The sequence below is a fragment of the Myxine glutinosa genome, chromosome 13 (assembly GCF_964187855.1).
Source record: "Myxine glutinosa chromosome 13, kmMyxGlut1.1, whole genome shotgun sequence".
Lineage (NCBI taxonomy): Eukaryota > Metazoa > Chordata > Myxini > Myxiniformes > Myxinidae > Myxine > Myxine glutinosa.
This window is the reverse complement of record NC_136273.1, coordinates 53,488,578-53,632,756: the sequence shown is the minus strand read 5'-3', so window position 1 is coordinate 53,632,756 and position 144,179 is coordinate 53,488,578. Positions and strand designations below refer to the sequence as shown.

At 48.2% G+C, this 144,179-nt stretch overlaps 1 pseudogene across 1 annotated transcript; it reads left to right on the top strand.

Moving 5' to 3' along the window:
• Positions 1–63,741: 63,741 nt before the first annotated feature.
• LOC144888581 (sterile alpha motif domain-containing protein 9-like) lies at positions 63,742–136,347 on the top strand (annotated as a pseudogene). Its single transcript, XR_013621149.1, has 8 exons — positions 63,742–63,887; positions 79,860–80,887; positions 89,014–89,144; positions 90,250–90,418; positions 97,000–97,133; positions 97,507–97,684; positions 129,848–130,215; positions 130,306–136,347. The product of XR_013621149.1 is annotated as a sterile alpha motif domain-containing protein 9-like (transcript).
• The last annotated feature ends 7,832 nt before the right edge of the window (positions 136,348–144,179 follow it).

Genomic DNA, 144,179 nt, shown 5'->3' with positions numbered 1-144,179 from the left:
TAAGAGACTACGCCAGATTGAACAATTTACGTTTTGGATCCCACTGATAGGCCGGATCTGGATCCGGACCTGAACCAAAATTTAATTGGCTTGTTCTTGTCGCCTAACCAACTCATCCACCAACTTTTGTCATAATTCGTCCACAACTTTCTGAAATATCAAGCTACACATCGTTTTTGGCCCCATCTCTCAATCAAATGGTGAATTTTAAAAGTAAAATTATTTCAAAAGTAAAAAAAATCATCATATCCAGATCTTGACCAAAATCTAACCACTTCTTCCTTTTCACACTCACAACCTATCCACCAGGTTTTGTCCGAATCCGTCCACAACTTTTTGAGATATCGCGCTACATATCGCTTTGGCCGGATCTCTCAATGGTCAAGAATCACTTTAAAAATTCTAGTATCCTGATCCGAATCCGGATCTTCACTAAAATCTAATCAATTCGTCCTTGTCGCACACCTAACCTGTCCACCAAATTTCATCCGAATCAGCCCACAACTTTTCAGATATCATGCACACAAACAGACAAGCAGACAGATGTGAAAAGGTAACCTTTGTCCACATTCGCTGGTGGAGCTAATGATCGTGAACAGTAGTTGCCTGTTGATTGTGCAGACCTTTTTGTGATATTTATTGGTCCTAATTCAGCTTTTCGTCTTTTCTTAAAACCTCCTAGCTTCTTCACATTCCTCGTGAAACATTCAAGTGTTACATATTTCTGTGAATGTATGTGAATTACCATTCAGGTCTTTGCTTATCCGTGGGTAGTATATTAAGTTGTTGTGTAGTTGTTGTGGTTGGAGGGTCAGGAGCCCTTCTGAGGGAGTGGCCGGAAACGGAAGTGACCGGAAACGGAAGAGAAAAGACACGAGGAAAAAAGGACGAGTATTATTCTTCCTCGCCCCGCTCCGACCAAAAGGCGGGATCGACCTTGCGCTGCGTGGAAAAGCGGCGTTCCGAAGCCTGTCTGGCGAGAGGAATCACCGGGACGTGTACCTGCCCGGTGGAGACGTCAAGTGACGTGGGGCCGTGCATCGACCCCGCGTCTGGTATCGTCGCGGCACCGTCTAAACAGACGCGTGCGGGTCGCACGTTGGGGCCTAACGCGCCTTGCAAGCGGCGTGGGGTTTGGCTTGCTCTACCGTACCCGCTCCGCGTGGCCACGAGGGGCTGCAGCCACGGTGCCTGGTACGATACCTGCCCGGTGGAGAAACGTCCACCCGGGGTTCGTTCAACTGTCCGAGTGCGGAGACGCCGACCAGTATCTTGGTCAGGAGGGGCCCAGAGACATTGTGAGGAGCAGAGACCGAAAGGGGGTGTGAGTACTCACCGGGACACACATATATACGATGGCCATCTTATTCATAGGGAATTGATTGTGGCTGGGAAATATTGTTGATGGTTGTGTATTGTTGATTGCTCGGGGAAAATCTCCGTGGTTGTGTCATTGGAATTGTATGGTATCATTACCATTGGAAATATATCCTTGAACATCAGTTGTCTCCTGGGTGAAATTCATATGGGTTGCGTGGCGAAAGCGCATATATAGTACAGCTTGCTGGCGGAGTTCCTCTCACGGTCCGGGGGTCACCGAGACCAGGTATTCACCGAGGGGACCACGTAACAGAATTGGGGGCTCGTCCAAATTACGATTTGCGGTTTCGCAATTGGGTCTACGTCCGGGATTTAAAATTGTATAAAATAATAAAATAATAATATTTTTTATTAATTAAAATTTATTAATTAATTATTAATTGGAAAATTTTTTTTTGAGAAATTGGGGTAAAGTCTTGGGGGAAGGTTAACAGGTGTTAACGATAGGCACCATGGCGTTTGTGGCACAGAACTTTGGGGTAACCCCGAGTGAGGCACAGTTCCGAGCGTTGCTAAAGTCAGACCTCTTGAAATTGGCCAAACATTTTAACTTGGAGGTCCGAACTAATTTGAGGAAGGCAGAGTTGCAGGCCACGGTGATACAATCTATGGTGGGATTAGGAACATGGGACGAGTTAGCCTGGGAGTGGCTACCCGAAGAACCAGAAGACGTTGAGCTCCGGAAACTGGAGTTGCAATTACGGAGCCAGGAACGGATTAAAGAAGAAGAAAGGAAAGCAGAAAAGGAAAGAGCAGAAGAAGAAAGGAAAGCAGAAAAGGAAAGAGCAGAAGAAGAAAGGAAAGCAGAAAAGGAAAGAGCAGAAGAAGAAAGGAAAGCAGAAAAGGAAAGAGCAGAAGAAGAAAGGAAAGCAGAAGAGAGGAGAGAAGAGAAGCAAGCAGAGGAAAGGAGAGTGGAACGAGAACTCCAGGAAAGGTTAAAAGAAGAAGAAAGGAAAGCAGAAAAGGAAAGAGCAGAAGAAGAAAGGAAAGCAGAAGCGAGGAGAGAAGAGAAACAAGCAGAGGAAAGGAGAGTGGAACGAGAACTCCAGGAAAGGTTAGCAGAAGAAGAAAGGAAAGCAGAAAAGGAAAGAGCAGAAGAAGAAAGGAAAGCAGAAGCGAGGAGAGAAGAGAAACAAGCAGAGGAAAGGAGAGTGGAACGAGAACTCCAGGAAAGGTTAGAAGGGAGAAAAGCAGAGGAGAGGAGAGCTGCAAGGGACCTCGAAGCAGAGGAGAGAAAAGCGGAAAGGGAATTAAAGGAACGTGACATGGAGCTTCAGCAAGAAATCAAATTCAAGGAGCTGGAGTTAATGAGAGAACGGGGAGAGGCACCACCCTTGCTGACGGGGTCGACACCTAACCAGAAAACCTGGGATGTGGGCAGACATGTGAGGCTGGTTCCACCGTTCAGTGAAAAAGAAGTCGCGAAATTTTTTCCACACTTTGAGAAAGTGGCTCGACAATTAAACTGGCCGGAGGAGGCCTGGACCATACTCGTGCAAAGTGTGCTGGTGGGGAAAGCTCAGGAAATTTATTTGGCGCTACCAATGGACCAATGTGCAGATTATGAGGTACTGAAGAAGCACATCCTCAAGGCCTATGAGTTGGTTCCGGAAGCTTACAGGCAAAAATTCAGGAATGCCAGGAAGAGGGAGAGTGAGACCCATGTGGAGTTTGCCAGAGTGAAAGAAAACATGTTTGATCGGTGGTGTGAGTCAAAAGGAGTCGGGAAAGACTTCGAGACATTGCGGGACTTGATCCTGGTGGAGGAATTCCAGCAGTGTGTCCACGAGGACATCAAAGTGTACCTGCAGGAAAAGAAGGTACCAAAGTTGTGGGACGCAGCCACCATGGCAGATGATTATGCCTTAACCCACCGAATAGGGGTCCACGAACCTAACTCCTCGCCTAGATCTCCGCAGGGGAGGTGGGGAACAGCAGGTGCGGAGAACGACCATACATGGCGGCGGCCTCGAGATGATTATGGGGACAACTATGATACCCCACCGGTTCGAAATCAGAGGGATGCGGGCCCAAGACAAACTTATAGTTCGGGGGGCCCGAGGCAGACCCCGAGTTTTTCCTCCGGGCCTACTTGCGCATTTTGCAAGAAACCTGGACACTTGATGTCCAGTTGTTACCTCATGAAAAGGGACAACCCAGAGCGGAGTCCGACTATTACAACTCCGAATGCGATGGCTAGCGTAAGAAATCGCCATCAAAAGGGTTACCAACCATTTATTTCAGAGGGGTTTGTGTCACTGGATGGAGCCTCGACTAACCGGAGACCGGTTAGGATATTGAGGGACACAGGGGCCCATCAATCTTTAATGCTTGAAGGCATTTTGCCATGGTCCGAGGAGACGGCAACGGGGGATAGTGTTCGTTTACAGGGGATCGGGGGCGGTGTTAGTGCTCCCCTTCAGGTCATCCAGTTGGAGTCCGATTTGGTGTCAGGACCGGTCACCGTCGGTTTACAAGCCACGCTTCCTGTAGAGGGTGTATCTGTGGTTATCGGGAATGATTTGGCCGGGGGTCAAGTTTATGGTAACCTGAGGGTTGGTAAAGAGCCCAGCAGGGAAAATAACACCACACCAGCTCGGGATGGCGACAAAAGTGCCAAGTTATTTGTAGGGGGACTGAACTTCAAAACAGAGGAAGAAGTTCTGACCTCTGTCTTCAACAGATATGGGCCGCTGGTGGAAGTGCGGTTGGTAAGAGACTGGGAAACGCAACAGTCAAGAGGGTTCGGCTTTGTCACGTTTGCCAGCACAAAAGACGCCAGAGAGGCAGAGAAGAATTGGAATGGCAAGGATTTGGAGGGTCGGACCATAACAGTAGGGAAGGCATTTCGTAGGCGTCGAGAGGTCTACAGGAGAGGACAACTGGGCGGTAGTTTTGGTGGTGGCCGCAATCAATATTATTATGGAGGCTCCCTGAGTTACGGCCGCTCCCGAAGGAAGGATTGGCAAAGTAGTGGCCGAGAAGGAGACCGCTATTCAGGGGACTACAGGGACCAGTGGTCCCACCCTAATTATTAGGGAAGTTCTGAGAAGTTGAAGCACGGAAGGCGGCGGAGCCGCCGAGCCAAGATTCCTACATGAATTAACCGTGAACGCCGTTCCTAAAGGCGTCCATGTAGTGAACTTTCATGCACGGACTAACCGTGAACTCCACGTTCCTCAAGGCGCCCATGTAGAGAACTTTCCTGCACGGACTAACCGTGAACTCCGCGTTCCTAAAGGCATCCATGTAGTGAATACTCGGCTTGGCCTCCCGGAAAAAGTGCTATCGAGTTGCTTAACTTTGGATCTTTGATCAACCCCTTAACCTTCATTCCCAAGAAACTGACGGTCAAAGTCAGAGGGTCATGAGATGGAGTTTGATTTGGCAGGGACAATGTCGTTGTTGGTACTTAGTCCAGAGGGAGTAATCTGGAGGGGTTGCGGTGAAATTTTGGTTGCTTTATTTTTAAGTGATAACTGTGCCCGGGGGGAACGGATAATGTGGAGGGGGTTGAGTTATCTGGTTTGTTTCTCCAAATTGGCCGGCAAAGAAAGTTTTCGCTGGGTTCAAACTTTCTTTCTTGAAGGGGGGGAGTGTTACATATTTCTGTGAATGTATGTGAATTACCATTCAGGTCTTTGCTTATCCGTGGGTAGTATATTAAGTTGTTGTGTAGTTGTTGTGGTTGGAGGGTCAGGAGCCCTTCTGAGGGAGTGGCCGGAAACGGAAGTGACCGGAAACGGAAGAGAAAAGACACGAGGAAAAAAGGACGAGTATTATTCTTCCTCGCCCCGCTCCGACCAAAAGGCGGGATCGACCTTGCGCTGCGTGGAAAAGTGGCGTTCCGAAGCCTGTCTGGCGAGAGGAATCACCGGGACGTGTACCTGCCCGGTGGAGACGTCAAGTGACGTGGGGCCGTGCATCGACCCCGCGTCTGGTATCGTCGCGGCACCGTCTAAACAGACGCGTGCGGGTCGCACGTTGGGGCCTAACGCGCCTTGCAAGCGGCGTGGGGTTTGGCTTGCTCTACCGTACCCGCTCCGCGTGGCCACGAGGGGCTGCAGCCACGGTGCCTGGTACGATACCTGCCCGGTGGAGAAACGTCCACCCGGGGTTCGTTCAACCGCCCGAGTGCGGAGATGCCGACCAGTATCTTGGTCAGGAGGGGCCCAGAGACATTGTGAGGAGCAGAGACCGAAAGGGGGTGTGAGTACTCACCGGGACACACATATATACGATGGCCATCTTATTCATAGGGAATTGATTGTGGCTGGGAAATATTGTTGATGGTTGTGTATTGTTGATTGCTCGGGGAAAATCTCCGTGGTTGTGTCATTGGAATTGTATGGTATCATTACCATTGGAAATATATCCTTGAACATCAGTTGTCTCCTGGGTGAAATTCATATGGGTTGCGTGGCGAAAGCGCATATATAGTACAGCTTGCTGGCGGAGTTCCTCTCACGGTCCGGGGGTCACCGAGACCAGGTATTCACCGAGGGGACCACGTAACACAAGGCAGTGTATAAGCAGAGTTAGAGTGGCTATCCACGGAGATACCTCCATGTAATAGCACAGCTTCATTGACTTCCAGTGGCCAGGTGGGAGCTTTCGGCACTCAATGCCTGGGTACCAAACATGAAATCGGGTTGTTGCTTCAAGGTTGCCGAATTGATTGAAGGGGGTTTCAAGGTTCTTATGGAAAATATTCATTTTAAAACCATATATTTCTAAAACCAAAAATGTTTAATAAATATCTTTAAATATCATATACATCAATTTCTGTTGATTTTGACTCCAGACCACATCCAAAATCATATATTGAATAGGATACTCTCAATTTAATGGGAATAGACACTTCATTCATCCCACTAGGTCTCGGACAAATATATAGTGTCTGAGTTATGACCGTGGTCCATGGGAAAATGTGACATAGTTGCTATGGGCTGCCATCTTGGATTTCAGGTGACCTACACCTCAGGCAACCTTGAAACCCCCTTCCATCACTCAGGAAACCTTGATTTAGTGGGGAAAGACACCTCATTCATCCCTCCAATCCAGGCCAAATAGTTTCTGAGTAATGATCGTGGGAAAATTTCACAGAGTTGCTATGGGCGGCCATCTTGAATGTTATTAACGAGGCATCCTCAAAAATCTATTTCCACAACACCATTTAATTCAACATACCTAAAAAAAACATTATAGACAGCAAAACCATTCTTTTACAATCTCTTCATCAAAACTTATGTGCATTTATTGGTGGTCGATGGACATGTGTCAGCCATTTTGAAACATGGCCGTTTCCCGGTTTTGCCTGGTTTTTCAAAATTCCACCCAGTAAAGTTTCAAAGCTTCCCCGGTTGTGCCTGATTTTTCAAAATTCCACCCGGTAAAGTTTCAAAGCTTCCCCGGTTGTGCCTGATTTTTCAAAATTCCACCCGGTAAAGTTTCAAAGCTATATGCGTCTATTACTCAAATCAACCTTCAAATTCTCTTCAGTAGCAGATGTATACAGGTCTCGAAGCCAGGCTCTGGACTAAGAGGTTTATGAAAGGTGAATTGACGGAGAAGCGGTCGAGGTTATGAAATTAATAAAGCCGCGCAGATCGGAAAAAATGATCTTTCATGTCGATATGTCTTTTTCTGAAGGTGCGGATGAGAAATTTAAGGATTTTAGTTGATGAAACATCAAATTCATATGTTGTAGGAAACTCTTCAATGTCGTAGGATTCCTCCTCCGACATGTCAGAAGCGCTATCCGGGAAACTTGTGATCACTGGCTCCTGAGACGCCGGAATAATCTATGGTGTGCAGGTGTCAGCCTGCACTGTTTCTATAAGAGCAGGTTGAGGGTGAGGTTTTAACGGGCCGTCAGGTAATGTGGGGGGAAGGGGAGATTCTGCAACATGGACAAATTGCGGCTCTTCCTCAGGACTATCATTGTGCTGAGGCACATTTTCGAAGATGGCCGGGACAACGACTATTGGGGTTGAAGGGTCGTCATTAGGTAAGTTGGAACACTGTGGGATCGAATATTGGCCATTCTGTCCCCCAGTCCAGTCTCGACCTGACTCGTCATCATCCACACAAGGATTTAAGGCCAGTCCGAGTTGGGTTTGGGGAAATGGGGAAGGGGACCTTACAGCTTTCTGGACAATCAGGGAAAAGCAAAAAAAACGTCACTCGGCAGATACCAGCACGAGTGAAACTATCGTGGAAAACACACCTGTCAATGAGGGAAAGGCCGAGAAACCAAGGCAACCCGTCAGAGTGTCGATGGAAGAACACTCACTCCTCCGCTTCAACGTACGCTGTGGGTTCTGTGTCTGTATCTCAGAGCAAGAACGAAAGGGGAAGAAATGAAACAGAGATAGCAACACAAGCGAGGAGTGTGGGGCGGGGAGGAAACAGGAGGGTGGAGTGCAGGGCAGAAGACAGGAGTGCAGGTACTGATGAAAAGGGAATAGTGGGGTACAGAGAGCATAACGATGTGCAAATAAACAACTAGATGGTATGCATAGAATACCTTATGAATTTTGGGTGGGGACATATGATATATAGATTTAGGTAGATCTGCATAGGTAGGTGCTCCGATGACCGTGGATAGCAAGAACCACTTTGATGTACAGTAAGTGAGGGACCTGTCTAGCCCGAATGTCGGACTAAGCTTGTGTTTTCGTCCCCGCCACGAGGGGGCGAGGCTTGTTAACTAGAATGAGGGCACAAGGATAAAATTCCACTGTCCGTCGTTCCCTCTGTGATATATCCATTGTCCCGTACGGCAACATATATAGACACATAGGTTAGGAATCCCACCTTAAAAAGCACCACACATAGCATTTAATAAAACCAGGCCAGAAGAACAGCCAAGAAGCGACCACGCACGACGCCAGCATGGCAATGGAACATCGAACAGGAAATATCCACGCCCAGAAGGACGCGTGATTGACAGGCGGGAGAGGCGAGTAATAAGCAGGTCGCCGATTGGCAGAGTGGGGAAGGATGTGTGATTGGTCAGGGGAGGGGCAGAAAGCCTCCCCGTGATTGGTGGAATGAAGGTGGAAGGAGCGAGATACTGATTGGCCACCGACGAATGGGATGAAAAGAGTGAAAAAACGATGTGAAAAAGGGGTAGAAGAATCGAAAGGCAGAGCAGCTCGCCCTCACTGAGCACACGCAACCGCCATTATTGTGCCACGTCCAACGCAGCAACCACCAGCAGGTGGCAAGAGAGCGAAAGAGGGAGAGGAAGTGAGGGGGAGGGGGGCAGGGGGATTAGAGAGAGGGAGAGAGGCAGAGTGGAAGAAAGTGAGAGATTTTGCCTCCACTCTGGGTTTTATACCCTGTCCTTCCTGGATGAGCTGGTTGCTCATCATTGGCTTAGCCATGCTGCATTCAAGTCACGCGAAGATGCACAAAGCAACCTCTGGCTCTGTGACTTCTGTCTCCGCAACTTCTGTCTTCCTGGTGCCGGAGCATTGTCATTCTACCACCAGGTGAGCAATTGAGTAAGCAGGTGTTGTAATGAATGTGAATGGTGAAAATAAAGAGTTAAATAAAAAATATATAAGTGAAAGGAAGATAGAGAAATAGGGAAATAGAGATGGGAGGCAAAGGAGAAACCCCTATATTATCTACATCGACAACGTATATTGCATATTGATCACCTGAATACAGTTTATATGATTTCTAAACTAAACAGAAGGGTATAACTGACTAATATTTATGTATTGGTGCTTTTACCTGCACAGGGGAGGAGTGGAAGGGAAAAGGGGAGGGTGCACAAAGTCCGACCCTGCACTTACAACCGTCACAATAGTCAATATATAACAAGACCCAATCACGTCTCTCACCGGTAATTGGAGGGAATAACCTATCAGCTCTCACCTGATGAATTACACCAGGTGGCTAGGATTTTAATACATTTACCCTCATGCTCTTCGTCAGTGATTGTAAAGCTTGCAGTGTTAATGTGAGAAATTTCTGAGGTTATCCTGATGACTCAATAAGCTCATTTGGCTGTTGCCACATCAGCGATGAGGTCCTTGGCTTCGTGTCCTGGGTTGAGTCAGATTTCTTTCACATCAGCCACACACAGGAATTAATCCTCTTTATTAAATTCATGTATGCACTGTACTTGGCCTTCGATCCATTGATCATCAATTGGTCATCGGTCAAGATTTGCTGGGTGCGGTCATGGAGGAAGCTTTTTATCCACAACAGGATGCACCCACAAAGTCCTTAGAATTCCGCCTTCAACAGAAGTCTTCGGTGGGACACCTTGTCAAAGGCTTTAGCGAAGTCCAGCAAGATAATAATAATAATAATAAAGGAGTTTTATATAGCCCCATCAAGCAGAGTTAACGACCCTCGTGGCGCTTTACATTATCATGCGAACGCACACACACCGCACACACATATACAAACATACACACACACAGACACTCCTTCACTCTTGTCCTATTCCTCTCCCTCCCCATTCAAAACTGACAGATGTGTACTCTCCCCCTCCTCCTCCCCTCCCTCCCCCGCACACGTACACAGACATACTCTCGATCTCCGTCCCACCTCAAACCAAAGGGAAAACAGAACTTAGACTTTGAAAGACTTGTGAAACAGATAGGGTTTGAGGGAGGTTTTAAAGGCAGGAAGAGAGTCAACATGTCGAACAGAGGAAGGCAAGTCATTCCAGAGCAGAGGTGCAGCAAAAGAAAAGGATTTCTCGCCAAATGACTTGGTGCTGGTGCACGGCGGCTCTAAGGTCATAGAGTCGTCACTTGAACGAAGCCGTCGCAGAGGTACATAGAGAGTGAGCAAGTCGGAGAGATAGTGAGGTCCCGCTCTGCACAATGATTTATAACATAGTGTGCAAATTTTGTATTGCACACGAGCAGAGACAGGCAGCCAGTGTAAAGATTCAAGGAGCGGAGTAACATGGTCAGACTTCTTCGCCTTACAGACAAGACGAGCGGCAGAGTTTTGAATCTTTTGTAACTATTAACTATATATTAACTATATATTGTTATGAATTTGGTAGAGCAACATCTAGAGCTAGGTAGATCTGAATAGGTAGGTATTCGGCTGTCGTGACAGGGACTCTACATGTAATAAGTTCTTGATGTTTAGGCGTTTGTCGGGGTAAGATGTATGATTGTGGATCTACCTGGAGGTCCGAGTGTTAAATAGTGAGGGGTTAAAGGTAACGCCCCTGTGAGTCTCACCTAGTAGTCAAACCTTTGTCCATTATGGCACTGCAAACCACATAAACATTAGTTAGGTCCTTAGCGCAACATTAAATAATTCCTTTCCCTGACAATGACTTCGTAATAAATGGACACCACCAGGCCAAAAACACCGCCACCGTTTACACCTCCAAGGCCTACAAACCTCGCCTGGCACGTGTTGCACAAGGACCGCAGGGTCGCGTAACAAGAGATGTCAGGAGTGGTTGTGCAGAGGGCGTGACCTGGGCGAGCCGGCGAGTTGGGAGGCTTTTGATTGGCTGAGGAGTGCGCCAATGGGACGTCATCGGCCACCAATATTAGCGACGGTCGGACGCCATTTCGGGCAGTTCGGAGTTGGGGCAGTTCGCAGAGAGAGAGTTCGGTAGCACACAGAGCACACGGGAGTTCGCAACAGTTCGTGAGCCGTTCGAGGTTCGTTGGTCGCAGTTCGTTGGCAGTTGGCACTTGGCTGCCAGCACTCCTAAAAGAGAGTCGAGCCAAGTGGAGTTCGCTTGCTTTGTGCAGCTTACGTCGAACCTTTGGTGCACGGACCTTGTGGAGATCGGCCTCGTGTGGAGCCGCTGGCCTGCGTCGGACGCGTGGTGCTTGGAGGAGGCCTTGTGGAACTTGGAGCGAGGGACCTCGTGGTGTGCGATCGGGCCGAAAGGAGCGGTGTTGGACGGCCGCCACAAAGACGACGAAAGACAGACAAGATAAGCCGCATCCGCGTACATTTTGAACGACGAGACGTGTTATTTTCGTATTCACCTCCCTCGTATCGTGTTTGATATCTGTTGTGTCTGGGATCCCAATTTAGGCTTATTCGATTTATTAGATTTACCGGCGGGCTTTTTCACTGGCTTTACTTTTCCATAATAAATCCTTGTATTATTTTCTATATATATCTGAACGCAGTTTCCTGGGTGTTTGATTGTAATAGATAAGGCGGCGGGGGGGGAGCTTCGCCGTGCGCCATTCCGCGCGCTTAACTTTGTGTTGAGCTTGAATCCGCCATTGAGTTTTCGCCTCGGGAGTTAAAGTCTCGCAAATCGGCCATCCGTAACTGTGGTGTTAATCACGGTTACGTGACAATATTAATGTAACTATGTAAGATGAGGTCTATTTGGTCCTTCTCTTCTGGTCCTCTGGCAAGCTCATCTATGGTGAGGATAAATTGGAGGTAGCAAGATCTACGTTTCCTGAAGCCACCCTGTGCGTCTGTTAGTATATCCGATGGTTGATGAGATGATGTGTGATGGCACAATGCACGATATGCTGATGCAGCTTGCAAAGGGCTGATGTAAGTGAGATAGGCCAATTAATGCGAGGCAGATGATCAGCAGCCCTTCTTGAAGATAGGGGCGATTGGTGCTTTCTTCCAAGAAGATGGTAGACTGCCCTGGTTCAGGGATGCCTGAAAGAGTAAGGTAACTGCAGGTGAGATTTCTTCAGCTGTTTCCTTTAGCAGTTTCGCAGAGCAAGCCCAGCTACTTTGTGCGGTTTAAGGTTTTTGAGAAGCTTGGTTCCTCCTTTCGCAGCCAGCAGTGATGTCATCCATGGTTGGATGGAGGCTGGGGCCTAAATCAGGTAGTGATGAACCACTGTCATCAGTAAATACTGAAGAGAACTGCTTGTTCAAGATGCTTGCGATCGCAGTGAATAATATTTCCCTCATTCAGCGGTGCAACTCACATTTGATCACAGCGTTTAGATTTCACCAACGATCCCAACTTCTTATTGCCATCTGGGTCACTACTATTGATGTCAGACGGGTATTTATTACAGCTCTGGCGACAGATCTTCTGCGTTTCCTTCTTGATATTGTGATGATGATGCCAGTCTCTATCTCTGTTTTGGCACCTAGCCGCAAGCGTATGCACTGACTTTCTTATGGCACGTGTTTAGTTGATGTGTCAAACCAACATTGGCTGAATCTCGATGAGCTGGTTTTGGAAGGTAACCATCAACGATTTTTTTCCAGTGCAGCCTGCGCTTCCTTGGCCAGAACCTCTACTGGTGTTGAGGTTGTGTGACGGTGAACAAATTGACCTGCCCATGCTTTGGCATCAGACCATCAGATGTTCAATAGCATGCCTTATTTCCAAAGAAGGATTTTATGGCAAGGTGGTTTCTGACTGTACGCTCGCACAATCATCTCCAAGAACACATCATGGTCACTAAGGCCAGGCATGCCGACCCATTGTTTGACCAGAGAAGGGCGATTAGTTGTGCCAACGTCCAATATATTGTCCCTCCTTGTGGGAAAGTTCACAGTCTGTTGAAGTCCCAAGCTGGCCAAAGTTTGCAGGCAGGAGTCACTGATGTTCTGCATATATTGGTGAGATGAGCTGCTCCGTCTCCCAGTTGATGTCGTCGGGTAAATTAATATCTCCACCAATCCATACTGCTGTACGTGGGTTTGAGTCGCACAGATCCTTAATGGCTTTATTAAGGTTATCCATGCAGCTTTGGTGGTAAATACACGGAGCCAATTTTAATATTGTAATTTCCATTCATCACTTTAACTGCTATAAACTCGGATTCACTGTCAGTTTGTATTTGTTCACTGTTAAGACTGGTAGTAATACCCAGTAAGACACCAGGGTAGCCATCGACCTTGTCCATTACAGAGATTAAATCCTGGGGGAAAGATTTTGCCTTGTAATTTATCTGGCTTCAACCACGTCTCACATCCCAGGATGATGTCGGGGTTAGTTACTTCAAATAAGCACCATAACTCCTCCTGTTTGGAATAAATGCTCTGAAAGATCATGATCAGGGTGCGGTGTGTGCAAGTTGATGCATTAACTCGTGGATGTAGTTTCGATGGTGATGATGAGGCCAGTGGAGAAACCAGGGAGGATGGGGTGGGGTCAGTACTTGTGGAGCCTCCACTTGAAGTGCTGGTAGTATTGACATGCACACGATGATGCAACATCCGTCCATTACAACCATAATCCCGTTTGGGATATGGGAGATCGTGCTGTCATCCCTCATCTGCAACCAGACTCGGTACTGCCGTTTTCCGGTCCAAATGCCGAGGCTGTTCCGGATGAGTCATACTTGGTCACGGATAGCCACGTATCGACCAAGCCACACCTGGACATCACAGTCGCTCATGCTTTTATTGTACAGGCGGACGGTCACTGCTCTCTCCTGAGTTTCTTAGAGTCTCAATAGCCCAGTCTGCCAGTGACCCAGTAGATGAGTGGTGGCCCACCTGCACCAGACTCGGCAAGTCCCCGCCCTGTCTGAAAAGACATCAAAATCACGGGAGATCAGGCAGAAAAAGACAACAGCCTTGAACCCCAGCATGCCCAACAAAACCTCCTGACTGAAAGCCTCACTGGTCGGAAAAGCTCCATCTTTGACAAACCTAAAGCGTACACAATGATGGTTCCTGTTCGCCACACCAGGGTTCTGTGGTGGGGGTGGGGTCAACACTAGGCATGAAGGGGAGCTGGGGAAGAAGAGAGGTGGTAGCAAAGGGGAGCACAAGGGTCATTTCCTGTTTGGTGGGCGAGGCCTTCCAGACAGGAAGAAGGCCAGAGGAAAAGCAGGAAGGGCAAAGACGAACGAAAACACAGGACAAACGACACAAAAGAAAGAAAGGAGAAATAAGTACTAAGTAGCCAAGATGGGGAAATAAAACACACAAACGAAACATAACAGGGATACAAGAGAAGCACAGTCTCCCTTGGTGCAGAAACTGAAAGGCTCCCAATAACGTCTCTCCCCAAAATTTGGAGGGAATAACCAATCAGCTCTCACCTTCTTCTTCTTTTGAGTTTTATGGCGTTTTTAGAGCTGCGAGGCTCTATACACGCCACGCGCCTGAACATAACTGTGTTGAAAAGAAAATATATTGAAAAGGAGGTCTTTCGGATATCCAGAAAACTATATAGGTCTCCCACACGCTTTCACAAAGTTTAGGACCGCCTTGTACAAACGAGGATGCTTCAGCTCCCACCTAATCAATTACCTTGGTTACCGGTATCAAATAAATGAACGCTTAATTATCAAAGATCCCACGGCGACCTTCACGAGGAGCAGGCGAGCTATCACCGGCACCCCGGCCAAATTCCAGCCATACGGCAGACATTGAGGAAACTTGAAAGGAGCCCAAACACCCCCCCATAACGAGATAAAATACCGGTTCCTCCGGATATTGATCAAACTAAATATTATTATTGCACTTGGAGCGTGGTGCTACGCACACAAGTTGTTTGCCAATAAAGGTAAGCCACAACGCGTAAGGTCAAAAGAGTCTTTATTTGATAGCTCAAACTGTAGCACTGCCGTGCTCGGGGCTGTGCGCCCCGTGTATATCCCGAGGCCACGCCTACCCCTCGGGCGTGGCCGACACCCTCTTGGTGCGCGGAATGATGTCACCGCGCCAGCGAGCGGGGGCGCGGAAACCCCTTGAACGCCTCCACTTTTGCCGGCAAGGGGGTGGCCCCGTGCCTGGTGACGCGGTGCCCCCAAAAGGTCGATTTCGGCGACGCCGAACCGGCACTTGGCGGGGTTTACGATCAGGCCATGCTGGCCCAGGCGTTCGAAGAGCGTGCGGAGGTGGCGGAGGTGCTCTTCGCGGGACGCGCTTGCGACGAGGATGTCGTCCAGGTAGACGTAAACGAAATCCAAGTAGCGCAAGACGCTGTCCATCAACCGTTGGATCGCCTGAGCCGCCTTCTTCAACCCGAAGGGCATCCGAGGAAACTCGAAGAGGCCGAATGGTGTAATGACGGCCGTCTTCGGTATGTCCTCCGGCCTGACGGGGACCTGGTGGTAGCCGCGGATGAGGTCCACCTTGGAAAAGAGGGACATTTTCGCAAACCGGGCGGAAAAGTCCTGGATGTGAGGGACCGGGTAGCGGTCGGGGGTGGTAGCATCGTTGAGGCGGCGGTGGTCCCCGCACGGCCGCCATCCCCCGCCGGGCTTCGGCACGATGTGCAGCGGCGATGCCCAAGCGCTCTTGGAGCGCCGCACGATGCCCAGCCGCTCCAGCATAGCGAACTCCGCTTTCGCCACCGCGAGCTTCGTCGGCTCGAGGCGGCATGCCCGGGCGTAGACCGGTTGCCCGATGTTGGGGATGTGATGCTCCACCCCATGCTTGATGGCCACCGCCGAGAAGGTGGGCCGCGTGAGGGCCGGGAAACTGGCGAGGAAGCCGGTAAAGTCATCCACTGCCGGAAGCGTACAAACCAAACTCGCCGGGACGGAACCGTTTAGCAAGCCGCTTGGTGAGCCGCTCAGTGCGCCGCTCAACGAGCTGCTCAGCGAACAAGTGAGCGAGCTAAAGGTTTCGGCCTGGACAAGCCTTCTGTGCTTCACGTCCACCAACAACCCATTTGCACATAGGGAGTCCGCACCGAGCAATGCCATGGGCACGCTGGTGGTTACGAACGACCATTGAAAGCGCTGCCTTCCGAACCGCAGGGAGAGGCAGCACTTCCCGAACGTGCGTATGGGTGTACCGTTGGCTGCAAGCAACGTGGGGCCCCGGCCCGCGGTTCGCTTGTTGGACGCGTGGGCTGGGATGACACTCACCTGCGCTCCTGTGTCACAGAGGAAGCGGCGCCCGGACAAGGTGTCCGTAATGAATAAGAGGCTGCCGGAATTGCCGACGCTCAGGGCCATTACCGAGCGTCGGCTTGGTTGTTTCCCGTCTTGCCAAACGAGCACGGCGGGCAACACTTCTTAGCCTTGTGGCCGAACTTGGCATGGAAATAGCACCAGGCTTGCGGCGGGAGCGGCGGAGCAGCGTTCGCTGCTGCCGTGGTGGTGGGCGGGGCGTGGCGGTGGCCACGAGGTGTGCATGCGCATCAGCCTCGGGATCCACGAGGTGTGCATGCGCATCAGCCTCGGGATCCACGAGGTGTGCATGCGCATCAGCCTCGGGATTCGTGACGGCCGCACCGAAGCTCGCCCGCGTGTCACAAGCCGCGAAAAACTTGTCGGCCTCGACGGCCAGAGCGCGGGGTTCCCCAATGTTGGAACCGGCCAACGCGAGGCATACCTGTGCCGGCAGCTGGCGTAGAAAAAGCGCCGGAATAAAAAAATCCGGGGCTTTGTCACCCAGCAACGACAGCATTTGGTCCATCCGTACCGATGGTCGTGTGTCGCCGAGTTCGGGAAGGTCCAGGAGGCGGTCCGCCCGTTCGAACTCCGTGAGGCCGACCGTGGAGATGAGGAGCCGTTTGAGCGCCCTGTACTTGTGCTCCGCCGGTGGGTGCCGCAGGATGGACACGACTCGGGCGGCCGTGCCGGGCCCGAGGGCGGCGATCACGTGATAGTAACGCGTCTCGTCCGCCGTTATTCCTCGAAGTTGGAACTGTGCCTCGGCTTGCACGAACCATACCTCGGCCTGGGCTTCCCAAAACTCAGGGAGCTTTACCGCTACCGCGTTGTTGGCCATGGCGCGTTCTGTGGTCAGCGACGGCTGAACCAAAGTCGGGGTCACCAATGTAGCGTGGTGCTATGCACGCAAGTTGTTTGCCAATAAAGGTAAGCCACAACGCGTAAGGTCAAAATAGTCTTTATTTGATAGCTCAAACTGTAGCACTGCCATGCTCGGGGCTGTGCGCCCCGTGTATATCCCGAGGCCACGCCTACCCCTCGGGCGTGGCCGACACCCTCTTGGTGTGCGGAATGATGTCACCGTGCCAGCGAGCCATCGTGTCCGCCACACACTTATCTATACTTAGCAAAACTATATTTAACAAAACAAAACTTATAGCCAAAAGGGACAACAGTTGAAATCCATTTTAATCACAATGACGAGTTATTTGAGCGGTGTATCGGTTTTGTTCGTTTGTTGCTCAGTAGTCTTTTTTTTTTAATGAACATTTCACTGAACATGTAAAATATATGAACACATCACCGATTTAATTTCACTGTCTAGTATATTATAATTAGTAAATTAACCACTCAATGTCACAGCACTGGTAGAATTGTTGAGAACAATAAAATCGTGGCGAGCGGGTTTACAATCAGAAGGTAGTGTGTTTTTGTAGTTTTTATCGGTAAAATTGTATTTCTTTTTTTGCGAGAATGAAAATCACAATATAAATCAGAAAAAAGATAGCTATATTATATATATATTTGTAAATAAATAAATATATCCCGCTGTTGGTAACGTTCTGATGTGATATCAAAATCATCGCGAAAGTAGATTTTACGTGGAAGGTATTTTTTCATTGTTGGAAAAAAAAATAATCAGTAGCTGATTTAATCGATGTGCAGACAAAGAAAACCGATTGAGTTGAGAGCGTTTATAGTCCAAGAGCATTAGCACCAAATAAGGTGAAACCCGGAACAAATTCAAACAAAGCTGAAAATTTCAGGATATGTTCAGAATAACATACTAAAAGTCCCCAGACATCGCCCTTGTGCTTCAGCGGAAATTCAAGATGGCGTCCAAAATGGCGGCAATTTTGGCATTTTATCATATTACCACCTAAAAACATGATAGAAATGCAAACAGGGTGTCAAAATACATGTTTTCAAGCACGAGGATTGTTTTAAAGATTACATTATGAGTTTATAGGATTTATATGTGTCATTTTCAAGGTCAAATGATATTTATCAAGGTCATTGTTGGCCAAAAACGGCCGTAACTCTGAAACATAATATCTAGGCTCTTAGGACCTAGGTTTATTCTATTATAGGTTTATACTAGGTTTATTTTATAATATGTCTTATTCCCACTGGGTGACGCGATGGTATTGTGACGTCATAGGCGAATGACGTCATAGGCGAATGATGTCACGCTAGATGACCTGACTTCTCAGTAGTAGTCTCACGTCACTGTGTTGTCACTTTTAGCATCATCATCACAAATCAATGTATTTGATTGTGATAGAGAAATGAACAAACTGTATCTAAAGTACTCAAGAACATACTACTGGTAAGTTTATGATTTTTGGCACATTGTGTCTCCGCTAAGACGTTATGCGCTTGACCTTGCTTGAATTGTGTTGCTTGTGCCAAGGACAATCTAAAAAAGAAATATATGATATATCCGCTATGATAGAAACTAGTAGCAAAATCGCACTCAAACGAAGGAAACCCTTCAGCAATGTTCAGACCATTGAATATAAGGACAGTGTTTCGAAACGCGCAAGAGAAAGATGTGATGAGTGGGGCAACAAAGTTGCCAAGAGAATAGATGCTGTCATAGATTTGGTAGCAGCTGAGGCCAAATACCATAGAGCCTGTGGTGTTGAGTTCTTTACTAATACTGAGAAAACACAATCCGTTGGCAAACCAGCTGACGCTGTAAGAGATTATGCCTTCAATACACTCTGTTCATTTATAGATGAGAATGATGAATGTCAGTTTTGTATTTCGGTGCTCATGGAACATATGGAAACGTTTCTTCAAGGTGAAGAAGGGTATTCCATCAAATACTTCAAACAGAAGCTGAACGAACGTTATGGTGAGGACATCATCATCACAGGTATCCCTGGAAAGACAAGCATTGTCAGTTTTCGTGACTCTGCGCACCGGATCCTTCGTGAAAAGTGGGTGACCGACAGAACAACTGGGAATTATAACGAAAATGATCGAATAATTGAAATGGCTGCATCAATTATTCTTGATGATATTCGCTTACGAAATTTATGATCTCACTGAATACCCCACAATGAAAGACACTGAGAATGGTAACACCTTGATTCCTGACTCACTAAAGCGTTTCTTGCAAAAATTGCTAGATCCGAAGGATAAACAGTCTAGAGTTGTAAACAGACGGTGCACGGCCATAGCCCATTCCATCATTTCAACCTGCAGGCCGAGGTCATTTAGTTCACCATTGCTACTTGCCATTGCATTGTACATACATCGCAACTACGCCTCACGTGAGCTGATAGATATCCTGAGCAGTATCACCTTTGCTGACGATTACAAGGAAGTGCAACGCTTTGAGAATAGTCTAATACCCACTTGCGAACCTTCCTATGGCTTGAATGGTTTTATGCAATTTGTGTTTGACAATGCGGACTTCAACGTAGCTATGCTGACCGGTCACAACACATTTCATGCTATGGGTGGAATAGCATGTGTAACTCCTTATGGAACAGTGGATAAGTCGCCCATCAAGCGCACAGCGAAAGCACCATCAACAGAGCTATTAGGTACATTTGCGCAAATCCCCATCAAGACTTACAGCAAACCGCCAGTTCCTGGGCTTCAGTGTGTAACAGTTGAGTCTCTGAACATTTCTGACAGTCAAATTCTTCAAGCGACAGCTTTTGATTTGGTTTGGATACTTGGGTATGTGTTGAACCTATCATCTCGAGTTCCTTGGAGTGGATTCATGAAAACTGTTGTGAGGAATGTCGAGTTTCATACCTCCAGAATTGAAACTCTCCCCTTCATCAATCTTGATCCGAGTAACCCCAGCACCATCTACTCTGCACTGTGTTTTGCCCAAGAACAAAGTGAAAAACATGATCTGAAAATCTGTCCTGTAACTTTTGATCAGCCTTTGTTCCAGAAGGCTTCAGAAATAGTTGCTGCTTCCAACGACATGGACAGAGTGATTGTTCGACTTGGTGGATTTCATCTTTGATGTCATATCTTGGTAGTATAGGCCATATCATGTCAGGGAGTGGGTTAGCGGAACTGTGGGGAAGAGTGTATGCCAATGGGTCTGTGGTACACATGCTGACTGGCCATGCTTACTCTCGAGCAGTGCGGGCTCACATTCTCTCCTTGTTAGCTCTCATAAGTGTCCTGCTGGAGAAGTCTGACTCGTTAAACCAGACTGACAGAGAACACCTGGCCTGTGTGCACGACAACACTATTCACCAAGATGTAGGCACCGCTAATGTAGAAGAGGACGAAATTGTTACGCAGTTCCACCAACTACTGTCACAACAGCTTGACCAAGCAGCTAGCCATAGTAGAACTGGCAAGCTATGGGTGCAATACGTCCATCAGGTTATCCTGATGCTGAACTTTGTCAGAGCTGAGAGGACAGGTGATTGGAAGCTCCACCTTCACAGTGTAAGGGAGATGATTCCACATTTCCATGCAGCTGGTCATCTTCCTTATGCCAAATCTGCCAGACTCTACCTCCAGCAGATGGAATCCATCAACAAAGTCATGCCACCTGATGAGTATAGTTTGTTCACTGACAAAGGTTACTTCACAATCCGCCGAGCTAATTAATTCTGGGCTGGGAATTTCTCTGATCAAACAATCGAGCAGTTCTTGATGAGGATGCTGAAAATGAGTGGGGGAATGACCCATGGTCGAGGTATTACCGACAGTACCTTGGCAAAATGGGTTCATGCTTTACCTCAATGTGTCCCTGTCTGTGATGATCTGGAGGAGTTCACTGGTGTACACACAACTAACTCGGAACAACATAAGGATCTCCGTTCATCCACCAAAGAAAATTCAACACGGATCATGGTGTTTTCGTGCAGTGGTTGCAGGCGCATCCACCATTTGCTGGTTATCAACGAGACCGTCTGGTGTCAATTGCGACTGGAGTTGTAGCTGATGTCTCGGTCAACTGTGATGATGCAGTGAACGTTGGTCTTACTGCGGCCTCTAGGATAGCCGGCAAACGCTTCACAGAGATCACACTGCACTGCAGCGACAAAGTGAAGACGTTGAATGATAAGCATAATAGCATCAACATCAGGGGGCAAAACACAGTCGTGAATCCTGATCTCTTCTTCAACAAGATAAACTGTGTCTTGAAGACTAGCTCGGACCTGGAAGAGTTTCTGGCATACGAACTTGGCCCTCAACCTTCTTCCCTGTTTCACGATGGCGCCATGCGGAAGACAAACAAGAGTGCCGTAGGTACACTCCTGAAGTCGTTTGTCCCGGCACAGTCGGACATGCCCGACAGGTGTCGCTACGTTGTGGATGGGGGTCATCTGTTGCAGTCGGTTTTCTGGCCACAACCATCGAAGTACAGTGATGTGTGTCATTGTTACATTTCCTATACTTTGAAACATTATGGAGCAGGCAACACTGTTGTATTTGATGGCTATAACACCAGCTCCACAAAGGCAGTTGAACAACAGCGGCGGGCAAAGAAAGCCACATCCAGTAACATCTTGTTTGACCATAACATGCAAACCACCACTTCCCAGGCAATCCCTTGCAGCCAACAGAGTGGGGATGGAGACTGCAGGATAACAATCTCATTCCCGTTGAAACAGACCAGTCCATTGCCCCTGACACTCTGCCAAATATGGTATCATGCTGCTGCAAAGCAGATGGCTGTGGCTCGTCGTGCGGTTGCAGGAAGCTTGGGTTACCTTGCTCCACCTTATGCGTCAAGTGCAATGGCCAGACCTGCAACAATGCTGCACCATTTCCATCACTGCTGGATGAAGATGGAGAAGATGAAGAGACTAGACCAGTTTTTCCTGACAGTGATGAAGACGATGATGATAAAATATAATCTTATAAGTAGTTGAAATTGTTCATAATCGATCGAATGACACATATAAGTCATATAAACTCATAATGTAATCTTTAAAACAATCCTCGTGCTTGAAAACATGTATTTTGACACCCTGTTTGCATTTCTATCATGTTTTTAGGTGGTAATCTATCTATAATTCCAGTAATCTCTGTGTGTATGTGTGTGTGTATATGTGTGTGTCGTTTGTCTGTGACCGCTGTTTCTCGACAACCACGGGTCCGATATACTTGAAACTTGCCAGGTATATTGCTGGGGACCCGAGGATGTGCCTTTTCAAGGTTTCATATTAATCGGAGAAGTAGTTACCGAGCTATGGCGATTTATTTACCAAACTCCGCAAGCCGTTCGCTTTGGCTTTGCGAATGGACCAAACCATTTCATGTAAATAGAGGGGGGGGATTGTCACCGTACTCGCAAGCCGTTCGCTTTGGCTTTGCGAATGGACCAAACCATTTCATGTAAATAGAGGGGGGGGATTGTCACCGTACTCGCAAGCCGTTCACTTTGGCTTTGTGAATGGACCAAACCATTTCATGTAAATAGAGGGGGGGGATATAATTTTAGATATATATATAGTACGGGCATGCCCTAGTATGATAAAATGCCAAAATTGCCGCCATTTTGGACGCCATCTTGAATTTCCGTTGAAGCACAAGGCGGATGTCTGGGAACTTCTAGTATGTTATTCAGGACAGTTTTCTGAACATATCCTGAAATTTTTAGCTTTCTTTGAATTTGTTCCGGGTTAAATCTATTATTCCTGGACTATTAGGTTCGAGCTGCTCCATTACAGATCGTGGCGTTTTTATTGATTAATGACAGAGAGGACGGGCTATCGCGAAAAGATAAATGAGGTTGTTGAGGAAGCTGAGGGCTGATGGGGCCTTACGGACAAAACGATGGCCTACTTGATACAGGGAGCATTAGTGTTTTCAATGGCAATGTGTGCTTGTGAAACGTGACCAGGAAACGTTAAAATGCATTTGAGATGAAGTGTTGAGGTTGTGTTGAGGTTCCCCCACACCCCACCCCCCCTCCCCCTCCTCTCACCCCTTCTCCCCTCTCACCCCACCCACCTCCTCCTCTCACCCACCTCCTCCTCTCACCCCACCCACCCACCCCTGTCACTCCACCCACCCACCCACCCCTGTCACTCCACCCACCCACCCCTGTCACTCCACCCACCCACCCCTGTCACTCCACCCCATCCTCCCCCTCCTACCCCCTCCCTCACCCCACCCACTCCTCCTCCCCGCGTCACCCCGCTCACTCCCCCCTCATCTCGCACACCCCACCTCCCCTCACCCACCCCTCCTCACCCCACCCACTCCTCCTCACCCCACCCACTCCTCCTCACCCCACCCACCCACCCCTCACCCTCCTCACCCCACCCACTGCCCTCTCCTCAACCGACACACCCGCTTAACTCCCCCCATTACCCCCAAACCTAATTTTGCCCCCGCAAAGCCTCACCACCCCCCCCCCTCCCCATCCTGCATCCAACTACTGCCCTCCCCTCCACCCCTGCCCCATACAACGCCACCTCTCTTCCCCCCAACCCCCTTTCCAATACAACTCCTCTTCCCCCTCTATCTCTAACAGTGTGGACCTCAAACATCCGAGGTCTCCGCTCCAAGCTAATAGACCTCCTAATCTAGGTCGCTACTGATAAACGAGACGTCACCTGTTTAACAGAATCCTTCCTCCCACAAGACGTCCCCAACCTCCCCAGTTACTGTCTCCCCTGATTTGAGAGGCCTGAACCATGTCCTGGTGGTGGAGTTGCTCTTTACATCATTAATTAAATTTCCCACTGCCCTTGTACTGACCTTACACCTCCCAACCCCAAGTAGTACCTCGAGCTATGACTTACCCTCCACTCCCACCTCTTGTTTGTTTGTGTGTTGTACCGTCCTCCTTTCAGTGACAACTCCATCTACATCCTTCTATCAGACAACGTGGACAAATTTTTAACCCCTCAGCCCAACTCTCTCTTCCTCATATGTGGCGAATTCAGTTGTGACCGTGTAAGTAGGTTGGGTGTTGGTAACTTTCTCACCAACCATGGCTCTTCAGCCAAGGACTTCTGTGACTCCATGGGACTGACAATCTGTAAATGTTCCAACCCGGATTTCTCCCAATGTCAAATGTTGCCTTCTAGATTTTGTGATGCCGAACTTTTCCACAATTGTATCCTGCTCTTCCTCTGCTCCAATTGGTTCATTTAATCATGTACTTGTGAAAGTCAATGCCGACGAGTCTGACAGTTCACTCAAGCAGCCATCTCTCTTCAGGCCTGGTCTCCTGTATCTACTACCCCTGATGTTAACTCACCTTGGGAATTCTTCCACAGAAACCTGCTCTCTCTCATGCACAGATTCATCCCATCTTGTCTTCAATTATCCTCCCCTTCTTCTTGCTCATGGTACCCTGAATCCTGTGGTGATGCAGTTGCTCTGAAACAGCTTGCCTTCTCTTCCTGGAAGGCAAATCCGACCGAAGACAATCTCAGTGCATTCCAAAAAGTTTGAAACAAATGTGTCTACATTATAAATCATCTGTCTATCTATCTTCTGTATATAAATGCAAATTGAACAATCGTGTCTGAACGGGGTAAATGTCTTAACCACAACACGTATTCGTCCTCGTCGTCACCTTAGTCCGAGCCGCCGTCCTTGTCCTGCCCTTGTACTAACCTTACACCGCACCCCATACCATCCTTACACCACACCCTACATCAAACAACCTTACACTATCCCAGCCGCCGTCCTCGTCCTGCCCTTGTACTAACCTTACACCGCACCCCATACCATCCTTACACCACACCCTACATCAAACAACCTTACACTATCCCAGCCGCCGTCCTCGTCCTGCCCTTGTACTAACCTTACACCGCACCCCATACCATCCTTACACCACACCCTACATCAAACAACCTTACACTATCCCAGCCGCCATCCCAGTCATAGTTGTAGTCCTCATCACTGTCATATTCCTTGTCACCGCCCTCGTCCTTATCACCATTCTCGCCCTTATCCTCCTCGCTGTCCCCAGCCTCATGGTTGGCCTAGACCAAGTCGCCATCCTAATCCTGGTCCTCGTCGCTATCCTACTCCTCATCGCCACCCTCGTTCTCATCACCGTCCTAGTCCTCCCACCTCCATCGATGTGTCGTTAATGGCGTTCTGTTCGACGTCCTCATCCTGCTTCATGCTTTCACCATCTTACATTTCCTCCTTCAACTCCCCATTGTTCTCATCTCCGTCCTACAGTCGCCCTCATCCTTGTCATCTGCACTGAAATGAAGTAGACTACTGAAGAACCCATCCTTATGGATTGCAAACGAGGCAATCCCCCATTACAACCGTATTTTAGTCTGGCTTGTAATACCCGTTACCACCAGGAGTGGGACTGTGCCATCCATATTTACACTGAAAGATTGATGTCCTTCCCCTACCCTGAATACCCTGCATTAAGAATTATATTTACCACCTGAAACCTACCCATGCACTTGCCGATTACAACCACGAGTTTTCAACTTGTTCCGTCCAGTTGTTCAGTCCTGAGTACATAGAAGACATACAAACACTTCTGAAATTATAGTGTGGGAGCTGTGCACGCACGATAAAATCGGACAAAATGGACGACGCCAGGAATTAAGTTTCTCTGAGCTATTTATTCCCAGCTCACTCAAACGAACTCCAAAGCACTGAATCAGCCCATCGAACGGGCGGCAATATATATCAGAAACTCAACACACAAAAGCCACGCCTCTCAGGCGTGGCGTGGTATGCAAATAGATAAGCCACGCCTCTGAACAGGGCGTGGTATGCAAGGCAAGCGTTCGCCCAGTAAAGGCAAGTCTCAACACGCCCGGGCGAGTCCGGACACGTGACCGCTCGCCGGTTGCGTCATCGGCCGGTGCAGGGTAATTGTGTCATGCTACCGGTAACGGCTACACGCGCCCCCCCAGAATTAACATGCACCGGGAGAGTCAGTTTGAGGGGGGTCTTGATGATCCGGCCGAAACGACCCCTGACAATTCGTGTGGGGTGGTAGGTGGTGGGGCGGTGGATGGTCGGGCGAGGGGCCTGGTTGATGGGGGACGGCCCCGTCGTGGAGGAAGGGTCAACCGTGGAGGTTGGTTGAGGTCCAAATGGGTCGGCTTGAGGCGGTCCATGGAGATGCAGTCCGCCTTGCCGCCGATGTCAATGGTGAATGACTTGTCGTCCCTCTTCAGTACCCGGAAAGGTCCATCGTACGGCGGCCGGAGCGGTCCCCGGTGTGCGTCGTGCCGGATAAAAACGTACTCCGCAGTGCGAAGTGCTGGGGGGACGTGGGGTTGGGGGCAGCCGTGGTGGGACGTGGGCACGGGGGCAAATCTCCTGGCGGCCTCCTGGAGGACCGAGCATTGGCGAGCCGCGGACCAGGGGCCGGTGGCGTCAGGGATGAATTCGACCGGCACACGCAGTGGCTGGCCGTAGACCAGCTCGGTGGTGGAAGCCTAGAGCTCCTCTTTAGGGGCCGTTCGGAGGCCCAATAGGACCCACGGGAGCCTGTCGGCCCAACCGTCGTCCTGGAGGCTGGCCCTGAGAGCGGCCATCATCGAGCGGTGGAACCGCTCGCACAAGCCGTTGGCTTGGGGGTGGTAGGCCGTGGTGCGGTGAAGCTTGACCCCCAAGGCCTGGGCTACCGTGCCCCAAAGCTCGGAGGTGAATTGCGGACCTCTGTCGGAGGAGATGTCCGAGGGGGTGCCGAAACGGGCAATCCAGGTGCCAATGAAGGCCTGCGCCACGTCGGCGGATGTTGTTGATGTCAGTGGGACGGCCTCCGGCCACCTGGTGGTCCTGTCCACCATTGTGAGGAGGTGGGTGAAGCCCCGCGAGGAGGGAAGGGGTCCCACCAGGTCCACATTGACGTGGTCGAAGCGCCGCGCGGCACGTCGAATGGTGTCAACGGGGCCTGGGTGTGCCGGTGGACCTGCGTGCGCTGGCAGGCGACACAGGCATTGGCCCAGTCGCGGACGTCTTTACAGAGCCCGTGCCAGACGAATTTCGCTGCCACGAGCTTCTGTGATGCTTTCCGGCCCGGGTGGGAAAGGCCGTGGAGGGCGTCAAAAATGTGCCGCCGCCATCCGGTGGGCACGATGGGGCGAGGTTGGCCCAGGGAGACGTCGCACAGGAGAACTGTGCCTGTGTCCTCGAAGGGGACGTCGGCCAACCGCAGACCTGTGTCAGCTGTCCGGAAGGCTTGCACCGTGGGGTCGGCGGTCTGGTCGGCCGCCATGCGGGTGAAGTCCACACAGGTGGACGGCGTTCGTGCCGGACCGGGAGAGGCAATCGGCCACAGCGTTGTCCTTGCCCGCGACATGCCGGATGTCCGTCGTAAATTCGGACATGGCGGAGAGGTGGCGCTGCTGGCGGGCCGACCACGGCTCCATAACCTTGGCCATGGCGAAGACCAGGGGTTTGTGGTCCACAAACGCCGTGAACGGGTGGCCCTCCAAAAGATGGCGGAAGTGGCGAACAGCCAGGTAAAGGCCGAGGAGCTCGCGGTCGAAAGTGCTATACTTGCGATCGTTAGGGCGAAGCTGCCGGCTGAAGAAGGCCAGCAGTTGCCAAGCTCCGTTCACCCACTGTTCATGCACGGCGCCCACCGCGTAGTCGGAAGCGTCCGTGGTGAGGGCGATGGGTGCGTCGAGCGCCGGTGCGCCAGCCTGGTCGCGTTGGCGAGGGCCAGCTTAGTGCCGGTGAACGCCGCGTACATCTCTGTGGTCCAGGCGACGTCGTGCTTGGCCGGCTTGCCCCAGAGGGCTTCGTACAGGGGGCGCATGAGTTGGGCGGCGCGAGGTACGAACCGGTGGTAGAAATTTACCATCCCCAAAAATAGCTGTAGGGCTTTGATCGAGCGAGGGCGCGGGAAACTTGTGACTGCCTCCACCTTGGTAGGCAGCGGGACGGCCCCGGGCTTCGTGATGCGGTGCCCCAAGAAGTCGACGGCCGTTACGCCAAACTGGCATTTTGCCAGGTTGATGATGAGGCCATGCTGGCCGAGGCGCTCAAAAAGCGTGTGCAGGTGGACGAGGTGCTCCGCACGGGAAGTGCTGGCGATGAGAATGTCATCCAGGTAGACAAACAGAAAGGTGAGATCGCGCAGCACACTGTCCATCAGCCGCTGGAAGGCCTGGGACGCGTTCTTAAGGCCGAATGGCATTCGGAGGAACTCGAAGAGGCCAAAAGGTGTAATTTCAGCCGTCTTCGGAACGTCGGCCGGCCGGACAGGTACCTGGTGGTAGCCCCGAATGAGGTCGACCTTGGAGAAGATCACCCGCCCTGCCAAACGAGCGGAAAAGTCCTGTATGTGTGGTATCGGGTACCGGTCGGGGGTGGTGGCATCATTGAGACGGCGGTAATCGCCGCATGGTTGCCATCCGCCACCCGGTTTGGGCACGATGTGCAGGGGCGAGGCCCACGCGCTATTCGAGCGCTGCACAATGCCCAACCGCTCTAGCGCGTCGAAATCCGCCTTCGCCACGGCGAGTTTGGCCGGGTCGAGGTGGCGAGCCCTGGCGTAGACCGGTGGACCTGTGGTCGGGACGTGGTGTTCGACGCCGTGCTTGACAGCGATGGCCGAAAACGTCGGCTGCGTGGGGGCGGGAAACTCGGCGAGTAGGCGGGTGAAATCGTCCACGGCCGGGAGCGCGCAGGCTCGCTTGGTCGGAGCGGAGCCGCTCAATGAGCAAGCGAGCGAGCTGAAGGTCTCCACGTTGATGAGCCGACGCCGTTTGACGTCGACCAAAAGCCCATGCACGCAAAGAAAATCTGCACCCAGCAAGGCCATGGGCACGTTCGCCGTGATGAAGTCCCACCTGAAGCGCTGGCCCCCGAAGCAGAATTCGACGCTGCGCGAACCGAAGGTGCGGATGGAGGAACCGTTTGCGGCGACCAAAGCGGGACCGCAAAGCGCGGCCTGTTTGTCCTCCACCGAGGCAGGTATCACGCTCAGCTGAGCGCCGGTGTCGCACAAAAAACGCCGCCCTGACTCCGTGTCCATGATAAACAGAAGGCTGCCTGAATGGCAGGCAGCGAGCGCCGGCCTGGTCGTTTCCCGACCTGCCGAAAGTGCACGGTGGGCGGCACGTTCTGGCCTTCTGCCCGAACCTGGCGTGGTAATAGCACATGGTCCGCTCTGGTGGAGGCTCCGGCGGTCGCGTCGGGTTCGGTCGACGGGGCGCCCCGGCAGCCGCAGCCGTCAGTGGCGCGGACTCGGCCGGTGGAGGCGCCGGTGGTGGTGTGGACGTTGCCTCGGTCGGCCCAGGGTCCCAGGCGGCCGCTCCGACGTGTCGCCTGGCCGAGCAAAATTTATCGGCCTCCTTGGCCAGGGCGCAAGGGTCTGTGATGGGCGAGCTAGCCAAAGCTAACCGTACCTGCCCGGGTAGCCGCTGGAGAAACAGCTTGCGGAAGAGGAAGTCCGGGCTGTGGTCGCCGAGTAGGGCAAGCATGTGGTCCATGCGCTCGGACGGACGGGCGTCGCCCAGCTCCGGGAGGTGTCGTAGTTGTCGTGCGCATTCAGTCTCCGTGAGTCCAAGCGCGCCGTATTTGTCGGCGTCCGGCGGGTGCTGTAGGAAGCTCAGAACCCGGGAAGTGGAGGAGGCGTTGAGCGCGGAGACCACGTGTTGGTAGCGCATCGTGTCCTCCGTAATGTTTCGCAGGGCGAATTGAGAACCCGCTTGAGAAAACCAAATGGCCGCGTGAGATTCCCAAAAGCCCGGGAGCTTCAAAGCTACAGCTGACTCCATCGCCGTGTTCGTAGAAAAGGGTCACCAATTGTGGGAACTGTGCTCGCACGATAAAATCGGACAAAATTGACGACGCCAGGAATTAAGTTTCTCTGAGCTATTTATTCCCAGCTCACTCAAACGAACTCCAAAGCACTGAATCAGCCCATCGAACGAGCGGCAATATATATCAGAAACTCAACACACAAAAGCCACGCCTCTCAGGCGGGGCGTGGTATGCAAATAGATAAGCCACGCCTCTCAACGGGGCGTGGTATGCAAGGCAAGCGTTCGCCCGGAAAAGGCAAGTCTCAACACGCCCGGGCGAGTCCGGACACGTGACCGCTCGCCGGTTGCGTCATCGGCCGGTGCAGGGTAATTGTGTCATGCTACCGGTAACCGCTACAATAGTATTTTAATGTTCCCCTTTCTAGATGTTGTTTTGAGATATTTTTTTTGTCACGTTGAGTTTTTTATGGAATCTTTGTTTCATTTTTTTCTTTCTTTTAGTTTGCACCTGGTCTTGCAGGGAAGTGCCCAAAAACATCAACGTTGTGGCGGGCACAAGGGGTAATAATTCCATGCACCAGTGGGTGGCGCGAGCGTCCAGGCGGAGAGCGAAAGCACATACCCCGCCTTTCGACCGATCGGCCACGCCCGGGGACTAGGCGTGGCCTCGGGACATATATGCGGGCTCTAAGCTCGAGCCCGCCCAGTGCTGAAGTGCGAGCTTTGAATAAAGACTCTTTGTTATACCAACGTGTTGTGGCCTACCTCTCTGGCAATAGAGTCGTGTGTGCGCAGCACCACACTGGTGACCCCGATTGGTTCAGCCGTTGCTGACCATCGAACGCGCCATGGCTACTAACGCCGTCGCAGTTAAACTCCCGGAGTTTTGGGAAGCGCAAGCCGACGTTTGGTTCGTGCAGGCCGAAGCTCAATCTCAGCTCCGAGGCATAACGGCGGACGAGACCCGGTACTACCACGTGGTCGGCGCCCTCGGGCCCAGCACTGCCGCCCGAGTCGTGTCCATCCTTCGGCGCCCGCCAGGCGACAACAAGTACGAGGCACTCAAACGTCTCCTCCTCGCCACGTTCGGGCTCACGGAGATCGAACGGGCCGACCGCATCCTGGACCTTCCCGCCCTTGGCGACACACGCCCATCCGTCTGGATGGATTACATGCTGTCGCTGCTTGGAGACCAGCCCCTGGATTTCTTATTCCGGGCGCTTTTCCTATGCCAGCTACCTCTACAGGTACGCCTCGCGCTGGCCGGTTCCAAAATAAAGGAACCCCGCGCCCTGGCCGTAGAGGCCGACAAGTTTTTCGCGGCCTGCGACACACGGTCAGTTTACGGTGCTGCCGTAGTGGATCCCGGGGCAGAGGCTACAGCGCCCCCGGCTTACCTCGTGGCCGCTGCTGTGCCCCGCCCACTACCGCCGCCGCGGCCGCCACCGCCGCAAACCTGGTGCTACTACCACGCCAGGTTCGGCCGCAAGGCTAAAACGTGTCGCCCGCCGTGCTCTTTTGACAGGTCGGGAAACGACCGGGCCGGTGCTCATTAGCAGCCCTGAGCGTCGGCCATTCCGGCAGCCTCCTGTTCATCACAGACACCTTGTCCGGGCGCCGTTTTCTTTGTGACACAGGAGCGCAGGTAAGCGTCCTCCCCGCCTCCACGTCCGACAAGCAAACCGCGGGCCGGGGCCCCGCTTTGCTTGCCGCCAACGGTACACCCATCCGCACATTCGGGAAGCGTTGCCTCTCACTGTGGTTCGGAGGGCAGCGCTTTCAATGGTCGTTCGTGACCGCCAGCGTGCCAATGGCACTGCTGGGCGCGGACTTCCTATGTGCGAATGGGCTGTTGGTCGACGTGAAGCGCAGACGGCTCGTCCAGGCCGAAACCTTCAGCTCGCTCGCTTGTTCGCCGAGCGGCTCGTTGAGCGGCTCACTGAGTGGCTCACCGAGCGGCTTGCCAAGCGGCTTGCTGGAAGGTTCCGTCCCGGCGAGTTTAGTTTGCACGCTTCCGGCAGCGGACGACTTTACCCACCTCCTAGCCAGTTTCCCGGCCCTCACGCGGCCCACCTTCTCAGCGGTGGCTGTTAAACATGGGGTGGAGCACCATATACCCACGGTCGGGCCGCCGGTCTATGCCCGGGCACGACGACTCGAACCCACGAAGCTCGCCGTGGCGAAAGCGGAGTTCGCCACGCTGGAGCAGCTGGGGATCGTACGGCGCTCCAACAGCGCTTGGGCTTCTCCTCTGCACATTGTGCCGAAGCCCAGCGGCGGATGGTGGCCGTGCGGGAACTACCGCCGGCTCAATGATGCCACCACCCCCGACCGCTACCCGGTCCCGCATATCCAGGACTTTTCCGCCCGGTTGGCAAACACGACCGTGTTTTCCAAGGTGGACCTCATCCGGGGCTACCACCAGGTCCCCGTCCAACCGGACGATGTCCCGAAGACGGCCGTCATCACCCCTTTCGGCCTCTTCGAGTTCCTGAGAATGCCTTTTGGGTTGAAGAATGCGGCCCAGGCGTTCCAACGGCTTATGGACAGCATCTTGCGCGACTTACCTTTCCTCTTTGTCTACCTGGACGACATCCTAGTCACGAGCACGTCCCGGGAGGAGCACCCGCTCCACCTCCGCACTCTTTTCGAACGCCTGGGCCAGCATGGCCTAATCATCAACCCCGCCAAGTGCCGTTTCGGCGTCGCCACCATCGACTTATTGGGGCACCGCATCACCAGGCACGGGGCCGTCCCTTTACCGGCCAAGGTGGAGGCGGTCAGGGATTTCCCGCGACCCCGCACGATCAAGGGGCTCCAGGAGTTCCTGGGCATGGTAAATGTTTACCACCGCTTCGTGCCCCACGTCGCCCAGCTCCTCCGCCCCCTGCACGAGGCCCTCCGGGGCAAGCCGGGCAAAGGTGACATCGCCTGGTCAGAGCCGATGGCCGCGGCGTTTGCGGGCGCAAAGCTGGCCCTGGCCGACGCCACCATGCTGGCGCACCCGGCGCCCATTGCGCCGATCGCCCTCACCACCGACGCGTCGGACTACGCGGTGGGCACGGTGCACGAGCAGTGGGTGCGTGGTGCTTGGCAACCGCTGGCGTTTTTTAGCCGGCAGCTTCGCCCGCACGAACGCCGCTATAACACCTTCGACCGCGAGCTGCTCGGGCTCCACCTGGCGGTCCGACACTTCCGCCATCTGCTGGAGGGCCGCCCGTTCACGGCTTTCGTCGACCACAAGCCCCTTGTGTTCGCGATGGCCAAGGTCGCCGAGCCATGGTCGGCACGGCAGCAGCGTCACCTCTCTGCCGTGTCCGAGTATACGACGGACATCCGTCACGTGACGGGTAAGGACAACCCGGTGGCGGATTGCCTTTCCCGGTCCGTCGCGCACCCGGTCCACCTCGGGATCGACTATGCCCGGATGGCGGAGGACCAGACCGCCGACCCCGGCGTCCAGACCTTGTGGACCGCCGTCACGGGCCTCCGCGTCACCGCGGTGCCGTTCGACGCCGCGGGCGTGGCCCTCGTGTGTGACATCTCCCTCGGCCGGCCTCGCCCCGTCGTGCCCGCTGGCTGGCAGCGCCCAGTGTTCGACGCCATTCACGACCTGTCCCACCCGGGCACGAAGGCCTCCCAGAAGCTCGTCGCGGCGAAGTTCGTCTGGCATGGCCTCAGGAAGGACGTCCGCGACTGGGCCAGGACCTGCCTCGCGTGCCAGCGCGCAAGGGTCCACTGCCACATCCAGGCCCCTTTGGCCCCGTTTGCGGTGCCCGAGCGTCGGTTCGACCACGTGCACGTCGACTTGGTGGGACCTCTGCCCCCCTCGCGGGGGTTCACCCACCTGCTCACCATGGTGGACCGCACCACACGGTGGCCGGAGGCCGTCCCATTGGCGGCGACGTCTGCGGCTGATGTGGCGCAAGCCTTCATCGCCACTTGGGTTGCCCGGTTCGGTGCCCCCTCGGACATCTCGTCCGATCGCGGCCCCCAGTTCACCTCGGACCTCTGGGCCGCGGTGGCGTAATGGCTCGGTGTGAAACTACACCGCACCACGGCCTACCACCCCCAGGCCAATGGCCTGTGCGAGCGCTTCCATCGCTCAATGAAGGCCGCGCTCCGGGCCAGCCTCCGCGACAGCGGCTGGGCCGACAGACTCCCCTGGGTCCTGCTGGGCCTCAGGACGGTGCCCAAGGACAACCTGCATGCGTCCTCGGCGGAGCTGGTCTTCGGGCAACCACTGCGGGTACCGGGTGAATTTATCGCCGACTCCACGGCTCCTTGGTCCGCTCCGCCGACAGCGCTCCGCCCTTCAGGAGACCGCCCGGAGGTTCGCCCCGGTGCCAACAGCACACCACGGTTGCCCATCTTCCCACGTCGCCCCGGAGCTTCGCACGGCGAAGTACGTCTTCGTCCGGCACGACGCCCACCGGGCACCGCTACGGCCGCCGTACGACGGGCCCTTCTGCGTGCTGGAGACCGGGGACAAATATTTCACCATCGACATCGGCAGTGCCCCGGATCGCATCTCCGTGGACCGCCTCAAGCCGGCCCACCTCGATCTGGACCACCCCCCGCAAGCAGCTCTGCCTCCGCGTCGAGGCCGCCCCCCGGCGGACGGACCTCCGGCACCCCCCAGCCCCGCCGTCCCGCTACCCCCCAGCCCTGCACCCATCACCAGGGGGCGTTTCGGCCGGGTCATCCGGCTTCCCCGCAAACTCACCCTTCAGGTGCGTGGGAATTCTGGGGGGGCGCGTTTGGCGGGCACAAGGGGCAATAATTCCGCGCACCAGTGAGTGGCGCGAGCGTCCAGGCGGGGAGCGAAAGCACATGCCCCGCCTTTCGAACGATCGGCCACGCCCGGGGACTAGGCGTGGCCTCGGGACATATATGCGGGCTCTAAGCTCGAGCCCGCCCAGTGCTGAAGTGTGAGCTTTGAATAAAGACTCTTTGTTATACCAACGCGTTGTGGCCTTCCTCTCTGGCAATCGAGTCGTGTGTGCGCAGCACCACAACGTCATCTTTGAGTGAGCCATAAACCTTCAATGATTTTAGACGCTGGGCACATCAACACGGATGCGTTCCTTGTGTGCCTCCTGCACGCTCTCAGCACAGAGAATGAAGAGGTTATGGGGCTCTGCATTGGTGAGGTGGGTTTTACAATTCCACACCGCCCATCATTGGGCTCTATCTAACCAACTCTTTCTCTTCCCAACTCTCTTAACCTTCTTCAGCTCGACCATCACCTCCATTCTTGTTTTCCTCTTCCCCTTCTCTTGGCCAACCCCAACACCCTCCTCTCCGAGTGAGGATCAAATAACCCACACGTCCTCTATCTCCCCTTCCCCCCATGATGTTCCTCAAACTTCAACACCCTCCTTCCACCCCCATGTTGAATTTGGCAAACATAGTAAAAACGGCCTCTTTCCTACTCCCGAGTCCTCATTGCCATCCCATCCTCGGCTTGGCAAAACCTACAGCCATATTTCCTTCATGGGGTTCAGTCAATCGTATCATATTGAGGGGCTGACCCAACCCATATTCACCAGGTGTTTTTATTTCGTGGCTGTGAGGTGTTTTTATTTCGTGTTTTATGGCTGTGAGGTGTTTTCAATTTCGTGGTGGTGAGCTGTTTTTAATTTCGTGGCTGTGAGGCGTTTTCGATTTCGTGGTGGTGAGGTGTTTTTAATTTTGTGGCTGTGACGTGTTTTCGATTTTGTGGTGGTGAGGTGTTTTTAATTTCGTGACTGTGAGGTGTTTTCAATTTCGTGGTGGTGAGGTGTTTTAATTTCGTGGCTGTGAGGTGTTTTCAATTTCGTGGTGGTGAGGTGTTTTTAATTTTGTGGCTGTGGGGTGTTTTCGATTTTGTGGTGGTGAGGTGTTTTTAATTTCGTGGCTGTGATGTAAATATTTCATGACATGCATTGTGGTTAAAACATACCTGTGTGGTGCTGTGCACACACGACTCGATTGCCAGAGAGGTAAGCCACAACGCGTGGATACAAACAAGAGTCTTTATTAAGAGCTCGCATATCAGCACTGGGCGGGCTCGAGCTTAGACAGGCGGCCCGACCGTGGGGATATGGTGCTCCACCCCTTGTTTGACGGCCACCGCTGAGAAGGTGGGCCGCATGAGGGCCGGGAAACTGGCGAGGAGGCGGGTAAACTCGTCCGCTGCCGGAAGCGTACAGACTAACCTCGCCGGGACGGAACCTTTCAGCAAGCCGCTTGGCAAGCCGCTCGGTGAGCCGCTCAGCGAGCTGCTCAACGAGCCGCTCAGCGAACAAGCGAGCGAGCTGAAGGTTTCGGCCTGGATGAAAGCGAGCGAGCGAGCTGTACTCGGACACGGCAGAGAGGTGACGTTGCTGCCGGGCCGACCATGGCTCGGCGACCTTGGCCATCGCGAACACGAGGGGCTTGTGGTCGACGAAAGCCGTGAACAGGCGGCCCTCGAGCAGATGGCAGAAGTGTCGGACCGCCAGGTGGAGCCCGAGCAGCTCGCGGTCGAAGGTGCTGTAGCGGCGTTCGTGCGGGCGAAGCTGCCGGCTAAAGAACGCCAGGGGCTGCAAAGCACCACGCACCCACTGCTCGTGCACCACGCCCACCGCGTAGTCCGACGCGTCGGTGGTGAGGGCGATAGGTGCATCGGGTGCCGGGTGCGCCAGCATGGTGGCATTGGCCAAGGCCAGCTTTGCGCCCGCAAACGCTGCGGCCATCGGCTCCGATCAGGCGATGTCACCTTTGCCCGGCTTTCCCTGGAGGGCCTTGTGCAGGGGGCGGAGGAGCTGGGCGATGCGGGGCACGAAGCGGTTGTAAAAATTCACCATGCCCAGGAATTCCTGGAGCCCCTTGATCATGCGGGGGCGCGGAAAACTCTTGATGGCCTCCACCTTGGCCGGTAAAGGGCGGCCCCGTGCCTGGAGATGCGGTGCCCCAAGAAGTCGATGGCGGCGACGCCGAAACGGCACTTTGCGGGGTTGATGATCAGGCCATGCTGGCCCAGGCGTTCGAAAAGCTTGCGGAGGTGGAGCAGGTGCTCCTCCCAGGACGCGCTCGCGACTAGGATGTCGTCCAGGTAGACATAGATGAAAGGTAAGTCACGCAAGACGCTGTCCATGAGCCGCTGGAACACCTGGGCCGCATTCTTCAATCCAAAAGGCATCCGCAGGAACTCAAAGAGGCCGAAAGGGGTGATGACGGCCGTCTTTGGGACATCGTCCGGTTGTACGGGGACCTGGTGGTAGCCCCGGATGAGGTCCACCTTGGAGAACATGGTCGTGTTTGCCAACCAGGCGGAAAAGTCTTGGATATGCGGGAACCGGTAGCGGTCGGGGGTGGTGGCATCATTGAGCCGGCGGTAGTCACCGCACGGCCGCCATCCGCCGCCGGGCTTCGGCACAATGTGCAGAGGAGAGGCCCAAGCGCTGTTGGAGCGCCGTACGATACCCAGCCGTTCCAGCGTGGCGAACTCAGCTTTCGCCACGGCGAGCTTCATGGGGTCGAGGCGGCGTGCCCGGGCGTAGACCGGCGGCCCGACCGTGGGGATATGGTGCTCCACCCCGTGTTTGACGGCCACCGCTGAGAAGGTGGGCCGCATGAGGGCCAGGAAACTGGCGAGGAGGCGGGTAAACTCGTCCGCTGCCGGAAGCGTACAGACTAACCTCGCCGGGATGGAACCTTTCAGCAAGCCGCTTGGCAAGCCACTCAGTGAGCCGCTCAGCGAGCTGCTCAACGAGCCGCTCAGCGAACAAGCGAGCGAGCTGAAGGTTTCGGCCTGGACGAGACGTCTGCGCTTAACGTCGAACAACAGCTCATGCGCACATAGGAAGTCCGTGCCGAGCAGGGCCATTGGCATGCTGGCGGTGACGAACGACCATTGAAAGCGCTGCCCTCCGAACCGCAGTGAGAGGAAACGCTTCCCGAATGTGCGGATGGGTGTACCGTTGGCGGCAAGCAAAGCGGGGCCCCGGCCCGCGGCTTGCTTGTCGGACACGGAGGCAGGGAGGACGCTTACCTGTGCTCCCGTGTCACAAAGAAAACGGTGCCCGGACGAGGTGTCCGTGATGAACAGGAGGCTGCCAGAATGGCCGACGCTCATGGCCGCAAGTGAGCGCTGGTCCGACCCATCAAAAGAACATGGCGGGCGGCACGTTTTAGCCTTGCGGCCGAACCTGGCATGGTAGTAGCACCAGGTTTGCGGCGGTGGCCCCCGCGGCGGCCGTGCCAGTGGAGGTGGCGGCGGCGGTAGTGGGCGGGGCGTAGCAGCGGCCATGAGGGAAGCAGGGGGCGCTGTAGCCTCCGCGCCAGAATCCACTACGCCAGCACCGTACACCGACCGCGTGTCGCAGGCCGCGAAATACTTGTCGGCCTCTCCAGCCAGGGCATGGGGTTCCGTTATTTTGGAACCGGCCAGCGTGAGGCGCACCTGTACAGGTAGCTGGCGGAGGAAAAGTGCTTGGAATAAGAAATCCGGGCGCTGGTCTCCAAGCAGGGACAGCATGAAATCCATCCGAACGGATGGTCGTGTGTCGCCGAGGGCGGGAAGGTCCAGGAGGCGGTCGGCACGTTTGACCTCCGTGAGCCCGAACATGGCGAGGAGGAGACGTTTGAGCGCCTCGTACTTGTGGTCGCCTGGCGGGCGCCGAAGTATGGACACGACGCGGGCGGCATTGCCGGGCCCGAGGGCGGCGACCACGTGGTAGTACCGGGTCTCGTCCGCCGTGATGCCCCGGAGTTGGAATTGAGCTTCGGCTTGCACAAACCAAACGTCGGCTTGCGCTTCCCAAAACTCCGGGAGTTTGATTGCGACGGCGTTGGTAGCCATGGCGCGTTCAGGGGTCAGTAACGGCTGAACCAATCGGGGTCACCAGTGTGGTGCTGTGCACACACGACTCGATTGCCAGAGAGGTAGGCCACAACGTGTGGATACAAACAAGAGTCTTTATTAAGAGCTCGCATATCAGCACTGGGCGGGCTCGAGCTTAGAGCCCGCATATATGTCCCGAGGCCACGCCTTGCCCCCGGGCGTGGCCGATCGGCCGAAAGGCGGCGCATGTATTTCAGTTCCCCGCCTGGACGCTCGCGCCACCCACTGGTGCGCGGAATTATTGACCCTTGTGCCCGCCACACGTGTACCTTTTTAACCTCATGAGGCGTGCAACTGAAATACTTTATTCATAAATTAATATTAAAGGCGTATTTGTTCTGCTTTGATAAAGAGCGCGCGCTATATATAAAACCACGTTGATGGCGCTCATTGACATTTTTTTTATGTTGCAGTAAAAATGCCTCCAAGGAGTGGGAAAAGAAAGCGAGTTCTCTCCCGCAGTACATCAATAGTCCAGTTGCCAGGACATGAAACCTGGAAATTGTCAGTACGAAAAGGTTTTTTGGTGGATTAGTATAAATGGTTAAGGGCAGGGGCGCCGTAAGGGGGGGGATAAGTTAGGATGATTCCAAGGGCCCTGCACTGACAGGGGCCCTAAAAATTATTGGAACATTAGGTAAAAATTCTCAATATTAAATTATTAACCTATCATCTTTAATAGAACTAGGGCATGCCCGTACTATATCTATATCTAAAATTATATCCCCCCCCTCTATTTACATGAAATGGTTTGGTCCAAAGCGAACGGCTTGCGAGTACGGTGACAATCCCCCCCCTCTATTTACATGAAATGGTTTGGTCCAAAGCGAACGGCTTGCGAGTGCGGTGACAATCCCCCCCCTCTATTTACATGAAATGGTTTGGTCCAAAGCGAACGGCTTGCGGAGTTTGGTAAAGAAATCGCCATCGCGTGCACAAAGGCGCAGGAAAGCGAAAGAATCGCAAATTAGTTTTAATTAGTTTTAAAACATAGTTTAACGCCCGAGCGAGTTTAACGCAATCGCAAATCGCATCGCAAAGCGAAAGAATCGCAAATTAGTTTTAATTAGTTTTAAAACATAGTTTAACGCCAACATAGCGCCAACATAGTTTGCCGACGGGAAATAAATGAATACGCTCTCAAATGTGCCATCCGAGGCAGAGTCTGTTCGCCACGTTCGGCACACGTGATAGCTCGCTGCTCTCTGATTGGTTGAATCGTTTTTTGGACATAGCTCGGTAACTACTTCTGCGATTAATTTAAAACCTTGAAAAGGCACATCCTCGGGTCCCCAGCAATATACCTGGCAAGTTTCAAGTATATCGGACCGGTAGTTGTCGAGAAACAGCGGTCACAGACAAACATACATACAAACATACAAACATACAAACATACACACAGAGATTAGTGGAATTATCATCTTTAATAGAACTAGGGCATGCCCGTACTATATATATATCTAAAATTATATCCCCCCCCCTATTTACATGAAATGGTTTGGTCCAAAGCGAACGGCTTGCGAGTGGTGACAATCCCCCCCCCTCTATTTACATGCAATGGTTCGGTCCAAAGCGAACGGCTTCCGGAGTTTGGTAAAGAAATCGCCATCGCGTACACAAACGCGCAGGAAAGCGAATGAATCGCAAATTCGTTTTTATTAGTTGTAAAACATAATGCCCAATTATTCAATTAGCGCCAACGTATTTTGGCTGTTTGCAATTTAATCGCAAGGCAAAGTAGAAAGAGAAGAGGGAAAAAAAGAAAAGCCTTGCCTTGCTGCAAACAGCTGCTGCAAACAACAACAACAGGGAAGGCTGCACTGTCCGGAAGTTGGCATATCGCAGTTACGATTATTTTAGTGTTAATGGCCAATTATTCAATTAGCGCCAACGTATTTTGGCTGTTTGCAATTTAATCGCAAGGAAAAGTAGAAAGAGAAGAGGGAAAAAAAGAAAAGCCTTGCATTAACGCATTAACGCTTGCATTGCATTAACGGTTCGGCACACGTGATAGCTCGCTGCTCTCTGATTGGTTGAAGCGTTTTTTGGACATAGCTCGGTAGGTACTTGTCCGATTAATTTCAAACCTTGAAAAGGCACATCCTCGGGTCCCCAGCAATATACCTGGCAAGTTTCAAGTATATCGGACCCGTGGTTGTCGAGAAACAGCGGTCACAGACAAACACACAGACACACAGACACACAGACACACAGACACACAGACAGACACACAGAGATTACTGGAATTATAGATAGATAAAAGACCAATAAAACTCACAGTTCTTTTTCTTTTCTTGTTTTTGGCAAAAAGTAAACATCCAGAGAGCCTCTGTATTGCCCAACTCCCCCCCCCCCCCCCCCCCCACCCCGACCCCCGCCCTCTATTTACATGAAATGGTTTGGTCCTGCCCCCAAACCAGACGCGAACGGCTTGCTGGCAGACAGTGAATTGAGCGTGAGAAGTGCCGGTTCAGGAGCGTCAGGTCTCAGCTAAAAAACAAATCTGGGTGTCAAAAAAGAAAACAAAGACAGGAGAGAGAGAAAACGATTGATATAAACGATTATATTATTTAAACGATTTATATGAACATCCGTTCAATCATATCACACGCAAGTCATCAAAATCCAAACAATATCTTTAGAATTTCAATAAAAGCCACATCACTGTGCTGGTGTGCACCTGTGTCATGTCCTTGTTCACCAGATCTGTATTGCTGGGACTGCCTCCGAGACTGGTGTGCAGCTGTGTCACGTCCTTGTTCACCAGATCTGTATTCCTCGGACTGCCTCCGAGACTGGTGTGCAGCTGTGTTACGTCCTTGTTCACCAGATCTCTATTCCTCGGACTGCCTCCGAGTCTGAGACTGGTGTGCAGCTGTGTCACGTCCTTGTTCACCAGATCTGTATTCCTCGGACTGCCTCCGAGACTGGTGTGCAGCTGTGTTACGTCCTTGTTCCTGCTTCCGATAGTCCTTGTCTAGGCGAGCCTTCTTTCTTGCAACAGCTTCCTTGGACGTTTTCGTTAATGAGGCTTTCCGTTTGGGAGGCATTTTACCGGTTTATTTGAAACGGTACCCGCCCAGAAACACGTACCAGAGAAAACAAATCGTTTGGGCAATGGCCTCTCTGATATTCGATGTGTTCATGGTTTGAATTACGTAATGTAACGTTTGTGACGATGTTTGTGTTCTCGTTTGTTATTTTCGTAATCGTTTAATGCACGTTTAATGTTTAATGAACGTTACATGTTTAATGAACGTTTAATGAGCGTAAGAATAATGTTTAATGATCATTAAATCCTGAAATCCTGATTCTGATCCTGCTTCTGATCTGATCTGATCTGATCTGATGATCTGATTCTGATTCTGAATATCCTGATTTCCTGAAAAGCGCTATATAAAATAAATGCATTATTATTATTATTATTAAATGAATGAATGAATGTCATGAATAATGACATGGCGTCGCGTTGGCAGCAGTGACAAGTATAATGGCGATACAACAATTTTTACCGCTTTGCTTTGAAGAACGGGAATGAAGGGGAGGAGCGTGTTAATATGTCCGGTTGAAGGCTTTGGGTGGTGAGGGGGCTTTGAGCCAGATTTTGGTCTTACAGCCGCCATGTTGGTTCTCGCCGTCACTGCGATGCAAAGCGAAAGACGCCTCAGAGTTGTCACATTCACAATCGCTATGTGGTATGTACTCCCGATACGTGTTTCCTTCATTGTAAAAACTACCAAGTCAACAGTTAAAAGGATTTTGAGTCGATAGGCCTCGTAAGTTCAGATAGGTCCTCTGACTACTAATCTGGTATTGATAACAATGTCGCGAACTGACTTACGATGCTAAATTGGACACTATTGTGAGCAGCGTTGAGCAGCGGTCAACAGTTAAAAGGATTTTGAGGCGATAGGCCTAGTAAGTTTAGATAGGTCTACTGACTACTGATCTGGTATTGATAACAATGTCGCGAACTGACTTACGATGCTAAATTGGACACGATTGTGTAAATTGGTACAACCGAATAGTGGACACTATTGTGAGCAGCATTGAGCAGTGGTTTGACAGATCAGCAACATCAACATTGTTTGCTGATCACTCACTTCTTCACCCAAGGAACTTTGATCAAGTGCCATCGGGAGCTATGGAAGAGCTGCATAAACATTTGCTGAGATTTGATGATGGTGTCACTGCGGAACAACCACGAAAAGAACTGCGAAGCCTTGGAGAGCAATGATCAACACTGAAACAATCAGTAGCAGATGCTTATACAGTGCAGGAGGACAATGAGTCTGAACAGGGCAGGAAGACTCTGCCAAGTACATGCAAGTCATGTAAAGCCTGTCCTCTCTGCTGCTACAAGGTGCTCTTCAAGTTGAACCTCTTCACTGATGCCTACATGAGAATTGGGCTTGCCTACAAGCTGCTGCTAACGCTGCCTGTGTCACAAGTGGCATGTGAACGGTCTTTCTCTGCTTTGAAGAGAATCAAAAGCCGTCTGCAAAGTACAATGACACAAGAACATCTTGAGGCATTCATGTTGATGTCTGTGGAAAAAGGGATCCTGGCCAAACTTGAAACTAAGGATATCATTGATGGTGTGGCTGCCAGAAGCAGTGAACTGCGCAGGCACCTACTCTCTTAGACATGACATGTGCTTGTGTTACTGAAAATAAATTTAATTTTTAGTGGATTTTATTTAGTTTTTTTTTTCAAGCATTTTGTATATTTTCTCAGATAAGCAACCTATTAATGGATTAATGGGCCGACCTAGGTGAAGGATGCCCAGGCCGGTTTTAAGACCCAGTCCACTCTGCTTGTGTGGGTATCAGTCTTGCATCAAATAGTGAATTCCATACTGCATGCAGAAATATAAGCATTGTTTCAACCTCCTGGCAAAAATGTCGGGGAAAAAATGTGCGCGCGTGCTTCATAGTGGCCCATTGTGATATCTTTTCATGGGGCCCAAAATCCCTGGCGGCGCCCCTGCCAGCAGTAGGCAGATTCATCCACATCACTTCCCATTCGGCCGAATCGTTCTTTCGCGTCCAACCAAAATTTGCTGGGCTGGGCAGGTGTGGCGCTTTTAGCAGGGTCTGACCCCATACGTGGCCAGCCTGATATCCCAATCGAAGCAGATGTTGATATAGAACATCCTGTGTTGGTGGTATATTTTCTATGTTCCTGCCTTTTTGTGTGAACAGAGTCTGTCTGGCCGTGTTTACAATTGTCATCGGAGCTTCCACGGAGTTGAGTTCCATGGAGCAGAGTTGCCTAGGTCTGCAGACATGCCTAGCACACGGTCATATGAAACAGACAATCCCAGCCTTTTAAGTGTATCAACTAGATCTCGAGATCTTGTCCTTGAGTAGATCAATGCTCCGAGAAAGAGTGGAAGTGGCGTCTCACGCTGTTCGGTATGTCTGGTTTCCTGTGATGTTTGTTGTAGTCGATGCACACAGCTGTTATATGTCATCAATTGTGATAGGAACAAAGCTGGCTGCGCCAAATAGTTTTATTGGTTCTTAATATTTGTCCCACACATGATCATTATGACCAGCATCAGCAATGAGTGAGGCACGGAATTTTCTTGACAATCTTCTTTGAATGAACCACTGAACGGTAAGCATTTCATTGTCAACATGTCTCTGCGAACAATGTTTGCAGCACGGGAGAGGAACACTGCTTCACTGTCACCATCGTGCTGGCACGAACGTTCTAGCGATTTACCGATATTTGCATTGGCCACAAGAAGCACAACCCGGCCTTCAGTGTGCGCTTCCAACTCAGGAAAGTAGCTTAGAACTTTGTTTTTTAATCTTGTGGAGTGAACTACAGAGGAGCCCTCTCCCAGCTGATCAACTCGATCAACATAAAGTTCTTTTCAATACAGATAGTTGGAATACAGGGGCAATGTCTTCATTCTCAAGAACACCTTGCATGTATGAAATACGTTCAGCAAATGCAGTGCTATGAGCAATGTTTGTGTTGCATTCGTCATGTGATGCTGTGGGTCTATCTCGATCTCTGTTGTACAACGACACAAGGCATTTGATGTGATACTCAGCCTCTGTCGTGATTAAGTCTCCTTCACTGAGCTTAGCTAACAAACGTTCATCTTGTAGCTTAATAGCACACTGCCGCACGCGAGTGTCAAGGGCAAATGTTGAGGCTTTATGGAGAGGTAGGGCATCAGATGCGGGCTTCTCACAAAAGAAACAATTGCCAACAGCATCATCAGTTCGGTAGACCTTTTGACGTGTGAACTTTTCCTTCGTACTAGAAGAGGAACTCCCGTCCGTGACACACATCTTCTGCTTAGCTGCATGTTTGAGTTCGTTTTGGTTGAATTTAAGACTGCATGTTTTATGGAATTTTACTTTCCTATTTAAGAATATTTTCTCCAGTCCAGCACCATCGTACATTCGAGTCAGCTTCAGCTTTGATGGCAAGCAACCAAAGTCGTGGAATGCTGATAAAGTTTGAACAATAGACGTATAACCAGCTCCTTGGAACCTATCCGCAAAGTCTGCTGGGCACGTGAGTTTCTCACTGGTGTCTTCCTGGCAGAAGATACACTTATTCCAGTCCATGTGTGTATTGTCCTCCTTCACGGACTTTGTGATATCACAGCTTTGAACTAGCGTGAACACTTTCTTCATTGTGATAAGCAGACGATTATATTAACACTCGCCACAATCTGAAACAAAAAAAGCTACAATAACAAGCATTCTGAGTATTGCGCTGCAATACATGTCCCCTACCAAAGTTCAAAGTGCCATAACTTTGTCAAAAATGATCAAATATGCAAATTTATGCACGGTTGATGCTGGTTTTCAAACTTGATCTGAGGTATGCTGAGACACGTGTGTCACGCCTCGCCTCGTTGATAAGCCCGCAAGGTCGCACCGTGGAGTGGCCTGTACGTATTGCACTGTGTGAATTGTATAAATTATTACCAACTCACGGTCTGAGGTACTACCGATTCAAGAGATATCCATCTTTTTATGGCACATTGGAGAAGCCAATGCGAGGTTTCTTCTTCCTCAGCTTGTCACAACTCTGTCAAATGCGATCGAGTTAAAAAAGTCAGAATTTGACCAAATCTGTTTTATTTGTTTGTTAATATACCTCAGCTATTGACAAATCTAAAATTAGAATTTTATTTGAGGTTAAAATGACCGCGACAGGTCGTGTCCAACGATGCTTTCAGTCTGTACATGTGATAAATAATTAAATCCGCACATTTTACGCCTCTTCTTCTTCACGCAATAACAACTTCTAGCTTCCAGACCGTACATCCAATCATCTTGAAATTTTGCACACTTGTTACTCTTCATGACTTCTACTAAAGTATGAAGTTTCACGTCGATCAATAAAGCGATTCAAGAGATATCCATTTTTAAAATATTTTCGTTTAATTAACGATATCTGACAAACCACGTGAGCTATCGCAAATTCCAAAAGGACATTTTAGTAGACTGACATGCGGAACAGATCTGTGAAGTTTCCCCTCGATTGGATCAAAAATGAGGGAGGGGCTCGGTTTTAAAGGTTCATGCTTAAAAACGTCATAACTCTGAAACCATGTGATGCATGACGTCATGCTCGCTGACTTTTTTGTTCGTCATGGGTATGCGATTCTGCTTGCAAAGTTTGGCCTCGATATGTTCAGCCGTTGCAGAGAAAAAGGGGTTTTCGTGTTTTCACGAAAAACAATATGGCGCCCGAACCACGTGACTTGTGACGTCATAATTACCATTAAAATATTCTACAGACCGAGTCCCTCCTATGGTGAAAATTTGATCTCAATCGGTCCTATTATTGCAGAGAAAATCTTTTTTAAAGGAAATTAAAACTTAAAATGGCACTGAGTTAAGGATCATCAGAATTATCAGAATTCCCAAAGTTCAAAGTGCCATAACTTTGTCAAAAATGATCGAAACGTCGTGAAGTTCGAACTTGATCTGTAACGTATCAGGAGGAAACCATGTACCAAGTTTGATATCATTAGCGTTAAGCGTTTAGAAAAAAAGTCCGGAAAACTGTTCTTTGCGTGACGGACTGACGGACTGACGGACTGACGGACTGACGGACGGAGCGACGGCGTGCAAACCTATAGTCCCCTCCGGTGTACACCGGTAGGGGACTAATAACTAATAACACAACATGTGTAGGTCAATATTTTATTGTAAGATTTGACTTAAAAGTTTCCAAAAAACTTCTGTCATAGAATGTAAGGAAGTGGAAGATACAAATCAAATGAAACATATTATCATAGTGCTGTTGTGTAGGTAGTAAAAGTTCATATCCAAAAATGGAAAATATAAACACACCTGAAATAGCTGTTGATGTTGGTTTCTTGATAGGGGAACATTATAGAATATTTTGACATATATATCACTATGTGTGTGTCTGTGGATATATCCATCCATGGTGTGTGTTTAGTGAATGCACTATTCATGAAAATATATGTTGTGATACCGAAAGGATCGTGAATCATTATCATGATTATTAAGCCTTTTGTTCAAATTTTCTTTATTTTGACCATCAAAGGACCTATATTGGTCATATGATACATTAAATATATATATAGGACATATTTATAATCAGTGGGATTGAGTACGTTGCTATATAGCATGGACATATTAACAATATGTTATTAAAAGTGATTTTTGTCATTCACTTCCACTGGTCAACAAAATTTTTAAAGTTTTATGGTTCTAGTATATTGTTGCGAATATGGAATTTGGCCTCCATATCCGCTTGTAAATATTCCCCTATTTCCCCAATACTCCCCAACTATCCCCAATCCCCCATTCCCTAGTCCCATTGCCTGTAAATAACACTCTGTAGAACCGACCTTCCCCTTTTTCCCCCATTAAATGTCGTGCCCAGGTCCACCGCATCTCATGTAGACAACTTTCGGACATCTTGCTAGTTATTCTTAGTCTATGTCAGTTAAGGACTCGTTTCCATTAATTCTGACTCTTCGTTGCACCAGAATGTGATTATATGGCACCAGTAGTGAGTTTAGGACCTTCCCATACCTCCTCCCATCTTCTTCCCCAAACAACAACAACAACAACAACAACAACAGAGGAGAATGGGCGCGGCGCGGGGGGAGTGTGCGTCCTGACACCGGCTCGGTTAGCCGCCATGACCATGCGCTCCACGGGGTTACCACGAAGGGGCTCCTTGTCAGCCCCTCGTCAAGGGCGGAGCCGGTAACCCCCCCGCACGCACCCAATGAGAAGCGACGTGCCGATCCATCTGGGGCGGAGCTAACGAGCCGAGGGCGTGTCACTCCCCGCCGGATATACGCAGCGACTTGCCGGACGTGACGTCAGATGCGCCCCCAGCTTGGAGAAAGAACGTCGCCTTCCGAGCGCTGTGACCTCCCTGCATCTCTGGACCGGACCGAGTCGATTCTGCCTTGAGCCAAGAGTGCACCTTGAGCCATCGACTGCCTGCCTTTCCTTGCCATCAATCCCCGTGTGAGTCAGCCTTTTGTCCCGTTTATCTGTCGTCTGTTGGGGTTAATATAAGAGTGTGTCTAAGTGCTTGTCTTTCTATGCTGTCCCTCTTGTAGTTGTAATCTAACCTTCCGCCTTAATATAACCTCCTCTGGAGGTCTTGAGAACTGAACCCTTGGTGTCGTGTCATTTTAATCCAGCCGTGTGTCTTTTCCTTCATTGACCTAGCGTAGCGCGACTCGGCAACGTTCGAGCATAATCGGGTAAACTGTGCAGACGTGGTCATACCAAACCGCTCGGTAAACTAACATCCACGACCGCGTCTGTAACAATTGGTGTCGAGGAGTGGAATTCGGACCCGGGACTAAATTTGTTAGGCCCAAACTTTGGGAGGTAGAATCGATCCGGAGCGCGTTTACTGCGCTCGACGAAATTATAACGGCGAAATTTGATTTTGTTATACGGAAATAAAAACCCGAATTTTGAAAGTCGCGCTATGGCGGATCAAGTCGGCTGGGGTCCGGTAGGGGAGAGTGAGGCAGGGTCGGTCCAGGACCAAATTGAGGGACAGGAGGAGAGCGAAGCAGTGAGGGCGGCAGGGTCGCAAAATAGCGTTGTCGCGCACGTGGGTGTAGCGGCACCAAATTTAGCCGCGGCCGTGGTCGCGGTAGCCGAACCCGAGATGCCAATGAATTGGAACCTGTTTATGAAACAGATGATGGCCTTGATGGTAAAAACAGACGATAATTTCAAAGGGATGGAAAACAGGATGGGAAACCAAATGGGGGTAATGAGGGACGAAGCGAGGGGTACTGGTGAGAAGGTAGACAAAAATTTTGAGGGGTTAGACAATGGGATAAAAGAGGTGAGAAATGGGTTAATGGGGGTAGAAAACAGAATGGCCGCTCAAGAGAATCAAATGGAAGGGATGCAAAAGGGGTTAGAGGGGGTAGAAAATAGAATGGCTGCCCAGGAGAATCAGATAGAGGGAGTGAAAAATGGGTTAGAGGGGTTAGAAAACAGGATGGAAAGCAAATTGAGGGACATGAGGGACCAAGCGGAAAGGGAAGTTAACCAAATGGGGCAGCAGATAGAGGGGGTCAGAATGGGGGTAGAAACCAAACTGGATGCTCACAGGGAGGAAATGGAGCAGATGAGGGTGGCATCTGGGCAGGAGATGCAAGTGATGGGAGAGGAGATCAGAAGAGGAGTGAGTGAGGAGGTCGGAGGAGTGCGCGAGGAGGTGAGGCACTGTAAGGAGCGCATGGAGACGGAGGTGAGAAAGGGGACTGTAAAACTGCAAGGGGGTATAGAGGAGTTGACGCTGGGAGTAGAACAACTGACAGTGGGACAAAAGGAGTTGGGGGACCAGGTAAAGAAGAACACAGCGGTAATAGAGGGTTTAAAATCGACACAGAAGGAGATGAAAAAGGACGTAGGGGTAATTAAAAAAGAGTGTCAGACGGTACATGAGGACCTGACGAGGAAAATGGACAAGGTGGTAGAGGTGATGGAGGTTAAAGAACGGGAGGTGCGGGAGCACATAGAAAAAAAATAAAGTGGAGTTAGAGGAAGAACTTAAAGGGGCGCACGAAGAGATGAAGGAGGTGAAGCAGAAATTAGAAGAAGTGGAAGAAGGGATGAGCGAAATTAAGAAGCGACGGAGAGAGGATAAGAAAGAGATAAAGGAGGAAGTAAAAGAATTGGTCCAAAGTCTGTGTTCGGATCGTGATGATGTGCTCATTAACTGGATGAGGGATTCGCAGGTGATGGAGGAGAAGCGAAGAGAAAGAGGACCCGGTGTAAGTGGTGACCAATATGGTCGTGCGTATGATGCGCCAGGTGATTTAATAAGCTTGGGGGTCGAGATAGACCCGGATGTTCGTGAGAGGCCACGAGTGAGGTGTATGGCTGGTCCGGAGGGTATGGAACGAGAGGTGCGAGGTGTGGGTGAGCAAGGTTGTGGTGGTATGGAATGGGTAGCGGGTTGCGGAGGTGTGACCCATGCATCGACACCAACAGGGGTAGTTGTTGGAGGGACCGGGGAGGCACGAGAGCCCCTTGGGGGTAATGTACTGTGGGGGCCCGGCCGGTTCGGCCCCGCGCTGACCCCGCAAGGGGCGACGCACGGGGTCCGGCCGGCGGGCAACGACTCGCATACGAGGTGGTCCCACAAGGTCCCACTCGCGCCGTATGACGACAAGAGTGATCTACGCGCGTACCTGGCGCAGTGCGACTGTGTGTGTAAGGGTAACGGTTGGGGTGAGGACGAAGGTGGAGTACACCTGGTGGCCGCATTGCGCGGCGCGGCGGCGGAGGTGCTGACGGCATTACCAGCGGGTGCTCTCACCCTGCCAGCCCTCCGCGACGCCCTAATTAATCGATTTGGCATAGAACAGCAGAGCGAGCTTGTTAAAGCTCAGCTCGCGCTGCGAAATCGCAAGCCCCAGGAAGCCATCGGGGAACTTGCCCACGACATTCGCCGCGCAGTGGGGATCGCACATGCTAGCATGGCAGCGGATTCCCGGGAAAGCCTGGCGCTGGACCATTTTATCCAGGCCCTCCCGGATATTGAGCTCCGGCAACAGCTCGCCATGTGGCGCCCGCAGACTCTGAGCCAGGCGGCTGACGCTGCGGCCCGTTGGGAAGCAGCGAGGCCCCTGGCCCGGGGGGGCGAGCGTCTCGCAATGGCGGTCCGCCAGGTGGGACCCCCGATGGAGGGCGGACCCCTTAGGGGGCCCGCCCCCGACGTGGGTCCTGACCTGGCGGGCATGGTCCGGAGGCTGGTGGACCAGCGCCTGGCGGGACCTGGACCATGGCAGGTGGCCCCGGAGGTGGCCCGCGGTGGACCACGAGCGGGTAATCCAATTCGGACCTACAGGGGGGGAAATTTGGAATTCCGGAGGCAAGCACCTTATCAGGTGAGGTGCTATACCTGCAACCGTCTGGGTCACCTGGCGCGGCACTGTCGAGCCGCGCGCCGGGATGATCCCCGGCAGTTGAGGTCCTCAACTCCGCCCAGGGGGGAGCGGGTTAGCCGACCCCAGACACCCCCCCGCCAGACCCCGGGAAACTAGAAGGTGTCGGGCACGTAGGGTGGTGTTCGGCAGCAGAGGATGGAGGAGAGCCCTCTTTGACGCGACAGGTCATTTATTGTGGCCAAATTGGAACCGGTAGCCTGACAATTAGATGCAAAATTGCCGGCGTGGGGGTAGACGCCGTAGTGGACACAGGAGCTAGCGCCACTATCATCAGCCCTGTGGTCCTTGATTCGAGCGCAGGTGGCTGGGATAAGATCCAGCGCCTGCAAAATTATAGTTTGCAGCTTGCTACCGGGGTAACGGCCCCGATCATAGGGCGTGGTTCTGTGACCCTCAAGTTAGGGTCGGTAAGGAGGGAGATAGATGTTTGGGTGGCGGAGGTGTGCGACCCATGTTTAATAGGGTTGGACCTGTTGACTGCCAGCGGCTGTAAAATCGACTTGTGCCGGGGGATCCTGCAGGTGGGAGTAGAAGAGCTGCCGTTAGGGGGAGTGAGCACGGCCGAGAGAGCGGAGCTGGAGGCTTCCGAGGCCGTGACCATCCCCCCAAGGGCCGAGGCGATAGTGCCGGCCCGGTGGGCAGCTCGCCCAACATGGCAGGAGTCCTGCGGCCTGGTCGAACCGGTGGCAGCGCAGTCCATACCGGGTTTAATCGTGGGCCGCACCCTTGTAAAAACGGACGGACCGGTAGTGGCCGTCCGAGTAATAAATATGAGTACAGAACCACGCACTATAGTAAGGGGCACAAGGGTAGCTGGCTGCACCCCAGTTGAGGAAGTCGCGACAGTGAGGGGCGAGAACGTCCAGCCGAGCCGACCCCGGGGGGAGCCTTCAATAACAAGTAGGAATTGGCCCGATCCCATTTGCGAGATGGTAAATCGTAGTAGCGTAGAATTGGGAGGTACCCAGAGGGAGGCCTTGCACAAACTGGTTGGGTCCCATTTGGACCTCTTCTCCCTGTCCACCGAGGATATTGGACGTACGGGCCTGGTGAAACATCAGATCCACACCGGTGAGGCCCGGCCTATTCGTCAGGCCGCCCGACGGCTCCCTTGGAGCAAGAGGGCGGAAGCTGACGAGCAGGTTGAAAAAATGCTCGACGCAGGTGTGATCGAGCCCTCGGGAAGTCCTTGGATGTCACCTGTTGTGCTGGTCAAAAAGAAGGATGGGACCACGCGGTTCTGCGTGGACTATCGCCAGCTAAACAACGTGACACTCAAGGACTCATATCCCCTGCCAAGGATTGATGACACCCTCGATGCCGTTGCGGGCTCAAATTGGTTCACAACTTTGGACCTCAAGAGTGGGTATTGGCAGGTGGAGATGGATAGGGCAGGGAAGGAGAAAACGGCATTTTCCACAGGTAAGGGACTGTATCAGTTTACTGTGATGCCGTTTGGTTTGTGTAACGCCCCCGCCACCTTTGAAAGATTGATGGAGCATGTACTAGGCGGCATGCCATGGCAGTCATGCCTGGTGTACCTGGATGACGTCCTGGTACATGCCCAAACGTTCCCCCAGGCAGTAGCTAATTTGGACCAGGTGTTCGGGTGCCTCAGACAGGCAGGGTTGAAGCTGAACCCGAGTAAGTGCACTTTGTTTGCAAGAGAGGTGGCCTATCTAGGTCACGTGATCGGCCGCGAGGGGGTAAAAACGGACCCAGACAAAATTAAAGCGGTAGAGGAGTGGCCCGCACCACGTACCATCAAAGAGGTGCGGGGATTTTTGGGACTCTGCTCCTACTACCGGCGCTTTGTGGCGAAATTTGCGGAGTTGGCCCGTCCCCTCCACCGGCTTACGGAGAAGGGGACGCGATTTAATTGGACACGGGAGTGCCACGAGGCCTTCCAAAAATTGAAGGGGTGTCTGACATCCGCACCCCTTCTAGCGTACCCCACTAGTGACGGGACATTTACCCTGGACACGGATGCGAGCCAGGAAGGATTGGGCGCAGTTTTGTCTCAGACACAGGAGGGCGTGGAGAGAGTGATTGGTTATTATAGTCGGGCCTTAAGTAGGCCCGAGCGAAATTATTGCGTCACTCGCAAAGAGTTATTGGCTATGCTGGCTGCCATGAACCATTTCCACCCGTACTTGTACGGGCGGAAATTTTTGGTTAGAACTGACCATTCCTCCTTGCAATGGCTCCTTCGGTTCAAGGAACCGGAGGGCCAAATTGCAAGGTGGTTGGAAAAGTTGCAGCAGTACGATTTTGATGTGGCCCATAGGGCCGGGAAGGCCCATGGTAATGCGGACGCACTCTCTCGGCGTCCTTGTCTGGGGGAAAACTGCAAATTTTGTGCGAGACACGAGGAGAGGGAACAATTGGGCGATTCGGACCCGACCCTCGTTGTCCGGGCAACCCGGGTGAGAGGGCCAATTTTGCCACTAACCGCAGATGAGGAATTCGGAACTTTGGCATGGAGCATGGCCCAGCAGGAGGATCCTGTCCTGGGGCCAGTGTTCAATTGGGTCAAATTGGGGCACAGACCAAAGGGGGAAGAGGTCACCCCCCTCGGAGCACAAACAAAGGCATATTGGGCTCAGTGGCAGACCCTGGAATTGAAAGGCAACATCTTGTATCGCAAGTGGGTGGAGGTTCCCTCTGATAGAACTTCCTGGCTGGTGATAGTCCCTGACAAATTCAAGAACGTCATATTGCAACAGGTGCATGGTACCCGCTCCGGCGGCCATTTGGGCAGGACAAAGACAATATCTCGGGTCCGCCGGAGGTTCTATTGGGTGAATATGGGGCGCGACATACAGGACTGGTGTCGGAGATGCGACGCCTGTTCTGCCAAAAAGGGACCAGCACGGAGGATGAGGGCCCCCCTTCAATTACATCAGGTGGGGGCCCCCCTTGAGCGGGTGGCTATGGATATTCTAGGACCGCTGCCCCAAACCCGCCAAGGTAATAAGTATATCCTCGTTGTAATGGACTATTTCACCAAGTGGCCGGAGGCCTACGCCCTCCCCAACCAAGAAGCAGGGGTGGTAGCGCAGGCCTTCGTGGAAGGATTTGTGTGCCGGCATGGGATTCCACAGGAGTTGCACACCGACCAGGGACGAAATTTTGAGAGCAAATTGCTAAAAGATGTGTGCAGTCTCCTGTCAATTCGGAAAACCAGAACAACGCCTTTAAGACCTCAATCTGACGGGATGGTGGAAAGATTTAACCGAACTCTAATCCAACAACTGGCACTGTTCACCGCCACCCGTCAGGATGACTGGGACGAACATCTCCCTTATTTGCTCATGGCCTACCGAACCAGCCAGCACGGGGCCACCGCATGCAGTCCAGCGTTGCTTATGTATGGGCGGGAGTTACGGGCTCCCGCCGACTTGCTATGCGGTCCCGTGCCAGACACAGTGGTTAACCCGCCGAGGGAGGGGTATGCACGTCACCTAGAGGAAGGCATGGAGCTAGTCCATGCCTTCGCCCGCCGCCAACTCCATCTGGCGGGGGAAAAGATGAAGCGCAGGTACGACGACCGGAGCCAGGGGAGTCAATACGCTCCGGGGATGAAGATTTGGTTCTTTAATCCCCAGAGGCGGAAGGGAAGGTGCCCAAAACTCACCTCCCCCTGGCAAGGCCCAGGAGTCGTCCTGTCGCAAATCTGTGACGTGGTCATAAAGATCAAAATGGGGCCACGAGCCCTCCCTCGGATCGTCCACGCCGACCGGATAAGACCTTACACCGGCGAGCAGGCGCCCCCGTGGATTGCCTCGGCTTTAGATGCCGAGGCGGGACCCAGTACCTCTGAATAAGGGGGGCTTATTAGTGCCAGAGGACTGGGCGATAGGCCCGGTGGGTAAGGGTGGCATCCCTGCCACCCTTCCCATGGTGGGGCAAAGGAGCAATAGTTTATGGGGTGTATGGCAGTGAAAACTAGCCCGGGTGGGTTAGGTTATATTGTAGGGATCTAGCGAAGATGACATTAGGTGACGTTAAGTTTAGTTAGTGACTGATACCTGTAGTGGGGACGCAGGTAGATTAGTATGGATGATAATGACGAGGGAGCGCAATAGTTTAAAGGGACGACTGAGAAGCGCAAGTTTCAGAAGGGAGTAGTTAGCTGAGATGATGCCGTGTGTGTGAGAATTGAACAGGTGTGATTGCACAGGTGTGCAACTGGACAGGTGTGTGGAGCAGTGTAGGAGTAGTGAGTGTTGTGGATCAGCGCGAAGGCGCTTGGGGAGAGAAGGGTGCAGGTGGCACCAGGTGTGAGAGCACAGGTGTGCAAGTACAGGTGTGTGGAGAGAGTTGGAGTAAGTGGTACGGAGTGGTGTGCATGGTGTGAAGGTGTGGATGGGGGAAGAGTGGACCCCTTTCACGAGTACCCGGGGCGGGTAGTGTAAGTATTAGGTAGAGGGTGTAGGTAAATTGTGGTTGGAAATTGGCATTTGTGGTGCGGTTGCAGAATGGTGTTGTGAATGGGTGCATTAGTGTTGTGGAAATGGCTGGGCGTGTAGCCTGTTAGTGTGTGTAGTTGGTTGGGCACTCCACCACTGTGAGGATGTCGGCCAGGTGAGGCCGCAGGTGGGCTCTGGGAGCCGGTAGTTGTGAGTGGGTGCCTGAGGATCCCGGGTGTGGATCGGGTAGCCCAGTGCCAGAGAGGGCACCGAGTGGGGAGAGCGCCAGAGGGCCTTCCCCAGGTAGTTAGGTTAGGGTGAGGAGCAGGTAAGCTCGGAGGCAACTGCAGTGGTGGAGGTGTGCAGGTGGGTAGACCCACTGGGAGAGGTACACGCCACAGCCCAGAAATTGTGCGAGGGCACCGGGAGATGAATCGGGGGAGTGAGACCCCAAATTGAAAAGCACCACAGTTTGGCCAATGGGAATTGGTTTTTAGAACCCATAGTGTAAGAGGGCCAATGGTTTGGCCGGAGAAAGACCCCGGGTAGTGTAAAGTTGTTAAAGTCATTTAGGAAATAGTTAGGATTGATGAACCTGTCGCACCATACGCAGCCACTTACCTGTGGTGATGATGATGACTCCACACCTGTGTTTTCTTTGTTTTGTTGCAGGAAATGAGATTGCTGTGGATTTGTGAGACGCATCACGACGTGGATGAGACATTGGGGTGATTCCATCTCTCCCTCCCGAGGAGGGACTGATGATGAATTGGTGATAGCAAATTATGATGTTGAGTTGGAGATGGCAAATTTTGATGAAAGTTGAAAATGGCAAATTTGATTGGTTAGGAGGGAGAGAAGACGAATTTGGTTTATGGGAGGAACGGGGAAGACAGTAGGGATGTTTGTTGATTTGTAAAATAGATGTTTATGGGTAGTGTTGTGTTTTGTGGATACAGTAAGGGGTAAGGGAGGGGCCATGTAGGTTACCTGGTGGGGGGGGCGTACGATAGGAACGTACCTGTCTCACCTGGTTCCCATGTGCCCCCAGTGTGCATCATCTTATACTGCGTGCACTTTTGCGCCCTTACCACCTTACTCACTTGTCTGCTTCTTTTGTCTCCCACCTCCGAGGATCTGGCTTTGGGGCAGAGAGAGAGGAGAGAGAGGTGCTGGCTCCGCAGTTGTGGGCCTGCACTTTCGCTGCTTGCTGCTTGGATCGATACACCATATGGACCGCAATGTTTGTGGCCACCCACAATGGACCGCAGTTCTTTTGCGGCCAAGCACCACCCGTGGAAGGACCTATGGGTCAACGTGGCACCTATGCCAAACAGGTGAACCACTCTTAGTTGGCCCCTGACGGCCACAATACAGAAATGGACGCGGTTGGCGCCTTTCTTGATTTTTTAAAGAAGTAAGAAGGCCAAGTGCACCACATGAAGGCGAGACCAGCGGCAGAACATCGGCCGGCTGCGACACCACACAATGATCACTAAACATTTTATTGGTGCACCGGATGGTGCTGACTGTGTGATGGGGTGGTGCTTTTGATGCTTGGAAGGGGTGCTCTGCACATTATTAAAGGCCGTAGGCCACAGAGCACTCGTGGGTTGGTGTATCGATGCTGGCATGCGTGCTCTCTCTATGCATAACATCTGCATGTGTCCCTCCAAAAACAGGTCCTGGATCGTAGTGTAAATAGCAGCGTAGTCGTGTAAATAATGCTCCCTACCGGCTGTATGTTTAGTTTGCGAATTCTTTCCGGATTCGGTTATCCTGTGGGTGTGTTTCTGAGAGGAGAAGGGTGCAACGTCGCAGGGGGACATATTTACTCATTTGTGAATATCTGTAAAACTGTCGCACTCAGGGTAGAGTTAATAGTAGAGGGAACTACATCTGAGTGCCACACTAAAATAGGTAAAAATTTATCGGGTCGGGACGCCCAGAGGGTAGAGAAGAGTGCAATGTTGCGAATATGGAATTTGGCCTCCATATCCGCTTGTAAATATTCCCCTATTTCCCCAATACTCCCCAACTATCCCCAATCCCCCATTCCCTAGTCCCATTGCCTGTAAATAACACTCTGTAGAACCGACCTTCCCCTTTTTCCCCCATTAAATGTCGTGCCCAGGTCCACCGCATCTCACGTAGACAACTTTCGGACATCTTGCTAGTTATTCTTAGTCTATGTCAGTTAAGGACTCGTTTCCATTAATTCTGACTCTTCGTTGCACCAGAATGTGATTATATGGCACCAGTAGTGAGTTTGGACCTTCCCATACCTCCTCCCATCTTCTTCCCCAAACAACAACAACAACAACAACAACTACAACAACAGAGGAGAATGGGCGCGGCGCGGGGGGAGTGTGCGTCCTGACACCGGCTCGGTTAGCCGCCATGACCATGCGCTCCACGGGGTTACCACGAAGGGGCTCCTTGTCAGCCCCTCATCAAGGGCGGAGCCGGTAACCCCCCCGCACGCACCCAATGAGAAGCGACGTGCCGATCCATCTGGGGCGGAGCTAACGAGCCGAGGGCATATCACTCCCCGCCGGATATACGCAGCGACTTGCCGGACGTGACGTCAGATGCGCCCCCAGCTTGGAGAAAGAACGTCGCCTTCCGAGCGCTGTGACCTCCCTGCATCTCTGGACCGGACCGAGTCGATTCTGCCTTGAGCCAAGAGTGCACCTTGAGCCATCGACTGCCTGCCTTTCCTTGCCATCAATCCCCGTGTGAGTCAGCCTTTTGTCCCGTTTATCTGTCGTCTGTTGGGGTTAATATAAGAGTGTGTCTAAGTGCTTGTCTTTCTATGCTGTCCCTCTTGTAGTTGTAATCTAACCTTCCGCCTTAATATAACCTCCTCCGGAGGTCTTGAGAACTGAACCCTTGGTGTCGTGTCATTTTAATCCAGCCGTGTGTCTTTTCCTTCATTGACCTAGCGTAGCGCGACTCGGCAACGTTCGAGCATAATCGGGTAAACTGTGCAGACGTGGTCATACCAAACCGCTCGGTAAACTAACATCCACGACCGCGTCTGTAACAATATTTTAAGGTGATTCTAACCAAAATGAACCTGTAGATTTCGATTTTGATATCCAATTTTCACTAGCACATCCAGTGTTTGAGAACCAGTGTACCATAGGAACACAACTTCATTTGAAATTCACAAACCTCTTGTTGACCCTGAGAAGGTATTCTTCCCACCATTTCATTTGAAACTTGGTTTGATGAAGAACTTTGTGAAGGCCATGGATCCAAATGGTCCTGGCTTCCACTACTTGCTAATGAAGTTCCAAGGCATTGTATCTGAGGCCAAAGTAAGGGCGGGTGTTTTTAATGGTCTTCAAATTCGTCTTGTACTCACTAATCAGGACTTTTAACGAGACTATCTGAGCTGGAAAGCGTTGCTTGGGATAGCTTTGTGGCCCTTGCTAACAATTACCTTGGAAATTTTCGAGCACCAAATTATGAAGAGCTTGTGGACAAGATGTTGAAGAGTTACCAGGCGCTTGGTGCTCGAATGTCACTCAAGATACATTTCTTCCATTCTCATCTGGACTTCTTTCCACAAAATCTTGGCGATGTCAGTGATGAACATGGAGAAAGGTTTCACCAGGAAATTGCCATCATGGAGACTCGATATCAATAGGCTATCAGCTAGGGGGCTCAAGCGGTACCAAATTGAGGGAGTAAGGCTAATAATGATTTTTGACAAGGTTTTTACCTGTAGAATAAGAAAATATGTGATAGCAAATTCAACGATGTAGCTAAATGTGTGTTATCACCCATTTTCAAAATGGCCGCCAAATTTCTCAAAATATCAATGGTCAATGTAGTGTTTTTTTCACTATTCACCCTATACCCCAAATTTGGGTATCTTATACCTGGTTTTAGGGGTTAGAAATGATTTTACAACTTTCTAAATGTCAACGTATGTGGACTGCTGGCAATTCCATGAGAAAGATTGCTAACCAATTGGGACATCACCATACCAGTATTAGTCGTTTGATAAGAAAGTATCAACAAACAAATGATGTGAAGGACAGGCAGGAATGTGTCACCCAATTTTGTTCTCTTCATTGCGTTCCAACATCTGGACAAAATGTTGCACAAGATTACCCTACACCGCAACGAAAAGGTACAAAAATTCATTGATACATTTCCACTATGTCGAAAATACGTGGTGGTGCGATACTTTTTTCCATGTGTATACTTGCAAATCTACTGAATGCCAGTTATTTTCGTGCATATTTTGTGCATAAAGTTGTTGCTATGATGGCAGCCATTTTGTGAAATTGGGCGCCATATTGGATTCTATCTATTTGGATTAAAGTTCAGATGATGTATTTCATACTTTAAGAGAGTTGTAAAGTCTTAAACATCTCAAAACGCAATGCTATTTGTTACAAATTCCTACAAGAATATGAAACATGGTGTTTTAAATAGAAAAACATGCATTTTGGTGGCCATTTTGAAAATGAGGTGATAACACCCATTTAGCTACAAGGTTGAATTTGCTATCACATATTTTCATATTCTAGGGGTAAAGACCTATCCAAAAATCAATATTAGGCTTACTCCCTCATTTTGGTACCAATGGACCCTATTTTGGGGGTCTGGCTGATGGCCTACAAGGCTGATTCAATCCAAACATGATGGGCGACTACTGTTGGACTTTACAGTGTGAAAGTGATTGCTCCTACAAACGCAAAAGTAAAGTACAGAAGCACTTTTAATGTGATGTAAATAAAAACTTAAAGTTCATATTATTAGTCCCCCACCGGATGGGACTATAGGTTTGCACGCCGTCCCTCCGTCTGTCAGGCCGTCAGTCCGTCACGCAATGAACAGTTTTCCGGACTTTTTTTCTAAACTCTTAATGCTAATGATTTCAAACTTGTTGCATGGTTTCCTCATGATAAGTTACAGAGCAAGTTCGAACTTCACGACGTTTCGATAATTTTTGACAAAGTTATGGCACTTTGAACTTTCGTAATTTCCCCAACAGTTTTCCGGACTATAATTTGGAGTGCGGTAAGTAAAAGCTGTTAATATTCCTTGTTTTAACTCCAATTTACATTCTGTTTCCACTTTTAGTGAGAAGTAGGGGTCTGTGCAACCATTCATAAACATTATTTGGTGCAAATTGGATAATTTTTAGCCGAGTTACCTCAGACCGTGAGTTGGTAATTATATAATTCACACATCGTGCAATACGTGCAGGCTGCTCCACAGAGCAACCTTGCGGGCTTATTTTAACTCCAATTTACATTCTGTTTCCACTTTTAGTGAGAGGTAGGGGTCTGTGCAACCATTCATAAACTTTATTTGGTAAAAATCGGATAATTTTTAGCCGAGCTACCTCAGACCGTGAGTTGGTAATTATATAATTCCCCCAACAGTTTTCCGGACGACAGACTGCCGGTAGGGGACATGTATTGCAGCGCAATACTCAGAATGCTTGTTTTTTGTGATATTTTATGAAGTTCATATTATTTTTGGAGATTTACATTTTTTTATGTGATGTTAATAAAAACTTGAAGTACATATTTTTTGTGACAATAAATAGACTTATTGAGACTTAATCAAGAAATTCGCATGCTCTAAATATTTTTTTCCACACTTATGATGTACTACGTCAAGGTTACGTGATAGCGAAATTTTAAGGTCACATTCGGATTCGTGGGCACCAAATTAGTTAAAAACAGTTAAAAATAAGTCAGAACCAATTTGGCTGTTGACCAGTGTTATCGGCAGAAATTTTTCGATGGCAGCCATCTTTGAAAAATGGCTGCCACGGTTAACACAGGATAGATTCAGAATGCCTCCAATCTTTAAAATGTTCCCTATGATGTCTAGTACGAGTCTGCCATGTTTCATGCTTTTATCATAAAATGCACAATACGCTCATTTTTTAGTACCTATCCGCTGGACTATCGGGTCTGTGTGGGAGCGCTCCAATTAGGAATATAGTTTTATCATGCATTATTTTGTGACCCGCATTAAAAAAAATAAATCCGGTATTTTTGTCCATTTTAATTCCGTGACGGTTGAATTAATTATTGCAGGTTTGAAGACTGCCGGTGGGATCCATGAAGGTAAGCGCTTACGGCTTCTCCCCCACTTGCTCCCCGCGGGTATAACGAAGGTCTGCCATTGAATTGAACGCCTCCGAGTTAAACCTCATTTGGTCCTCCGTGTCAACCTGCGGTGTGAACCACAGGGCAGGCACACGACTATATAATCAAGCACACAGCCATGCAATCTCCATAGACAAACATTGGCAGTAGAATGGGCCATACTGAAGAGCTCAGTGACTTTCAACGTGGCACCATCATGGGATGCCACCTTTACAACAAGTCAATTCGTCAAATTTCTGCCCTGCGAGAGCTGCCCCAGTCAACTGTAAGTGCTGTTATTGTGAAGTGCAAACGTCTAGGAGCAACAACAGCTCAGCCATGAAGTGGTAGGCCATACAAGCTCACAGAACGGGACCACCGAGTTCTGAAGCGGGTTGCGTGTAAAAATCCTTCTGTTCTCAGTTGCAACACTCACTACCGAGTTCTAAACTGCCACTGGAAGCAACGTCAGCACAACAACTGTCCGTCGTGAGCTTCATGAAATGGGCTTCCATGGCCGAGCAGCCGCACACAAACATAAGATCACCATGCACAATGCTAATCGTCAGCTGGAGTGGTGTAAAGCTTGCCGCCATTGGACTCCAGCAGTGGAAACGCGTTCTCTGGAGTGATGAATCACGCTTCACCATCTGGCAGTCCGATGGACAGGTCTGGGTTTGGCGGATGCAAGGAGAACGCTACCTGCCCGAATGCAAAGTGCCAACTGTAATGTTTGGTGGAGGAGGAATAATGGTCAGGGGCTGTTTTTCATGGTTCTGGCTCGGCCCTTCAGTTCCAGTGAAGGGAAATCTTAACGCTACAGCATACAATGACATTCTAGACGATTGTGTGCTTCCAACTTTGTGGCAATAGTTTGGGGAAGGCCCTTTCCTGTTTCAGCATGACAATGCGCCCGTGCACAAAGCGACGTCCATACAGAAATGATTTGTCCAGATCGGTGTGGAAGAACTTGATTTGACTGCACAGAGCCCTGACCTCAACCCCATCGAACACCTTTGGGATGAATTGGAACACAGACTGCGAGGCAGGCCTAATCGCCCAACATCAGTGCTTGACTTCACGAATGCTCTTGTGGCTGAATGGAAGCAAATCCCCGCAGCAATGTTCCAACATCGAGTGGAAAGTCTTCCCATAAGAGTGGAGGCTGTTATAGCAGCAAAGGGGGAGAGGGGGGACCAACTCCGTATTAATGGCCATGATTTTGGAAAGAGGTGTTCGACGAGCACATGCGGGTGTGATGTTCAGGTGTCCACATACGTTTGGCCATGTAGTGTATATAGTTAAGAGAGATTGCTGTCCATTCGGGGTTCGATCCCCGACGCAGTTATAAACTGTCATCCCGGTGTTTCACAGGTAGGAGGTCGATTCCTCAGTGTGTGTGCCGTCCCTCGGATGGGCATCGAACTGGCATCTTGTCTGCCAGCCTTAGTTGGTGGACGTCAAATATCCCACGACGTGTTTGCGAAAAGAAGGCAAGCTATCGCCGGCACCATTTCCAAATTTCTGGCCAAGTCGAATGTCAGGCCTGGCCAGACAGTTTGTGAAGACTGGCCAAGCTTCCCCCGGCCGACCCAAGTCGAAAAGGTGGGATAATGGTGCAGGTCATCAAAGAATAAGCAGAACACACAAATTATATTCAATTACATGAAGAACGAAGGGAGTTGATGTGTCTTGACAATTCGTTTCCTATTTAGAAGGTAATAATATGATAATCTTCATATCTCGTGTTTCATTGTTGATCAAATTACAGTACAGTAGTTGTAAACTTACAATAGTGACGAATATATGATTACCTGTTTAAATGAAGCAAGTTTTAAATTAATATCAATTTTGAATTTGTACATGTGTATAATATTGTGACAAAGTTCAACAATGTGTCAAAACGAAGGCATCTTGGACAAGACACAGAGTGAAGATATTTTGAAATTGGGGGAAAAATAAAAGGAAGAAAACCCATCGACGTCACTGATGAGAAATGATTCGCATGGTCCTGGGGTGTGGCCGCCCATGCATTTAACCTGTTTTTCTTGTTCATCACGTCACACCTCAAAGTCACAAAATAAGCAATTTCCTGGAAACACCTAATCGTCCCCTCTGGTTTCTTCGGACGTCCAGATACCTGGTTGCTCCGTACATGGTCGTCGCAACATGAACTGTGAGTGTGAGAGAAAAAAAAGATCCTTGAAACGGATTGTGATGATAGTCGACGCTGAAAAATATGTTTGATGGTGCCCGTACGTTGTGCGTACGTGTATGGTGTATGTACGTACGTTCATGATGTACGTACGTTGTAGTTACTACAACGTACATGATTGTACGTTGTAGTTAATTTAAGTGTTTAAAACTTTAAAATACGATAAAATGTTGGGTTTTTATTAATAATTTAAATAATAGTTTCATTTTGTCATCATTCGTCCACCATTTTTTTCTACGTCATGCTCCATAACGTTTCTGCTGACCCTTTCACTCAATGGTGAAGAATCACTTTTAAAATTCTCGTGTGCAGATTCTAATTCAAATCTTCACCAAAACGGAGTCAATTCTTCCTTGTCACACACACAACCTGTTCATTAAGTTTCGGCGGAATCCGTCCACAACTTTTTGAGATATCGTGCTATATATAGTTTTTGTCCCTATCTCTCCATGGTGAAGATTCGTCGACAAAATTATAGCATCCGGATTTGGATGTTCACCAAAATCTAATGATTTCGTCCTTGTCACACACCAAAACTGTCAAGCAAATTTCATCCCCATTGTCCATAACTTTTTGAGATATCCTGCAACCAAAAAGTTGGTGTGCGGCGTATCTTGAGTAAATAGGTGGTAAATCAGGTACCGTGAAATGGGGTTAATTGGGACAGCAAGGTGAATAGGGACACAAACTGAAAAAAAGTTCGGAAACTTTTTTCGCTGAAAATTGATAACCATACTGATTTGTTGATATTTTGGTTGAAAGTGTTCTCTTGTTTTTTAAAAAAGCCACTTATAGGCCCTATTAACCCCATATATGGGTTAAATAGGAATAAATCGGATTTTTATGGCTGTCCCTATTCACCCCGTTTTAGGGGTGAATAGGGACAGTCACTAATACAAAAAAATAATAATCAAGAAACAATCCTGAGTTTCCAACTTATTGCTAAATTGATAGCTCAGATGGATGCACATAATATGCACCCATAATATAAACCACGGTGCCAATGAAAAAAAATATGGGATAAAAAGTTTCTCCAAACTGTCCCTATTTCTTGATTATATTATGGTCCCCCGTCGCACCGCGGAGCGAAAGGGGGACTATGGTTTTCCCCTCCTTCCGTGTGTCCGTCCGTCCGTCCATGCGTGCATGCGTGCGTGCGTAAGCGAAGGACCGCATTCGAATTTGGTGTGCGGGTGCAACCCACGTCAAAATCCAAGATGGCCGCCGCCATGTATGTCTGATGCCATGTATGTCTGAACCTTGTGAGCTGAATATCTTGAAAAATAAGCGAAGAACCAACTTCTAATCTGGTGTATGGGTGTATCTCGGCAAAAGGAAGAACGGTATTGAAAATTGGGTCGTCACGTCAAAATCCAAGATGGCCGCCGCCATGTATGTCTGAACCTTGTGAGCTGAATATCTTGAAAGATAAGCGATGTACCAACTTCTAATCTGGTGTGTGGGTGTATCTCGGCATAAGGAAGAACGCTGTTGAAAATTGGGTCGCCACGTCAAAATCCAAGATGGCCGCCACCATATATATGTCTGAACCTTGTGAGCGAAATATCTTGAAAAATAAGCGAAGTACGGACTTAAAATCTGGTGTGTGGGTGTATCTCGGCACAAGGAAGAACGCTGTTTAAAATTGGGTCGCCACGTAAAAATCCAAGATGGCCGCCGCCATGTATGTCTGAACCTTGTGAGATGAATATCTTGGAAAATAAGCGAAGTACCAACTTCTAATTTGGTGTGTGGGTGTATCTAGGCATAAGGAAGAACGCTGTTGAAAATTGGGTCGCCACGTCAAAATCCAAGATGGCCGCCACCATATATATGTCTGAACCTTGTGAGCGAAATATCTTGAAAAATAAGCGAAGTACGGACTTAAAATCTTGTGTGTGGGTGTATCGAGGCATAAGGAAGAACCCTGTTGAAAATTGGGTCGCCACGTCAAAATCCAAGATGGCCGCCGCCATGTATGTCTGAACCTTGTGAGCGAAATATCTTGAAAAATAAGTGAAGTACCGACTTATAATCTGGTGTGTGGGTGTATCTAGGCATAAGGAAGAACGCTGTTTAAAATTGGGTCGCCACGTCAAAATCCATGATGGCCGCCACCATATATATGTCTGAACCTTGTGAGCGAAATATCTTGAAAAATAAGCGAAGTACGGACTTAAAATCTGGTGTGTGGGTGTATCGAGGCATAAGGAAGAACCCTGTTGAAAATTGGGTCGCCACGTCAAAATCCAAGATGGCCGCCGTCATGTAAGTCTGAACCTTGTGAGCGGAATATCTTGAAAAATAAGCGAAGTACCAACTTCTAATCTGGTGTGTGGGTGTATCTACGCATAAGGGAGAACGCTATTGAAAATTGGGTCGCCACGTCAAAATCCAAGATGGCCGCCTTGCGTCTTCCACTTTGTCAACTCACATCACTTCACCGACGGGGGACCTAGGCGTAACGCTTGTTTTTTTTGTATTAGTGACTGTCCCTATTCACCCGTAAAACGGGGTGAATAGGGACAGCCATAAAAATCCTATTTATTCCTATTTAACCCATATATGGGGTTAATAGGGACGATAAGTTGCTTTTTTTTTTAAAACAAGAGAACACTTTCAACCCAAATATCAACAAATCAGTATGTTTATCAATTTTCAGCGAAAAAAGTTTCCCAACCTTTTTCAGTTTGTGTCCCTATTCATCTTGCTGTCCCTATTCAACCCATTTCACGGTATCCAATTACAGAGAATCAAGGAGTGTTTATTGACAGTTGTTAAAGCTTTCGCAAAGGAGATGGGTGCGAAGTACTGTTATCTTGGCATGCAGACAGACATAGCTCAAACCCACACCCCCCATGACAAGCACCAGTACCCCTAAAATGTATTTGTGTGTGTGTGTGTGTACGTGTATAAATGTACGTGTGTGTGTGTGTGTGTGTGTGTGTGTGTGTGTGTGTGTGCACGTGTGTGTGTGTGCGTGCACGTGTGTGTGTGCAAGGACCTATTCACCCCATTTCACGGTATCCAATTACAGAGAATGAAGGAGTGTTTATTGACAGTTGGTAAAGCTTTAGCAAAGGAGATGGGTGCAAAGTACTGTTATCTTGGCATGCAGACAGACATAGCTCAAACCCACACCCCCCATGACAAGCACCAGTACCCCTAAAATGTATTTGTGTGTGTGTGTGTGTACGTGTATGAATGTACGTGTGTGTGTGTGTGTGTGTGTGTGTGTGTGTGTGTGTGTGTGTGTATGTGCGCATGCACACGCGTGTTTGTGCATGTGTGTACGTGTATGTATGTACGTGCGTGTGTGTGTGTACATGTGTGTGTGTGTGTGTGTGTGTGTTTGTGCATGTGTGTGTATGTGTGCGTGCACACGCGTGTTTGTGTATGTGCGTGTGCATACGCGTGTTTGTGCATGTGTGTATGTATGTGTGTGTACGCATGTGTTTTTCGTTCAGTATCGAGGGGAACTTTTTTTCCCCCAAATTGTCCAGTCCCCCCTCCCTCCCCCCCCCCCCCCCCCCAATCGTGCAAATAAATCTCCGCCGGCTGCTGAGGGAGCCTTTGTTTCGTACTCCCGCTGTGCCAGGAAGGAACGAGGTGCAATTTTTACATCGCAGTGATTTCTCATAAATACATCGCGAGGGCTCGTGCTCGTGGCGTCTCTCTCGGCGTTTTCGGGTCGTCGTCGCACGGTGTGTCCGGGTTTTTCTATCGACATTTATAGTTGCTGCATGCGGAGTGCAGAACGAACGATCGAAGGACCAGGTGCGATTCTTCTCACGACGTCTTGTTCGGTGCACAAAGAGAGCGGGGACCAATTGTGCGTGTGTTGCAGAGCGAGGCGGCGCAAAGCGATACTCGCACAATTGCAAGCCATGTTGGAGCTGCAACTTTTGCCAGTAGAGCAGGACTCATATGGACAGTGTGTCGGGCGAATACTTGCATATCAGGAAGAGCATGAGGACCCCCTTTTGAGCCCTTATTATACCGAGGAAGAGGATTATTTGGAATCCTAGAGGATTATTCGGGCCACTCGATCTGGAGCCGGAATCCAAGTGCTGTCGTGGTCATCGTAGCACACCCCTAAGTCACAGACATCGGCTAACAAGTTCCACCAGTTGGAAAACAGGGAAAATCCTCATAAACCTAAAAATAATTTTTTACTTCATTCCCACTTGCAGGGAATAGGGTATCACTCCACTCCATCAGAGTCCACTGTACCTGCACCCACTGTAGAGGGAATTTTAAAATTCCCTCAAGATGATGGACCCAGCTTGCGTATATCATATTCCCGTCAGGAAACGACTCGTTATCCGGCAACGCCGGGTACTTTTGCTAGTCTACAATAATAAAAGGCAGTGTCCGTCCGTCCGTCCGTCTCCTCCATAACTCCAAAATCATGAAACCTAGTGGCCCTAAACTCTTCCGCACAGTGCGTGGGCAGTAAAAACCAGGCCTTGAGGCGTGTCACGCTCACTCCGGGCCTCGCGCGCGAAACAAACAGGAGTTGTCGCGCAGCTCGTCGTTCTTGCTTGGGGAAAACCGCAGCTCTCCGTCCGTGGCTCTTCCATCTCACGAACACCAGCCCGATGCCGGAACACGGCGCTCGCGATGAAGCCTCCCTGTGCAGAGACCGAAGCACAACCGTCCACTATCTCTTTTTGGAACTAGATGGTATTCATAGAATACTTACGCTGCGCAGTCAACTTGTTGCGAGCCAACTCTTCTGTTTTTTTACATTTTTCTTCTTTGATCCAATATGGCTGCAAGACCACGTGAGCGATGACATCATAAATTTATATTCTCAAATATAATTGTTGCAGAGATCACGCTCAATACATTTCAATCTGATCAGAATAAGCGTTTTCCCTGTCAAATTATGACATCATAATTATGGAACCAATGATGTCATCGTTAACAACACCTATTTCCCGTTCTTTACAATGAGCCATGTTGAAATTTTTTCCATGCAGCGGTTTTGGAGATATAGAGGTGCAACATTTTTCGGTTTTTCCAAGATGGCACCTGTACCACATGACCTATGATGTCATGATTATGATTAAAATATTCTAAAGGAGGAGGCGCTCCTATGGTGAAATTTTCGTGTCTATTAGACCAACAGTTGCTGAATTTTTTTTTATCATGATCGGATGGATGTGTTGTATTTGTCAAATTATGATGTCATAACGAAAGCACCGATGACATCATCATTACATATCTTATTCCCCATGGGGAGTAGTTGACAATGAGCCAGGTCTCAATTTTTTCCATGGAGTGGTTTCAGAGATATAGAGGTGCGAAGTTTTTCCATAATAGCACCTGTACCACAAGAGATATGACGTCATAATAATCATTAAAATATTCTACAGGCGGAGGCCCTCCTATGGTGAAAATTTCATGTCACTCGGACCAACGGTTGCCGAGAAAATGAATTTTTAAAATGCAGACACAGCACATGGCACACGTACGCACTTGAATGCTTAATCCTGGTTTTTGCTTCGTGAGCGCTGGGTAACAAGAGGCTCAAGAGGGAACGTTCGCTCTCAATGCCCAGACGCCAGACGAACAAGGGGACGAGGAGAAGATGCCGGCACACAACCATCACTGCCAGACCCAAATCCCAGAAGGGGGAGGAGAGGAGCAACAACGACCGTTCACTATGGCATCCAGAACGAGAAGGGAAAATGTCCGCCGCTCCAACTACTTTGTACACACTGCTCTGATGCCATCTTTCGTGCTTCACCAATCAGTGTGTGCTTCTTACCAGTCCTTCCCGTCAATCAAAAACCCCGCCCAATCACGGCTCCTCGTGGTGTGGCCTCAGCCTGCCCAACCTGTGCGCTTCCCAAGTCGGGGTTGTCAGTGGTAGGGCTTGATGTATGACTTCTGGTATGTTTTTATTTGGGCGTTTAAATATGGGTGATTGTGTGGCTACGTGTCTACGGTGTGGTGCCAAAACGGGACATAGGAAATAAATTACAGAGGTAACGACGTACAAGGGATAATTACCCATAATCCCTGAGCTAATTAACATACCCCACTCCTCGTAATGGGGACGAAAATACAAACTTAACCCGACAGTCTGGTCTAATACAAAGTCCCTACTAAAAGTACATTGAGGTGGTTCTTCTTCTTCGCGACAGTCGGAGCACACCAATCTATGCAATTCTACCTGGACTAAACTAATCACTGCTTACCCCCAACAAACGTAACAATATCAGCAAAATCTGGATTCGGATATGTGGATTTGATGCTGTAAACGAAATAATCTCCAAATCTGGAATTAAATCTGACAAGATGTAGTACATGTTGCGATTTTACAAGTGTATATATACATTTATTTAAGTGACGCTGTAATTCTCATTCTGAGGTTGTTTTTTTTAATTTAACTTAATAATAGTTTTGAACTGAATTCTTACTTCCATGCGAACTGCTCGCAGACACGTTTTTTGAATGAAATGTTTTTAACAACAGGCATGTTAAGGCCATTTTCCCTGCTAGAGCGGGGGTTAGCCTTGTGGCCCCATGACAATCTTCTCCATTTTGCCCTATTTTCTGCATCTCCCCTTGATAACCCCCTTGCCCGCATTTCCTCTTCCACCACCTTTACTCAAGTCTTTCTCGGTCTTCCCCGTCCTCTACTTCCTTCGACATTCATTTCCATCACACTTCTCAACCAGTAACTTTCATCCTTCCTCAACACATGACCAAACCATCTCAACCTGTTTCTCTTCACAGCATCCATCACAGGTTATATTCCCATCATCTTTCGCAATTCATCATTTGTCTTCCTCTCTCTCAACGACACACCGCACATCCACCGAACCATTCGCATTTCCACCCTTTCCAGCCTTCGTTGCTGCTCTACATTCATTACCCATGTCTCGCTTTCATAAATCATAACACTTCTCACACATGCAGCATACACCTTTCCCTTCAGCTTCAACGACACTCCCCTCCTCGTCAGCACACCACTCAGTTCCCGAAACTTCTTCCATGCACATCTCACTCCAGCAAGAATTGCTGAGTCTGATCCACCTTCTCCATTCAGCATGTCTCAGAGGTAGCAAAATGTTTTCACACCTTCCAGCTTCACACTGTCTCCAAGATGCAACTCAACATTTCCTCCATCTGCAGCTCCCTATGTGCACACCTGACATTTAAATGTAGCTGCCACACTGGTTAATGACCCTCTCAGCCCACTACATTTTTGATGAACCCACTCAGCGCACATTGTACATTGAATGGAGTTCACTCTGACACCCTTCCTGCACACAGCACGAGGTCACTTCCCAGTTCTTTCCACTTCACCACATGCTTTACCACTTGCCATCAACTTCGTTTTTCTTATATTCACCTTCAGACATTTTGTCTCCATACATTCCTTCTACTTATTCATCTTCTCCTTCAGTCCATCCATACTTTCCGCCATCAACACCAGATCATCTGCATACAACTCTCACGGCAAACCCTCCTCTACATTCCGAGCCAGCACCTCCATCACAGCTACAAATAGTAGTGGACTTAGTACCCACCCCTGATGCATTCCCACCTTCAGCTCAAACTCACCACTGTTCCCGTCCTTTGTCCTTACAGCTGTGCACGCTCTCTCGTACATTGCCATCACCACTCTGATCAACCATTCCTCCACTCATAACTTCCTCAATGCCCATGTCACTACTTCGCATGGAACGCTATTGAATGCTTTCTCCAGATCAACAAACCCAAGAAACAACTTCTTCCTCTTCTCCATGTACTTCTCCTGCAACTGCCTTACAATAAAAAGCATGTCTGTCGTTCCTCTTCCTGGCATAAATCCAAACTGCATTTCGTCGATCTTCACTTTCTTCCTTAACCTCCTCTCCAACACCCTTTCCATTACCTTCATTCCATGCTCCAATAACTTTATCGCTCGATACGATCCACAGTCCAGAGAGTCACCTTTCCCCTTGTATAGAGGGACGAGGGTACTCAGTTCCCAATCCATTGGAATGCGGCCTTCTTTCACCACCAGATTACAGATCTCTGTCATTCTCTTCACACCCCAACTTCCCGCTGCCTTCAACGTATCTCCCACAACTGCCGTCGGCCCTCCTGCTTTTCTACGCTTCATTGCTTTTATCGCTTGCTCAACTTCCTTCTCCGTTATCTTCTCTGCCGGTCCAAAAACTGGATTACTCTCGATGTTGATGTCCCATTCATTATCTGCATTCAACAGCATTTCCATACATCTCTTCCATCTCCCTTTAATTCCATCTGGATCCACAACGATTTGTCCCAATTCATCCTTCAAGCAACTCACCCCCATCACATCGCATCTCTCTTTTGCTATCTGCTTTGCAATCCTGAATACCACTCTCTGACCCTCTTCCGAATCCAAGCGTTGTCTGAACATTTTCCTACATGCCTCCTGCACTTTTGCTGCCTCTTTCTTTGCAGCCTTCTTGGCTGCCTTATAACTTTCATGCTCTGCCTTTTCTTCCCCCATACCATTCGCCTTCTGCCACTCCTTGAACTTCTTCCTCTTCTCATCAAGCCTCTTTCCAAATTCATCATCCCACCACAATGTTTCCGAGTGCCTCGTTGGTCCTTTTGTCCATCCACATACCTCACCAATGGCTCTAAACAGGCTATCTTTCATTGACATCCAACCAGTTTCAAGCTCAACCACATCATCCTCTACCCTACTCAGCCTCTCTTTTAATGCCTCCCTTACTGTCACCTCTTTCAACCTCCACACCTTCATTCTCGGTTGGTACTTCACCCGCCGAGCTCTCCTCACACCTTTCACCCTTATGTCGCAGACAACTAAGTGGTGCTGTGAAACAGCCTCCTCCCCCGGGATCACCTTTGTGTCCCAGAGGTGCCCCCTATCTCGCCTACGCACCATCAGGTAGTCAACGGTTGTCGTCGATCCACCTGATGTGTATGTAACAAGCTTATTATCCTCTTTCTGGAACTGAGTATTACAAAACAACAAATCAGCTCCATCAGCAAACTCCAAAATCCTTTCACCTTCTCCATTCCTCACACCATAACCGTAACCCCTATGAACTCCCTCAAAACCATCTATACTCCTTCCCACATGTCCATTTAGGTCTCCTCCTACCACAACAATTTCCTCATCTTTCACGTTTTCCATCAGCTTCTCTATCGCACACCAGAACTTGTCCTTCTCTTCATCGCTCCGACCAACCTGCAGAGCATACCTGAGATGACGTTCACCAAGAGCTTTCCAATCATTATTTTCACCATCATCAACCTTTCACTTACTCGAGTCACACTCACCACACTGTCTACTCCTCAAAAAACAGGACACCAACACCATTCACGCCTTCCGGGCACCCTTGCCACACAAACTTGTGTTTCTGTCCCTGCGTACCCTTCACCATTCTCACATCACTTCCCTTCCATCTCGTCTCCTGCACACAACATATGTCCACTCTTCTTCTGACCAATACTTCCACCACTTCTCCTGATCTCCCTGTCATTTTCCCCACATTCTATGTCCCAAACCTCAGAAACCGATCTCCACGTGGGGCATCAGACGTTTCGTTGTCATAATTGGAGTGATTTCCACCCTTGCTTCGATCGGGTTCCCCACCTTGCTTTCTGACAAGAGGGGGTGAGGACCCCCACGGGGTACTTCGGGCTGTACCCTGCCCATATGTAATTGAATTGTCATGGTTCCCTTTTTGAGGCAATGTTTTATGGCCGAATGCCCTTCCTGACGCCAATCCTTCTAGTCACCTATTACGACATGCGGGGATACCGTGTACCTATTCTAAACTGGGGTACACACTGGGAAAATTAAGAACAGGGATACAACACAACAACCAAAAGACCCAGAAGACCCAAAAGTCCCTGAAGACCTGTAAGACCCAAAAGACCCTTTAGACCCATTAAACCCCAAGATCCTCAAGACCCGAAAGATCCTCAAGACCACTTTTACTTTGAAGACCCTTTCAATACTTTAGACACCTTGAGATCCCTTCACCATTCCAACCTTATATACCATTTAAGCCTTTACACTCCTTAAGTCCCTTTCGACCACTTAGACCTCAACACCATTTAGACCCCCTGCACCCTTCAGACCGATTAGACAGCTTTGACCCTTGGCCATTTAGACGTTGGAGCTTTGCACCACTTGGACATTTTTTGATTGCAAATAAATTACATATAAATAATATCACCAATATTACAAATACATTTATACAAAACAAATGTTTGTATTAGGAAATGTTTGTCTTATGATTGGTGTAAATCATAGCAACTCAAGTTCAATAAAGTCATTATCCTCAGTTTAAACAAGTCCGTGCCTCTGCAGCAACGTGTGGTGGTTCGAGCGTAGCGAGCTGAACGTTGCTAGTATTGTTACGTGGTCCCCTCGGTGAATACCTGGTCTCGGTGGCCCCCGGACCATGAGAGGAACTCCGCCAGCAAGCTGTATTATATATGCGCTTTTGCCACGCAATCCATATGAATTTCACCCAGGAGACAACTGATGTTCAAGGATATATTTCCAATGGTAATGATACCATACAATTTCAATGACACAACCACGGAGATCTTCCCCGAGCAATCAACAATACACAACCATCAACAATTCCCAATTCACAAGCACTTCCCTATGAGTAAGATGGCCATCTTATATATGTGTGTCCCGGTGAGTACTCACAACCCCCTTTCGGTCTCTGCTCCTCACAATGTCTCTGGGCCCCTCCCGACCAAGATACTGGTCGCGTCGCCGCACTCGGGCGGTTGAACGAACCCCGGGTGGACGTTTCTCCACCGGGCAGGTATCGTACCAGGCACCGTGGCTGCAGCCCCTCGTGGCCACGCGAAGCGGGTACGGTAGAGCAAGCCAAACCCCACGCCGCTTGCAAGGCGCGTTAGGCCCCAACGTGCGACCCGCACGCGTCTGTTTAGACCGTGCCGCGAACGATGCCAGACGCGGGGTCGATGCACGGCCCCACGTCAACCTGACGTCTCCACCGGGCAGGTACACGTCCCGGTAATTCCTCTCGCCAGACAGGCTTCGGAACGCCGCTTTTCCACGCAGCGCAAGGTCGATCCCACCTTTTGTCGGAGCGGGGCGAGGAAGAAGAATCCCCGTCCTTTTTTCCTTGTGTCTTTTCCTCTTCCGTTTCCGGTCCCTTCCGTTTCTGGCCACTCTTTCAGAAGGGCTCCTGACCCTCCAACCACAACAACTACACAACAACTACAACCACAACAACTTAATATACTACACACGGATAAGCAAAGACCTGAATGGTAATTCACATACATTCACATAAATATGTAATACTCCCCCCCTTCAAGAAAGAAAGTTTGAACCCAGCGAAAACTTTCTTTGCCGGCCAATTTGGAGAAACAAACCAGATAACTCAACCCCCCCACATTATCAGTTCCCCCCGGGCACAGTTATCACTCAAAAATAAAGCAACCAAAATTTCACCACAACCCCTCCAGATTACTCACTCTGGACTAAGCACCAGCAACGACATTGTCCCTGCCAAATCAAACTCCATCTCATGACCCTCTGACTTTGACCGTCAGTTTCTTGTGAATGAAGGTTAAGGGGTTGATCAAAGATCCAAAGTTACGCCACTCGATAGCACTTTTTCCGGGAGGCCAAGCCGAGTATTCACTACATGGATGCCTTTAGGAACGTGAAGTTCACGGTTAGTCCGTGCAGGAAAGTTCTCTACAGGGGCGCCTTGAGGAACGGGAGTTCACGGTTAGTCCGTGCATGAAAGTTCACTACATGGACGCCTTTAGGAACGGCGTTCACAGTTAATCCGTGTAGGAATCTTGGCTCGGCGGCTCCGCCGCATTCAGTGCTTCAACTTCTCAGAACTTCCCTAATAATTATGGTGGGACCGCTTGTCCCTGTAGTCCCATGAATAGCGGTCTCCTTCTCGGCCACTACTTTGACAATCCTTCCTTCGGGAGCTGCCGTAACTCAGGGAGCCTCCATAATAATATTGATTGCGGCCACCACCAAAACTACCGCCCAGTTGTCCTCTCCTGTAGACCTCTCGACGCCTACGAAATGCCTTCCCTACTGTTATCGTCCGACCCTCCAAATCCTTGCCATTCCAATTCTTCTCTGCCTCTCTGGCGTCTTTTGTGCTGGCAAACGTGACAAAGCCGAACCCTCTTGACTGTTGCGTTTCCCAGTCTCTTACCAACCGCACTTCCACCAGCGGCCCATATCTGTTGAAGACAGAGGTCAGAACTTCTTCCTCTGTTTTGAAGTTCAGTCCCCCTACAAATAACTTGGCACTTTTGTCGCCATCCCGAGCTGGTGTGGTGTTATTTTCCCTGCTGGGCTCTTTACCCACCCTCAGGTTACCATAAACTTGACCCCCGGCCAAATCATTCCCGATAACCACAGATACACCCTCTACAGGAAGCGTGGTTGTAAACCGACGGTGACCGGTCCTGACACCAAATCGGACTCCAAATGGATGACCTGAAGGGGAGCACTAACACCGCCCCCGATCCCCTGTAAACGAACACTATCCCCCGTTGCCGTCTCCTCGGACCATGGCAAAATGCCTTCAAGCATTAAAGATTGATGTGCCCCTGTGTCCCTCAATATCCTAACCGGTTTCCGGTTAGTCGAGGCTCCATCCCGTGACACAAACCCCTCTGAAATAAATGGTTGGTAACCCTTTTGATGGCGATTTCTCACAATGGCCATTGCATTTGGAGTCGTAGTAGTCGGACTCCGCTCTGGGTCTTCGCTTTTCATGCGGTAACAACTGGACATCAAGTGTCCAGGTTTCTTGCAAAAAGCGCAAGTAGGCCCGGAGGAAAAACTCGTGGTCTGCCTCGGGCCCCCCGAACTATAAGTTTGTCTTGGGCCCGCATCCCTCTGATTTCGAACAGGTGGGGTATCATAGTTGTCCCCATAATCATCTCGAGGCCGCCGCCATGTATGGTCGTTCTCCGCACCTGCTGTTCCCCACCTCCCCTGCGGAGATCTAGGCGAGGAGTTAGGTTCGTGGACCCCTATTCGGTGGGTTAAGGCATAATCATCTGCCATGGTGGCTGCGTCCCACAACTTTGGTACTTTCTTTTCCTGCAGGTACACTTTGATGTCCTCGTGGACACACTGCTGGAATTCCTCCACCAGGATCAAGTCACGCAATGTTTCGAAGTCTTTCCCGACTCCTTTTGACTCACACCACCGATCAAACATGTTTTCTTTCACTCTGGCAAACTCCACATGGGTCTCACTCTCCCTCTTCCTGGCATTCCTGAATTTTTGCCTGTAAGCTTCCGGAACCAACTCATAGGCCTTGAGGATGTGCTTCTTCAGTACCTCATAATCTGCACATTGGTCCATTGGTAGCGCCAAATAAATTTCCTGAGCTTTCCCCACCAGCACACTTTGCACGAGTATGGTCCAGGCCTCCTCCGGCCAGTTTAATTGTCGAGCCACTTTCTCAAAGTGTGGAAAAAATTTCGCGACTTCTTTTTCACTGAACGGTGGAACCAGCCTCACATGTCTGCCCACATCCCAGGTTTTCTGGTTAGGTGTCGACCCCGTCAGCAAGGGTGGTGCCTCTCCCCGTTCTCTCATTAACTCCAGCTCCTTGAATTTGATTTCTTGCTGAAGCTCCATGTCACGTTCCTTTAATTCCCTTTCCGCTTTTCTCTCCTCTGCTTCGAGGTCCCTTGCAGCTCTCCTCTCCTCTGCTTTTCTCCCTTCTAACCTTTCCTGGAGTTCTCGTTCCACTCTCCTTTCCTCTGCTTCTGCTTTCCTTTCTTCTTCTTTTAACCTTTCCTGGAGTTCTCGTTCCACTCTCCTTTCCTCCGCTTGTTTCTCTTCCCTCCTCTCTTCTGCTTTCCTTTCTTCTTCTGATCTTTCCTTTTCTGCTTTCCTTTCTTCTTCTGATCTTTCCTTTTCTGCTTTCCTTTCTTCTTCTGCTCTTTCCTTTTCTGCTTTCCTTTCTTCTTCTTTAATCCGTTCCTGGCTCCGTAATTGCAACTCCAGTTTCCGGAGCTCAACGTCTTCTGGTTCTTCGGGTAGCCACTCCCAGGCTAACTCGTCCCATGTTCCTAATCCCACCATAGATTGTATCACCGTGGCCTGCAACTCTGCCTTCCTCAAATTAGTTCGGACCTCCAAGTTAAAATGTTTGGCCAATTTCAAGAGGTCCGACTTTAGCAACGCTCGGAACTGTGCCTCACTCGGGGTTACCCCAAAGTTCTGTGCCACAAACGCCATGGTGCCTATCGTTAACACCTGTTAACCTTCCCCCAAGACTTTACCCCAATTTCTCAAAAAAAAAATTTCCAATTAATAATTAATTAATAAATTTTAATTAATAAAAAATATTATTATTTTATTATTTTATACAATTTTAAATCCCGGACGTAGACCCAATTGCGAAACCGCAAATCGTAATTTGGACGAGCCCCCAATTCTGTTACGTGGTCCCCTCGGTGAATACCTGGTCTCGGTGACCCCCGGACCGTGAGAGGAACTCCGCCAGCAAGCTGTACTATATATGCGCTTTCGCCACGCAACCCATATGAATTTCACCCAGGAGACAACTGATGTTCAAGGATATATTTCCAATGGTAATGATACCATACAATTCCAATGACACAACCACGGAGATTTTCCCCGAGCAATCAACAATACACAACCATCAACAATATTTCCCAGCCACAATCAATTCCCTATGAATAAGATGGCCATTGTATATATGTGTGTCCCGGTGAGTACTCACACCCCCTTTCGGTCTCTGCTCCTCACAATGTCTCTGGGCCCCTCCTGACCAAGATACTGGTCGGCGTCTCCGCACTCGGACAGTTGAACGAACCCCGGGTGGACGTTTCTCCACCGGGCAGGTATCGTACCAGGCACCGTGGCTGCAGCCCCTCGTGGCCACGCGGAGCGGGTACGGTAGAGCAAGCCAAACCCCACGCCGCTTGCAAGGCGCGTTAGGCCCCAACGTGCGACCCGCACGCGTCTGTTTAGACGGTGCCGCGACGATACCAGACGCGGGGTCGATGCACGGCCCCACGTCACTTGACGTCTCCACCGGGCAGGTACACGTCCCGGTGATTCCTCTCGCCAGACAGGCTTCGGAACGCCGCTTTTCCACGCAGCGCAAGGTCGATCCCGCCTTTTGGTCGGAGCGGGGCGAGGAAGAATAATACTCGTCCTTTTTTCCTCGTGTCTTTTCCTCTTCCGTTTCCGGTCCCTTCCGTTTCCGGCCACTCTTTCAGAAGGGCTCCTGACCCTCCAACCACAACAACTACACAACAACTACAACCACAACAACTTAATATACTACACACGGATAAGCAAAGACCTGAATGGTAATTCACATACATTCACATAAATATGTAACAGTATATACAGTATATATAAATTTAGGTAGCCTGATTGTTTTTGCATCTCCATTCCTTGTATAACTATTTCGATAGGACGCAATTCCTGACCCGATTATATCATTTTGGATTGGTGCTTAATGGGCACAGTGTTGTATTCCAAAGTGCAGCATTGAGCTGTGTGACTCATCTGCCATTCACGAAAACTGGTTGAGTTATTACCAGCACCAAGAAGGAATCAAAATTCTTACTCAAACATCAGGCCTGGCCAGCAAGGTTGTGAAAGACTTCGGCCAAGCTTGTAAATTATATTTTGGCCGTTAAAGGCTTAGACTTAGTAGTTTTGTTTGGACACGTTTGTGGTATCTAAATTAAAGACTTTTAAAAACTCTTTTAATGTCAATTATTTTATAATTCTGCTAAATATTACCATTATGAATCTGAATTACGCTACACAACACCAAATTATTTCAAAAAAGAAAAAAAATTTAAATTGAAAATGTTTAAAATAATTGTGGAGGATTAACACAATTTGGTGGTGTGTTTTTGTCCTTTATTTCCTAGACTTGAGGATGTCGCAACACAATGTCCACCTACAAAGTGGTGCCAATGCAAAGCCTGCAACTACTTTTGGTGCCAATTAAGTAGGCCTGGTGGGTGGAACGACGAGTACTCCTCCTTAACTGGCTGCCGAAGCGAAAAAGGTGGATTATCTTCAGGTGCCAGAAAAGAGTTTTAACCAAGTAATCCAGTATCAATGGCCGGCAAAGCAGGTGGCCCACCATATGTGGCTGGAGAAGCAGAGGCTGGCAATGCCCTGTCTGTGGCTGGGAAATCCACGCCTGTGGTCGGCAAAGATGTGGCCTCTCGCTCGGCGTCTGTGGGCGGCAAATCTGTGTCTATGGCCGGCAAAGCTGCAGCCGCTGGCCCAACTCCTGTGACCGAAAAATCCGCGGATATAGCCGGCAAAACTGTGGCCTCTGGCCCAGCATCTGTGGCCGGCAAATCAACAGATGGTGGCACAGAATCTGTGCCCGGCAGGGCAACGGTCAGAGAAACAGTGTCTCTGGCCAGCAAAGCAGGGACCGGTGGAACGGTGACTCTGGCCAGCAAAGCAGGGACCGCTGGAACGGTGACTCTGGCCAGCAAAGCAGGGGCTGGTGGAACGGTCTCTCTGGCCAGCAAAGAAACAGCCGTTGGAACAGTGTCTCTGGCCAGAAAAGCAGGGGCTGGTGAACAGGCATCTGTGTCCGACAAAGCAGCAGCCGATAGCCGAGCATCTGTGACCAGCAAAGCAGTGAGCAGTACCCTGGCACCAGTGGCCGTTATAACACAAACCAGTGGCCCTGCATCTACGGCTGGCAAATCAACAGCTGCACGGCCAGCATCATTGATCAACAAATCAGTGCCCAGTAGCCCGTCATCGGTGGTGAACAATGCAGCGACCAGTGGCCCGACATCAATGGCTAACAAAGTGGCAAACGGTGACCCAGCATTGATGGGGAAAAGAGGAGTTCCAAGTGGTCCAGCATCGATGGCTGGGAAACCTGCAACAAATAGACTGGCCACAGAAGTAGGCACAGAAGTAGCAGGTAGAGCACCCAACACCTCTTTCCAAGATAAACTTTGTCGTGATGTATATAAAAAGTTGAGCTGAGAATATAAAAAGACAATATAGAATCTGCCTTGTCGTGATATTTATTTTTTTTTGTATACATAATCGAGGCTCGTTAAAGAGTTAACACTTATCACACAAACAAATCAAACAGACAAACAACCAAAGTATATAAAAAGGGGAGCGGTAGACGAGATGGGGAGAGAAGGGGAAGCACATAAACACAACATTTGTGAGGGGCATCGGGAATGTGTGGGAGGCAGAGGGCTTGGGGGGAGGCGGCGTGGGAAGAGGGGGGGGGGTGGGGAGTCGTGATGTATATTTTATTCAGACAATGAGAGTCATCAGCTTTTCCAAACATTTTTTATGAAAAATTGACTTTGTAATAAGTAACAGCTATGATATTTTTTACCCCCATTAACCTTTCCCAAATCCACCGCTTTCCAAATTTCCAGCTTTTCCTTCCATTCTGTGATGGAATGTTTGTGGCTGTATCCATCTTGTTCACCCACTGTGTCCCTCGCACCCCTCCCCCATATCATGCTAATAGTATCTATATATTTTCAGGTTATAACCCAATAAATATTTCTGTATATTTTCAGGTTAGGCATATGTTACTGCAGGCATCGTGAATACGTGAGGCTGTGTGAATCACCCTGATAACTTTTGTTATATCTGTGGGAAATACACTCCACGTAGCCAGTGCAAGAACCTTACCAAGAGGGTGAAAGCTGCTTACAAGTATTATTTTGAATGTAAAGTTGGAGACCAAGACAAGCTGGGCACCTCATGTTTGCTGCACCGTGTGTAACTCGCGCCTTATGCAGTGAGTGGTTCAGTGGTAAAAGGAAAGGAATGCCTTTTGCTGTGCCAGTGATATGGTGTGAGCCAACGAATCATCACTCTGAATGCTACTTTGGTATGACAAATATTGCTGCTTTATCAATGAAAAACAAGTCAAAAATTGTATATCCAGATTGTGAGTCTGCTCTGAAGCCGGTCCCCCATGGTTTGGATCTCCTGTGCCACTTCCACCAGAAGCTGCTGCAGATGAAAGTGATGACAACTCTGATGATGCTATGGGTGATATGGATGAACTGTACGAACCTGCGTCTGAAGAAAAGAAGCCACACTTGCACAATCAAGAATAATTGAACGATCTGGTGAGAGACCTGTCATTGTCAAAGGAGAAGGCTAAAGTGTTGGGCTCCAAACTACATCATTGTAATCTCCCAGAGGAAGGAACCAAAATTTCCTGCTTCTGTGATCGCAACACAAACGTAGCTGCCTTTTTAAAGAAAGAAAATTATGTTTCTTTCTGTGCTGATGTTAATGGCCGAATGCATGAGCTCGGAAACAAACATGTGTCTGATGAATGGAGGCTCTTCATAGACTCCAGCAAAGTGATCTCAAAGCTGTTTTGTTGCACAAGGGTAACAAAAAAACCTTCTATTCCTGTAGCTCATGCTATCGGCAAGAAGGAGACGTGTAGGAGTCCATGGAAATCCTTCTAAAAGTGATTAATTACTCAGATCATAAGTGGAACATTTGTGGTGATCTAAAAGTGATTTCTCTCCTCCTCGGACTGCAGCTGGGGTACACAATATACATGTGCTTCTTGTGCCTATGGAGCAGCTACGATGACAGCAATCATTATGTTGTAAAAGACTGGACTGAAAGGCATGAACACATAGTTGGCAGGTACAATGTGCATCATAAGCCATTGGAAGACACACAAAAAGTCTACCTTCAACCACTTCACATCAAACTTGGCATTATGAAAAACTTCGTAAAGCCATTGGATCACGACGGTAATGGCTTCCGATATCTCAGAGAAAAGTTTGGCGGAGAGGAAACTGATGCTAAACTCAAAGCAGGCATTTTCGTTGGGCCCCAGATCCGAGAACTGATGGGTGATCCCGAGTTCAAAAATAAACTGAACCCATTTAGGTTTGCAGCATGGCAAGCATTTGTGTTGGTTGTGCAGAACTTTCTTGGGAACCACAGAGCTGAACAGTATGCTGAATTAGTGGACAACATGCTAAAGGCCTATCAGCGAATGGGCTGCAGGATGTCTCTTAAAATGCATTTCTTGCATTCTCATCTTGATTTCTTCCCACCTAATCTGGGTGAGGTAGACTGAGCATGGCGAAAGGTTCCACCAAGACATTTTGGTCATGGAAACGAGGTATCAAGGCCGATTCAACCCAAACATGATGGGTGATTACTGCTCGTTCCTACTACGATAGACCAATTCCACACACAAGTGCAAGAGCAGGTGTCTCATACACTTCTGAACAAGTCTGAACAGTTTGGCCTACACTGACTATATTGCAAGGAATAGTGTAAACTTGAAGTGTTGTTTTGGAATCACTCACAATGGGGGCAGATTTCCCTTTCAAGTTTACACCCTTCCTAATATTACATGTTCCAATGTTTTATTAACTTCTTTTTCTGCAACCTGTTCATGTTCTTGATTATACACAGAGACAGACTTATAAAGTGTCTCCTCACCCATCGGAGGATCGAAAAATTAGCCCATCGGCGTGAACCCCTTGCTCATCCAATCACTCGAGAAGGACCTCAGATCTTGAAGTCACGACTGAAAGAGGAAAGGGAACCCCTCACTTGTCTGGCAGACACATCTGTGTATAACAGATTATACACAGATTATACAGCACATTATACACAGAGATCAATCATTGTTATCTAAATATGACGTGAAATTAATTACTAAGCACTGATATTAGATGTACAATGTGGCGATCTGCAATAATGAAGTATCTAATATGGCATGCCAAGTATCATTAATACATATACATATTTTGAAAACCTGACGTGCTGGCTAACTTCTGACTGTAGATGTGAAATCAGCAGCCCAGATTTAGCCAAGAACACCTGCATTTCCCTTAATAGCAGACGAAAAGTTTTTTTTGTTGTTGCCCAGTGTTATTGATGACTGTGCATATTAATGATGACTGTGTCTTCGATCGCAGGTGGGTCCATTGGCAGCTCAGCACATGCATAATTGGTGTGACATGGAATAATGATGCGTAAATAACCACCATTGTTCATAGAATCCCACATGGTATACCCCAGCTACCATCAGTTTGGTTTTGAGGGCTCTTACCAGGGTAAATACATCCTCCTTGGTACAATCCTTGCTGGCCACCTTTACATCAAACTGCATCAGGCCAGCCGGGCATTTAGTGATTCTACTCTGAAAGTGATCGGCAACGCGTTGTACAACGCAATTGGCAAGCTGTGGATCACCACCCCCTTCTGGGATCTTCATTGGACCGGGTTCACTGTTTTTGGAAGGCAAGGGCCAAAGTTTATAGTGTTCATGGACTACATACTCTTTTTCCCATCTTACACATTTGTTCATAAATTCCATGCAAGGACCCTGCTGTGACTTGGTCGCTAATAACAACAAGCTTTGATCTTATGCTAAGAGCATCCTTCCTCTTCACTCACAACATCCATTGTTTCATTGGTTGCCTTCCCCACCTCTGTAAATAACGTTTAGCATTTCAAGCGCTTCATACATCATGTCCAGTGCAACTCACATCTTGTCCCGTCTGTAAGAAAACCAATATATAGAACCATCAGCCATTTGAGCAGGACCCCGGCTGATCAGTTCAACCTCAATATGTGGTGTTCCTCCTAATACCTAGTTGGCTTCTTCGGAAATTTCATCAAGAGCAATGTAGCTACCTTTCTTTAAATATCGGCCATCGGTGAACAGCTGGCTCGCATGATCTACATATAAACTGTAGTCGCGAGCCGGGTCAAGGTTTTGCACTGTTTTTATGGCCAGACAAGTGAGGGGTTCCCTTTCCTCTTTCAGTCGTGACTTCAAGATCTGAGGTCCTTCTCGATTGATTGTATGAGCAAGGGGTTCACGCCGATGGGCTAATTTTTCTATCCTCCGATGGGTGAGCAGACGCTTTATTGGATTCGTTTTGGTCTTCTGGTTGGAGGCATTAGCCCTAAGGCTAGCTGTGACCTCATCATCAAGCTGACGTACCTCTCTATGACGCTCCCCTTTCTTATGGGGGTTATCTACATCCCCCTTGTGATAAAATATGAAGAAGAGGATTCGAATGGAATAGCCTTGAGAAGGGAATATAACAGGTTGTACGAGAAAGGAGGAGTTTATGGTTTCGTATCTGTCTTTTGTGAGCGAACGCTCAAGAAAGGTATGACGGGGAATGAATGATCCTCTTGCTTATTGACAATGATATGCTAGTAGAATCTGTGCTGTAGTTCTGATATCATTTGTTGTTCTGTGCATATAGGGTATGTGGAGATAGATTTCAATAAAGTCTCATATCTGGAAACGAGGTCTCGACTTGACTATTCAAGTCTCGATTTCAACGAGGTCTCGATTTCTGACGTCTCGACGGGTCTCGACGGGTCTCGACCCAGACAATCAATCGCTTCACCCAACTTGAAGCCTACCCTCTCTCAAAGATGAATGACATGGTCAGAGAAGTATCTACCGACCGGGTATTCAGTACCTTGGACCTCTGAAGTGCATACCACCAGATACCAATCAGGGAGGGTGATCAACCTTACACCACTTTCGAAGCTTGTCAAAGGCTGTATCAGTTTTGTACAATTCCCTTCAGTGTCACAAATGGGGTTCATGTTTCCAACGGGTGATGGATGACATTTTAACCAGGGAACAACTGAAAGACGTCATTCCACTATCGAGAAGGAAGCTTACGCGATCGTGGAAGCCGTCACATGGTGGTGCCATTTCCTTCTCGGAAAACATTTCCAGTTAATTACGGACCAACAGTCCGTCGCGTTCATGTATGACGGACGTCATACGTAGAAGATTAAAAATGAGAAAAATCGCGTCAGCGTGTACAATTAACTGACTTCAGTTTCAACATCATTTACAGGCCGGGATGAGATAATCTGGCTGCCGATACACTGTCTCATCCTGTCTTCTCGGAATGACCACCGGTGATTTATGGGATATTCATAATTCGCTCTGTCACCCCGGGGTGACTCGATTGACTCATTTCGTGCAAAGCAGGAATTTGCCTTTTTCCATAGATGACGTCAGACGTCTTTGCAAGGCATTCTACATGTGTGCCAAAGTAAAACTGAGTTTTTATAAGCTGTCTATGGGGACGCTGATTCATGCCGGACGGCCGTGGGAGTGTTTGACCGTTGATTTCAAGGGTCCGTTGCCAGCAGCAGGGGGCGCTGATATATTCTTACTGTTGTTGATGAGTACTCCAGCTTTCCATTTGCTTTTACATGTGCAGACATGTCTTCTGCCACAGTTATTGAATGTTTGCGGCAATTGTTCTTAATGTTTGGATATCCTGCTTTCATTCACTCCGAGAAAGGTACGGCTTTTCTGTCTCGAGAGATAAAACAGTTTCTCCAGGATTGAGGTGTCACCACGAGCCATACCACGGAATTGGGCAATCCTCAAGGCAATCCTCAACCAATCCTCAAGGCAATGGCTTGGTGGGACATTATAACGGGATTATCTGGAGAACCGTGTCTATCAGCCTGAAGTCGCGTGATTTACCTTCACAGTGGTGGGAACGTGTACTGCCTGATGCACTGCACCCAATCCGGTCGTTATTGTGTACCACTATGAATGAAACTCCACATGAAACAATGTTTCACTTTAGGCAACGTATTGCTATCGAGCGAGTGTTGCCCTCTTGGTTGGCCAGGCCCGGTCTGGCTCTTCTCAAAAGAGCGATCAGACAGAGTAAATACGAGCCGTTGGTCGCCGCGTGGAAATTCTAGAGGCAAATCCAGAGTATGCTCATGTGAGGCTGCAGGACGGCCGTGAGACTACTATATCTGTTTGCCATCTCGCGCCTTGCGGCAAGGGAAACGAGTGTGTTGCTGACGATGCGGGAAACAGAATCTCGGGTTCACCCGTCAAAGCGGGGTCGCAGCAAGAATCGACCGGGGATAAAGTAATGTTTGACAATGTCAAGGTAACGGAGATCCCCTTGGAGTCAGGGAGATCTCAAAAGGGGCAGACTGATGAGGATGATTCTCTTTGTGAATCCGGGGACCCTGGAACTGAGGAGATTTATCGAACTCGTGCTGGAAGACTGTGCCAACCCCCAACTCGTTTCGGTTGGTAGAGCTTTGCTTTGTTACTGCCGCGTTGCCTATTTGTTTGTTCGCTAGCTTCAATTTTAACGGAGGGTGAATGTGATAAAAATGAAGAAGAGGATTCGAACAATAGCCTTGAGAAGGGAATATAACGGGTTGTACGAGAAAGGAGGAGTTTTTGGTTTCGTATCTGTCTTTTGTGAGCAGACGCTCGAGAAAGGTATGACAGGGAATCAATGGTCCGCTTGCTTATTGACAATGACATGCTAGTAGAATCTGTGCTGTAATTCTGATATTATTCCTTGTTCTCTGCGTATAGGGTATGTGGGGATAGATTTCAATAAAGCCTCATATCTGGAAACGAGGTCTCGACTTGATTTCATAACACCCCTGTAGGGCTGGAAACCTTCAGGTTTGCAGTGCATGCTCGATTATTTTCTGAGACTCAGGGGTGCAGGCCTCAGCTATTGCCTTGATGAGAACGGATATACGGAGCTTCGACGTGTAGCCTCAAAATGTAGTTTTGGGGCTAGGAGACCTGACGGGGTGGACAGCGGGTCCCAGCGGGCGAGGCTGAACTACTATAGTCCCCCACCCTCCTCCACCTCCGCCCGACCCCACGTGACATCTTATGATATGATAACACAATCTTAAAATGGAAAATCTTTTCTATTATAAATGCATTTTACAAGTTCAGGTCCGAATAATAAAATAATCTCCATGCGCTGACATGTATATTACATGTTATTACATACATGGAACACTCAGAATCACGAGTGGATCATACATTACATGCATATGTCATGTAAAATTACATATTATTACATATATGGGATCACACAGAATAAATAGAACGGCACTCGATAGAGTGCATACCTCCGCTAGGATGAACAATTTATGTTTTGTATCCATTGATAGGCCAGATCTGGATTCGGACCTGAACCAAAATCGAATCGGCTTATTCTTGTCACCCATCGAACACATCCACCAAGTTTAGTGATAACTGGTCCACAAGTTTATAAAATATCATGTTGTATAATTGCTTTTCACCCAAACTCTCAATGGTGAAGAATCACTTAATAAGTAAACTAGAACGGCACTCAGTCGAGAGCATACCTCCGACTGGTTGGCCATATCACTCATTGGTGAAGAATCAGTTAAAATTTCAATAATTCTCATGTCCAAATCCATATTCAGATCTTCACCAAAATTTAATCGATTCGTCCTTGTCACACACACAACCTATCCACCAAGTTTCATCCCAATCCGACCACAAATTTTTGAGATATTTTGTTCACAAACAGACAAAGAGACAAACAGATATCGGTGAAAACATAACATCCATCCACCTTTGGTGGCGGAGGTAATGAGTAGATCATACATTACATGCATGAAAGCAATATTACTATTATAGAAACCATGAAACATCACTGAATGTGACATGCTATGGTGACGTTCCATCTCGGTAAAGGCAAACGCCGAGTTTTAAGAAACCTTGTCCGTGTACTTGTCATACCTGGTGCATTCAAAGAGTTCATCCGAAGTTATTAAAATGCTAGGCTCATGGCAAAGGGTCTATTGGGGTCTTGAGGGTGTAAGGTGTCTTAAGGGTCATGAGGGGTTAAAGGATCGAAAGGTTCAGGATGTCTAAAATATGTAGGGTCTGAGGGGCTATCGTCAATGGTCTGCAAAGGTCTAAAAAGTCTAAATGTCTGAAGGGTCGACAGTCAAAGGTTTGTAAAGATCCAAAGGGTGTAAGGGGTCTGAGAGTTCAAAGGGTCTAAAATACAAGGTATGTAACGTCTTAGGGATCTAAAAGTTTGAGACTTAAGGTCTCAAAGGTATATTCAAAGAGATCGTAATTCATGCACGTAACAACATGGTGCCTGTTGTTAAGTTCACAAACTCTAGTATTCTATATGGCACTGGGGTTTAAAACAAATGGGTAGGCCTGCATGAATTTCATCTAGCCTTAAGACTCGTGGGCCTTGTCAACAGGTTATTTGCCAGAGAGCCAGGCTGACCTCAAGGAGAAGACACCAATGAGTCTGCTGAACGAACTTGCTCATTTCAACTATCTGAAGCCACAGTACAAGGTCATCAAGGAAGAGGGTCCTCCTCATGCCAAGGTCAGCAATGAAAGTTGGCCCCCTTGATCCATATGAATTGAAAGTCCTTTATAAATAAATATATGGTGCCTCAAAACAGTTTACTGAGAAAATGTGTCATATATTATTTTGGTCCAGTTGCGTATTGTTTCATTTTTTTTTTTTGAAGCAGTCATTGTGATAATTTATTTCATTTTGTTTTTATGTTGCTGGCCAAGTTTATCTTCATGTTGTCTCATGTGCAAATATTTTCATCTATCTATAATTCCAGCAATCTCTGTGTGTTTGTTTGTATGTTTGTATGTTTGTTTGTCTGTGACCGCTGTTTCTCGACAACCACGGGTCCGATATACTTGAAACTTGCCAGGTATATTGCTGGGGACCCGAGGATGTGCCTTTTCAAGGTTTTAAATTAATCGCAGAAGTAGTTACTGAGCTATGTCCAAAAAACGATTCAACCAATCAGAGAGCAGCGAGCTATCACGTGTGCCGAACGTGGCGAACAGACTCTGCCTCGGATGGCACATTTGAGAGCGTATTCATTTATTTCCCGTCGGCAAACTATGTTGGCGCTATGTTGGCGTTAAACTATGTTTTAAAACTAATTAAAACTAATTTGCGATTCTTTCGCTTTCCTGCGATATGCGACCTTCCGGAGCTCCTGTGAGAGCGTGCGCCATTACGGATAGTACGGGTACGGGCATGCCATATGTTGGCGTTAAACTATGTTTTAAAACTAATTAAAACCATTTCATGTAAATAGAGGGGGGGGGGGGGATTGTCACTGTACTCGCAAGCCGTTCGCCGTTCGCTTTGGCGTTGCGAATGGACCAAAACATTTCATGGACCAAACCATTTCATGTAAAGCGTTCGCCGTTCGCTTTGGCGTTGCGAATGAACCAAAACATTTCATGGACCAAACCATTTCATGTAAATAGAGGGGGGGGGATATAATTTTAGATATATATATAGTACGGGCATGCCCTAGTATTATAAATTCGTATCTCATGTAATACCTTTTGGGCCACTCTGTACTGCAATGCATCAACGGTCCATTTCATGGCCTGGCATCCATTTGCTTTACCCCCTTTGATAACACACTTTATTGTCGTCTTCCCTGATGTAGCTCTTCACAGTGCAGCTGGTGCTAGGTGAGCAATGCTGCGAGATAACAACATACACGATTAAGAAAGCGCAGCACATGGCAGCTCAAGAAATCCTTGACAAGACGACGCTCAGCAAGCCTGTCCCCCGTCATTTGAAGCACACCACAAGCAGCAACTCGGCGAGCACAGGTATTTAGATTTCATGTTATCATTGAAGGTGGACAGAGGATATGTTTTCATCCCAGTCTGTTTGTCTGTGAGCAGGATATCTCAAAAAGTTATGGACGGATTCGGATGAAATTTGGTGGACAAGTTGGGTGGGTATGTGACAAAGACGAATTGATCAGATTTTGGTGAAGATCTGGATGCAGATACGACAATATTTGAAGTGATCCTTCACTCTTGAGAGATGGGTGAAAAACAATATATAGCATGACATCTCAATAAGTTGTGGATAGGTTTTGACAAAACTTAGTGGATGATCAGAGTATGTGACAAGCCGATTAGAGTTTGGTTCAGTTCTGGTTCCAGATCTGGCCTATCAGTGGGATATAAAACATAAACTGTTCAGTCTGGCAGAGGTATGCGCTATACCGAGTGCCGTTCAAGTTTATATTGTGATGGATGTCATCACGGATAACTCTAAGAGGCCACCGCATCTATAAAAAGTTCACAGACGCCATCCACAACACTCACCTCTAACCGGATGCTCATGCCTTGTGTCAGCTTACCGTACCTGTGAGATGACTGAAGCAGATGAGGAACCATGCCGGCAGCCACGCAACAGATGTGAATTAGGCCACAAACCAACATTACGTGCTGCACCATGTCTTATATGAGAGAGGAATAAACCGCTTCGCCTAATTACCCCCATAGACCAGACGGATCTCTGAGAAATGTGAATGTTAGGTGCATTTTGGGGTAAAAGTTGGGAACCTTACTTTTTAACATAATTAAGGTATGCTGAATTCGATTAACCAGGTTTCCAAGCCAAATTTGAGTTTTTGACCTTCTTATTAGCATAAACAAAATGGCCACTGTCAAAGAAGGATTATTTGGAGAGAGATGAGGTGCGGAAGAAGAGAGGTGTGCTGGTCTCATCAATGTCCACCAATCGGTTGGTTTTCGGAGAATTTATTTAGTATCATTAGGAAGAAGAAATCTCGGTTTAATAAGCACAGATTACATACAAAATGTCACAGAGTTCACTTGGTTACAACATAGAATTGCACAGCATAACGGTAGAGCAGGTCAGTCGTCGTCTCCACCTCCCAGCTTTCCGACTTCCTTTTATGCATGTAAAAGTCCTTGGAAGTCCCTCTCAAGGGAAAGATGGGGGTTTGCACACATTATGGTTCCATCTGGCTTTGCTCCTGAAAACCATGGGAACTCGTAGGTATGCTTTGAGAGAATTGCGCACAGATGTTTTGTAGAAAAAAAGTTCCTTTCGGGTCTCCCTGAGCAAAACATTACTTCTTTAACATGATTCTCACTGCAGTACTCCCTTTGGATTTCTGTCAGCCTGAAGAATGTATATCTGATTTCATACAAGCATTGCTGAAAAAGAATTCGGTTCGACCACATGTTCTTTCCACCTCACAATTCCCAATACAGCATTACTCATTATTCAGCTCAAGGAATACATTTTCCATATGTATAAAGAGATGGAATGGTTCAGACATTTTATACAAACTTTCTGTGATTTTCCTGCAAGAACTACAATTAATTCAAGACTGTATTAATTAATTAATCCATGTAGAAGTCCTACTTCTACACCGCCAAATTGCCATTTTTGGACAATTTCTTTGAACAAGCATTTATATATCATGTATATATACATGCAGCTCTTTCACTTAACTTTACGTTTACTCCAAAATGCACCGAAAAGCTTATACATGGCCTTTTTCATAAATCCGTCGAGTCTATATTATGGTTGGCGACATATTGAAAGAGACATTCAAACTGATATTGAAATTAGACACTTTAAAATGGGAACTGTTTTTAAGAAGACAATGTTTCCTACAACCATTTATTCTAAAATTAAGTATACATGGCCATGAAGCACAAACATTCAGGAATGTCACACATGTTGTTTTGCCAAACTACATCAAATTCATACAAGGGGTCTGATCATCAATCTGTTGCTGACAGGCACACATTGATGTGCACCTCAACTCTGAACAGTGAGATTTGCAGCATCGAGTCTTGCATTGCTTCTGGCATGCACAACAAATCATCTCGAGGCAACTTCCAGGCATTGGAATCAGTGACATCAGAATAGGCTCTAGTCCTGAATCACCACGTTTCCATCCCATTTCCACAGGTGCAGGAAGGTCAGGTATGGCACAATGAGCATTTCTCCATACCATGGCTTGATAGTGTACTCGGATCAAATGGCAATGAAGAGCATCACTTGTCAGTGACATTGCTTCTGGTTTACCAGTCTTGGAGAACAACATATGTCGTGCTGAATCAACAGAGGTTGTTCTGTGCACATTGTATATTCTGCAGACGAACACTTCTGCAGATTTGATTGTCTCCTCTGTGAGTTCACCAATGCCCAAGTTCTTCAGCAGTTTATGGTGCTCTTTGAAGACTTTCCATGATGTTCGTTTGGTGTGATTTGCAAAATAGGAGGTGCTGTCACACCCAGTTAATGCGTGAAATGGTAGCAGTGCTGTGGACAAACTTCTCGGTAGATTGTTTCAAACAGCATCAATTGGTGTACAACGCCGTTTCTTTGATGTACCTGACATCATCCAAAGATGTTCACATTGTGCACGTGGGAAGTGGAAAATTCAAAACTCAAAATTCAAAAATTCTAAATTCGGCTTGTGAACCAGGTTAATCGAATTCAGCATACCATAATAATGTTAAAAAGTGAGGTTCCCAAATTTTACCCAAAAATGCACCTACAAGCTTATACATGGCCTTTTCCCATAAATCCGTCTAGTCTACCAGGATAAATTACCCAAACCCGAACAGGACAAGTCAAGACACTGTTCATTATACCACACAAGGTTAATTGCAGCTAGCAAGACAAGAAGTGGTGAGAAAACAAGGAATTATAACCATACAATAAATTGAGGGTCTTTCACTTTCTCACTGCAGGCAAGTTGGTGATCTTTCTGTCTTCTACAGACTCCTCTCCGGCCTAGCTCCCCCAGCTCTCTCTGTGCTCTGTCCCTCAAATTTTTCTACAGGACGCACAAGATCTGTCAGCAATCCTCTTCTGGTGAAACTGCCAAAATCAAGACTCTCTGCTCACCTTTGCTCTTTCATTTCTCTTTTTTCCACTTTTCTATTTGGCGGTTTCACTTTCCTATTTGGTAGGGGGTACGGGCTTAATATTAATAATGGGTAGCAAGGTCTGAGTTCCAAAATTACCATTTGTTAGTGTAGTTGCAGTGCATGTGAAATCACAAAATACAGTTTATGTTCATTATTGTTACTCACGTTTAAATACGGGATGCTTTTATCTTAATTGTAAACTGCTGAAAAAATTAAGGTGGGGGCATTGGTATTCCTCCACCATCACCACCTGTGAGTGAGAGCACCATGGTTGAGACGATAAACCCAAGAGAGGACAAAATGCTCACAATTGTAATACCCTGCTCCTGAAATAGGGTGCGGAGAGCTATCCAAGTGTGGTGTCCTCATGCATGATCCTGTTGATTGTGTCAGGGATCCGAGAGATTTGGTGAGTGAAGGTTCCCGCTGTTAGTAGAGGCAGCCTCCAAGTGGGGAGCGCTTTCATTTTTAAGTTCTTGCCGCTGCCTCTCAAAGTCTCGCAGATGTGCCTCAATGCCTTATCTGACCTTTGAGGCAATGTACTACTCCCTCCAGCTTTCTTTAATTCTGGGTGATGTCGCCATCTAACTTTGAGATCCCCACATCTATCTCCAAGAGCCTCGCTTGGTTGTTGATAATCTCTCCCTGCTGTGCTCACATGGCTTTGTCAAGCCCTGTAAGATCTCTGATCTCTTAGGTATCCAGGTTCGATGTATCGAGTGAGGGAGGACATTGCGGGACAGTTTATATTTTGGTTTCCAGTCACTGAACCCTAGCTGATTGCGGATAGCTCTGCCACATTTCCGACAGGTTATTGTCGACAGCGCTAGAGATTTTTAGTGTTCCCGGCAAAGATATCATAATCTTGATGGGCCTTGAACCGCAATTAGCCATTTTTATCCACCTCTAATCTGGAGTAGTCCTTCCGCGTGGAAGGGGTATCCGTCCTGGCTGCATGTGCGGCGTCGTAGTTATGCACAGCTTCCATGAGGGAGCGTGTTTCTTGATTCAGCTCTACCCACGACACCCCCACCCCATCTTCCCTTCTCCTCCCCCACTCTCTCCCTATCTTTCTCCCTTTATCGCTCTCCCACCCTGCTTGTTTGGATCCCATATCCAAACAATCCCTCCTTCTGCCATTGTCACACTGTTGTGCATTGCAATAAGGTTGAAACAACAGTGGTATTGAACAAATACCACAGAGCATTTAATTACGAGAAGTGCTTTCACAGGAACAGCACAATGCCTTCTTCACAATATGGACACAAACATAACCCTTACCGCCAGCTACGACCCCCTTGGGAGGTTCAGGGCATTCAGCAAAGTGTGGTTGGCACCAACAATCCCTCGACAATCGATCAGATTCAGATGATGCAGGTACAATTTCCAAATCTTGGAGAGTACAATATGATCGTCCCAGGAACAGTACTTCTCGCCTTCAGAATTACCCGACCGATGTCCGGTGAAAGAGACACCCACACCATGGTCCAGAACCTAGGCCGTGCGATTGTGAAAAAGACTACAATCAGGATTAGCGGCAATGAGGTGATGAGTATAGAATATAGATGACTCTGGTGTCTTTCAATGCAACTGCGACTTCTGGAAAACATCCTGCAAGCACAAAAACGCAGCCTACCAAACACTGACGCAAGCAAAGACTGAAATGTAAAAAGACATAGAATGGCAGCTGGTAACAAATCCGAAAATAAGCAGGATAAAGCTATCGCAGCTGCCTCCGACAACCGTTTTAATACCCCGCTGGACATTGAACTGCTGGAGACCCACATGTTGTTCTACCAGGTGGCCTGGGGAGACAGACTCGAGTAGGAGCTCACGTTTAATGACTATTTATGCGTGATTCTGATTGATAACACGCCGGAAGTAAGCTACAACCTCGAGTACGATATGATGATGCATCCAGAGCTGGCAAAGATAATTTGCAGTCAGTACACCAGCCGCCTTGCAATCTTATACGACAGAGTCCTTCGCCACCGTAAGATGACCGTGAAGAAAAGACACGCTGTGCAACATCAACCTGAATACCCCGGCACGCAGCATCAAGGTATACTGATGCTGTTTGAAGACTCCAAAGAAAATAAAGCCTATGACAGAGACACTGAGGACTTCTACAACTCTAAAATCACCAAGGTGGATGTGATCATTGAGGGAATCTCCAACCAGCTGAACAGCCAAGGCATGCACACCTCCCAGCAATGGGATGAGGCAAAAAAGTACCTTGCCGGAATGTTGCCGACAAAACACCATCCCCAGGCCGCAATGGTGGAAAATTGCTTTAACATTGCAGATGTAACCCTTGAGGAGTATCTGACCACCAAGTACCCGCTGTGGCAGGACCCATGCTCAACTTATGATGATGAGTTGCCCAGCAGCAGGCGGCGGCTTGAGAACACCACTGAAGAGACTACCATCGAGATCACAAAGACTTCAGAGAACGAGGGCACATCGAACCTCTACCTGTACGTAATTGTGATTGCCCAGCTCAACATCGATGGCTGCTACAAGCAGGCTATCTATTCACATTGATCCGCCTGCGCTTCCACGTGCCCCACACTCTGCCGACATATCTGGCCAGACCTGCTGTGGTAAAACGGTCTTTACCCTAGATCTTCTGGAATTGCCACCCGAGTTTGGCGGCTACTGTAGTGTATTTCATCACATAGTCAATCTGTGCCCCACATGGTAACAAGACATATCAAGAACGGTCCTGGAGGAGTGGTGACCCTCAGGTTTACAGGGTGTTTCAAAAAGTGATACTTCCGAGTGAGATAGCTGAACTACTATCGTCCCCCACCCTCCTTCACCTCTGTCCCACTTATAATGGAAAATCTCTTCTATTATAAATGTATTTTACATTTACTACGATTATAGAAACCATGAAACATCACTGAATGTGACATGTTATGGTGACGTTTCATCTCGGTAAAGGCAAACGCCGAGTTTTAAGAATCCTTGTCTGTGACTTGTCATACCTGGTGCATTCAAAGAGTTCATCCGAAGTTATTAAAATGCTAGGCTCTTGGCAAAGGGTCTAATGGGGTCTTGAGGGTGTAAGGTGTATAAAGGGTCGTGAGGCCGTTGAAGGATCGATAGGTTCAGGGTGTCTAAAATGTGAAAGGTTTGAGGGGATAATGTCAATGGTCTGTAAAGGACTAAAAAGTCTAAATATCTGAAAGGTCGACAGTCAAAGGTTTGTAAAGATCCAAAGGGTGCAAGGGGTCTGAGAGTTCAAAGGGTCTAACATCTAAGGTCTAAAATACAAGGTCTGTAACGTCTTAGGGATCTAAAAGTCCTTAAGGTCTCAAAGGTACATGCCAGGAGATCGTAATTCACGCACTTAACAACATGGTGCCTGTTGTTAACTTCACAAACTCTAGTATTCTATATGGCACTGGGGTTTAAAACAAATGGGTAGGCCTGCATGAATTTAGTCTAGGCTTAAGACTCGTGAGCCTTGTCAGCAGGTTCTTTGCCAGAGAGCCAGGCTGACCTCAAGGAGAAGACACCAATGAGTCTGCTGAAGGAACTTGCTCATTTCAACAATCTGAAGCCACAGTACAAGGTCATCAAGGAAGAGGGTCCTCCTCATGCCAAGGTCAGCAATGAAAGTTGGCCCACTTGATCCATATGAATGGAAAGTCCTTTATAAATAAATATATAGTGCCTCAAAACAGTTTACTGAGAAAATGCATCATCGATTATTTTGTTCCAGTTGCGTATTGTTTCAATTTTTTTTTTGAACCAGTCATTGTGATAATTTTTTTCATTTTGTTTTTACGTTGCTGGCCAAGTTTATCTTCATGTTGTCTCATGTGCAAATATTTCCATGATATTATAAATTCGTAACTTATGTAATACCTTTTGGGCCACTCTGTATTGCAATGCATCAACGGTCCATTTCATGGCCTTGCATCCATTTGCTTTACCCCCTTTGATAACACACTTTATTGTCGTCTTCCCTGATGTAGCTCTTCACAGTGCAGCTGGTGCTAGGTGAGCAATGCTGCGAGGTAACAACATACACGATTAAGAAAGCGCAGCACATGGCAGCTCAAGAAATCCTTGACGAGACGACGCTCAGCGAGCCTGTCCCCCGTCATCTGAAGCACACCACAAGCAGCAACTCGGCAATGTCGGCGAGCACAGGTATTTAGATTTCCTGTTATTATCGAAGGTGGCCAGAGGTTATGTTTTCATCCCAGTCTGTTTGTCTTTGAGCAGGATATCTCAAAACGTTATGGACGGATTCGGATGACATTTGGTGGACAAGTTGGGTGGGTATGTCACAAAGACAAATTGATCAGATTTAGGTGAAGATCTGGATACAGATACGACAATATTTGAAGTGATCCTTCACTCTTGAGAGATGGGTGAAAACAAAATAGTGAAGGAGCTGCGCTCCAACGCGAGTCGAAAGAATTGACGCGACCAAAGACGGAATTCGTCCGAGTTGCTTTATTGAAACAAAACAGCTCAGGTATTCTCACCAGCCCGTTTATCGGGCAGCAATATATATACACATTTATGCCGGGGCGTTTGCCCGGGAAAACCGAGACCGGGCATGCCCGGGTGTCAAGGGCGAGTCCTGGAAAGGCGAGTCTGGACATGCCCGGGCATCCTGGACGCGGCCTGGCAAGTCGAGGCTGGGCGTGCCCGAGCGCTCTGGGCGAGAGCGGGCATGCCCGGACGCTCTGGGCGAGCCCTGGAAAGGCGAGAGCGGGCATGCCCGGGAAAGACGAGACCGGGCGTGCCCGGGAGGTTCGGGCGTGCCCGGGAACAGCAAGTCCGGGCATGCCCAGGAGAGGCGCGTCTGGGCCCGTCCGGACGAGCCCGGCATGGCGATCGCACCCTGACCGCGTCCTGGCAGGTGCAAGGCGATTGTGTACATTCAGCGGGAGCCGCTACACACGCCCCTCCAGAATCGACGTGCACCGGCAGGGTCAATTTAAGGGGGGTCCGGATGACCCGGCCGAAGCGACCCCTGGAGGGTCGTGGGGGGGGGGGAGGGGTCCGATCCGGTGGTGGGTGGTCGAGCGGGGGGAACTGTGGACGGGGGGCGGCCTCGCCGCGGAGGAAGGGCCAACCGTGGTGGTCGGTCGACGTCCACGTGCGCCGGTTTGAGGCGGTCCACAGAGATCTGGTCCGACCGGCCGCCGACGTCGACGACGAAGGACTTGTCGCCCCGTCGCAGGACCCGGAAGGGCCCGTCGTACAGTGGCCGGAGTGGCCCCCGGTGCGTGTCATGACGCACAAAGACGTACTCCGCTGTGCGAACCGCCGGGGGGACGTAGGACTGGGGGCCACCGTGGCGGGACGTTGGCACGGGGGCAAATCGTCAGGCGGCCTCCTGGAGGTCCGAGCGCTGGTGTGCGGCGGACCAGGGACTGGTAGCGTCGGGCACGAACTCGCCCGGGACGCGGAGCGGCTGGCCGTAGACGAGCTCGGCGGCGGACGCCCGGAGGTCCTCCTTGGGGGCTGTGCGGAGGCCCAAAAGGACCCACGGCAGCCGGTCGGTCCAACCGTCGTCCTGAAGGCCGGCCATAAGTGCGGCCTTCATGGGGCGCTGAAACCGCTTGCACAACCCGTTGGCTTGGGGGTGGTAGGCCGTGGTGCGGTGCAGCGTGACCCCCAACGAGCGGGCGACCACGCCCCAAAGTTCGGACGTGAACTGTGGTCCGTGGTCAGACGAGATGTCCGCCGGTGCGCCGAAGCGCGCGACCCAGGTGGCGATGAACGCCTGCGCCATGTCGGCGGTGGTGGTGGAGGTGAGGGGCACGGCCTCCGGCCACCTGGTGGTCCTGTCCACCATGGTGAGCAGGTGGGTGAACCCCTGCGATGGGGGCAGGGGACCCACCAGGTCCATGTGGACGTGGTGGAAACGCCGTGCAGGCACGGTGAAAGGTGCTAGCGGGGCCTGGGTGTGGCGGTGGACCTTGGCCCGCTGGCAGGCCGTGCAGGCGTTGGCCCAGTCGCGGACGTTCCGTCGAAGGCCGTGCCAGACGAAACGCGCCGACACCAGCTTCTGAGAAGCTTTCCGGCCCAGGTGAGAAAGGCCGTGGATGGAGGCGAAGATGCGGCGCTGCCAGGAAACGGGCACGATTGGGCGAGGCTGGCCCTGGGAGACGTCGCAGAGCAGGACGGTGCCCGCGAAGGGGATGTCGGCCAGGCGGAGGCCCATGTCCGCTGCCCGGAGGGTCTGCACCGAGGTGTCGGTGGTCTGGTCGGCCGCCATGAGCGCGAAGTCCACGCCGAAGTGGACCGCGTTCGCGCTGGCCCGAGAAAGACAGTCGGCCACGGCGTTGTCTTTGCCGGCGACGTGCCGGATGTCCGTGGTGAATTCCGACAATTCCGAGAGGTGGCGCTGCTGGTGGTTCGACCACGGCTCCGTGACTTTGGCCATTGTGTAGACCAACAGCTTGTGGTCGACGAAAGCCGTGAACGGGCGGCCCTCCAGGAGGTGTCGGAAATGGTGAACGGCCAGGAATAGACCGAGCAGCTCGCGGTCGAACATGCTGTATTTTAACTCGTTCGGCCGGAGCTGCCGGCTGAAAAACGCGAGTGGCTGCCAAACCCAGTCCACCCATTTTTCATGGACGGCGCCCACCGCATAGTTGGAGGCGTCCGTAGTGAGGGCGATGGGCGCGTTGAGCACCGGGTGAGCCAGCAGCGTTGCGTCGGCGAGGGCCCGTTTTACACTCGCGAAGGCCGCGTCCATGGCCACGGACCAAACAATGTCATGCTTGGCCGGCTTGCCCCGGAGGGCCTCATAAAGGGGCCGCATGAGCTGAGCAGCACGGGGCACGAATCGGTGATAAAAATTCACCATGCTGAGGAACTCTTGTAGGGCCTTGATGGAACGGGGACGCGGGAACGTGGTGATGGCCTCGACCTTGGTCGGCAGCGGCACGGCCCCGGTCTTGGTGATGCGGTGGCCCAAAAAGTCAACGGTCGTCGTGCCGAAGTGGCATTTGGCCGGGTTGACAATTAAGCCGTGCTCGCTGAGGCGACCGAACAGTGTTCGGAGGTGGAGGAGGTGCTCGGCGCGGGAAGTGCTGGCGACAAGGATGTCGTCCAGACAGACGAAAAGAAATGGCAGGTCGCGCAGCACGCCGTCCATTAAGCACCGGAACGCCTGGGCCGCGTTCTTGAGGCCAAACGGCATCCTCAAAAATTCGAACGGGCCGAACGGCGTGATGACGGCCGTCTTCGGGACGTCGGCCGCCCGGACAGGTACCTGGTGGTATCCCCGTATCAAGTCAATTTTGGAAAATATGACCCGTCCCGACAAACGGGCGGAAAAGTCCTGGATGTGCGGGATCGGGTACCTGTCGGGGGTGGTAGCGTCGTTGAGGCGGCGGTAGTCGCCACACGGGCGCCATCCGCCCCCCGGCTTTGGCACGATGTGCAGTGGTGAGGCCCACGCGCTATTGGAGCGCCGCACGATGCCGAGGTGCTCCAACGCGTCGAACTCGGCCTTTGCCACGGCGAGCTTGGCCGGGTCGAGGCGGCGGGCCCTGACGTAGACCGGCGGGCCCGTTGTGGGTAGGTGGTGCTCGATCCCATGCTGCACTGCGATGGCCGAAAACGTCGGCCGCGTGAGGGCCGGGAATTCCGCGAGCAGGCGAGCGAACTCGTTCGCCGTCGGGAGGGCGCACGCCAGTTCGGTCGGCGCGAAGCTGCTCATCGTGCACGCCAGGGAGCTGAAGGTCTCGGCGTTGACAAGGCGACGACGTTTGACGTCGACCAGCAGCCCGTGCGCGCAGAGGAAGTCGGCGCCCAGCAAAGCCATGGGGACGCAAGCGGTCACAAAGGTCCACTGAAAGCGCTGGCTGCCGAAGCAGAGGGTGACGTCGCGCGGCCCGAAAGTGCGTATGGCCGAGCCATTAGCAGCGACCAAAGAGGGGCCGCAAACGGCGTCCCGCCTGTCCTGCTCGGAGGCGGGTATGACACTCAGTTGGGCGCCGGTGTCACAAAGGAAGCGCCGCCCGGACGCTTTGTCCCGAATAAAAAGCAAGTTGCCCGAGTGGCCGGCGATCATGGCTGGGAATGAACGCCGGCCCGGCCGTTTCCCGACTTGCCGAAAGTGCACGGGGGTCGGCACGTCCGAGCCTTGTGTCCGAATCTGGCGTGGTAATAACACCACGCCTGGTCAGGTGGAGGCCCCGGCCGTCGTGTCAGAAGCGGTCGGCGCGGCGTGGCGGCGGCCGCCAGTTGCACCGGCAGTTCGGCCTCCAACCGCGCAGGGCGCTCGGGCGTCGTGGGCATCGCCTCGGACGGCGGCAGGCTCCAGGTAGCCGCGCCGATGTGTTGGCCCGCCGAGGAGATCTTATCGGCTTTCCTGGCGAGGGCGCGGGGATCGGTGATCGACGTGCCAGCCAGGGCGAGGCGTACCGGGTGAGGCAGCTGGCGAAGGAACAGCTCGCGGAACAAAAAATCCGGAGAGTGCTCACCGAGCAACGAGAGCATATAGTCCATGCGCTCGGACGGGCGCGTGTCGCCGAGCTCGGGCAGGTCGAGCAGGCGCCGTGCGCGTGCCGCCGGTGAGAGGGCGAAAGTGTCGAGGAGGAGCGTCTTCAGCGGGTCATACTTGTCGGCAGCCGGCGGGTGCTCGAGGAGGCTCAGGGCGCGGGCCGCGGTGGCGGAACCGAGCGCTGCCATGACGTGGTGGAAGAGTGTGTCGTCCGCGGTGATGCCTCGCAGGGCGAACTGGGAGTCCGCCTGGGCAAACCAAACAGCCGCATTAGCCTCCCAGAAGGTAGGCAGTTTAAGAGTCACTGCCGTGTCCATGTCGGTAGGTCACCAGTGAAGGAGCTGCACTCCAACGCGAGTCGAAAGAATTGACGCGACGAAAGACGGAATTCGTCCGAGTTGCTTTATTGAAACAAAACAGCGCAGGTATTCTCACCAGCCCGTTTATCGGGCAGCAATATATATACACATTTATGCCGGGGCGTTTGCCCGGGAAAACCGAGACCGGGCATGCCCGGGTGTCAAGGGCGATTCCTGGAAAGGCGAGTCTGGACATGCCCGGGCGTCCTGGACGCGGCCTGGCACGTCGAGGCTGGGCGTGCCCGAGCGCTCTGGGCGAGCCCTGGAAAGGCGAGAGCGGGCATGCCCGGACGCTCTGGGCGAGCCCTGGAAAGGCGAGTCTGGACATGCCCGGGCGTCCTGGACGCGGCCTGGCAAGTCGAAGCTGGGCGTGCCGGGCGCTCTGGGCGAGCCCTGGAAAGGCGAGAGCGGGCATGCCCGGGAAAGACGAGACCGGGCGTGCCCGGGAGGTTCGGGCGTGCCCGGGAACAGCGAGTCCGGGCATGCCCAGGAGAGGCGCGTCTGGGCCCGTCCGGACGAGCCCGGCATGGCGATCGCGCCCTGGCCGCGTCCTGGCAGGTGCAAGGCGATTGTGTACATTCAGCGGGAACCGCTACAATAGCATGATATCTCAATAAGTTGTGGATGGGTTTTGACAAAACTTGGTGGATGACCAGGGTAGGTGACAAGCCGATTAGAGTTTGGTTCAGTTCCGGGTCCAGATCTGGCCTATCAGTGGGATACAAAACATAAACTGTTCAGTCTGGCAGAGGTATGCACTCTACCGAGTGCCGTTCAAGTTTATATTGTGATGGATGTCATCACGGATAACTCTAAAATACCACTGCATCTATAAAAAAAAGATCACAGCCGCCATCCACAACACTCACCTCTGACTGCATGGTCATGCCCTGTGTCAGCTTACCGTACCTGTGAGATCACTGAAGCAGATGGGGAACCATGCCGGCAGCCGCGCAACAGATGTGAATTAGCCCACAAACCAACATTACGTGCTGCACCATGTCTTATATCAGAGAGGAATAAACCGCTTCGGCTAATTACCCACAGGATAAGTTACCCAAACTCGAACAGGACAAGTCAAGATAGCGTTCTTTATACCACACAGGTTTTATTGCAGCTAGCAAGTCAAGAAGTGGTGAGAAAACAAGCAATTATAACCATACAATAAATTGAGGGTCTTTCTCTCTCATAGAGCAGGCAGGTTGTTGGTCTTTCTGTCTTCCACCGACTCCTCTCCGGCCTAGCTCCCCCAGCTCTGCCTGTGATCTGTCCCTCAAATATTCCTGCAGGACACACAAGATCTGCCAGTAACCCTCTTCTGGTGAAACTACCAAAAAGAAGACTTTCTGCTCACCTTCACTCTTTCATTCCTCTTTTTTCCATAAGCGGCTTGACTTTTTTATTTGTGTGGGGGTGGGCAAGGGCTTTATATTAATAATGGGTAGCAAGGTCTGACTTCCAAAATTAATGTTCGTCAGTGTGCTTAGTGTACGTGAAATCACAAATACAGTTTACGTTCATTATTGTTACTCGTGTTTAAATACGGGATGTTTTTATCTTAATTATGAACTACTGAAAAAAATTAAGGTGGGGTCATTGCCCCCCCCCCCCCCTTTTCCCAAACTTCGCTGGTGCTTTTTTCGTTCCTCTGGAACAAACTCCCGCACTCTCTTCAATCCCACACCTACCTCCAGGGCTTTAATACAGCTATTCATCACCATCTCTTATCTTCCCCCATTCAAAACCTTGATCTTTTCTACCCCCGTTAATATACCCCAAATCCACCTCCTTCAAATTCCGTTTTCTTTCCTGAAAGTCCTTGTACTGTCCATCTTGTTTATCCCATGTACCCCACCCCAAGCCCTCTCCCTTCCACAGATCTTCTAATGTCCCTGTTCTCCACTGTTGTTGTGCTTCCCTCTCTCTCCCCCTCTTGTCTCCCGCCACTTTTATTGTCCGTTCTATGTGTTAGCTCTTACACGAGCCTCGACTTGGTGAACCAAAACCAAAAAAAACCCATCCGTTCCTTTCATGATTCAGCTGGTACAGTTGTTGCCAAAGATATTGGCACCCGTGCACTTTTTTCAAATACCTCACAATTCTAATGAAAAATAAGTTGAACGTATTTGGTCTCCACAATTCCTTATTTCATTGTTAACATTACAGAACTTTTGTTTTTGATTCAGAGCTTAATATATCCTTTTAAATCAGAAAATAAAAAGAAATGGCATTGACAAAATTATTGGCACCCGAGACTTAATATTTGGCAGCACGCATGGCCTTTGGACAAAATAACTGCAGTCAAGCGCTTCCTATAGCCATGATGAGCTTCTTATACCTATCTACTGGCAGTTTGGCCCACTCTTCTTGTGCAAACTGCTCCAGTTCTCCCAGATTTGAGGGGTGCCTTCTCCCAACTGCTGTTTTCAGATCTCCCCACATGTGTTCAATGGGATTCAGATCTGGATTTATTGCTGGCCACTTCAGAACATTCCAGCGTTTTGTCTTGAACCATTCCTGGATGGTTTTTGAGGTGTGTTTGGAGTCATCGTCACGCTGCAAGACCCATGACCTTGGATGGAGACCCAGCTTTCTGACACTGGGTTGAACATTGCGCTTTAAAATGCCTTGGTAATCTCCTGATTTAATGATGCCATGCACACATTCAAGGCACCCAGTGCCAGAGGCAGCACAGCAGCCCCAAAACATCACTGAACCTCCTCCATGTTTGACTGAAGGGAAGGTGTTCTTCTCTTTGAAGGTTTCATTTTGTTTTCTGTAAACATAGAGATGATGTGCTTCACCAAAAAGCTCTAATTTGGTCTCAACTAAACTTGTGAACAGCTGAAAGGATTCAAATTAAAACATAGTGCAGGTATGTATAATGATGTAAACATGAACTGATTCAATTTTGGGGTCAAGAGGTCAAAGGTCAGAGGTCATGTCAGGTAAAAATGTGATAACTTGAGAACAACTGAATGGATTTAAAGCAAACTTCGTGCAAGTATTATCATGATGTAATAATGTGGGCAGAGGCATATCGGTCGACATCGTGACGTCAAAGAGTGTCGTTCTAGTTTACGATATTATCTCGTTTGATTTTATTGTATGATTATTATTTGTAGTGGTCTTGTATATGCATAATATATTGTTACGGTTTTAGAACCTTCACTTGTAAATAATCTCTTGTAAATATCCCACTTATTAAATGATTAAAGGTGGCACCCTAATTAGTCCACAAGCAACACATAGGCCACCATATGAACTTTAGTTATTTCATTATTATGTGTTTCAGATAAGGCCGTGTTTCCAATAGTTGAATCTGCGCTGCATCAATTAAATAAGAATAGGCCCCAAAAGCCCATTCCGGTCATTGTGCGGCTTCCCTCTAAAAGCGCCGCCATTAGCCATGCGGTCTGGCTCGAGGAAGAAGGGTGCGGGACGCCAAGGACAAGGTGTAGCCTGTCAACAAGCCGTCAAAGGCGTGGCCAGTGAGCCCCGACCAGCCAACCAGGGCTGAGGGAAGGTCGCTGGCAGGCGTGGCTTTGTGGAGCGCGGAGTGATATGGGATCGCGTGATATAAGCGAACGCGAAAGCCCTTTTACGGACTCGACTGGACTCGACTCGCTGGCGCTGATTAACACAGACTTTGAGCGGAGACGGACTTGCATTGAACAGCGCAGAAAGACTCTTTTGAGCGGATTGGGACTGCGCAGAGAACTCGCTTTGAACTTGTATTGAACTCTGGAGCTTGTTACGGGTCTTGGAGAGGCGGTTTGAGGACGTTCAGTGGCGGAGACGCGTTTATACGAGTCCGATTGAGGAACGCATACGTGCGAGGCATTCCCGTCCCCCCGCTATACGTAAGGTCCGCTCGCGGTCAACGACATGCGGAGTGCTGCCGGCCTGCTATCCACCACCACACGGTACGAGTTGGAGCCGGACCTCATCGCAGGACCCTCTACCTGGACCTTCCACCCCACCAGCTACAATCCCCGTGTGAGTCTGTCTGTTTGTCTGGGGTCCATAGAATAAGACTGTTTAAGATTGCCCTGTGTCTGCTTCCTCTTCTTCTTTGTACATCCTTTCCTTTCCTCTTCTTTTTGGTTTGTAAATAAATTGCTTTGTTCTTTCTTGGTTTTCCCCAATCCGATCGCATCCGTCCTTTCTATCCATTGAATACCTGTGGCATGATTACGACCGCTACAATCGGGTTTAGTCCCTTGTTAATGGCTCGGGTCGTGGATTGCTAACCGCTCGGCAATTTCCATCGTATCCGTGGTCTGAGCAGGAGTTATTTCCCTGCTTTACGGTCGGGTTGGTAAGTAGGTATTTGGGACTCCATTGACCAATGACCCTAGCCAATACCGACCGGAAGGAGCATTATAACTCCTAAGGACTCGGGTCGGCCAGTTAAAAAGACAGGGGGATTAACCCCCTCTTGATTAAGGGGAGCGCCGACCCCCGAGATCCGTAACAATTGGTTTTGGGGAGTGGGATTTGGATCGAACCAAATTGTGTATGTTGTGAAAAAATTTGGTCCAAATTTGGAGCGGCCAGAATTTTATTAAAACATCTAAATTTTGAATCCTGTCATGTATAATCAAGGCGATCGGATGCCGGTGGGGGGAAATGAGGGGGTAGAGGAAGAGTTGGAGGCAACCCAGGACCCCAGGGAACAATTGGGAGAGATGGAGGAGGAAAATAATGAGGGTGCGGTAGCAGCGGTTGCAGGCACACAAAATGGCGGCGCCTCACACATGGCGACGAAGGCCGCGCCCGCGGCGCAAGTGGGAGGGATGGACATGCAGGCCCTCATTGCGCAGCTGCAGGCAGCCATACAATTGGGGGTGGACAGAATGCAGAAGCAAATTGGGGGATTGAGTAAGGAGATGTAAAAGAACAGGGAGCAATTGGGAAACCAAATTGGGGGATTGAAAGAAGGGTTAAGTGATATGGGAAACCAAATTGGGGGGCTAGAAAACAAATTAGGGGGCCAATTGGAGGACATGGGTGGACAAGCCCGAGAAATTAATGAGGGGTTAGCAAGGGAGGAGGCCCAGTATGAGATGAGACAAATGGGGAGAGACAGAGACCACAGATCGGGCGGGAAAGGCACAATGGTATGCAATGGGGTAGCGCGGCTTGAGGAGCACAGGGGAAGCGAGCTGGAGCAAAGCACAGCCGGGTGGACCGGGATAGAAATCACGCCCCGGGGTATGGGAAAGCCGGCGACCACAGAATTAGAAAATTCTATTTTATTAGCGTCGGCGGTCGTCGGGGACAAAGAGAATTTAATGTAAGAAATAGTCGTAGTGGGAATTGAAATTGCAGACCTAGAAAATAAAGGGGAGGAAAAAATGGAATGTCCTCAAAGTCTGTCTTTGCATCAGGATGTCGTGCTGCATAACCCCAATGAAAGTTCGCAGGTGGTGGAGCGGAGAAGAGGAAGCGCCAAGGTGAGCAGGAAACTGTATCACTGAGATGTATATGGTGCAAAAAGATTTTTGGCGCGCTTGGGGTTCAGACGTCACCCGGGCGCTGGTGGAAGGTCCGTGGTGCGCTGTGTGAAGGTGAATGGCGCACATGTGAGAGAAAGGTGTGCGCCGAAGCACGAGTGTGATACAGAGTGTGAAAGTGAGGGTGAGTGCACAACAGAGTGTGAAAGTGAGGATGAATGCGGTACAGAGTGTGCGATGGTGGAGAGTTTGCGGGAGAGCACACCGGAGCACGTGATTGGGTGTGCAAAAGAGTGCACACCCATGGGTAGGGGTGCGCTGTGTGGGTGTGTGCAGGAGTGCACACCCAGGAGTGTTACTGGGGAGGTAACGAAGGCGTGTGCGCAAGAGTGTGCACGAGAGTGTATGGTGTTGAAGTGTGTGGAAAGAATGAGTGCGCAAGAATGTGTGCGAGGGTGTGTAAGAAAGGAGTGTGCACAAGAGAGTGCGGTGACGAAGTGTAAGGAGTGCATGGAAGGCGCAGGGGCGCATCAATGTGCGAGAGAGGAGTGGGTCGCGAGGTGTGGATGTGAGAGTGCGACCCCAGCATCGACGCGGACCGGGTTAGCGTTTAGGCCGACGTATAGCCGACGCGAGCTCTCGATCCGTGCCGGGCTTTGTGTGCTGCGGGGACCAGCCAGGATCAGCAGTGCGGCGGTTTTGCAAGAACCGCCGTGCACGATCCGGGCTGGGCTCTGCCCTGTATGGTCGATTCCGCGCTTTGCCAAGCAAGGCGACCGGCCCGGTTCGAGGGAAGGTAGGAGGGGTCGGAGTGGCACCCCCTTGCGGTGGCGACGCTCCGGCCGGGCAAGGCCGGGCCATCGCTCATGGGGGCGCAAGGCATTGCGCCGGGATGGTGCCTGGAGCCTTGGCCCGAGTATGCCTCCTCCCCTGAATCGAATGCCGGACGGACTCAACCTGCAGGAGACAAAACCACCCGAATGCATTGCTCGGCTTTGCGAAGCCGAGCTTTGATAATGCAATGACGCACCGAGAGGCTCAAGTATAGTGGACAAATGGTGATAGTTGGACTTGATACCCAGTGCCGAGGGATTGTAATCCTACCATCCCTCACACTGGGGGCAAAGGAGCTGTAGTTTATGGGGTTTGATGGTGAAAACCTAGCCAGGGAGGGTTAGGATAATGTTAGGGCTCTAGAAAGATGACTATAGGTGACTTGAGATTTAAGTAGTGACTTGAACAGGTAGTGGGGACGTAGAGTAGAGTAGTTGGTTGATAATGACGAGGGAGTGCATAGTCTTAAGGGATGACAGGGAAGCACGAGTGTTAGAAGGAAAAAGTCAGGTAGATGATGCTGTGTGTGTGCGAATCTTATTGTTGAAATGAGGCAATGGTGTGCTGGTGAGGATGTTGAAATGAGGCAATGCCCAGAGTGATGTATTGTGAGGGATTTGATGAATGAATGGCATTGTGTTGAGTGTGTTAAGGATATTTTCCTACAGTAGTATGTAATAGATGAACCAAAAATTCAATGTCCATCAACTTGTCAGAAGAGAGTCACAAATTTTAATTCCCGAGGAGGACAACACTTTCTGTCTGCCAGAAAATACACAGCAAGAAACAATATCCTTTATCAAACCAAGGAGAGCATGGTACAATTCACAAAAACACACAAGGAAGATTTACAACAAATCCTAGATCAAAGCCCAAAGTGAAAATCCTGGTACAGTAGGGATGCACAAAGAAACATCATACCAAACACCAGCATGCACAGTATACAATTAACATACAGAATCGACCAGCCAAGTGAAGTATCCTAAGTACAGCAAACCAACATCTTACAGACCCAGTGCTAATCCTGGTTATTTGGTCATTCGTTCTGATTTTTAAGACATTTAAAGTGGGAGGAGCAAGAGGAGGGGCGAGGAGCGAAGAGAGGGGAGGAGAGCAGTCGGATTGGTTGAGCAAAAGTTTGGGTGGGAGGGCGCAAGGATCGGAGGAATCTTGAGATGAGGGTGCTTCCCACTGAGAGCAGGTTTGCATTTCATATTCTTTCTGTTTTCCCATTGTCTCCTGCCAGACATCTTGGAATCACTTTCTCTCTAATCCTGTATGAAGGCTTCAAGAACATTTGAAGGTCATTCTCAGCTAAGTGGATATATCCTTTACTCATTTTCGACACGACAAGGACAAAGACCACTTGCTTTATTTCAAAGCACATTTTTTAAACAATATTATCCTTAGTCATAATTAAATAATTACAGTGCCTTTATTATTAAAACTATACCACATGATTTACCATTCTGTGTAATTGTTTGATGCAAGGGTTATTATACAATATTGCAAATTAACAAACTAGTAACATGAGTTTTGATAAGTCATGTTAAAACTTCAAAATAGGCATGCAATTAAATAAGAAAAGTCCTTACTCAATTAAAACAGTCACTTCAATAGCTATGGCAATCCCATCCTTTTTCAATCTGCAAACTCATCTTTTCCCTCATAAGTCAAATCCTACTGCAATCCCACAAAAGATTTTACTGAGAAGCAGAGAAGCAGAGAGCCAGAGAGGGCTAGCCTCCATGGATTTTCTATAGGATTTTTCATATTTCAGACTAACCCTTGTCAAATACTAATAAGCTATTTTGATTCAGTGTTTAATTATCGTTCTTGTTGAGAGATTTTCCTGAGAACGCTGGCAATTTCATAAAACTATTTATTAAATAAACTCCAAGTAAGAAAGAAAAAGCGTGCGCTGAACTGTCTTTACAATGGTCAGTGCAGAGCGATTTATCCGCTTCCATTGTTCGACTCTGCAATAATTACCAAGTATTTGCATTGTACTCAGTAGATTATTCACAGTCACAAAGAAAGCTTGTTTGCCAAGCCCCTTGCTAAGCAAGCACCAATAGTAATTAGCTTTCACCAACAATGGACAGTTCTGAATACTAATCTACTCAGATATTGCGATGTCAGCTGTTAGCTATACTAAGAAACACAATATCTTACTCATGGAACTTCAATGAGACATACTAAATCCAACATTACATTATTTTCGAAAAACACATCCCATCTGTATTACATATTCCCCTATTTGTAATAATGTTCCATCAGTCATTGCTGACAATATGTGGTTCACCATTGCTTCCACTAATAATTTTTACTCTTCTCGAGCCACGATTCTGGTCAGTGCCAGAGACAACTTGCCAACTGCAGGGGGATCCTAAACTTTGCATGGAAACCACAAAAAGACACTTGCAGACTAGGAATGGAGGGTTGTAGCTCATAGAAATTGCTTGCTTCATAAATTTACACTTCCTCAATTCTCTCCTCTGGTCCTGTATCCAGGACCACAACATAGAAGTGTTCAATTTAGTCATCTCAGTCACAGGTTGACCCTGTTTTGAGGAACAATCATTCAGAATTTTAACCCTGCTTTCACAAATAATTCCTGTTCCCTTTTTTCCCTTCGGTCCTCAGGTTAAATTTTCCCAAATTCACCTGAGGATCCCTGTCCAACGGTTCTCCACGGACATACCTTCTTGTAGCCGGGGCAGATTTTTTTAACAGGTGAATAAAGGTCTCCAACGTAGGCCATTTGCTTAGCCCATCGTCTGGCAGTATCCCTTATTTGTGATAGCAGTGCGTCCAATTGTTCTTTCGGTTTCCATGTCAGGAACCATCTAAATAGTGAGGGGAAGTATGAGAGTGTAACATCAAATGGAATCAATACAGATCAATCATGCACATCTCTCGGAAAGTCTCATTGCGACCTGGAGGTTTGGGAGATGTAGTTGCAAAGAATTTAGCAGTGAAGCATTTCGTAACTAGTGCCGGTAGAAGCACCCCAGCCTCCAAAGGTACTGACTAGCCAAGATGTGATTCCCTATGTGTCTTTAAAGTAATTATGCAATTTTGCCCCTTCATTCTTGATTTTTTTTCAAATCAGTAATACGTTCAGAGTTGTCTGGAATATAGGTACAGTATTCTGAGCCAATGATGGCACAAGTTCTGCCTTTTTCAGAAAGCAACATGTCTAAAGCCATTCTATTTTGCATAACAATGGTTCTCATTGCTACCATTTCAGCATCTACTTCCAATTCAACTTCAGCAGTTTCATTGGCAAGCCGTTCTATGATAGATGCCAATCTTATCAACTCCTGTCCTAATCTAATTGTCCCATACTAGGGAATAAGTAGCGACCCAGCCCCATCTCCTATTTAGACAGCTCTACGTCCTCTTACATTTAACCACCCCAGAGCCTGTTTCCCCACACACTGGATCAAGCAAATCATTTTTAAAACATAGAATTAACACATTATAACTGACAATGTAATCAATATCCCGATTATGTCCAAACTTATAACAATTTACATTGGTTCACAAGTTCCCCTAGAACATTTGAAAGATTATATTTCATTATATTTGCACAATCATGTGGTCCTCTCACCAGAAGGTGAGAAGGAAATCAATCTTACTGTAATTTTTAAATAATTCGTCTTCTTTCATCAACCTTACTTTCATATTTTACTTCCAAATTGTCTCGTGTAATTCACAGGTGCTCAACCAAGCATCAGCAAATCTTTTTTTCCCAAATCGAATCAAAGCAAGAATCCAAAATTAACCATTTATGTATTCTTATCATAATTATCACAGATCTCCTTCGTATCAATCTTCCAACAAAAATATTTTAAAATGTCTGAAACACATAATTATATGATTCACATTACTCTCAGCACATAATTCCTTGAAATCATCATTACCTCTCCTTTTTTTTCCTTTATTTTATAACAAATAAACAAAAAATAATAATATAATAATACAATGGGCCTCAATTGTCCCATCCTTAACAAGTTTCTTTCACATTATTTTCATTATCTCACATTCATTATTTTACAAATCTGCCAATCTGCCAAGATCTGTATTTTCCTCCTCTCCTTTTTATTAATATCAACCATTTTCTCTCGCCATGGAATAGTCCGTTATTCATATAAATAATCGTAAGAGTTCTGAAAACATCTTCATTTTTTAAAACTTAGCCAATTATTTTAAACGACATGTTTCCCCCCCCAAAAAAACAAGTCACATTCCTTGTATATTGTCAACATTGTTCATCGTTTTAGTATCATCCAGAACTAATTTTTTATAAACCATCAACTTGTAGATGCATTTATTTATATCCCATTAACCCAAGAACTCTCAATTGCTTGGTTTCTTTTAGTAATGCCATATATCCATATTTCTTTTCAAAATGTTCCTAACATACACATTAATCCCATTAGACCTCAAATAACCTACAATCCGAAAAATAATTTGTGACATTTCAACAATGATTACAATATCATTGTACTTCTCATCCGTAGCAGTTCATTCAAAGGACAGATAGTAGCTATGGAACAGGTGCATGTATATGTAACAGGTGCATGCCCCCAGGGCACCGTTTCCTTCCCTTTTCATCCACCTTATAAAACATCAACACCATTCATTAAAAATAATATAAATATCACATAATTCCACTCTTCCCCCAGTGAGGCCAGTTTTCCATCTGGTTTAAGATTTACATTTCATTCCATTAATTTGGAGCATTAATTCCATTAATTTATCATGACTTGTGATAAACATTGATCATTTGAACACAAATTGAACAAATTTAATCAAAAAAAAACACTTCCATTAACTTGACATTCTTTTCACAGCACAAAGTTCACTTGAACATCCTTTTACTTTTATCATTTTTACAAGAAAAATAACCTAATTTCATCATCAAATTTTACAATTTTCGTATTTACACTTTAACTAGTGAATACAAATGACACCTGTATGTAGATGTCCCAAGTTATCAAAAATGTATGGTGTTGGTGCATGTAACATCACGTTTTTTTTATTTTAAACTATGTAACAGCACGTCCAATAGTTCATACGTTTTGTATTTTCCCTCCCTTTGAAAGATTTACCATTACATCTCGTTTATATCCTTAATTATAACATAATATCATAACATATCTATTGTAATAAAATGTACAGTACACTAATGATTGACCATTTTCATAACCCTTTGTTTTGTAAGGTCCAGGCCATCACTAGATCGTAATTTTAACCATGCTTCTTCACTGCTAGTGAAGAAGTTCACTGCTAGTCCTGCTAGACCCAAACCTTCACTTCACTTCACTGCTTTTAACCATTTTAACCATGCTTTTTTTAACGCAAATATTTTCCATTCACTAAATATAATGAATTTTATGACTTTTCTCTTCATTCAAAAGTTTACAAAATGTCCCAAATCTGTATATTATTTTATACTGTGGTTATATTAAACCATATACATGTTCATATCTTAATCCAATCAGAAAATTGTCAATTTACCCCTAATATATGTCTGTACTCACTCACATATGTCTGTATATATTTTTTACAAAATCCAACTTCCATTAAACTGAGAAATGCTTTGGTAGACCCATGCAAGATCCCTTACAAATTTTGAAAACTTTACAAAGACATAACTTCCATTTCCTTTGAAATTTGTGACCACAAACCTTTCGTACTTACACAAAATCATAATAATACGTAGTCTTTATCAATTTTGCCAATTTTCTGTACTATTATTTTCCCATATCAGGGTAGGTGTCATTTTTTAAAGTCTGCTCATCAATATTCATCTGTTAATTTTTAGAACCACACACAATGTTGACATTTAGACCAACGTTTTTGTCCCACAATATATTATTCAGTGTTTTCCCATCTGGTCTATCATTATTAACATTTCCAGCTCCCTTTTACTTTCCTTGGTCCATTCTCCCCAAAATTTTACCCCAACATTAATAGCAGAAATTTTCATATGCCAGATAACAACGACAACAACAACAACATGCCTTTTAAGGCCATTTTTCCCTGCTAGAGCGGAGTTAGCCTTGCGGTCCCCATGACAATCTTCTCCATTTTTCCCCTATTTTTTGCATCTTTCCTTGTTAAACCCCTTTGCCCGTAGTTCTTCCTCCACCATCTTTAGTCAAGTCTTTCTCGGTCTTCCCCGTCCTCTACTTCAATCTACATTCATTTCCATCACTCTTCTCAACCAGTCACTTTCATCCTTCCTCAATGCATGACCAAACCATCTCAACCTGTTCCTCTTCACAGCATCAATCATAGGCTCTATTCCCATTCATCATTTGTCTTCCTCTCTCTCTCAATACTCCGCACATCCACCGAACCATTCACATTTCCGCCCTTTCCAGCCTTCGTTGCACACACGCACACATCCTCCCACATGCAGCTTACACCTTTCCCTTCAGCTTCATCCTTTGACTTCCATGTGAGAGTCATGTTATCATTAAATTTCATGCGACTTTCATAGCGTCCCATTAACTGGTAAATCAATTGTTCCGAAAATTGTCTTTCAGTTCTATTCCCCATGATGCCCCCCCCACCCCCCTAAGCACATGTGTTAGTTCAATACAGGGTCTTTTAATTTTAATTTTTCAGAATTTCCATTTCAAATTTATTCTCTTCCTTCCTATGAAATCTTTGTGAGAACTTTATGGAAAGTCACTTCTTTTTCCCTAATTTACTGTAAGTTCTCCAACGATCATGTCCGACCTTGAACATTCCACGAATCCTGCAACAAATTTTCTCATACACACTCACATTAGATCCATTTCACATATCTGTTCATGAAATTTCATAAATGATCACACAAGTAATGATCACATTGTAATGACCTCTAAACATTCCTAAACCAATAAACTAGCCTGGCGATGCCAAATACCCCACACTTCTGTCATCTTAGAAGTCGCTGTTTGCTTTAGACAAATATTTATCAAAGCCTTCAGACAAACTATAAGCAATATTATTCCTAGGATTAAAATTATCAGGATTATTATCAAATATTTATCAAAATATTAGGATTATCATCAAACCAATGAATGACTCAATTTTTAATGACTGCACATCCAAACCTAGATATTTTGAGTTCCGTAACTTTAATACTTCAAATTTTCCATTCCTTCCCTTCCTGATCCTTAGATGTAGGGATGGGTTCTTTTTAGGATCATGTTGCATAGAGCATTATTTTCCCAAACAGTGTGAACATTAAACTACACCATTACCTCTGACATCCCACAATTAACATTAGCTTTCCCATGATGTCGCGATATGACCTTATAATCCCATAAAACTCTTCGTTGCTTTAACATCCAATTGAAAATTCTCATTTAATAGCAATTCTATTAATTCCTACCATTATTGAAATGAACAACGTCAGAACGTCAACAAAGATATGCAACATCTTGGTTGGTCAACGTCCTTACACTCATTTTGCTTGTCTGTCTACTTTTGTTTCCTAGTAACACCTAGTTTCCTTGTAACCTCTACCTATGATTTAATAACACTTTCCACAGTTAGACCCATCAAAATTTTTCCAATAATCGTCAATTATTCATCTTCATCCATTTTTCAACAAAACTACATGTGAAAAAATGGAGATTTCATCAGTACTTGAAGGTGTAAAATTTGACTTTGAAATTTAAATCAACAAGCATTCTGAGATGTGCCTAAACTCAACAACTATTCTGCCATATTTTGCCGAAATTATGTCCATAAGTCTTCAGATATATTTTTCTAGGTAATTACTATCACACCAACACCGAAAATATAATTTCATCTCATAGCAATTTTATATTAAAATAAATAGTATGTCATTTCTCTTGAAACAATCCAGCCATAAATATTATTTGGAGGTCTTCTGCTGTCAGAACACAATTTCTTTGCCGTCAAAGGTTAAAGTTTGGCCTCGGTGACTCCTCAGCTAATTGTCACTTTTTCTTGACAAAAACAAATATCTTTTATATTTATCCCATTAAAATCCCATTACAATCCCATATCTTGTCACCCTTTGCATTGTTGAAAGCAATTAATTCCATAACTCAATTTTACCTTACATCCTTACATTCTTACATCCTTACATTACACCCACTTTTGTCCACGAAATTTTTAGAAATGAAACAAAATTTGTCTGTACTTTGTCTCATAGAATCCACAGTACCAACATCGCAACCTCCCATCTGTCTACACCTTGTCACAACTCCAATTCATTCTTCAAGTCACAACCCAGAGTGACTTGAGAACTATACCCAGAGTTCTATACTATACCCAGTTTCAGAGAGTAAATAATTATATATTTTTTCATTATTTTACCATTTAACTTGTTCAAAGAATGTTAATTTCGCAAAATCTAATCAACCACAACCCTCGCCATTAATATCTATTGTAAGCGTGCCACATCAATAAGTATCACTTTATATATGAGCCTCGACCAGAGGGTGGTTGTTACTCACAAACACTCATCGCGAGCTGTTCCATTGTCTGTTTCAATTGAGCCAGCAGAGTGGAATTTGGAATTTTATTTCTCTGAGCTCATGAAATGGCCAATGTCTGTACACAAGCTCTCTTTGCCCTCCTTGAACCCCTGGTACTTATCCTTGACTCCCTCCCTACTTGTTCATAAGTAGTAGGTCGTCGTCTGCCATACAAAGGTGATGACATTGGGTGGTTTGCCATTGCCTTTCCACAAAGCGCTTAATTATTGTCTTTCATTAAACGTGAAGCATGTCTCAAAACCTTAGTGATGGACATAGACAAAATTTGGTAGACAGATTTTGGTGTTCAACAAAGATAATCGGAACAGTCCTTAAATTAACACCAAGCAGATCCAATCAGTTTAGCCCATCATTTTGACAGCATTCCAATTCATTATATATACTTTTCACCTTTCAATAAAAATATATGTACCAACCAAATCTGTTTTCCTGAGCCTGGACATGCATTGTTGAGTCCACCTGTTCCTTCAAGGCACATAAAACATGCAGGAATTTACAAGAACAACATCGTATCTCCCATTTCACAAATTATGTATGCAATTTTAGCCTGTTCATTAAATTTCCATCATTTGTCCTGCAATAATCCTAGATATCTATGTTGGACAAAAGGATTGCATCAAAGGCTTGCAAAAGGCTTGCAATCACATAGGAGGGCTTGCATCTTTAACATTGATCATGAATTAGAACTTCTCTGAATCGTCACTCAGAATGTCTGCCAGATCAAAAATACTCGCCCATTTCTGTAAGTGATATCACTCATTGTGCATCCTTTTGTCATAAATACATTCATTTATATGAAGGTCAGCTTCAACCACCATCCGAGTGAATGTTAGTTGTCAGCCTGTCTGTAAAACACCAAAAAGCATTTTACATTCACACCCAAGGTACAAGCAGCCTAATTTTAACAGGTGCACCTGTCTACTTGACCAAATGTCACGCACACCTGCAAACACAATATTTTCACCCATATCTCTGACACACCATTGCAAAGCACACTCTGCCACACACAAAAACTCACTCTTGATACTTCAAGACATGTACACACCAACGAACAACTGTTCACCACTACTTAAGTGAGTGAAGGCAGTTGGAACCACCGCTACAATGCGGACACCCGTGTTAACCTGTCAAAATCAAATTTTGACCAAACACATGCAACATCACCACTCTTTCTACAGAAGAGTGAGTGATTGTTCAGAACCACCGCTACAAAATGCGGACATCCATGTTTATCTTGTCAAATTTAGTGGCAACAAAACCACATTGACAAAACACTCCTGGGGTATTTCACATGATCAACCGTCTGGTATACCCACGAACCAAATAACCAACCAAATAACCTGACCAACCAAATAACCAATTAAACCAAACCAACCAACAACCAACAAACCAAACAAACCAACAAACAAACCAATTAACCAATAACACACCACACTGCAAATTTATGCAAGAACAGACAGACAGATGATACAAAATAGTTAACACAATACACCATTCTGTGACCACAATACTCGGGAATCAAAATCTGCGATAAGTTCGTTAGATGCGTTACCAGGCGACAAGAGGAAGAGGAGAGTACAGCTTTGTGCTCAAGTCTTTGTTTTCCCAGGTCGTCCTAGAGTTAGCAAGAAGTCACAGTCACCATCTTGTTAGGGATATTTTCCTACAGTAGTATGTAATAGATGAACCAAAAATTCAATGTCCATCAACTTGTCAGAAGAGAGTCACAAATTTTAATTCCCGAGGAGGACAACACTTTCTGTCTGCCAGAAAATACACAGCAATAAACAATAACCTTTATCAAACCAAGGACAGCATGGTACAATTCACAAAAACACACAAGGAAGATTTACAACAAATCCTAGATCAAAGCCCAAAGTGAAAATCCTGGTACAGTAGGGATGCACAAAGAAACATCATACCAAACACCAGCATGCACAGTATACAGTTAACATACAGAATTGACCAGCCAAGTGAAGTATCCTAAGTACAGCAAACCAACATCTTACAGACCCAGTGCTAATCCTGGTTATTTGGTCATTTGTTCTGATTTTTAAAACATTTCAAGTGGGAGGAGCAAGAGGAGGGGGGAGGAGCGAAGAGAGGGGAGGAGAGCAGTGGGATTGGTTGGGCAAAAGTTTGGGTGGGAGGGCGCAAGGATCGGAAGAATCTTGAGATGAGGGTGCTTCCCGCTGAGAGCAGGTTTGCATTTCAAATTCTTTCTGTTTTCCCATTGTCTCCTGCCAGACATCTTGGAATCACCTTCTCTCTAATCCTGTATGAAGGCTTCAAGAACATTTGAAGGTCATTCTCAGCTAAGTGGATATATCCTTTACTCATTTTCGACACGACAAGGACAAAGACCACTTGCTTTATTTCAAAGCACATTTTTTAAACAATATTATCCTTAGTCATAATTAAATAATTACAGTGCCTTTATTATTAAAACTATACCACATGATTTACCATTCTGTGTAATTGTTTGATGCAAGGGTTATTATACAATATTGCAAATTAACAAACTAGTAACATGAGTTTTGATAAGTCATGTTAAAACTTCAAAATAGGCATGCAATTAAATAAGAAAAGTCCTTACTCAATTAAAACAGTCACTTCAATAGCTATGGCAATCCCATCCTTTTTCAATCTGCAAACTCATCTTTTCCTTCATAAGTCAAATCTTACTGCAATCCCACAAAAGATTTTACTGAGAAGCAGAGAGCCAGAGAGGGCTAGCCTCCATGGATTTTCTATAGGATTTTTCATATTTCAGACTAACCCTTATCAAATACTAATAAGCTATTTTGATTCAGTGTTTAATTATCGTTCTTGTTGAGAGATTTTCCTCAGAACGCTGGCAATTTCATAAAACTATTTATTAAATAAACTCCAAGTAAGAAAGAAAAAGCATGCGCTGAACTATCTTTACAACGGTCAGCGCAGAGCGATTTATCCGCTTCCATTGATCGACTCTGCAATAATTACCAAGTATTTGCATTGTACTCAGTAGATTATTCACAGTCACAAAGAAAGCTTGTTTGCCAAGTCCCTTGCTAAGCAAGCACCAATAGTAATTAGCTTTCACCAAAAATGGACAGTTCTGAATACTAATCTACTCAGATATTGCGATGTCAGCTGTTAGCCATACTAAGAAACACAATATCTTACTCATGGAACTTCAATGAGACATACTAAATCCAACATTACATTATTTTCCAAAAACACATCCCATCTGTATTACATATTCCCCTATTTGTAATAATGTTCCATCAGTCATTGCTGACAATATGTGGTTCACCATTGCTTCCACTAAGAATTTTTCCTCTTCTCGAGCCACGATTCTGGTCAGTGCTGGAGACAACTTGCCAACTGCAGGGGGATCCCAAACTTTGCATGGAAACCACAAAAAGACACTTGCAGACTAGGAATGGAGGGTTGTGGCTCATAGAAATTGCTTGCTTCATAAATTTACACTTCCACAAGTGAATGTGCTTGCAAGTGTGCAAGTGGAGATTTGGAGAGTGGAACGAATGGTGTGGAGTGCTGAGTAGTGTGGAATGAGTGGAGTGGAGTGCATGGTGCGAAGGAGTGAGTGGGGGAAGGATGGACCCCCTCATGAGTACCCGGAGTGTGTAGTTTAAAAGTAGGTAGAGGGTATAGGTAAATTGTGGTTGGATATTGGCATCTGTGGTGTGGAAAATAGAAGGGTACTGCTTGGTTGGGTGCATAAGTGTATGGAATGGCTGGGTTTGTGGCCTGTTAGTGTGTATGGTTGTTTGAGCACTCCGCCACTGGTAGTCTGTCGGCCAGGTGAGGCCGCAGGTAGGCTCTGGGAGCCAGGTAGAGTCAATTGGGATAGAGTTCAATGGGGCCCGAGGATCCGAGAAAGAGGACCCGGGTAGCCCGATGCCAAGGTGGGCATGGAGGGGGTAAGTGCCAGGGAGGGCCTTCCCCAGTTAGGTTAGGGTTGAGGAGCTAGGCAAGCTCGGGTGGCGACGTTCAGTGGCAGAGGTGCGCAGGTAAGTAGGACCTGTTAGGGGAGCCACACGACCCAGACCTGAAATTGTGCAAGGGCACAGGTAGAAAAAATCGGGGGAGTGAGACCCCAAATTGGTGAGCACCACAGACTGGTCAATGGGAATTCGGTTCTTAGAACCGCATAGTGTAATGAGGGCCAATGGATTGGCAGGGCAAGACCCCGCGTAGAGTTAAGTGTTAATGTCATTTAGAAGATAGTTAGGATGAAAGTCTCTTCGCACCATCCGCATCCACTCACCAAGGTGATAAGCCTCCACACCAGGTTTGCGCAAATGTTTGGTTGGAATGGAAGACGCATCATGACGGAGTTTGACATTTTACGTGATTCCATCTCTTCCTCCTGAGGAGGGATTGATGACGAATTTGGTTTAGGGGAGATATGGGAGACAAGACGGTAGCGACGAATGTGTAAAGTTGTAAATTGTGTAAATACGGGGAGGGGCCAGGATAGTGTAGGTGACATAGGGGGTGACGAACACTAGGGACGAGCTTTCTCAGCTTGCTCTTCTGCGCCCTTCATGTTGCATTGCCTTGCATTGATGTGTACCCTTGCGCCCTTACCCATTGCTAACCTCTGCTTGTCTTCCTTCCCCGCTCATGGACCATGGTCTTTTGTGTCCGAGGGGAGTGTGCAGGTGCCGCAGTTGTGTGCCTGCACCCTTGCTGCCTGCCTGCCTGTACTGGTACACCACTTATGGACCACACGTTCTGTGGCCTGGCACCACTTATGGACCACACGTACTGTGGCCTGGCACCTCTGCTGGGACAGCCCTTTGCTGCCAGCATGCTGGCTTTCGGACCACTGTGTCAAGTGGCATCATGCCATGCAGGTGGACCACCTGAGCTGGCCATGAAACCACCGTTTAGAGGCCATTTTTCCCCGCAAAGCGGGGGTTGGCCTTTTCGGGGACCGTGGTAGTTGTTGTTTTTTGGTCCCCTTTTTGAAGCAAGGTTTGGGGAGTGAGATGCTGGCATGAGATGCTTTCGGGAGTGAGATGCCATGCTGGCCAGAAATAAAATAAAAATACGGACGCGGTTTGTGCCTTTTTATTTAAAAAATAACAGCAAGCAAGAAGACAGCCAGAAACATCGGCCCAGCAGCTAGCCCAGCAGACAAGCAAGGACAAGACATCATTGATTATTTTAAAATGTTTGTTTTTGTGCCTTTTTCATGGATTGTGCTTTTTGTGCATTTATGGTGCTTTGGTGCTTATTGGTGCTTTTGTTTATTGGTGCATATGGGTATGGTGTATCGGTGCAGTGCAGTGCAATGGCTTTCCTCTTTTCAAATGTTTCTGCTTTTTCCCACAAAAGACAGGTCCTGGGTGCAGTGTAAATAATTAATTAACTAGTCTTGGAAATAATGCTCCCCACCGGCTAAATGTTTAGTTTCAGAACCATTCCGCAATTCGGTTAGTCTGTGGGCGTGAGTCAGTTAGGTAGGATGCAACGCAGCAGGCGGGACATATTTAGTGTTTTAAAATTGTCGCACTTAGGGTGTAGAGTAAAAGTAGAGGGTCACCACACCTAAGTACCACACTAATGTTAAAAGATATCCCTTTTGTGTCGGCTCGGGTCGAGCCTGGAAAAAGGGAGGGTGCAGTGTTACGGTTTTAGAACCTTCACTTGTAAATCTCTCGATGTCCCTGCTCTCAAATGTTGTGTTTGTGTCCTTCCCCCTCTCTCCCCATCTTGTCTACCGCTCCCCATGTTAAATGTTTTATGTGTCGGTTTGTCTTTCTGCGTGATTAATGTTCGCTCTTTCACGAGCCTCGATCTTGTATAAAAAAAAAAAAAAAAAAAAAAATCTCTTGTAAATATCCCCCTTATTAAATGATTAAAGGTAGCACCCTAATTAGTCCACAAGCAACACATAGGCCACCATAGGAACTTTAGTTATTTCATTATTATGTGTTCTAGATAAGGCCATGTTTCCAATAGTTGAATCTGCGCTGCATCAATTAAATAAGAATAGGCCCCCAAATCCCATTCCGGTCATTGTGCGGCTTCCCTCTAAATGCGCCGCCATTAGCCATGCGGTCTGGCTCGAGGAAGAAGGGGACGGGATGCCAAGGACAAGGTCTGGCCTGTCAACAAGCCGTCAAAGGCGTGGCCAGTAAGCCCCGACCAGCCAACCAGGGCTGAGGGAAGGTCGCTGGTGGGCGTGGCTTTGTGGAGCGCGGAGTGATACGGGATCGCGTGATATAAGCGAACGTGAAAGCCCTTTTACGGACTCGACTGGACTCGACTCGCTGACGCTGATTAACACGGACTTTGAGCGGAGATGGACTTGCATTGAACAGCGCAGAAAGACTCTTTTGAGCGGATTGGGACTGCGCAGAGAACTCGCTTTGAACGTGTATTGAACTCTGGATCTTGTTACGGATCTTGGAGAGGCGGTTGAGGACGTTCAGTGGGGGAGACGCATTTATACGAGTCCGATTGAGGAACGCATACGTGCAAGGCATTCCCGTCCCCCCGCTATACGTAAGGTCCACTCGCGGTCAACAACACGCGGAGCGCTGCCGGCCTGCTATCCACCGCCACCACGGTACGAGTTGGAGCTGGACCTCATCGCCGGACCCTCGACCTGGAACTTCCACCCCACCAGCTACAATCCCCGTGTGAGTCTGTCTGTTTGTCTGGGGTCCATAGAATAAGACTGTTTAAGATTGCCCTGTGTCTGCTTCCTCTTCTTCTTCTTTGTACATCCTTTCCTTTCGTCTTCTTTTTGGTTTGTAAATAAATTGCCATGTTCTTTCTTGGTTTTCCCTAATCCGATCGCATCCGTCCTTTCTATCCATTGAATACCTGTGGCATGATTACGACCGCTACAATCGGGTTTAGTCCCTTGTTAATGGCTCGGGTCGCGGATTGCTAACCGCTCGGCAATTTCCATCGTATCTGTGGTCCTAGCAGGAGTTATTTCCCTGCTTTACGGTCGGGTTGTTAAGTAGGTATTTGGGACTCCATTGACCAATGACCCTAGCCAATACCGACCGGAAGGAGCGTTATAACTCCTATGGACTCGGGTCGGCCAGTTAAAAAGACAAGGGGATTAACCCCCTCTTGATTAAGGGGAGCGCCGACCCACGAGATCCGTAACAATATTTGTTTGGACAATTTTATTGTATTTCACTTTGATGGAACTGAACTCTTTTAGTCCTTTCACTACTTGTTCTAGGTCTTTTCAATTCAGCTGAAATTTGATTTGATTGAGACTGAAGTCAGAAAACCACCAAAAAACAAACAACAACTGAAAATGAGACTGCAGTAAATGCTTGGCAAAACATCTTAAAGGAAGATACCAATAGTTTGGTGATATTATTGGGTCACAGGCTCGATGCAGTTATTGCATGCAAGTGATATGCATCCAAATACTAACTATTATACTACTTTAATTTACTTTAAGTTAATCTGTTCTAATACTTATGCCTGCCTAAAACGAGGGGAATGATCATAAAAAATCCTATTGTTCTACAATGGTAAACATGTATGCATGAATATATCTTACATGAAATCATCATGAAATTATCATGAAAAATATCATGAAATTATCTCTCCATTCTCAAGACCGAACTCTCTTATCTGTCTCCCTCTTCCAAATCCTGGTGGCGTCTGGTCAAATCTGTTTCTGGTGTTTGTTCCCCCTCCATCACCTCCCTCACCTCAAACGGCTACACGGCTGACTCCGCACGTGAAAAAGCTGAATGCCTCAACTCTGTGTTTGCCTCTAAATCTTGTGTCCCAAACCCATCCCTCTCTGTACCCACCGTACCCAGTCGTACCCAGCTGCTCCTGGACTCTGTGTCCTTTCCTCCTGACAAGGTGGAAAAGTTTCTGTCAACCCTCGACTCTGATTCTGCAACTGGACCTGACGGCATCAGCCCACGGGTCCTAAAATCCTGTTCTTCCGCTCTTTCACTCCCTCTCTCTGTTCTCTTCACCCTCTCTTTTGCTCAAGGTCATCTGCCATCTGCTTGGAAATCAGCCAACATCACCGCTTTGCACAAAAAAGGTGCAAAAACAGATCTGAGCAACTACAGACCAATAAGCCTTCTCCCAATTATCAGCAAAGTCATGGAATCCATCATTGCTTCGGATATGAAATCTTTCCTCTAATCCAATGGCTTGATCTCTGATCATCAATTTGGTTTCAGACCTGGTCACTCTACTCTGGACATGCTGCTTCTGCTTTCTCAACAATGGATGGAGGTCCTCAATGCCAAACAGGAAATTAGAGCTGTCTCCCTTGACATATCATGTGCCTTCGATACGGTCTGGCACCCCGCTCTGCTCACCAAACTCTCCTCCTTTGGTATCCATGGAAATCTCCACGCATGGCTGGCGGACTTCCTCTCTAGTCGTAGTCAACGTGTGGCCCTGAATGGGTTTCTCTCATCTCCTCTTCCTGTTCAGGCTGGAGTTCCCCAAGGCAGTGTTCTGGGCCCTGTGCTTTTTCTGGTCTTCATCAATGATCTCTCTGACTCTCTTGAAAATCCTCTCTATCTCTTTGCTGATGACTCTACTCTCTGCCGTTCCATTCCTCATCCATCAGATTGGCAGTCTGCAGTGTCCTCACTCTCTGCAGACCTGGACAAAATCACAGACTGGGCAAACAAGTGGAACATGTCTTTCAATCCTGACAAATCTCACACTCTTACGATGTATCTCCGAAAAGACCGACTGGACAACCCTCCCATCCACTTTCTGAATAATCCTCTCCAAGAAGTTCTGTCACTCAAGCTTTTGGGTCTCACTGTCTGCCATGATCTTTCCTGGGAAAACCACATTTCAAATCTGGCCTCCAAAACCAGTCGCCGACTGGGCATCCTCCGACGTGCGAAGTCCTTCCTTGGTACACCTGAGCTCCTCACCACATACAAGGCTTTCATCCGCAGCTCAATGGAATACTGCTGCCTCACACCTAGCTCGTCTTCACGCTGTTGAAACCAAAGCGTTCAGAATCATTGGAATCTCCCACGATGAAGCTAACTCCAAGGGCCTTTCACTCACTCACCTCAGGCAGGTTGGCGGTCTTTCCGTCTTCTACTGACTCCTCTGCGGCCTTGCCCCCCCCAGCTCTCTCTGGTCTCTGTCCCCCAAATATTCCTACAGGTCGCACAAGATCTGCGTGCAACCCTCTTATGGTTAAACTGCCAAAATCAAGACCCTCTGCTCACCTTCACTCCTTCATTCCTCTTTTCTCCCGCCTCTGGAACAAACTCCCTCACTCTCTTCAATCCCACTCCTCCCTCCAGGTCTTTAAAACAGCTGTTCACCACCATCTCTTATCTTCCCCCATCCAAAACCTTGATCTTTGCTACCCCCGCTAATTTCACCTAATATCCACTTTTTTAAAATACCAACTTCTGTCCTGGAAGTCCTTGGTGTCCTTGTGTTTTATACTTCTCACCCCACCCCCACCCCCCCCCTTCCCACGCCTCCTCCCCCCAAGCCCTCTCCCTCCCACACATCTGCCGATGTCCCTGCTCTCAAATGTTGTGTTTGTGTGCTTCCCTTTCTCTCCCCATCTTGTCTTCCGCTCCCTCTTTTTATATATTTTGTTTGTCTGATTTGTTTGTGAAATAAATGTTAGCTCTCTCACGAGCCTCGATTCTGTATTCCAAAAAAAATAAAAAATAAAAATACCAAGATATATAAGCTGATCTTCTGTTCTATTGCCTCATATTCATCTTTTGATCTCAAATCCAAATTTATTGAGTGCATAGCAATAACAAATTTGACTTCACTGTTCGAATACTTATGGAAGGCACTGTATTTTCAAAATTAGGCTACTCACATTTAATTGAGAATGGCAATTGCATGAAATTTCCGTGGGATATATCTCACGAGGTTGTGAATGGGACTGAAGGAAGTTTGGATAATTGTTCTCGCGAGAGATTCTCGTTGCTACCAAGATTGTGAATGGGGTGAAAGGAGATGTTAGGAATGTTGAAAAGCAGGTTATGAAGAGGTAGGAGTAGGTGAAGTTGGTAATTCTAATAAGATGTCGTAAATTGCAGTTTGGGAGATCGTTTGTTGTTCACCATAGGAGATAATAATAATAATAATAATAATAATAATAATAATAAAGGAGTCTTATATAGCCCCATCAAGCAGAGTAAGCTACCCTCATGGCGCTTTACATTATCATGCGAATGCACACACACCGCACACACACACACAAACACACACACACACACACACACACACAGACACACCTTCACTCTTGCCCTATTCCTTTCCCTCCCCATTCAAAACCCACAGATGTGGACTCCCCCTACTCCTCCCCTCCCTCCCCCGCACATGTACACAGACATACTCTCGATCTCTGTCCCACCTCAAACCAAAGGGAAAACAAGACTTAGACTTTGAAAGACTTGTGAAACAGATAGGTTTTGAGGGGGGTTTTAAAGGCAGGAAGAGAGTCAACATGTCGAACAGAGGAAGGCAAGTCATTCCAGAGCAGAGGTGCAGCAAAGGAAAAGGATTTCTCGCCAAACGACTTGGTGCTGGTGTGCGGCGGCTCTAAGGTCATAGAGTCGTCGCTTGAACGAAGCCGTCGCCGAGGTTCATAGAGAGTGAGCAAATCGGAGAGATAGTGAGGTCCCATTCCACACAATGATTTATAGCATAGTGTGCAAATTTTGTATTGCACACGAGCAGAGACAGGCAGCCAGTGTAAAGATTCAAGAAGCGGAGTAACATGGTCAGACTTCTTCGCCTTACAGACAAGACGAGCGGCAGAGTTTTGAACCTTTTATAACTTATCCAAGAGAAACTGAGGGCAGCCAGCATACAAAGAATTACAATAGTCTAGCCTTGAGAGGACAAGGGCACAGACCAGAGTTAGAGCAGCTTGAGGAGTAAGAAAGTGGCGAATGGATGCGATCTTTCGCAGCTGAAAGTATGCTGATTTGCAAGTTTGAAGTACTTGCTTGGAAAATGTCATGTTACAGTCGAAAACCACACCAAGGTTCTTGGCCGACGAAACAAAGTTTACATCGGTTTCACCAACATGAATAGTGGTAGGAAGTGAACATTGTAGAGGACATCTGTGTGATCTTACAATCATAGACTCTGTTTTAGCATCGTTCAGCTGAAGTTTGTTTTGGGTCATCCACGCCTTCACGTCGGCAATACAGCCTTCTAACACTTCAACAGTGGGCACGATTTGTTGAATCGTGCTTCCTTTGTACAGCTGATTGTCGTCTGCAAAGGCGTGGTGATCAACTGAATGTCTGGCAACAAGATCAAATGGAGGCTGAGTGTACAAAAGAAAGAGGATAGGTCCCAGGACTGAGCCCTGGGGAACGCCAAAGGAAAGCGGAGAAGGGGCTGATTTCTGGCCATTGACAACAACTGTTTGCACTCTATCAGTAAGATAGGACATCAGCCAAGAAAGTGGAGTACCAGTTATACCAAATGTGATTTCAAGACGATGAATTAAGACACTATGGTCAATCGTGTCAAAGGCGGCAGACAAGTCCAAAAGAGCAAGAACGGAAAACTTACCACAGTCAAGAGAGGTCAGAAGATCATTGGTTATTCTTAGGAGAGCGGTCTCGGTGCTATGGCCTGCCCTATATGCTGACTGGCGAGAATTGAAAAGATTATTTGAAACTAGATGGTCATTCATCTGTGATAGCACAATTCTTTCTGTGATCTTTGACAGGAAAGACAGGTTGGAGATAGGATGGTAATTTTTCATGTCGTTAAGGTCAAGGGTGGGCTTTTTAAGAAGTGGTTTAACAAGAGCTTGTTTAAAGAGAAGCGGAAATGAACCCGTAGTCAGAGAATCATTGATAACTGCAGTAATAAATGGGAGGAGGGTGTCCAAACACTCAATGAACAAATCGGTGGAAAGGGGGTCGAGATCACATGTTTTTGTGTTTGACTTGAGGATTGTACATTTGACAATTTCCTCAGTAACAGCAGTAAACGAACTAAGAGGTCGTCCGTGAAAGCAGTGTTCAGCATCATCGAAGGAAAGGAGTGACTGCTTGTCAAGATTGTTTCTTATTGACTGAATTTTATTGTGAAAGAAATGCAGGAAGCGTTGGGGTAGTTCGTTTTGAGGAAACACAGTGGGAAGAACGGATTTATTTTTGGTGGCAAACAGGCCGTTGGTAATGCTGAACAGTTGCTTGCAGGAGGAGCTCCTAGTAATCCGATCAGAAATATATGACGTTTTTGCTTTCAGAACGATTTTTATGACGAGTCTTTTAGCTATGTTATACAACTGTTTATGGACTGTGAGGCCAGTCTTCAGCCACTGTCTCTCGGCACGTCGTCGTTCCTGAGATGGCATCAAACGGCATGTGTAGCCATGGAGGCAGCCATTCCCTGACTCCCGACGATCACTGCAACCCATTTCTCCACCCTTTAAGCTATCCCCTTAGGAGAGACCTTGCTACAGAGCATGCGTTGCCTGCACAATCCCAGAAAACACCACTTAGTGTTTATAACATTAGATCTGAGCCTTGTCTGTTGGGTAGCTAATCTATACGAGTTGGTGGTTCATTTTGTTTTGAAAATGTGATGTGGCTCTGGTACTGGCATGATGAACCAAGCGTCTTTTCTACATCTCAGCCTGTTTTCTTTGGCAGGCCAGAAAACAGGATCTGAAGCAGGAGAGGAAACATCAGCTGTTGCTGACCAACAGTCCCTGCCTGCAAACATGAAGGACTGGGACAAGAACGATGTGCAACATTGGCTGATGACTGAGGTGCCAATTGCCCAAGAGGACATCAACAAGTTATACAATGAAGAATGCCAAGGTTCATTACTGGAGATTATGAATGAAGATGATCTGAAAAAGTTTGGACTTCCTCTTGGTCCAAGCTTGATTTTGATAAAAAAACGGGACATATTCCTGAAACAAATGGAAGCTAAAGAGAGAGAAAAAGCAAAACAGAGTGGAAACAGTCACAAGATTAGCAAGCCAGGGAAGTCAAAAACAAGGACGTTATCCATATAAACAAGAAGGATTGAATGAGAGCACAGATGATGACAAAAATGGAATGGACCACCATCTCTTATCTTCCCCCATCCAAAACCTTGATCTTTTCTACCCCCACTAATTCACCCCAGATCCACCTTGTTTGAAATTCCAACTTCTTTCCTGGAAGTCCTGGCAGTGTCCATATGTTTTATACCTCTCCCACCTCCCCCTTCCCATACCTCCTCACCAAAGCCCTCTCCCTCCCACAGATCTCTCGATGTCTCCATGTCTCTCGGTTCCTGCTCTCAAATGTTGTGTTTGTATCCTTCCCCCTCTCTCCCCATCTTGTCTACCGCTCCCGATGTTATTTGTTTTATGTGTCGGTTTGTCGGTTTGTCTTTCTGTGTGATTAATATTCGCTCTTTCACGAGCCTCGATCTTGTATACAAAAAAAAAAAAAAAAGTGGTACCTCTTTAGTGGGGCCAAGTTCAGATTTCTTTATGGATGAGAATGAAATGTTGGCCTCAAGAACAGCAAAGGTTTGTTCTTCATCGAAGCATCAAGTCGACAAAAACATTCTTCAAGTTTCCAAAGAGAGATTAAATTCTGAGATTCCAAGCTCTCATCATTTCTATTGTTCTCCTCACCCATTTGATGAAATGTATTCTCGACAAAGGTACATCAGGGTGGTGTCCTGCCCCCAGAGTCTGGTAAATTTAATTACTTGGAGCCAGCACACGAATACAAGCTGTTTGAATGTCTTGGTGCAGATGAAGAATCAGAAATGAAGAAATTTTGCAATGAGGTGTTCAGGTTTGCAGGAGGATGCATGAACAGACGCACAAATGGTACAATTCATTTTGGGGTGGGAGATAAGGTGCCTGGAAAGCAAACGTCACTATATGTACATGGGGAAGTGGTTGGTGTTCAGGATGATGGAAGCAGAGACAAGTTTGGAGACTGTTTGAAAAAGAACTTCACCAAGTATTTTGATAAAAATGACATAGATGATGCCAAAGATTGTGTGAGGCCCCCAAGATTTGTTGAAGTGATCTCAAAAGCTAATGTGACCCTCAATAAACATGTAATTGAGGTTGATATTGTCCCAAAAGGTACATCATGTGGAAATAAAGTATACAACACAAAGCAAATGGTCTTGGCACGAGGAAAATGGGAAGCTGATAATGGTCATATCTATCTCAGAGATGGAGCTTCTACCACAGACATAATGGCAAATCAAAATGAAAGAATTCGCATTGATAGGGTTGGAAAGCTCAAAGATGATGTTCAGAAATGGACAAAAGAAAGGCAAAGCAAGGAAGATATGCCAAAGGTTCCAGTGAAGAGGGAAGATGAAGGCAGAAAGTTGGCAATCCTGTTAACAGGAGGAAAAGGCACTTTGGACAATTCACGGTACAAAACACACATTTTGGTTGTAAATAAAGCAACCAAAGATCAGCTGAAAGATCTTGAATTTGTTCAGGATATTAATTGGCTCGCTGTGTTGGACTTTGATCCAGAATCAAATGCATCAGGTCTTTGCAGCATTGTTCGACCTGAGAACGCTGTCAACCTTCACTTTCCTCGTCAATATGTCGAAAATAACAACAAAGACAAAGAAACTATGGTTACAGACTTGCATCTGTACAAGCAAACAAGTTGGATCTTTTGCAATGGACGGGCAGCCATGACTGACACAAGAGACAGGCCAATGGATCCAAAGGAGTTCTTGAAGAAACGCAGCAAGGAGCTCCAGAACCTCGTGCAGTTTCTTTGCCATGAAGATATTACACCAAGTGGAAGAGTTATTGTGGTGTTTCTTGTCTTGTTTGAAGTCCAGGACCCAATTGATCCATTTATGGAAATATTTATCAATTTCTACCAGGAATTGGGTGGCCTGGAAGATGTGATGGTTATAACGGGGAGTGCTGAGACTTTTCAAAGTTGGACAAACATTGCAAAGCCTAGGTTGACCGAAGAAGAGTTACAAAGTAGGTCAATAAGCAGGTCAAGCTTGCAGCATGTGAACTGTACAATTCAGAAAATAAAGTCAGCCACAAGAAGTGACAAGTGTTACTTGCGCACATCTTCTGGAACCGATTGCACATTGAAAGCTGCAGATAAAGAGTTTTTATCAAGTATAAAAATATTGTGTTCAAATGAGTGTGAAGGCACAGCAGTAGAATTGCAGAAAGAACAATTTGATGAATCCAGAAAGATACGTGAAGAGGCCTTTTATCGAGGTGATAAGGTCAGTCCATGGAATTTTTACTTTGCAGAGAAAACTGGAAAAGCGTTCATTAAAAGAGACCAGTTTGATTCATTGGTGGAGTGTATTGAATCAGCAATGACATTTGATGTTGCAGTGAAGACGGTAAATCTTTTCCATCACCCAGGATGTGGGGGAACAACGCTGGCATGGCATGTTCTTTGGCATCTGAAAAAGAAGTACAGGTGCGCTGCTGTGAAAGACAATGAACATGATTACCAAGAGATCAGTAAGCATGTGGTCAAATTGCTTACATTTGGGGAATCTGATCCAGATGTTTACACTCCAGTTGTGCTGCTCATTGATGACTTGGAAGAGTTGGAGAATGTCAATAATTTGGCCGATCACATTCGATCATCCGTTTACGAGAGCAAAGTCCATTTTGAGACTCCTGTGGTGATCATACTGAACTGCATGCGCTCACAGGACTCAATTGAAAGCCAAAAGAAAAGCATTTTGGAGAGCGTGCATTTGGAGCAGCAGCTGTCAGCAAATGAGAAACACCTTTTTGAAGAAAAACTGAAAGAAATCAAGAAGGAGCATAAAGAAATCGAAACGTTTCTATCTTTCATGATTATGAAAGAAAGTTTCAGAGAAGAGTACATTCAGAAGGCTGTTGGCAACATGTTGAAGGGAATGGAAAGAGAGACCAAAAACACGAAACTGATCAGTTACTTGGCTCTGTTAAACCACTATGTAAAAAATTCCTGCATTTCAGTGTCCAAGTGTGAAACTCTCCTTGGTGTATCAACAGTGAAGCAATCATTTTGGGGACAAGAAACTCTGGAAGAGGCTCTCAGTTCCCAGGCTAGGTTGCTGCTCATAAAGATTCGGATGGAAGAAGTGAACGGAACGTACGAGTCGATGAAGATAAATCATCCTTCGGTTGCATTTCAAATCCTTAAGATCCTCAAAGCGGATTTTGCGATTTGGCAAGACGATATTGCGAAAGATCTCTTGGAGGAAGATTGCCTGTTTAAATCAGGAATGGGACGAAGCCTGTTTGAGCACGGCGTGAGACGCATGATGGTAAAAAGACAGTGTAAACAGCTAGGAGATGACAGAAACACTTTGTTCTCACCATTGATTGAGGAGGTGAAGAGCTACCAAGGACCAATTAATGAAAACAGAAGCAAAATTCTGCTCATTGCTGCTACATACAGGTTTCCAAAAGATGCAATTCTTGCCCAAGCTCTTGCAAGATACTATGACATTGAAGAAAATGATTTTGAAGAAGCCCAGGTTTGGGGCAAAAAAGCAATGGAATTGAGTCCGCAAAATTCATACATTATGGACACCAATGGACAAACCTTCAAGCATCAGCTTCAGAAAACCTGCAACCTCAAAGAAATTGAACGTGAAGGACTGTCAGTGCAGCAACTTAAAAGAGCACTGGAGTTGGCAACAAAAGCATCACATTTCTTCAAAAAAGCCCAAGAACTGGCAAAGAAAGAGGATGATGATTTGAACACTTCTGGATTTAATGGTGAAGTTCAGACATCTTTGCATTTCATCGAATTGCTGAGTTGCAATAAAGTGTTTGACAAAACCAATCCAATTAAGAAGAGGACATTGGTGAAGTATCTCAAAGGGGAATGTGATCTCTCAAGAATCCCTACGGGTCCTGATGAGGAGGAAGCAACGAAAGAAACTGTGCAGGTTCTGGAAAGACATGAATCATATCTGCGGAGCTTACAGATGGGCCTGAAGGTAAACCTGGAGTTGCTGGAAAGCATTCATACATTTTCTAAGGCAAGGGAAAGTGAAAATGAATTGGAAGAAAACAAGAACTATCACACAACAACAACGTACTTTCGTCGGTACCTGGACATTTTCATCAGTGACATTGACCTGCCTGAGGCAAAAGGCATTGCTGCCAAATGCTCTTCCCACAACAAAATTGAGAAAATGGGTGGTGACAGAGTTTCTGGTCTTTACAAGCTCTTGCATAATGGGAAAGCAACAGGTGTGGAGGCCATTGTAAAAGAGTATGGAAATATAGGCATAACTACTGCTTCTGTGATCCGTGAAAAACAAAACTACGTTTTTGCTTGTGTCATTCTTCACTGCTTGAATAAAAAATCAAAACACCTACCTCCTTATCAGCAACTTGTGCCATTGGTGAAAAGCGTGGTGAGGGATGCAAAACAGAAAGAATGGAGTCATCCAGATCCATTTTTTCTTGGTTCCATGTTCTTTTCACCAGACAAACATCATCCCATAAACAAGGATGCCATCATTCTCCTCAAAGACTGCACCGAGATGATGCGCCGTCTTTATCGTCTCAGGTTTGGCTCCAGATTGCACACCAGACAACCACTGGTCATGTTTTTTCTTGGAAAAGGAGAGGGCTTGAACAGAATCTTACCGCGGAGCAAAATTGACGAGGTTTCAGTGCTGAAAAAGTCAGGAAAGTCGCTGAAACAGCTGTGGCAAAGTGGAGAAATCTTGAAGGACAGCAAGGTTCAGGATCTCCTCCTCCGAGTTAATGGTGTAACCAGTGAGGAAGGGCAGCACATCTGTGTGAATTTTGGATTCCCCGCAGGTGAAGACCATCAGCTACAGATCCTAATTCGCCCTGTTAGCCGAGGGCAACTTCGCAGAGGCCGGAGCATCGAGAGAGTTTCCTTTTTCATGGGATTTTCTATGGATGGATTTCTTGCTTATGATGTGCAGCCAATTGGTTAATCTCTGCTGGCAATGGCAGCTAAAACCCATTTCTGTTTCATTATTTCTACTTCTGAATCATCTGAAATTTTTTATTTTGCAAATTCCATACATAATTATTTTTGTTTGTGAGGGCAGAATCTTTCTGTCATCTTTTTTTTTCTTTATTGTTGAGGTAGTTGTGTACTTTAATAATCATGACCAACAGTATATCTTTTCCATTTTAATCTTTCAAAAAGAGGAATTTTTCTTTGATAATTTGCTCTGGTCTTGATGGGGAATGTCATGTTATGACTGATGTAACTGATGATATATTGATGCTGTTTTTTATTGTAGCTTAAAAAACCTTTCTCCACTCACGGAAGATCGAAGCTCATGGAAGAGTTAGGTGACAGAGGGTATGAACACAAAGTAGGGCAGTGAGGAAGCAGTTGAACACAGAAAGACCATCGACCAGAGCGAGAATGAAAGAGGTGGTACAAAGAGAGGCCACGGAATGTGGTTAAGACTCCCACTACTGCTCTATATGCCAAGATAATTTTCGTGAACTGTCGTATGTGTCTCTTTCTTTCTTTCTTTCTTTCTCTCTTTCTTTCTTTCTTTCTTTCTTTCTTTCTCTTTCTTTCTCTCTCTCTCTCTCTCTCTCTCTCTCTCTCTCTCTCTCTCTCTCTCTCTCTCTCTCTCTCTCTCTTACAATGGATGAAGATATCCTCCCAAAAGATCTTGGATTTATCTTATTAGATGTTGTCATAACCCCATGTACAGCTAAGGCCTGTGTGTTAATGATAATATGAGACAAGGTTAATTTCCTTTTATTAATTATTCCTGTGCAGATTGTTAATGAAGTATTTACTTTTACACAACTGGCATTGGAACACTGTTCTGTATCCCAAGTAAATGTTGCATTAGGTATTTTAACTGCTCCATAATCTTCTTTTTTTTTTAAACCACCCATACCCCAGAGTGGGCGTGCCTTGTGGGTGTGGCTTAATTGAGCCCTCCCCCTCTCTTGGAGGCATAGCTTAGCTGCTTGCGTCCTGTGGGCTGACTCACCAATGGTCACATGGCCGCATTTAACCTCGTATATAACTACTAGTATAACCTCGTATATAACTACAAGTATTGGACGTCCTGTTCATAACGTTCAATTAATGTGATGCTCACAATAGTCTTAGACACAACTACATATACAAGTACCGTATAATAAATTTGACAATATACAACTCGATTCTTTATTTGTGTATCTTTCCTATCTTACTCGTTTTTATATTCAACACCCCACATACTGACTACATTTACTCTAATAGCACGAGTTTTTATTTATTTTTATTTGATGAAGTAATCTGATATATGTTACAGAATGTGGAAGCAATTTTTCAATTTGTTGCAAATGCAGAAAATACCATTTTACTGTTTTCAAATGCTCATCTATTCGTTTCAGGAGAGAAATATTGTATACCTACTCATAAATGCATGATGTTTTGAATAAGATGAGCATCTCAGACAAATGTTGATTTACACTTGGTATTGGTTACAAAAAAAATCTCAGTAAAATAATGTTGCGGATCTCCGACGTCGGCCTTCCCCTTATCATGGGGGGATTAATCCCCTTGTCCTTTATCTGGCCGACGCGATCCTGAAGTTGTCACGTTCCTTCCGGTCGGTGTTAAATAGGGTTGTTGGTCGAATTTAGTCCTACTACCTAAGTACTAACACCGACCGTGAAGCAAGGAAATAACTCCCGCCCGAATCACGGATATTGATGGAATATGCCGAGCGGACAGCAATCCGCAATCCGAGCTGTTAACCAATGACTAGACCCGATTATAGTGGTTCCGAATCGTGCCACGCTTACCCAATTGAGAAAAGACTAGGACGATATAATTCGGAAAAAACCAGGAAGAACAAGGTAATTTATTACAATTTGTACAAGAAGAGGAAAAGAAAAAATGTACAAGGAAGAGGAAGAAAAAGGACACAGGGCAGCCTTAGACAGTCTTACTTATCCCTTGGACTCAGGCCCGCTCGCTCTCAGACTATTCTCAGACCTAGACTCACGCGGGGATGCAGATGGTCGGGTTGAGGGTCCGGCGATGGCGTTCACAGCTCGTCCGGTCCCCGACTCGTACCAGCAGATGATGGTGGACAGCAGGCAGCTCTCCGCGTAGCGTAGCGCGAGCGGACAATTATATCGGGGAAATGGTAAGCTGGGCTATCGGCGACTTCGTTAACTCTTGGCCGCGTATGTAATAGGAATACGGGCGTTTGGATGTTCGCGCACCGCAAGCCCAAGCCGAATTCTCAACCAGTGATCCCCGATAAACCCTTCACAGAGGCGCGTGCCTCCAACAAATGTCATTCAACGCCAATCGCACAAGTTCTTTGGCACAATGCACTCGCCCCCTCAAGTCCTTCTCATAACTCTGCGCACGTTCAGGTCAAGCGCCTCTCTCTCCCCGCTCATAACTGAACGTCCATCTTATATAACGAAGTTCTTCTGGCCAGTCCTATTTAAGGGCTTTGTGTGCGCGCTTTTATAAGACAAGCCAGCGAACGCTCTGGAAGCCCCAACCACGCCCTGTCAGGCGATCTCACCTCAGCCCTGGTTGGCTGGTGATGGCTTACCGGCGCCGCCTTGATGGCTGCTTGACGTGGCCGCACCTCCATCCTTGCGCTCCGCCCCCTTTTCGGGCCTTACCTCATGGCCTTTGGGCTGGTTTGAGCGGAAGTCCAGCGAGGTTGGGAACGCTGCTGGCCAAGGAGCGTAACAAATTGGGAGGGGCGATGGAGTACAGACTGCACAGCGCTTAATGGCGTCGATGGAAGGGAGGTTGTAAAAATGGACAGATGGGGGCCTACTCTTATTTGTTTGACACAACGCAGATGCAACTACTGGACAGGGCCTTATCTAAACACATACTAAGAAATAACTACCGTCCGATGGTGACATACGTGTTGCTTGTGGCCTACCTATGGGGTGCAACCTTTAATCTTTAATGATGTTATATTTACAAGTGTGGGTTCTCAAAACCGCAACAATAATTTGCATCGTTTTGCGTTACAATTCTTTAATTCATTCACTTCATATAAATTTCTTGATTTCTTTTTCAAAAAGCAGAAATATATTACTATCGGCATGGCTGCTTATGCATGATCCATTTTTATCTCTATCTATGCAATGTTTTATGCTTTGGTTCAAATTTGATTCCGACCTTTGTTTATAATACTGTTACAGACGCGGTTGTGGATGTTAGTTTACCGAGCGGTTTGGTATGACCGCGTCTGCACAGTTTACCCGATTATGCTCGAACGTTGACTAAGTCGCGCTATGCTAAATCAATGATGGAAAAGACACAACGGCTGGATTAAAATGACACGACACCAAGGGTTCAGTTCTCAAGACCTCCGGAGGAGGTTATATTAGGGCGGAAGGTCAGATTACAACGACAAGAGGGACAGCATAGAAAGGTAGGCACTTAATTACGGTCTTATATTAACCCCGACAGACGACAGATAAACAGGACAAAACTGACTCACACGGGGATTGATGGCAAGGAAAGCAGGTCGTCGATGGCTCAAGGTGCACCTTGGCTCAGGGACAGAATCGACCCGGTCCGGTCCAGAGATGCGGGAGGTCTCACTCAGCGCTCGGAGGTGGTGACTGGCTCTTCTTCAAGCTCGGGGCGCATCTGACGTCACGTCCGGTAAATCGCTCCGTATATCCGGCGGGGAGTGACACGCCCTCGGCTCGTTAGCTCCGCCCCAGATGGAATCGGCCCGTTGCTTCTCATTGGGTGTGTGCGGGGGGGTTACCGGCTCCGCCCTTGACGAGGGGCTGACAGCCAGCCCCTTCGTGGTAACCCCGTGGAGCGCATGGGCAATGGCGGCTAACCACGCCGGAGTGAGGACGCACACTCCCCGCGCCGCGCCGCCCCCAATCTCCTCTGTTGTTGTAGTTGTTGTTGTTGTTGTTGTTGTTGTTTCATGGGGAAGATGGGAGGAGGTAAGGGGAGGTCCTAAACTCACTACTGGTGCCATACAATCACATTCTGGTGCAACGAAGAGTCAGAATTAATGGAAACGAGTCCTTAACTGACATAGACTAAGAATAACTAGCAAGATGTCCTATAGTTGTCTACGTGAGATGCGGTGAACCTGGGCACGACATTTAATGGGGGAAAAAGGGGAAGGTCGGTTCTACAGAGTGTTATTTACAGGCAATGGGACTAGGGAATGGGGGATTGGGGATAGTTGGGGAGTATTGGGGAAATAGGGGTATATTTACAAGCGGATATGGAGGCCAAATGCCATATCCGCAACATTGCACCCTTCTCTACCCTCGGGGCGTCCCGACCCGATAAATTTTTACCTATTTTAGTGTGGCACTCAGATGTAGTTCCCTCTACTATTAACTCTACCCTGAGTGCGACAGTTTTACAGATATTCACAAATGAGTAAATATGTCCCCCTGCGACGTTGCACCCTTCTCCTCACAGAAACACACCCACAGGATAACCGAATTGCAGAAAGAATTCGCAAACTAAACATACAGCCGGTAGGGAGCATTATTTACAAGACTACGCTGCTATTTACACTACGATCCAGGACCTGTTTCTGGAGGAACACATGCAGATGTTATGCATAGAGAGAGCACGCATGCCAGCATCGATACACCAACCCACGAGTGCTCTGTGGCCTTACGGCCTTTAATAATGTGCAGAGCACCCCTTCCCAGCACCAAAAGCACCACCCCATCACACAGTCAGCACCATCCGGTGCAGTCACCATTGTTCAATGAATAAAAACAACAACCCCTAACCCTGCAGGTGTCTCTTGCTCTTCGTGTGGTGCACTTGGTGTTCTTACTTCTTTCAAAATAAAGAAAGGCGCCAACCGCGTCCATTTCTTTATTGTGGCCGTCAGGGGGCCAACTATAAGTGGTTCACCTGTATGGCATAGGTGCCACGTTGACCCATAGGTCCATCCACGGGTGGTGCTTGGCTGCAAAAGAACTGCGGTCCATTGTGGGTGGCCACCAAAATTGCGGTCCATATGGTGTATCGATCCAGGCAGCAAGCAGCGAAAGTGCAGGCCCACAACTGCGTAGCCAGCACCTCTCTCTCCTCTCTCTCTGCCCCAAAACCAGATCCTCGGAGGTGGGAGACAAAAGAAGAAGACAAGTGAGTAAGGTGGTAAGGGCGCAAAAGTGCACGCAATATAAGATGATGCACACTGGGGGCACATGGGAACCAGGTGAGACAGGTACGTTCCTACCGTACGCCCCCACCCCCCCCCCCCCACCAGGTAACCTACATGGCCCCTCCCTTACCCCTTACTGTATCCACAAAACACAACACTACCCATAAACATCTACTTTACAAATCAACAAACATCCCTACTGTCTTCCCCGTTCCTCCCATATACCAAATTCGTCTTCTCTCCCTCCTAACCAATCAAATTTGCCATTTTCAACTCAACATCATAATTTGCCATCTCCAACTCAACATCAAAATTTGCCATTACCAATTCATCATCAGTCCCTCCTAAGGAGGGAGAGATGGAATCACCCCAACGTCTCATCCACGTCGTGATGCGTCTCACCAATCCACAGCAATCTCATTTCCTGCAACAAAACAAAGAAAACACAGGTGTGGAGTCATCATCACCACAGGTAAGTGGCTGCGTATGGTGCGACAGGTTCATCAATCCTAACTATCTCCTAAATGACTTTAACAACTTTACACTACCCGGGGTCTTTCTCCGGCCAAACCATTGGCCCTCTTACACTATGGGTTCTAAAAACCAATTCCCATTGGCCAAACTGTGGTGCTTTTCAATTTGGGGTCTCACTCCCCCGATTCATCTCCCGGTGCCCTCGCACAATTTCTGGGCTGTGGCGTGTACCTCTCCCAGTGGGTCTACCCACCTGCACACCTCCACCACTGCAGTTGCCTCCGAGCTTACCTGCTCCTTACCCTAACCTAACTACCTGGGGAAGGCCCTCTGGCGCTCTCCCCACTCGGTGCCCTCTCTGGCACTGGGCTGCCCGATCCACACCCGGGATCCTCAGGCACCCACTCACAACTACCGGCTCCCAGAGCCCACCTGCGGCCTCACCTGGCCGACATCCTCACAGTGGTGGAGTGCCCAACCAACTACACACACTAACAGGCTACACGCCCAGCCATTTCCACAACACTAATGCACCCATCCACAATACCATTCTGTCACCCGCACCACAGGTGCCAATATCCAACCACAATTTACCTATACCCTCTACCTAACACTTACACTACCCGCCCCGGGTACTCGTGAAAGGGGTCCACTCTTCCCCCATCCACACCTTCGCACCATGCACACCACTACGTACCACTTACTCCAACTCTCTCCACACACCTGTACTTGCACACCTGTGCTCTCACACCTGGTGCCACCTGCACCCTTCTCTCCCCAAGCGCATTCGCGCTGATCCACAACACTCACTACTCATACACTGCACCACACACCTGTCCAGTTGCACACCTGTGCAATCACACCTGTTCAATTCTCACACACACGGCATCATCTCAGCTAACTACTCCCTTCTGAAACTTGCGCTTCCCAGTCGTCCCTTTAAACTATTGCGCTCCCTCGTCATTATCATCCACACTAAACTACCTGCGTCCCCACTACAGGTATCAGTCACTAACTAAACTTAACGTTACCTACTGTCAATCTCTTCTAGATCCCTACAATATAACCTAACCCACCCGGGCTAGTTTTCACTGCCATACACCCTATAAACTATAGCGCATTTGCCCCCACTATGGGCAGGGTGGCAGGGATGCCACCCTTACCCACCGGGCCCATTGCTCATCAATCCCCCAGTCCTCTGGCACTAATAAGCCCCCCTTATTCAGAGGTACTGGGTCCCGCCTCGGCATCTAAAGCCGAGGCAATCCACGGGGGCGCCTGCTCGCCGGTGTAAGGCCTTCTAGTGTACCGGGGTCTGGCGGGGGGGTGTCTGGGGTCGGCTAACCCGCTCCCCCCTGGGCGGAGTTAAGGACCTCAACCGCCGGGGATCATCCCGGCGCGTGGCTCGACAGTGCCGCGCCAGGTGACCCAGACGGTTGCAGGTATAGCACCTCACCTGATAAGGTGCTTGCCTCCGGAATTCCAAATTCCCCCCCCTGTAGGTCCGAATTGGATTACTCGCTCGTGGTCCACCGCGGGCCACCTCCGGGGCCGCCTGCCATGGTCCAGGTCCCGCCAGGCGCTGGTCCACCAGCCTCCGGACCATGCCTGCCAGATCAGGACTCACGTCGGGGGCGGGCCCCCTAAGGGGTCCGCCCTCCATCGGGGGTCCCACCTGGCGGACCGCCATTGCGAGACGCTCGCCCCCCCGGGCCAGGGGCCTCGCTGCTTCCCAACGGGCCGCAGCGTCAGCCGCCTGGCTCAGAGTCTGCGGGCGCCACATGGCGAGCTGTTGCCGGAGCTCAATATCCGGGAGGGCCTGGATAAAATGGTCCAGCGCCAGGCTTTCCCGGGAATCCGCTGCCATGCTAGCATGTGCGATCCCCACTGCGCGGCGAACGTCGTGGGCAAGTTCCCTGATGGCTTCCTGGGGCTTGCGTTTTCGCAGCGCGAGCTGAGCTTTAACAAGCTCGCTCTGCTGTTCAATGCCGAATCGATTAATTAGGGCGTCGCGGAGGGCTGGCAGGGTGAGAGCACCCGCTGGTAATGCCGTCAGCACCTCCGTCGCCGCGCCGCGCAATGCGGCCACCAGGTGTACTCCACCTTCGTCCTCACCCCAACCGTTGCCCTTACACACACAGTCGAACTGCGCCAGGTACGCGCGTAGATCACTCTTGCCGTCATACGGCGCGAGTGGGACCTTGTGGGACCACCTCGTATGCGAGTCGTTGCCCGCCGGCCGGACCCCGTGCGTCGCCCCTTGCGGGGTCAGCGCGGGGCCGAACCGGCCGGGCCCCCACAGTACATTACCCCCAAGGGGCTCTCGTGCCTCCCCGGTCCCTCCAACAACTACCCCTGTTGGTGTCGATGCATGGGTCACACTTCCGCAACCCGCTACCCATTCCATACCACCACAACCTTGCTCACCCACACCTCGCACCTCTCGTTCCATACCCTCCGGACCAGCCATACACCTCACTCTTGGCCTCTCACAAACATCCGGGTCTATCTCGACCCCCAAGCTTATTAAATCACCTGGCGCATCATACGCACGACCACATTGGTCACCACTTACACCGGGTCCTCTTTCTTTTCGCTTCTCCTCCATCACCTGCGAATCCCTCATCCGGTTAATGAGCACATCATCACGATTCGAACACAGACTTTGGACCAATTCTTTTACTTCCTCCTTTATCTCTTTCTTATCCTCTCTCCGTCGCTTTTTAATTTCGCTCACCCCCTCTTCCACTTCTTCTAATTTCTGCTTCACCTCCTTCATCTCCCCGTGCGCCCCTTTAAGTTCTTCCTCTAACTCCACTTTATTTTTTTATATGTGCTCCCGCACCTCCCGCTCTTTAACCTCCATCACCTCTACCACTTTGTTCATTTTTCTCGTCAAGTCCTCATGTACCGTCTGACACTCTTTTTTAATTACCCCTACGTCCTTTTTCATCTCCTTCTGCGTCGATTTTAACCCCTCTATTACCGCTGTGTTCTTCTTTACCTGTTCCCCCAACTCCTTTTGTCCCACTGTCAGTTGTTCTACTCCCAGCGTCAACTCCTCTATACCACTTTGCAATTTTACAGTCCCCTTTCTCACCTCCTTCTCCATGCGCTCCTTACAGTGCCTCACCTCCTCACGCACTCCTCCGACCTCCTCACTCACACCTCTTCTGATCTCCTCTCCCATCACTTGCATCTCCTGCCCAGATGCCACCCTCATCTGCTCCATTTCCTCCCTGTGAGCATCCAGTTTGGTTTCTACCCCCATTCTGACCCCCTCCATCTGCTGCCCCATTTGGTTAACTTCCCTTTCCGCTTGGTCCCTCATGTCCCTCAATTTGCCTTCCATCCTGTTTTCTAACCCCTCTAACCCATTTCTCACCT